Source organism: Podarcis liolepis (genome assembly GCF_965112155.1).
Source record: "Podarcis liolepis genome assembly, chromosome: 1".
NCBI classification, from domain to species: Eukaryota; Metazoa; Chordata; class Lepidosauria; order Squamata; family Lacertidae; genus Podarcis; species Podarcis liolepis.
The window spans coordinates 75964963-76109141 of NC_139554.1; the positions used below are offsets into that span (position 1 = coordinate 75964963).

Here is a 144179-nt window from a genome sequence, read left to right on the forward strand (position 1 = left end):
TCCTTTCCAACCTGTTGAGTCTATGGTGATCCACTACTGAGGATGCCAGGGAGAAGTCAGAGGGGGTTCTTCTACCTTGAGGAATTGCACAGAAAGAATAACAAACTGCTACTTCTCCCTGTAATGAAGTACTTAAAAAAAAAAGTCTGCCTTCTGGACAACTCTTAAAGATATAGGGATCTATGAAATTCATTGTCCAGCATGACAGCACCACCCACCTACAGACACACACTTTCTAAAACACTTGCTGGAGTAGCCACATTTCTAACATACTAGTAAAATCTATTGCACTACCATCTTTGTGTAGTCTGGTATGACACCTGCTGGTGAAGAAGTGGCAATAGCATTAAATTGTTTGGATCTCCCTTCAACTGTGTATTTTTGGGTTGGAAGCAAAGATTCTCTAATACTAATATCCATAATTGTTGTGATACTTATAAATAATTCCAGAGGGGCAGCCGTGTTAATCACTTGTGTTACTTTTGTGGCACATTAAAGTTTGAGAGGGCACCCATCTAGTCCATCTGCTTGGGGCATAATAAAATGTGGTTGTCTTTAATTTATGACAATATGTTTATTGTTGCTATAGCTTAGAACACAAGCTTGCAAAGTTCATAAAACTTTGGCTGGGGACACTTTGCAAGCTCACAGCCTTTGCTATGATTTATGGCACTAGTAATGGCAAGAATTCTGGTAGTGTAATCATGACAGTCTTGTTTCGAGCTTGAGATTTGTAGAAGAGGTCAGCTCCTCTACGTGACCTGCTTATTTAACATCCAACCTGATTTGCTAGCACAAAGCTGACATGGTGGTTAAACGATATGTCAAGTCTTCTCATTTGTTTACAGGGCAGTTATGGGACAGTTAGCATTTAGCCTGATTTACTTACCGGGTAATTTACTTACAGCTGGCTCCTCACCTTCTTTACTGCTTCTCTCCCACCCACCCACCCCCACTTCTGCCCATTTCAGAGAGATTGAGACTGCTTGCACATGGTTGCTACTGAACCACTTCAGTAGGAGACTAGTTCCACATGCTTCTTCACATGCTCACCTCTATGAGTGCTCACTCCTTCTCTCTCTCTCTCTCTGTGTGTGTGTGTGTGTGTGTGTTTGGGCATACAACTGCTTCTGCCTGCTTCAATTAGAGAGGCTGACCATTGTACACCTATGTTGATGCTGTCTGGCTGAGTCAAAGAGACTGGCCACTGTGACCTCATGCTGGTGCAGCATGCTGAAGACTAAGCCATTAGAACTTAGGGCTGTGTGCATACTACTACTACTATTTCCTTTGCACCAAGCATGCTCATGCTTTTGGTTTGAGAAGCAGTGTACATGCAATGTTAGCCACAACCCACATTTATCCTGCTGTTGTTTTTATGAAATACTGATGCAGTATTTGAGGTTGTAACCAGAGTCTGTGAAAGCTTTCCTAGCTGCTTCTGGCAGCTTTCTAGCCAAGTTGGAATGCAAAGCAAAACATAAACCACAACACACTGTGAATCTTCAGTGGGTGTTAGCCTAATGCTTGTGGTGTGAGAGATCTTGTGGGAAATCACAATAAGTCAAGACTATTGGAATTCAGGAAAGAAAGCATTTCCTCAGCAGAAAGAGCTGTGTTGGAGTCCAGTATAACCTAGAAGTTTCATGCAGGTGTGGCAACTTTTGAATATTATTGTACCTCAGGTGTTTCCCATAGCTTAGTGCTACCCTAATAACATATGGCTATATGTTGGGTTTCTATTATATAGACTCTAAGGAAGGCAGGACACCAACTTCCTGTAAGCTGATCTAACCAATCTGGACCACAGTACACTACAGTGAGAGAACATCTACTTGTAGGGCAAATAACGTCATCAATCTAGCCAGACCACACTTTGCAGTGGAAGATCCCCATTGCCTCTAATGCCCAGTGTGACTGGCCAAGCTGAACGGTAGGAAGATTTCCTCTCAACCGAATACCAGTTAAAAGTATAAGGAAAACATCTACTCAGTGATGTGAATGAAATTATGCTAGGAGCAGCTATTAAACAACCTGGTTGTAACTGTGTCCCAAATATCTCCCAGAGGAGGAAGTAATGTGGGGAGGGGAAAACATGAATATTATGTTCAGTGTGGTGGTGAATCAGACAACTGAGTTAATCACACAACATCTTATCCAGAAGGAGTTAGCAGAGTTGTGGTTAAACTGGTCATGCAGAGGTTGCAGAGGCCGCCCCCGCTGCTAAATACCTTTGTCTGCACCCTACCCCTGGCTCCATATCAGACCCACATTTGCCCACATTCAGTATTGAACTTCTACCCACATTCCACATCATTTCGAGGGTTCTCAGTGTATTTACCTGAACGCAGCGAGAAGCCCCCATCCATCCTTTGTGCTGGTCAGTAGAGACAGTAGGGAAAGAGTCTCTGGAAGTGGTGCATGTGGCCCCTACACCAACTGTTTAATTCCAATGATAATAACACGCAAGTAAGGGCCACCCTCTTTCATAACTGTGTCCGACTCTTACATTGAATACAGTAATGTTCTTTGTTTCTACAGATCCAGAATGCTACACTTTTACAAGTAGAAAACTCCTCCCCCCCCCCGACTTCCACAATGAATTTCCAGCCAAGTCTTTCACCAATCTTCTTGGGAAGATTTTAACGGTGTGTGTTCACATTGTGAATGTTTACACTACTAATTCTTCTCTGTCAGGTCTTTGAGAGTGAAAGAGAAGAGGATATACTGTAGCTGATCTAGGTGAGGTTATTGCAACAGAATCAAGTCAACTTGGAAACATAGTTTATTTGACAAATATCAACATTGTTCTTTGTCATTCAATTTCCTGTAGCAATTGGAATAAGAAACATGATTACAGGGATGAATCACTTTGTAAAAAAATCCTAAACATCTCATATTACAGGAGTAAAAATGGATATGTGAATGCATGCATGCATGCACGCATACACTCAATTGCACACAACTGCTTGAAGAATTTTTTTAAATGAATAATTCAAATAAAGGCAAAACATTTCACCAACATTTTTTGGTTCATATTTCTATGTTGGGCATTTAGTTTCCACACAGCTACACTCATCTACATGAAGATATGTGTATTTCATATGCCTCCTTTTGCTGCAAACCAGTTCGACTCTCACTTTATGGTATTTTGTGGCATGGCAACATGTGCATCCATGCTTCATTTTGTGAGTATCAAAGGAATATCTGAGGGAGAAAGCACAGGTGAAACGTTTTGACTGATGTTCCTCTTTACACGAAAAGCAGCCAGTGATGTCAAGTCAAGAAATAGTTTTCTAGCATTTATTCATTAACTAAGTGCACTGGTCCGTGTTTTTGGTTTAGCCCAGCCTTCATCAATATGGCGCCCTCCACATGTTTTGGACAACAGTTTCCATCACCCCTGACTGTTGGTCATGCTGATTGGTGGGGATTGTAGTCCAAAATATCTGGAGGGTGAAAGTTGGTTTAGGCCATTATGCTCCACTTTCTTCCCTCCCCACCAGTGTTCCATGCTAAAAACATTGAAGGAAAAAAGATGGAGACTGTGTGGTTTTAGATCTCTGGGGAACTCTGCTTCTACTTCCATTTCTGTTGTCCCCCCAGATCTGTGCACAATGTTAACTTTCTTTGACTTGGCTTGTAAGCCACTAGGTGGCTTGTAAAACTCATAAATATTGTCACTATCAGCAGAAAAAGGCAGCAGCAAGGTTTCCTAGCAGATATCTGCTTCCATTGCTAATAGAGGGGTGCATGCTGCTTCTCCTGCTGTCCAGCTCTACCAAGACAACAGGAAAAAAACAGAAAGAGGAATTGCAGAGTCCCACTGAGTTCTTGACAGGTTGCAGCCTGATCTATAAGAAGACACTGGGTATATACATGTGTCTCTCACAAAGGAGAAATACCCATGTAGATCACAACATTCAGTGCTTTTGTACAGTGTGACAGTTTGAGTCCTGATTATCAGAAGCTTTCCACTATATTCAACACCTGTCTGCTTCTGAAATCTTAACCTGGGTCTTGCTCAAGCTGCTTAGATACCACCTACACTTTGGGGGTCCTACCCCTGTGGACTAAATTAACAGGCTGTTAGAAGAACTGGCTAAAGGCCTCTCAGTGCCTATTCTTTTGGCGTAACACCCTTGGAAAATAAGGAACATGTTACCACTACTTTTCACTGGGGGAAATAACACATTCTTGTTCAATTTATTGGAACATCCAGTCAAGCGATTGTGTCATTATACCAAAAACCAGCCTTTGGAGAATAATTTAACGGCCAGTTAATTTGTATTATCCTGGACTCGTGGCAACATGCCAGACAGGTTGACCCATAGAGACCTTGTGCACATACTAGAGCAGTTGTGCCATTGGCTCACCTGATTTTTCCATAAATCTTGCAGTAAAATGATAAAATTTTGAAAGTCTCTGCATGTGTAGTGAAGCAATCATATGGTAACAATATAACTGTGTGTGCAAAGTGGGCAAATTTGAAACTCACCTACTTGTTACAAGTCCAGGGTGACTTAATAGTGCAACTATTATTTGCTATTTTACAGAGGGTGGCAGTGGCAAAAACTGAGGTATATTCATGCTCCAGGCTCATTTCCAGAAAATGGTAAGCAAAGAGGCACAAAGAGTGAATGCTGTGTCTGTGTTGTGCTGTAGAAGTCAAGCTGACTGAGACAGGTGGAGCAATCTTTTACTTACACAGAGTAGGTGTTGCAGGATCCTCCACAGGAAGGAACGTTGATAGGCCTGGCTGATTTACAATTCTTATAAACAATGAATTGCCTCTTCAGGTTAATTGTACAATTATGTGACAAGGGGGTACCTGAAAATGAAAGGGAAACAAAAATCCTCAAATAACTTTACCTGATTGGAACTTAAACTATCAGGAACTAGTAGCTTTGAACTTAAAAGCAGTTTTATCTATCATTTCAAATGTAGCTGCTCATTCCACACACCCCCCCTAATATATGCATTTCTGTAGTCATTGTTTGGTTGCAGGGTTACATTGTAAAATTCAAATAAGTGTGCATTTCAAAGGATGATTCTGTTTTGGTTCTCATATTGTTATGGAAAGTGCAATTTTGATAGATTCAGCTTTAAACGCAAACTGAATCAAATATTTTTCCCTGCCCTAGATTTAACAGGCCTCTTTGAAGAACTTTAGATGGCTCTTCTTTTTGCTCTAATGCTATTATTAATAATCAGCTGACATCACAGAAAACAGATTAGAGAAATGGATTTTTACTGGTATTCCATTGTGGTTTTGTGGTTTGGTTTTGTGTTATTGTCAAGGGGATGTCAGGAGACTGCAGGTTCTTCCACAGGTTAGGAAAAGGACTCGAGACGTGAAATACAAATAACTTTTATTCACAAAAGTAAAAGCACAACCAAGTTCATCTATGCTAGTCTCCCCTAGTTGAAGACATTGCTGGAACTGGCATCTGGCCTCCCTTCCCTTCCCTCACTCTGGACTCTTCTCAAGTAGCCATAGACTGCAGCAAGGGAGAGGGATTCCCCTCTGGGCCTGTCTGGCCCGTTGCTCAGCAATGGGCAGGACTCTTCATGACCTGGGTGTCAGTGGAGGAGGAGAGCTAGCTGGAGCCGGACTGCTGAGCAACAGAGGCAGTATCTGGCTCCTCTCTGTCAGTCTGAGCTCTCGGTGCCCAGCCCTGTCCTGGAATGGCTTTCTTCTTCTGACTCTCTATGTTCACTCAAACCTCCTGCTTCAATCACCTCCCAGCTTGCCCCTTCTGCAGACTGGTCCTCCATGTCCCACCACCAATGTCCTGGGCCCAAGTCTCTTTCCTCTGTGTCATCCCTGGGGGGCTCTTGGGAGAGCAGCGCCCCCCCTCTTCCTCATCCAGCCAGTTCCTGACAGTTATGTGCAGTGATTTTTTTCTTTAAAAATGTTTAGGGGTACTCTCATTTTGACTCAAGAAAATCACAATTTTATAGTTCAAATCGGAAAAATAAATACAGTAAATGGACAAAAGTACAAAGATTCACAAAATGTTTAGGGGTAGGCGTACCCCTGTGTACCCTCAGGGAAAAAAGCACTGGTTATGTGCAAATTAGGACTTTATAAAAGCTCTTTTGCTTTCATTCATGAACTGTTGTAAAGAACATACTCACATATCTCACAGCATCCATCAGCAGCAGTTTGAATAGTTGCCTATTTTGAAAAGAAACATGAGAATATGTCACATTATAATATTAGTGCTTCATACCTTCATATTTCTCCTTTTTTTGCATGTCACTCCTTTTCCTCCTTTATGTACAGATTATAAAACTTTGAATCCATCCATTTTGCACCTGCTTTGTTCCTTCCTGCTCCTCACAGCTAACTCTGGAAGGCTAACCAGCGATGATGGTTTATTTCACTCACAACCAATCATAATCTGAAGTCAATATTCAGGAATATGGAGCTGTTCCATACAGGGATTGAACCTGCAGCCTTGGCATTATGAGACCCTGCCCTAACCGACTGAGCTACCTGTTAGTGGTTTAGTGACATAGATCCCCAAACACAAACCAGCCAGCCTCCTTCCGTCTGGCTCTGGAAGCCAAATGAGTTTTCTACATAGGGTTAATAATAAGAAATGTGAGTTGAACTGATAAAAGTAAGCACTGCTATAATAATACTCACTGGGACACAGTTTGATCGATCAAACACTGGGCAGGATATTATTGTGGTACTCAATATAAATTGATCTGATACCCTGGTGCATAGATACTGAGTACAGTTATCCTGTGGATCCTTGTAGGTCTTCCCAACCTGTAGTAGAAAATAATATTCAGAAATAGGTGCTATTGAGCAAAAGAGCTGATCTTCATCTATATTTTCCTACATTTTATTTTGTAAAAGCTCCTCATGCAAGTGTTAATTACATGAATGGTGCAGTGCCTAGTTTGGCTCAATAGTGGCTGACTACAGAAATAGAACAGGAAGTTATGTTTTAATCATGGCATTCACTGGTGGTTTCTCTCCTGTTCTGAAGATCAGGAGGGTCAATTCAAATTCCCTCCTTTCCCACAGACATCCTGGGTGAACTTATGTCAGCTGCAAATCTTTCTTCCCTAGTGCCTGTCCTATCTGTATGAAAAGTTGTTTTCTTCAGTACCTGCATTTTGGAATGTATAGAAGTATCTCACTATTGCTAAAATCTAATTTCATGAAGGCATTATATTCCATTGTTACACATGAAGCATTCTCAGTTTTCAAAGAGAAGTCTCCTTCAAACTGTGTTTTTGAGCTGAGTAATATGGTCACATCAAAACAATTGCTCATAAAGAAGGTAAACACATACCTCAATGGCCACTACCCCAGGTGAAAGCTTTGTCACACATGCTGTCTGCACACATTCACCACAGCATTTTCCTTCTTTCTGGATATAGTGGAACCCCTGAGGATGAAAAGATGCTGATGAAAGGATGGAATGAGCTGTCAATTTCAATTCCCCCAGTTTCTCGTTTTTCCAGTCTTAAATTCAATGGTCCACATTTTGAATTTTAAAGAAGATCTTCATGAAAATTCACCAACATTTCTCCTTATAAGCACATTTTTCTATGCAGTTTTGACTAATGTTCACATTTTTGCAAGTGATTTTTAGATTTTGGGCAACCCCTACTTCAGATTCTGATGGACTTCCCAGTTTGGGGTGGAATCTGGACTTGTGAATGGAAGCCCAGAAACTACTTCAATCCACAGAATTGTCCCTTAGGCTTCCTATTCTATCTAGCTCAAGAAATATGAGGTTTAGTATCTGAACAAAACATGATCATTATCTAGCATTTTTATTAACTAGCTGGTGTTAATAGTAGGCATCACAGCTCTTCCCTAAGTTTCCATTCTGGTGTTATTTTACTTAACCCCCATCTTTTGGAACCACCATGTGTTAGTCTGATACATGCAGTGATGGATCATCTTTGCCCATAATGTACATAAGATTCATCAGATCTTCCACTTTTCTCTCTATAGAAAAGCAACCTTTTATGGAAGCTTTCTCCCAGTGCTTCTGTCTGGAATTGTTGTTGTTGTTGTTGTTGTTGTTGTTGTTGTTGTTGTTGTTGTTGTTGTTAACTACTGTAGAAGGGAAGCTATTTTCCAATCAGCTGCTGTTCATTACATTTGTCTAACCACAATAACAATGGCAAGGTAAGCTGAGTCAGCAACAGAGGAGAAGTTAGTCATCAATGTGTCTACCTACCTGTTGACATTCAGTAGAACAATTAATTGGAGTGCACTTAATTTTATTGGTTTGGGTTTTAGGATCCTGTGTTACAGTGCAGAAGCATTCATCACAAGAGTCTGAAGGTACCACTGATCCAGGCTTAAATGAGAGATGGTAAAGCAGAAGGGGAATTATCTGGTAAGTAAATCCAGCATATTAACACAGAAATGCTATTAAGCAGCATGGGATTAGTGAAAGGGTGTATTTAACTAAGTCATACTCAAACTTTAGTTCTAAAGCCACTGCTTTCAATGGGTCTATTCAGAATAGCTGGATATAACTCAAAGACTAACATCTAGCATTAAAGTAGTAGATAGGTAGCCGTGTTGGTCTGCCATAGTCAAAATAAAAAAATTCCTTCCAGTAGCACCTTAAAGACCAACTAAGTTAGTTCTTGGTATGAGCTTTCGTGTGCATGCAGAAGTGTGCATGCACACGAAAGCTCATACCAAGAACTAACTTAGTTGGTCTTTAAGGTGCTACTGGAAGGAATTTTTTTATTTTGATCTAGCATTAAAATAATTATTAGATTTTCAGGGCCAAAGAAGACACTATATTAAATTTCAAATTTCATTTGCCTATTTTAAAAAGCAGCTATAAAAGTAATAGCCCATTGAGGGCACTAAAGAGCCCACCTTTTAGGTTAAAAAGTTCTCCCACCCCTGAGCTAAAGGAATATCATAGCAGCGAATTAAAGAAAGCAGCAGACCTTACCTGATACTCAATTCCTTTAGATACACAAACATTTTTTGATTCTGTAAGTAAAAAAATAATAATGCTCAGAAACGTTGAGATTTTCTTGACTTCTCTCCTATGGGTTTCCTGGGTTCTTTTCTCCTTTTTCTACTATATTAGTTGTAGAGAAGAATCACTCACAAATTAGTAACAAAGCATTTTGATCCAGATAGTGAAAATACACATAATATCCCTCTGCCAAATGTGTTTTTAGCATTTTGTGACTAAGGCTGCACACGTACACAGATAGCATGTTATTCTAGAATCAATGGAGAGTGAGCACATGTTTTTTCAACATGGTCAACACTCAGTCTAGATCTATTGCGTATATTTTGCCCCAGAAGAGTGCTTCTTCGGAAACTAGTTTCATTCCAAAAATAAAAGCTCATTGCAGATTAATTCTGCATTTCCCCATAGGGTGCCCATTTGAAAACAGGTGTAGGTGTTAGTATCCACACCTGCCTAAAAATGAGGTGGATGGGTGTATACCATGATCCCTTTTCATTTACCCAGGGTATGTAGCGGTAGAAAAAGCCACTCAAGGGAAGGGTTTTCAAACACATACCAAGTAACAACTCCTACCTCCTTGGATGTAAAATCAATCTAGATTTAAAGCAGCATGTACAGGATGAGCATGAATGATTCCAGATTGGGGGGTGTGGACCTATATTTTCCCGATACAGATAGGTTAGTGCGTATGTTGCTTAACTGTGCTTCCACTCCAAAAATGACATGTATGTGAATTTATTACTTACTACAGACATGAATGGGACAACAGGCACCATCAGAAGCGGTTGCTACAATTTGGAAGCCTGGATTGCATATCTGTTTGGTTAGAGGACACGACCTTTCATTACATTCTGTGAATGAAGAACAGATAAAATATGAGGCATTCACTTTTTCTTGCATTTTGATAATATTGTAGGTAGAGAAACCCTATATTCTTCGTGGGCTGGCAACAATCTACTACTGCTTTTTAAAACAGTATTCACCTATAACCTTTATACCCCACCCCCTGAGCTCAAGGTGGCATATACATGGTTCTTTCTCTACACAACCCTGTTAGATAGGCAAGGCTGAGAATGAACTTCGTGGCTCAGTAGGAAACTGAACCCAGGTCTCCCAAGTCCTTGTCCAGCACTCTAACCAATGCAATGCACCACACTAGCTGGTGGTGATGAATATTTTTGAACAAAATGTTCTGGATTACTCATGCAGAACTGGTGCAGTGAGGACAGCATGCATTCTCTATACATTATTCCAGAAAACATACAGTCTTTGTTCTGCATTAGTAAATGCATCCCTAAAACTTACTGAAGTAAATAAGAGAACAAGAAGAACATATATTTAAAGAAGATTGAGCAATGTTTATTGTGAATATATGGGGGGGGGCAACTGTGTACACTTGATAACGCTGGCAGCATTAAGATAAATTCAACAGTGTAAATAAGTTTTGTTGGATGGAATAATGGAATAGTGAATGGTTTAGTTTATGTAAAATATGCAGGGATTTATGGTATACAAAATGAACCATGGAAAGAGAAGAAGGGAAGTCATTCATATTTTAAGGATGTTTAAATGAGTATTTAAAACTGTAAAACAAAACAATCTAATAAAAATTCTATCTATCTATCTATCTATCTATCTATCTTACTGAAGTATTGCTTACCACACACTATCTCTGTGCAGCAGGGATCCTCTGGCTGTATCCGCACTATAGGTACAAATCCTTCCTTTGTGCAAGTTATTGGCGGAGATCTTGCACAAATGTGGGGGGAACAAGAAATATCCAGTGTGTCCTTGCTACAGGTGCAGACCTGACAATCTTTTTCCCACCTCTCTCCTGGCTGTATAATAAATGTTCAAAAAAGGGAAAAAAGAAAAAAAAATGTTGATCAGAGTAATTAATCATTCTGGGGCTGAGTTTTTGATGGGGAAAGACCACAGCTCAGGGGCAGGGTACATGCTTTGGTAAGACTGGGATGGACTCCTATCTGAAATCTTGGAGAGCAAATGCCAGCTAGCATTGACAGTTCTGGGCTAGATAGACCTGTGGGAAAGTGTGTCTACTGTAGGGTTGTTCTGAAACTACTCTTAGTCTTTTCGTACACTTTCCTTCCTCAAACAAAGGCATAGTGGGTTGAATCTAGCACAGTCACTGAATGGGTGGAACAACTTCCACTTGTGCAGTGAAACTTCCTCTCCTTCTCCTCCCCTGTACACCTGTGCCTTAATCTGCTCTAGAGGTTTGGGTGATACCTCAGAGCAGATTTGGAGGGAGTGCAGAGGCATACACAGGGGGGGGGGAGAGAAAAGGGAAGTTCTGTTGCACTTGTGCAGTAACTTCACCCAATGGTTTCTCAATCCACCGTTAAGGAGCCAACTTTTCTCATTCTTCTATGGATAAGTTAACTAATATGAAACCATGACATGTGAGTTCCCAACCTGCTATAGAATGTGCATGACAAACTCTTGCACTATATTGGCTAACCATAATAAGCACAGAATGCTGTGATAGTTTGTCATACAATTGTGCTGGTTCTTGCATTGTATTTGCTCTGAACCAGTGTTCAGCAATTTTAGGCAGTATTAGCTTGTGGGTAGAGTGCAAAATATTATTCTGGCTGTATATCAGCTGTAGAACCCATCTTTTGCACGCCTCCTTACTTTGGAGGTCTTTAAGCAGAGGCTTGACAACCATATGTCTCCTACTTTGGAGGTCTTTAAGCAGAGGCTTGATAACCATATGTCAGGAGTGCTCTGATGATGTTTCCTGCTTGGCAGGGGGTTGGACTCGATGGCCCTTGTGGTCTCTTCCAACTCTATGATTCTATGATTCCTTACCTGTCTCAGTAGTCCATCAGTTCCTGTGCAGCCTACAAGTTAAAACAGTTGGAATATGAGGCAGACCATTTCAGAAAAGAAGTTAACAACACTGAAGACACATTCATATACAAATCAGGACCCCGAAAGGGTGTATGTCATATGAAAAATCATGAGAGAGCCACGGCCAAAAAAAGCATTGCTCACATTTCTAAATTGTGACATTTTCCTGCTTGCTCTATCATCAGCCAAGGATTGTTCTAAGGAGGCATTTTATCCATGCTAATATAGCTAACTTCCTTTCCCAGTTTTTCTTTCCATGGTACTGGCTTCATTGCTTCCTTATCCTTTCCAGGTTCCACTAATCCAGCATGCAACCTACATGCTGTATAGGCAGCTGGTGTGGGCGGGCAGTTTCATATGGGCATCTTGGGCCAACTGTATTCCCAATTTCCCCCAATTTCCTTACCACAGACAGAAACACAGATACTATCATGGTGATTCAATTGGATCATTCCATCTGGACAGAAACATCCTTCAACAAGGATTCCTGGAATGTCACCTTCTTCTGGATTTGCACCAACAGTGGTTTTTCTGTAGGATTGTGTTAACAGGATAAAGGAAAGGTCACTGAGCAATTATTCAGTTATTCATACACACACACACACACCATTTGATAAAGATTTGTCTTGCAATTACTCACCCACTATTGCAAGTGAGCCTTTCCATTCTTCCACATGGCTTATAGATTTGATCCCGAGAGCATCTGAGTTCTGTGAAATATCCATGCAGATTGAGTGGGGTAGTTTCATTCACATATATTTTGATAGATGCAGGGTTGTCCTGCTGCACTGGTTTTTTTTGGGGGGGCAGTTCTTTGTGTATTAGCCATAATCTTGTATGGATGAGCAAATGGACGTGGCAGTGGCAAACAACACTTGCCGCTACTTGCTAAGGATGAACACATTGATCTGCTTCAGGTCCATTTGTTCATTCATAAATCCAATCTGTCCCATTTCCACATTAATTAAACAAATGTTGTTATTTAAATATGTATTTTATCTCAGTGAACACATTTCTATTTTATCCTAAAAAGCACATTTAAGAATGTATTTTGATTTTTTTAATACAACAACTGTATTGTGAAATTCAGAGAAGTGTAAACTCTGAATGAAAATTACATTCTAATACATACATTTGTCTGAGGTGTGCGGATCAAATCGGTCCACGTAGGGATTCATAGAAATATATTTCCTCACATGATGCAGTGCACACACACCATTTGAACGGCAATGCCCATCAACTTTGGGGGAGCCTGATCCCCTCAAATATTTTATTGGGGGCAAAGACCCCTAGGAGTTGGCTCCTCTGCCTCTGCCTCTGCCTCTGCCTCTGCCTCCGCACAGTGGATGAGGAAAGGAAGTACGCAGAGGATTCACCAGTACAACCGTTGATGGTATAGTACTGAGTCGGGGTGTGTGTCCAATTTTCTCTGTAGAAGAGAGAGAGACCCAATCTTCTAAATCTCACTGCAACTCAAAGAGGGTAGGCTGTTGTGGCTGTTGTTGTGATGCAGAAGTCAAGGGTCATCTCTGGTTTAAACTCAAGGCACTGAACCTCAACAGCTGCCTAATAATGTCAGTCGCTGACGCTACCCTGCAAAAATTTGTTGTATCCACAAAACTAGTACATTAGGAAGAAGCCTAGCTTTCCCTATTTAGTTATTTGTTTATTTTAGTGTGAACATTCAGTCATGCCTAAAATGGTATAGCCCTCAGTGCAGTCTCTCTCCACTTCAAAAGATAATCTGTTTCATATTCTAATCCTTACAGGTTTTCTGAGTTGCTGGTTTTCTACATCTAATGATTTATATCATGTTCAATTGGACACAGATTTATAGGGATGAAGTGCCCTAAACTAGAAGACTGCAGTTTGGACCTTCTTTTCAAACCTAACATTATACTTTGGGAATTCAGATCTCTGTGTTCCTGAGAGGGGCTTATTTTAAGCTCGTAGAGCCAGCAGATAACAGATCAAGAAAATGTCAGCTGATAAAAAGGAATAAAATCAACAACCCTCTCCTGGGATGTCATTCAGCTCACCACACTTCCTGTTGGCTTTGCTTCTCCAGTCTACACAGATCCCATGATACCCACACAAGGCTGCATAGGCCTGGAGACTTCCACATTCCATGTTCTGCTTTGGTGAAGAGCAGCCATCCACAACACAGGCATCATAGTACGGCCGTGGCGGAACAGCATTGTGACATTCTGTAAAGCTCCTTGTTTAATTTAAAAAATGAAGTTTATTTACAGTGTGAACTAATGTGTTCCAAATAAGAGACAAAATAATTAAGGATGGAGATCTATTATTATTCTAAACTTGCTGACTGTAAGACTTACTTAAGAGAACAACTATGGATTGTGCTCAATACTGGTCAGACTAGACTCACTGAAACTAATGGATTTGATCAACTCAGCTTTGTTAATTTCTGAGTCTACCACAAGTAACACTTACTTAAATACTACCATACCTTATACTAATAATCCAGCATAAAATACATGTCTATTATAATTACAGCAAACCCTGCTTTGCATCATTACCAACACACACTCACTTTGAGCTGGTGCATAACCTTCCTTAGCTAGTTTTTTCTACAGCAACTTAATGGAGTTCACATGGGTATTTCTACTTCAAAATTAAACTTGAAAACATGCATACCTATTATTATTATTTTTAATTTTTAAGCAAACTTAAAAGCAACAACCAAATTTAATTGCCTCAGCACTTGGGTGTCCATCTTAAGATGGCTACCCTGGGAATAGTAAATGTTGTGTAGCACCCTGCTTGTGGTTAACGCTTAGCTGGAATGAAATATTCAACGCAGCAATAGAGAATTCAAAATAATAATTTATTTGTCAGACAAATAAATGAGAGGCACAGTGGTATATGGTTACCAAGCTCTGGCCTGGCCTCCTGCCATTATGGCCAGCACTTATATTCCCTTAATCCAGCCCCCTTTGCTCCTCCTTTGGCTGCTTCTGTCCAATCAGCCTGGTTGAATTTCCTATTGGCTGATTGCTATAACCAATCCTAAAAGATACACCCATATCCTCCTGTCCTTATATGGAACACAAAGAGCTATATATTGTTACATCTATAAATGACAAATAAGTAGTAATATATCTTACATGTGTCTCAACAAGGAATCTTAATTACCAGCTCACCTCTTGCCCTCCTTGCCCTATTGCCCTCCAAAACAAATGGTTAATCTTAAATTTTTATCTTAAACATATGTCAAGGATCTTGAGTTCACATCAACATTGAAAGATCTCCTTCATTTGAAGGTTTCTAAACAAATGCCTGACAACTATATATCAGGACTGCTTGGATGGCGTCTCCTGTCTGGCAGGGGGGCTAGGCTGGTGGCTGACTTAATTTCAGGATAAATACAACTCTTACAACTATATGAAATAAGAATCTAGCATTTCTTAAATCCTTTGCATAATTACATTTAAGACAATATATTTAATACATAACATAGGTAGCCTTTTAAAAGGAATAAGGCCTTTGTAAAGTAGAAAAAGGAACTCAGTAAAAAACCGCTTCAAAAGAAGCCTCTTCAGTTTACACCCCCCCCTTCAGCCAGCTGCTTTTCCCATTAGCTCTTCCCAACATTTATTGCCCTTTAACTTTCTCAGTTTAAGAAAGAAACAGCTTTAAAAAAGACTTCCCAAAAATGCTCTCTTTCTGCCAGCTAGATGCTTCTCCGTTGCTCTTTAACCTTAGAAAGAAGATCTGGCTCATTTTACTGGGAGGCACATTGGTATTATTTTACTATTTACTCATTCCTAATTATGTTTATCTCTGCCTTTTTTATCTTCTGTAACATGTAGGGTCAGTGTCCTCACTCTCAGCCTGTAATTCCCCCTTTTTACGACTTTGAGAATTGTTTTCTGCTATAAATCAAGGGGCCCCTTGTCTAGGAGGAAAACATTGCCAAGGTTCTCTAAGCAGCTGGTCTTCTTGCCTGGCATGAAACATTTGAAAATCTAAGCCCATTTAATTTAGGAACCTGATCAAGATATAAGCCAATATAAGCCTTGATTAAAAATGCAGTCTATATTCAGATGCCACATTTGCTGGGTAGGATTTAAGTGATCAAAACAAATCAATATAATTAGGAGGAACCTCAGTTTATGTAACATTCATTAAATATAACATTCATTAAAAGTGTGCTTTACCAGATAAGTTTACATAGGGGAGGCACTACACAGGAGGCCATTTTGGATGGTGACATTTGAGTCTGAAAAGGTGCCAAGTGTTGCCCTGCATCACAATGTCTAGTGATGAGGTCCATCATTTTCCAGTCCATTGCCATTTCTGTGAAAGAATCTGCAGTCTTGCCATTCCTTTTCATTGCATCATCTGTCTTTTTGTTGGTGCACGTACCTGGTAAAGAGAAGAAGGTCACTTCAAGCAAAGGCTAGGAAGGCACGAGCATCTGTAATCTTTCTACAAAGGAAAGTGGCAATTGCTTACCCATTGAGTCTGTGGAAATAAACATTGCTTGCCCCCCGCTCTCCCCGCCAATGCAAATAGCAATAGGGTGGAAAGGCATGGCAGTGGGTTGGAACAACTAATATGAGCCTGGTAACCAAGGGACAAGAAGGCGAAAGACACACAGGGAATACTAAATTTCGCATACTGATTTAAAGTAAACTAGAGGGCCTCTTCTTTTGATGCTCTGGATATTCTCTTCTGCATATATAGCCAAGAGGAAAGAAGAAATAAAGGAGCAGGGAGAAGTCCAAATATATGGACTTCTACATATAAAAAATTGGTGAACCTATACAAAGCTGCCTGATGGACAGAGCATGGGGGACTGAAGGGACCTTGGCTCCTAGGAGTTGGCTCCTATGTATGGAACGCTGTTTCTTTCTCTCTCCTCTGCCTCTCTCCAGTACCAACAAATATTTAAAATCAAAAGTAATGACAGAAATAAAAGGCTATAAACATAAATCTGGTGCATTCACTCTTTAGTTGTAGCCAATACTTACCACATAGCCCTTCAGTATTGTTATAAAAAGTGCTGAAAGGGAGGTTTACTTGAAAAGCGAGGCGAGTATAGGTGACATAAAGGCCCATTTCAGGCATTTTCACCACAACGTAGTGTCCAGAGTTGGTGATGTCAATGCCATCTTTTGAAAAACTCGGTGTGATTTCTTTATTGTTATATAGAACCTTAAGAAGTAATCAATTGGAAGAATCAGAGCAGGTCAAACATAGCATGTGAAACAGCCTTCCTAGGAAGAGCTATATTACCTTTCCAGCTGATGAAAAGGATACACGCATATATGAGATGCTTAGCACTATGTATATTTACACTAGCACTAATTTACCCACAGGATCACTGTATCTCAGCTCTGTATAATAGAAAATGGGTTGCCCTCCTGCTGCCATGTGCAGTTTGCTACTTCTTTGTTTTTTTAAGAGCGGTGATTTTTGTGCTCTAACTCTGGTGAGGGGGACACAGCTTTAAAATGCTACTTCATAAACTGAAGTACTATTGCTGGGGGTGGGACAGGAAATCTTTGTTTGATACGTGGCCATATAATAAAAATAAAAAAGTTCCTTCCAGTAGCACCTTAAAGACCAACTAAGTTAGTTCTTGGTATGAGCTTTCGTGTGCATGCACACTTCTTCAGATACACTGAAACAGAAGTTGCCAGATCCTTCTATATAGAGAGAAGGTGGGGAGGGGTATTACTCAGAAGGGTGGTGGGAATGGGTGATTGGCAGATAGCTGAGATTCCCACCACCCTTCTGAGTAATACCCCTCCCCACCTTCTCACTATATAGAAGGATCTGGCAACTTCTGTTTCAGTGTATCTGAAGAAGTGTGCATGCACACGAAAGCTCATACCAAGAACTAACTTAGTTGGTCTTTAAGGTGCTACTGGAAGGAACTTTTTTATTTTGACTATGGCAGACCAACACGGCTACCTATCTGTAAGTGGTCATATAATGTTCTGTTTACACACAGAGAATCTGATCAATGTTTTACCAGGTTGCTTTCTTCTCCGTTTTCAACTCCTCGTGTCAAAATGACTGTAGAGTGGTTGTAAAATATGAAAAGGCTCATAGAGCATAGAGCTCTCTCTGTGGCAGCGCAATAGTGATTGTCCAAGTAGATCCAGAAATTCTGAGAGACAGGTGTGATTGGTTTCATAAGCAGATAGGTGCAATTCCCATGGAAATTATAATAGGATCCATCAAATGTTACATAGTGTTGATTTCCCCATCCATTGCAAGCACCTAAAAGGAGCAAACACATACGGTTAGAATGAGAAGGCCACAGGCTCACAGAGGTAAACCAAACACTGTCAAACCCACCTGTCAAACCATCCATTCAAGTTGGAGACCATCCATTCATTAGCCTACCACACATATATCAACACATAAAATCAAAGGGACAAGAACAAAAGCCTCAAAAGGTACTATAGCAAGGAGCTTGAAGAGCACAGCTCCAGAAGGGTCAAGGAAATGTAGCAGCTGGGCCTGCTGTGGGTATCATGGATGCAGTAAATGTGGACCCTTGTTCTTCACCCAGCACTTTTTCCCACAGTTGGATGAATGGTGTGGAACAATTGCCGATATGTTTGTGTCACAATAATGAGTGCATGCAAAAGGTCCCAGGTTCAATCTCTTGACATATTATGCTAGAGTTGGGAAAAGACTCCATCTGGAAACTTGGAGGACTGCTGCAGTCAGCACAGACAGTACTGAACTAGATGGTCCAATGGACTTGGCAGAAGGCAGCTTCAGCTATCCCTAATGTTTCATTGGGCTTGTTCTGATATTATTTTAGGCTGCATTTTGCTCTTGTGTGAATCTTCCCAGTGCCTACAACTGCATGCACAATGTAACACAGGAGCTCAGCTGCCACAGCTTCTGTGATCTCCATTCTGGACAGCCAGAAGATCACAGAAGTTAAAAGGGGCACTGTGATGCTTGTGTGCTCTGTATCTTTCTACCTACCTAGGTATGAGAGAAATGTTAATCTTACACTAATTTATAATTGAATGGAGCACATCAATGGAGCACATCAAGTGGTCTCTGAGATGTGAACAATGGAATTAGCACCTTGTTCTATTATCACTTACATTGACATTCCAGAGCCCAACAACAGCCTGATGCATCGTAGTTTTTCACAAGTGGCAATCCATTGACACAGATCTTTGACTTTTGAGGTGGGCAGCGCACATCAGATACTTTAATATGTTTCCCACCTAAGCAAGTGGCGATTTGGCAGTTTTCAAATTTCCATAATTCTTGGTACTGTTGATGTATAAAAGAAAGCCACAAAAGGAATCAGTACAATTTGCTCTCCCTTGGTACTCAGTCAATTCAACTTAACTCGGTATATTTACTGCACCATAACACAGCACAATCAGTAAGTCACTGAGCCTTGTCTTTTTCTATGCAATACCATGTTTTTCTTGAACAGATTTTAAATCAGGCAATAGACAGCTGATATATGTTTGTGAGGAAGAAGCATTTGCCTATTGCTTTCATAGACCTGAAGGTAACCTTTGATACTATTGGCAGGGAGAAGCTGTAAGTACTAACTTGGGCTGTCATCTTTTTCAGCTGGTTAAAGCTCTGGGTTTTTTTATCATTTATTTATTTCCATGACTATAAAGTACAACAAATTCTATAAGTAGAAATAATAAAATATTACGACATCAACAACTATACGAGATTATTGTGCCACTTGGCTTTGATACTTCCCTAAATGTTGGCGTGTTTCTCTGTGAGTACTGAAGCAGATTCATCCCGATGTTTAGAAGGTCACCGGGGGCATATCCTGGCTGCCACTTCAGAAGGGGCTTCGCTGTTGGGGCACAGCTGCAAAGTTATTCCCAGCAACAGTGCCACTGCCACTTTCTAGAAGGGGGAGAGAGGCAAGGCAGCCAGGAGGCTGGTGCAGTGCAGGTGCAGAAGTGCTCACGCCAATACACTCAGACCAATGCACACACATTGTTTGCATTGTTTGTACATGTTTCATCTCTAATTTGGTCATTCTAAAACTGGATGAATAAGGCTCATTTCTCAATAAGTTTTCATTATTATTATATGTTTCATTCATTTTGTATGTTAATTTTTATCATCGCCTCCCAAATTTTCCTCTCTCCGTGTCGGGGAAATCTTATTTATCTATCACTGAGCTATTCAGATTTTTGACATTGCCAGAAGAGTTGTTAGTGTAAATGTTTGAACATTTTTACACTAATGTGTTTGATATTTTAATCAATGTCTAATGATATATTGTGAAATGCTACGCTGAGCTATATATTTCTTTTATGTGTACAGCAGTGCTAGGCATTTGTAAATTATATTGTCATTTTGTTGTGGCCCAGGCTTGAAAACAAACTATTCTATTTATTATATGTTTCTCAAGAACAAATATGTCAGCAACAAACACTTTCCATTCTACGCTTGTAGTATCAGCAGTGCTGCTTGCTCACCTTTCTAGGAGGAATGAGGTCAGTGCAATCACTCCCAGGAGTAAATGAAGAAGCAGCTTTAACTTTAGAGTAAGGAGGAGGCTCTTTCTCACAGTTCTGATTATTCCCCTTACAAGGTCTGCTGGGGATCATGGCAGGCTTGCTTGGGACAGGAGTGGTATAGAATGAGATACATTCTCCATAGTTGAACTCAATCTGGCATGATGTATTACAAAAGGCATAAATACACCAACGTGAAGTGTCCATTGTCACAAACTGGTTATTGCCTAAAAATCCAGAGGAACAGTTAGAACAAACAGCAACATTGTGTGTGTGTGTGTGTGTGTGTGTGATGAGATACACACATTATAAAGCAGAGAATCATCCACTAAAAAAATAAAACACCAATAATCACCCAATGCCAAGAATAATTATTAATTTATACAGATTTTGGATGAATATATTCAGGAAAAATAAGGGTGCAGTTCACGCAACAGGAAAAATGTAAAAGTCATGAAAAAATCCAACAAGCAAGTTATTCAAGCATATACCCCAATCACGGAGTGATGCAAGATTCCAGGGGTTCCAGATGCTGACCCAGGGTTTGGTTTCCTTGGAATGAGGTACAGTGGAGACTGGGATGTCTTTATGATATATGGGTGTTTTTTTACACACATATACAACCTGAGCCTAAGACAGATGGGCTCACATAATTAATACCCAAGAAGGTCTGACTTCTTCCCTAGGCACAGCCTTGGACTCAAGCAGAAATCAAGCATAGCCCTGTCTTTCAGCTGCCCAGCCTGCAGCTTCTACCTCACATATGGAACTCAACTCTTTGTCTTTCTAACTAAGAGACAGTTGGAGGGAGGAACCCATTTGTCCTCTGGCGCAGACCATTCCCTTTGTTACCTTAACAACCCATACTTGGGCCATTACCAAGAAACTTGCCTGGCTATTCCAGTGATTTGAATCCCTGCTGGATCCAGGAATTGGAAGGAACTCAGACATACAGCCTACCCCCCACCACCCAAACTCACAACAATATGTAGCTGCAAAGATCGCAATGATTATTTGTGAAATAAATAGTACACACACAAAATAAGTCCATGGAAGTTATTTCAAATATGTCTGCCTTACCACTTGTTATGAGCTGTCCATTTACATTACAGAAGCATGGTGTGGTTCTCATTTCTGATTTTGCTGGTGAGATGGGGAGAGCCACTGTAGTTTTCCCTAAAACAATAAGAAGCATGGGACATCCAGTTTCTTACTGAACATTTGACACCTTTCCAAAATAAACAGCAGCAGCCATAGCTGGCAAATGGCACTGACATTGAACAACATATTCCCTTCCCCTTACACACACCATGAGCAAAGAGTGGAATCCCACCATATTTAATCTGACATCCTCCTCTTGCCCACACACTGCTGTTGTCTATCTCAACAGGAATGTCCTGTTTTTCTTTATCTCAGGATGTGTGAGAAAGAGAGTTGTGCACACACACTACTATTGCCACCTGATTGAATGAGAGGGAGAGTGACCAATATGCCCCCACCACTGTGAATCTACTACACACTGGGCATTGTGACCTGTTGCTAATGTTGCCTGGTCATTGAAAGACTGGTCATTATGACCTCATGCTTATGCTGCCTGCCAGGAGACTGGCTGACCCATGTGCCCTCATACTGATGCTACCCAACCAAAGGAGAAACCGGACAACTTGCCCTCCCAATGCTACTGCACATCTGAAGGAGGCAGCGACTTATATACCTGCATATAACTGTCCACTTTAATGAGAATTGTTCCCTTTGTGGCACATATGCAAGATGAAAATATTTTGTAAGTATTCTTCTCAGATTTATAATAAGATCATTTCATTTTTTGATGTCCGTGACTGCAAATTGGTCAGCATTTGATCTTACTCTGGCATGGACCCTAAGCCATCTTCCTTTCAAGTAGTTCCTCAGTTGTCAGCATTCAAATGTCAATGTTAACTTTTAGTACAGACATAGGCAAACTCGGCCCTCCAGATGTTTTGAGACTACAACTCCCATCATCCCTAGCTAACAGGACCAGTGGTCAGGGATGATGGGAGTTGTAGTCCCAAGCCATCAGGCGGGCCAAGTTTGCCTATGCCTGTTTAAGTATAATGATCATCATTTTTACTGATGCTGCTGTGTATATTGTTATTGTAATTATTTATTGATTTCATTTATGAATCACCTCCTACAAGGCATCCCAAAGTGATTTACCGTACAATACAGTAAAAACAGACGTAGAACAACTGAATATATTAATTTCACTTCTCTGCCCAGACACACCCCACTATGAGTTTTTGACCTTTTAAAATCCCGCACATCTTCACCTGCTCTTGGCTTTGAAGGGCCAACAATTTCCCCGCCTTGAGGCGTGATCTCCAAGCCATGCCCTGCTGTTTCGAATATATTATGCAGGTTAGTGCTTTGAAGTAATCCACACGCTACTTTCTTATCAACGGATGTATAGCCAAGAATTCTCTTTATATTAGGCTTGTAATGAAATTGAGACCTACAAAGCTAACAAAACCCAGATTAACTCAACAAATACTCATTCAGCCTTGCTTCTTCTTCCTGATGAGTAGCAAAATTATTGGATGCAGCGCTACCATTTGTGCCTAATCTAATGTAAAAAAAAACTAATGAAAAGCCATCAGGACTTCCCCACCTCCTTCCATCCACTCCCTAAATCTGTTCTTAGGGTTCCCCCAATTCTCCATGACTGATTTGGTGAGGGTGCAGGACACACATCAAGGGAGAGAAGGGAAGTCCCATTGCACAGGTAGAAGTCCTTGTGTTGATGAGACACATTAGTTGGATACCACCCACAGTGTGAGTCATTGATGGGACCAAAAGAAATAACGTTCTCTATGCTCAAGAAGAACTAGGTGTTAAGTCAAGAACTCCTTGGCTAACTTCAAGGAAGACTATGGATATATAGTTGATTCAGTGTCTCTCTCAAAGTTCCCAGATGCTGGTCTCCACACACTGCACAATCTTAAACTTTGCACATTTGAGTGGAGTTTCCAGCAGAGATTTGACAGGGCTCCTTGCTGCTAATGTAGATGTCTCTCGAAGACCTTGTATGTTGACAGGCCTATTCAGTTGTTTAAACCTTTTCAAGATGAGCCAGTCACTTTTATGATTATTTTGCATTGTTTTTATGGTATTTTATGCTTTATCTTACTTCCATATTTTGTTGTATACCACCTTGATATTTTATATGAGGGGTGCTTTCTCTCTCTCTCTCTCTCACACACACACACACAAACATACACACACACACAAATAATATTCTCTCTAAATACAGTTAATAACTTACCATTTGATTTGTTCAAGCAGAGTTTTTCTTTTGGATCACTGAGGGGAAACACATATAAAATATTGTTGATTCTTTTATTGCTTAATTTGTACATGAAACCAAAACAAAACACCAACACACAAAGTAATCCACACTTCTCTCCCTCTCTCAGTTCAGAGTCTACAAAGATGTGACTACCACAGATTAAAGAAAGAAACCTTAACGAGCATATGTGCAGAATGGGCTATGCTGTTAAAAATGACCTACCATGAGGTACACTCAAACACTGAGACACATTCTCTTTTTTTCTCATCATAATATGGCTTCTCAGCACTGCATTCTGGGTAGCAGCCTAAAATGGGAGCAAACCGTCAAAATAATAATCTCACTTTTCAATAGGGGCTGGCTATTAGGTGATATAATAATATATGTATTACATGAGGTATATTATAAGGTATAAATCTGAAATTGCAATAATTAGAAAACAGAAGAACAAAAAATGCTATAAATATACCCCAACTTGGTCTATAAATTTAACCATTAAAGAGGGGCAGCCTCTGTGCTTTGCTGAGAGAGTGGGTCTTTGGCCACTGCAAAGAAATATCAAATATAATCCCTTTACATTTTATGAATTTCAGCAGAAACCTTTTTCTCATTTCATGTCACGTTTGGTGGGAAGTGAAAAAGCATTTACCTTCAAAACTATAAAGCAGATTGCCACAGTTTCCTGCTGGATTCCTGCAGGTCCTTAAACAAGGTTCTCCACAGGGCTTATACCGCCATTCTCTTTTGTTGGGTGAATCATAGTGGTCACAAAACACAGCTGGATCAGAAGACATGCTAGCCATAAGTGATGAGGTCCATGTTTTCAATGGAATCCCCTTCCTTCCTTCCTTCCTTTCTCCCTCCCTCCCTCCTTCTGGCTAACCCTCAGTCATACATTTATTACACCTCTTAACATTGCATCAAAAGTGATAGCAGCATGCCAGCTACCACTTTTGATGCAATGTGAAGAGATTCATCTTGTTATCCTGGCCTATGAAAATTGAGGAATTGATTTTGAGGTTCTCCCAGTAATGTGTTGTATGGATCACTGATTTGGGATTGGGTATTTTCCCCCATTTTAATTGTGCTTTTATATGCTGTAACTTGCTGTACATCAGGGAGAAGGACAAGTAAGAATGACAATAAGAAAATAAATAATGGGAGGCCTGTACACACACATATCCATGCGCATATCCTGGAAATAACGTCTATCTTAACCCATGACATGCTGGACATGTGCAGCTTGAAACAATGAAATGCTTAGTCATTGGTGAAACTTCTAGCCATTGGTTCTGATCCCATGCACAGCAATAAGTTGCTGAACTACATGTGAGGTGTTGGTCCCAGATTTATCTTGTGGGTAAAAGGAACACTTGTTCCAAGTGTACTCTTGTAAGCTTCACTTGCTAGTAGTTTTAAAGTATGATCTCTTGTTGAGAACAGTTTTTCACTATTATTTGTGATATTTTCCATCTGTCTTTTTCTCCAAAGTATCATATTGTTCAAAAGGTTATAAGGCTATAATAAAGTGTTATGTTTTTGGACAACGTGAAAGATGTGAATCACAAAGTGGATTCTGAAGAAGAAAATTCCTTTATCATACATTCAACTGTGTCATTAAATACCATTAGCAATTAGTATTTCTCACCCCCTCAGATAACATGCAGCTACACAATCATTGCTGCTGAGACTATATTTGCTTTGTAAGTACTTACGGCAATTTTTAGGACTTCGCCAGTCAATACAGATGCCAACTCTGCCACAACTCCTTGCATATGCTGCTACAGCAGTACAGAAACACTCACAGTCTCCCAGACTGTCACAACCACAAAAATCAGATACGCAGGATTCATAATAGGGTGTTGGGTTGATCTAACAGAACCAAGAACAGCCAGAAATAATGAACATTTCTTCCCAGGATGTTATTTAATCAGCTTCTTAAAACAGAAAATACAAGACTGCCTAGCCTGCCTGCCTTGAAATATTCAAGGAAAATTGAATATCTGTCCTGGGAGGCAGCCCTATCAAGTTGCTGCTTTGAAGAAAGAGCTATATCACCACCATAATATTATGCCCATGGGATCATGGATGCTTTTGGCCTAGGAAAATGCAAGTTTTTAAATTATCTTGTCTAACCTCCATATGATTAGACAACACTAATCCTTTATATTTAAATTTATATTTATATTATGGGAAGGTTCACTTTTTCTCTTCTTTCCCTTTGAAGTCTATCTGTGCTTTCCTATCGGATTGCAACACTAATTAGGCTAACCATTTTCTTAAATTGTAATTTTATTTCCCTGGGAAAGTATAAAACCAATTGCCTAAATATTTCTTATCAATATTCTGAAGTATCTGGAAATAGGGCAGATATGATAATCTGTTTAAGTGCAAGATCACTGCCAATTAGGTGGCCTGGTTTTGTTCGCGTGCGCACACATGCACGACTCATTCCAGTCTATAGGAACAACTCACTTGTGGCATCCCACTACAGTGCTATCTGTACACCAGACAAATCCCAAAAATGGTACAAATGAATGGCATTCAGTTCATGGAGATTCTGCTCCCAAAATTCATGCATCTGGGGTAGTTCTATAATGGGGTGCCTAACCCCAGTTGATATGGACTCTCAAGCAACTGTTTCTGCCTGACCCTGCTAATTTTTGTAGCAGTTGCAAAGGGGGTGTGTGTAAAATAGATACAGCATCAAAGTGGGCAGAGCCAACTAAAGATATGAAATTTTCAGCTTGCGTCAGATTCCGAGAAAATATGGAAAAAATGATGTACAGGTGGTACATCACACCAGTAAAATTAGTTAAAATGTATAGAACTGGGGACAAGACGTGCTGGAAGTGTAGGAAGAAAGAGGGAGATTTCTTCCATATGTGGTGGTCCTGCGAAGAAATAAAAAAATTTTGGGGGTTGGTATATGATGAGCTAAAAAAGATCCTAAAGTATACATTCCCAAAAAAGCCCGAGGCATTCCTCCTAGGAATGATAGGAGAAGAAATCAACAAAGACGACCAAACTTTTTTCCAGTATGCGACAGTATCCGCAAGGATACTGTTAGCGCAGAGTTGGAAATCATCACATATCCCCTCGATCAGTGACTGGCAAAATAAACTAATTGAATACATGGACACAGCAATAATGACTCAAAAGATCAGGCAACAGAGAAATAACAAATTTATTAACGACTGGAATAAATTTCTCTCATACATGGAGTTGACTTTGGGAAATGTAAAAATTACAGTTGGTACGATATAAAAACCGCGAGGTATGAACTACGACTAGATGAAGACACTGCTGAATATACTGTTGAGTTATGGCTCTCGACGTGGTGGTGGGAAGTCTGATAATGAATCTGATGTATATAGGATATGTGTACTTAAGTAGTAAGAAATTTGAAATTGATTTCTGTATTTCAAATTTTTTGGTACATTTTTTTTTCTTTTTTTGCCTTTGTGCCTGTTTTTATGGAAGATGCATTTATGTTTTTTAATTGATGTGATACAATAAAGGTTTTTTAAAATTTAAAAAAAAAAATTTAAAAAAAAAAAGTGGGCAGAGCCAGTATTCTGATGGCAAGGGGATCCATGTGCCTCTATGTTAAGGTTGCCATCTTTCAAGAAGTAAAAACCAGGACAGCCCTAAGCTCAAGCTTTTTTTAAGGACCCCCCCTTCTTCTTCTTTTTTAGGAATCCAAGGCTTTGGCTATGGGAGACATCTTGGGCTGTGGTCCTGTCCATCATAGACTCAGGTTGTATATATGTGTAAATAAGCCATGCCAGTCTCTGCTGTGCCTCATTCCAAAGGAAACACAAACCCTGGAGCCCCTGGAATCTTGCACCACTCAGAGACTGGGATGGCATGCAACAATACATTATCACCAAAACACATTTTTCCCCCATCCAGGACAAAGCACCGCCTTTTGGAAATCCACCCCCCCACACACACACACACTCCAGACATCAATTGCACCTTTGAAATCTTGGCAATGTCCAGGAAAATCCAGACATATGGCAGCCATACTCTATGTTTGTGTGCCTGATATGTCATGCGTATGTGCGAGCGCATGAGAGTAGCCATAGCCACTTTTGGCCATGCCCATCACTGTCCACATCTCTCTACAACACCGTCCCTAGGAATGGGAACAAATCTCTCTCTGGAGGGTGTACTCCCTGCTATTATTTTAAATGCCTTCAATAATTATGCCCCCCCCCAAAAAAAATATTTTTCATTTGTTTAACTTTTCTTGTTTTGCCAGTAAAATTATTCATCATTCTTGCCACTCATAACTTTATGAAACGCTAGGAATGCTAGGATAGGAGGATGCAAGGAGAAGGGGAAGAGTCACAAGAAGCAAAGGGAGAGACAAACAGACAGATTACCTTACTGTGGCAGGCTTCAAAAACGTCACTCTTGAGAATGCTGCATCGCTTTTGCCCCAGTACGAGTTTGGAAGGCTGACTTGCACATAGGTCAACTTCGTTTCTGTCTGAACAGCTAGTGGTGACTTTCCAGCTGCTTCCAAATGCCTGTGCTTGCATCTCCACAGACTGCCCTCTCGTGGTGAAGTCATTGTCGCCACTGTTGTCAAAATCACCACAAAGACCACAAACTCTGCCCTAGGAAATTGGAGCATGGCATTTTACAAAGACAGAATAAAAAACAAATAAAACTATCAAAATGAAGTAAATTCAAATTGTATTCTAAACATGCTTTGTATAAACCACTAGTCCTATGTGTTTCTCTTGATTCAAAACACTTTTCTCTACTAAGTTGTTAGACTATTTTAGAAGAATGAAAACTGGGGCCAATTAATATCCACATATTTTAAAAGATAACAGTCTAAGAATTTACAGCACGCAAAAATGTGTTGGATTCACTTGAGACAAAGAATATTGTCTGCATTTGCAGCATAAACCTACCAATATTTGTCTGATTTATGGCGATTCTATCTTTACTGGTTGCAGGAAGCTATAAAAAAATAAATCAAATGCTTCCTAAATATGAAAAAAGCAAATAGGCTTGGTTTAAGGCATCTGATTGGTACATGTTATGTTTACAAGCATAACCAGAGAATTGCAGAATACACTAGCTGCAAACTGGGCAGTTTCTTAGCAGGTAACTGAGGGTCATTCTACTCACAACAATTTCTATGCACACTTAGCTATGACTTCTTTATAGGCAGGAAATGTACATGTATCAGGTGAGATGAACACACATCCAACTTATTCCATGCTGCAAAACAAAGATGTGTCTATTCTCCACTTGTGACAGTGTAGATGTGATGCTCAATTCCCACCCCCAAAGTGGAAGCGATACCTTGACAGGAAAATTACCCCAGCCAGTATAGAATTACCATGTGCAAGTCAGCAGTCATGTTTGCTCATACCTGAAAAGAGGGAGCCAGTTGCACCATGATTGTTGTCTTCTCATCCCACATGAAGGTCATACCACCGAAGGTTTCAATTATAATGTAAATTCCCATGAGATGGATGTTATAGTTCCTTTCAGAAGGCGGTATGCTAGTTATCTCCTCAATTTTCCCTTCCTGAAGTCTGATTTCACTACCCTAGAAAAATACATAAATAATTTGTAAGAGCAAGAATGCATCTGAAATACAATGACAACTCAACCGCAACCCTTTGTAGATAATAATTCATATGCCATCCCATCAAGATGTACAACTGCAATATATACCCATATCTCTCTTTCCCCCAGGATGATGATGATGTTTATTATTTATTAAATTTGCATACTGTCCTTCATCCATAGACCTCAAGGCAGTTCACAAGATATATTCATTCTTACTGTGATGTCACAGAAGAAATGAGCTCTGCCCCCACCTACTGTGGTGTCATGGGCACAGGAACATGATAACTAATGAAGAATTAAACTTCAAGAATACAGAAGGGCAAAAGAAGCTGCAAACTTCTGGTGGGGTGAAGAGGAGAAAGCAATACTGCACTAATGATCAACTTTTAGGCTGAATGTGTGAATGAGGCAATATGAGTGGTTTACTCAAGGATCGTCAATTTCCATAAGTGATGTGCATCTGATGGGTGTGGTATGGGCGATTCAATGGACGGTGTGTGTGCTGCATGTGAATGAGGGTGAATGTGGTCTCTGAGATGTGCACATGTAGATGGGAGCATAAAATGTGTGTGTTAGTGGTATATTAGGAGTTGGGGTCCCTCAAATCCAGCCAATAATCCGGTTAATTCTGAAGTCTAATGGCACCCATATCTAGTTCTTCCTTCCATCCTTCCTTCCAACAGATTAACACAACTACTCTTCTAAAATCTGAATGAAGTTTATGGGGAGACAAAGGGTATGAAAGGTGTAGATTAACTACTGTAAGCAAAGAAACACAAGCTGTCTATCCAGTTTTGAAGTTCTCCACTTACAAGGCTGATTGTGGACTTACCTCCAAGATGATGCGAATTTTGAAGGAACAAATGCTCAGGGATTTACCACATGCCATGTTCTGTGTTACAATTTGAAAAGTGCCTGGGTCAGGATTATCAGGGCAAAAGTCCTTGGGAAAGGAAACAACAATACGTTTAATGTTACGTTCTCCATATTCAAGCCACGATAGCAAATATTCTACAGAAGGAAGTGCATGCCAGCTAAGGCAGTTTTCTTTATTAAATGTATGGATTTAGCCAGGTCTCAAACTTGGGAATATGCTGCAAGCAAAATATCCTGGATCTGTACTGGTAACTGTGCCACTTCAGACTACAGGTAAAAGAGGCTGTAATTTTGAATACTCACAACTATTCTTTTTATTAAAAAAAAAATCAAAGTAACAACTCCTGGCATGTAGAAAACTATAAGGAGAAAGTTAGTCAAGAAATTGTCTTCCTGTTGTGATTTTCCTTTTTTTTAATTTCATTAAAATTATATACCACTTGATCATAAAACAAAAACCTCAAAATGGTAGGGAGTTTTGGCACTGGAGGACACTCACTCAAATATGAAACCCTTTAGTCTGAAATGTACAGCCCTAGATGGACTTTTAAACATTGTTTAGCTGAAAATGTAACTTGGTTTTAAGAAACTTGCAAAATATGGTGTGCCAAGCTCATTATTTTCATCTATGGGATTTTTTGCTTGGAGGTACCTGGTGAATTAAAAGGGACATTCCACAAGCCATAGTCTGATGTGATGAGCCATTTTCTTACATGGCAAACTCATGCAACATTTGCAAGAGTCCACAATCATAGATGAGAAGTGGGGAAAGTACAGATTCTGGCCCTCAGTCAGTCAATATGAAGTTTCTGAAAATCCCTTTCAGCACAGCCCTATGCATGTCTACTCATAAGTATACCCCAAGGAGTTCAATGGCACACACTGGGTCAGTGGGCACTGCACTACAGATGGGTAAAGCAGTGAAATCACAACATTTCCACTTGGTTCCACACTAAACAGTCCATGAGGCAAGTAGTAAAGATTAAATACCTGGGCTAGGATATAATCACAGCTTCCCATGAAATCAAATTTTGTTCCATCAAAGCTGAAATAGTGGCCATTTCCATACACCATGCAGGCTCCTTGGCAGTAGTTCTTTGTACAGTTCCATTGCCTCCTGTAGCACATGCTGAGAGATTAAACATAAAATATCACAACTTGTCCCCTCAAAGAAAACTGCAAGTAGGCAGGGTAATTAATAGTATAATGATAATTCCTCTGGATCTGTCAGCTGAAATGACAGTATTACTCTCCTTCTTATTACAATGTATAGCCTTCTATACAACAGGGGGAGTTACAGTAAAGACCTTGTCTGATGGGTGATAAATTGCTGCATCTGAAGCAACAAAAATAAATAAAAGCCTAATAATGCCAGAAATTAACAAGCCTAATTACCGGGGGGGGTGATATTTTGGGGGTAGGGAGAGTTTCACATCTAAGCATCAAGTTTACAAATGTTCATGGTTAAGGGCATGGCAGCCAGAGAGGCTATAATTGCCACTGGCTGCAAATCTAATTTGTACAAAGTGATTGCTGTCATGTGTGATCTTACCGCATGGGAAACACTTCCACAAAACTATGTGTTTATAGAGGGGGGGAAAGTTACTTCCAAAATGGTAGCCTGAACTGGTGCTCAATTCTTCGATACGCTGCATTGGGTACTCTTGAAATAAACTGCAGTGCAGTTCATAAAAACACCCTCAAATGAATGCAGAGACTTGCATTAGCTAGATCATTCAAATGATTAAAGTATTAATATTAAACTGAAAAGATTCTTACAAATGTCACAGTTGCTCATAAAATCGGCCTGGGGCTATTTGTAAATACCCAAGATCATGCACACCACAAAACAAAAACTTGATAGACTAGTTTATCTGGTCTATAGGGGTTTGTTTTGTGAGGGGCCTCCTAAAACCTTTGGACGCCAGCAATAACAGTGGATATTTCACAACCAAACCCTTTTCCAAACTGCTCTCTACACGCTGGCACCTCTTTTCCCCTTTGGTCTCTTTGAGCTCCTCCCTATTTCACCACATAACTAAAATACTTTCATGCCCCCTCCTGCTCCCACATTGATTTGCTACAATTTACACATGTACTGGCTTTAAGAACACTGAAGAATACTGTACCATGTATTGCAATTTACTGTGATTTGTGTGCCAGGACTGTAGAACTTCCCTCCATGCATGCAGGGGCACTGCTCCTCCTCAATACAGTTGCCGTGACCATCGGACACCAGCCCATCAGGACACATGCATCCAGAGACACATTCTGTAGCATACTTGGTTGAGTGCATGGAAACAAAATGGAAATCGATACGGAAGGGAACAAATATTGGGGGAGAAAATAAAGGCAGCCCTTCATAAAATGCTGCTGTCATGATACTGTTAGATATTCACCAGCACCGTAAAACGTTAGGTGGATCAGTTCACAGGGATGCAGGGACTGTGAAGACTATGTTCAGAGAATGGTAATACAGCAAATCAGTGAAATTATCTGGATGGAAAGATGGTGGTGTATTTACAAAGCAGAGTCGACAGGTTGCAAGCCAGAAGTTTAGGCTTTACCGTTAAATCGGACGAAGCAGGAGATGGAACAGCCATGGCTTCCCCTGCCCACTCCTTCACTGGTCGCTTTGTAAATTTTGTGACACCCCTAGAGTGCTACCACCACCACAGGTGGAGGATCAGTGATAGAATGGGGAAAGCTACAATTGCTCTTTCTCCCCTTTCATCTGTATATTTAATGGTAACACCTCTATCACAGATGAGATGGATCTTCTCTGGCTTGTGCTTATCCGCAGTAAATAAGGCTGAGTCACTGAAAAGTGAAAGCCATCCTGTTCTAACACGAGGATGTGCTCATCTGCCTGGCAAATAAAATCCTGCATATAAAAGGCCAATGTCAATGGGTGAGATTTTAACACAAGAGAGTAGCAGTACCTTATAGGAGACATGCCTGGCCTGCTGCTTTTCTTGGAATTATGTCTGATCAAGAAGAAGGCAATCAAATGAATAAGGCATTATGTTGTTCATATGTGTTCAGGCACCATGTTTGGGTCTCCCAAAATATTTGTTTGCCCTTATAACTAGTTAATACTCAATTGAAATACTTTTAGAGGCCACTTTAATTTCTTTTACATCAGACAGGCAAAAGAAATATCAAACTATCTAGAAACCCCCTTGAAAAATAACCAGCTTTGCTCTCATGGATGCCAGCCCAGGAGGCTTGTGTGGCTAGGGCAAATACACTTCCCATTAGCACTCAGGAAGCTCACTTGAGCGCATGGAGTGGTTAGGGTGCATATATCACTGCCACGAGCTTAAGCCCTTACACATTGCATGTCTTGTGTTGCACAACTTTTCTGGCATTCTGATCCCGTCGCACTTCGGCCAGCAGAGCTGCAGTCAAAGTAGGACATTGGATAAGGGCAATCTGGAATAAGGACACAATTACCAATACAAGAAAGCAAGACAGTGTAAAACTATGCATAGCACTCAGCAGACTCCAGAACCCCAGATGTCTAAAATGTAAAACCATTCCAACCATCAAGGGCATAGATATATGCTCATAATTTTCCTTCTCTACGGAAGCTTTATTATCGCTGTCTCCCAATGTTAGTGACACAATAGATGTGATGCAAGTGATCTGTTGTCAAATCCCCCAATGCTTTTTTCTTTACTTGAACTGGATTGAGGGGTGAGTAGCAGCTTAACTCAAATCACGCTCCTTTACAAACTTATTCAGAGATGGCGATAGAGATCAGTGGCGTAGCGTGGGGGGTGCAGGGGGGGCCGGCCACACCGGGCGCAACATCTGGGGGTTAGGGGGCGCAAATCCACGGGTTAGGGGGCGCAAATCCACGGGTTAGGGGGCGCAAATTACTTGCCCTGCCCCGGGTGCTGACAACCCACGCTACGCCACTGATAGAGATAGAGCTTGTCCTAAAGCAGATAGAGGCAACTTTAAAAGCTACATACAAGAGCTGTAGAGATTGTGTCCTCCCTAAAAGAGGGCACGTTTTGCAATGAGACCTGGAGACCAATCCCCTGTGTTGTGGGTGGGTAAGATTGGTCAGCCACAACACCCGATTGGTAGGTCCCTCAGTGCTGGGTTTTATCGGACCGATAGGGTGCAGTCCAAATGGATTGAGGGACCTATACATACCCATGCACATGACCCAGAGCTTCCACTTTTGGCGCGTGCATTCAGAACACCCGCCCACCTCTCCCTGTTTTTAGGGCTTGTGCGCTTGACCTTCTATGCCATTGTGTGTCGTCTGTCGTTGGGACAGGGGCAGGAATTTTCCCCACTTGGCTGATTGGCTGTTGCCATTTGGGTTTCGCCTGCCGTGTAGCAAATCGTCACAACTTGTAAGGTTGTGGATAGGCCCTGGTTCAGGTGATAGGGATGGGGGAACACTCTCCCATCCCTATGTGAAGGGTATTCTGTTAAAGGAATCCAGGGACTCGATGGTTTGGTCAACCCCTGAGAGGGGGTTGTGCCCATGCCTGAGTCTAGAGGGACCTCTTGATGGCGGACATAGTCTGCTCCCGACTTTTTGCCTATCCAGGTGTTCACCCTTGGCTGACCTATGCTGGAACCCTGGGTCAGCGCTACCTGCAAGTGTGCAGGGAGCTAGTTGAACCAGAGCCTATGCAACCACTCACTTTCTGTAATCAATAAAGCTGTGACCTAAATTCTGCCAAAAACCAAACTAAAATTTGAGTCAAGTGTGAATTTATTCAGCGGGGAGGTTTCTGGGTCATAACACGCAAAAGCAAATGCAGAGGGGGCGGGGTTAGATTTGATCCCTAAATCTAGGATTCTCCAGAGGATCAAGGAGGATCAAATCCTAACTTGCGCATGTGGAACGCAAAAGTAGTTCAAAACAAATGTCAAATTCCAACATCTTGGTTTAAAGTTGCATAGTAAGTAAAAAAGAGGTCTTACCTTTCTTTGTTTCTGTGTTTTCAATGCAATCTAATTGTCCTCGAATGCACTTGCTAGAGATATTAAAACACAAAAGGGAAGTCTCACACAAATGCATAAAGAGGGGGTGTGGAAAACTACCCAAGTTCCAGTCATGCAAATACACCCATCCCCAAGATAAGCCATATCTGTAATCTATATCTTGCCCCCTGGAAACAAATGCCTTTAAAAATCAAGGTACCTTTAATTAACAGGTTCTGGTTCTTTTGAGGATTTGCAACAACCTTTTACAGACATGTTTTGACTATTAACTAAATAACTTTACCACACGAGCTCATCCTTTTGAAATGAACTTCTGGGTTGTATCAGCAGGCCCTTGTGGTAACATGGACAGTCCTCTGGAAAGACACATTCTTCCTCATTCATTAGGTAAGTTCCCTCAGGGCAGCTGCAACCATCCACAGGGATGGTATGAACACTGCATAGCACATCAGGCTCCCTCAGGGACCGGCAAGAGTTGTTGCAGAACTTCACTTCATAGTTGTATACCATATTCTTAGGGCACTCTGCTGAGGCATCTTTGCAAAAGAAGAAAAACAAGGGATAGAATGAGCAAAGTGAGTATGCTTATCTTAGACTCCAAAGAACAATAGTTTATTTCACAAGGGAAGCAGCAAGGCTCCTTGCAGGAGGCCCTTCAAAGCAAATGAGACAAGCTGCAATCCCAAACATAATGGAAATAATTTCCCTTAGTTTTAATGAAGCAGGTTGGTTGGTGAAGTCAATGTGATGCACCTAAATTATTAGTTTGTTTTCCACATTTTGCAGGAATTTGCAATTGGGGGGGGAATGAAATTTCATCAGCCTTTTTCTGTGAATTTATGTTAATGAACACGTTTTTATATGCAGTTTTGACTATGTGCAATTTTTGTGCATACCACGTCATTATTTTTTTTAACAAATATATTCATTTATGCATGCTTTCCCCTAATATATGCAGTTCTGTTCGGAGAATTGCATCGCAAAGTTCAGATAATGTAAGTGCAAATTTCAAAGAATGGCTGTGTTTTGGTTAGCATATTGTTTTAGAAAGCGTAAATTTGATGGATTCAGTTTTAAATGCAAGCTGGACCATAAAGAAGGCTGATCGCCAAAGAATTGATGCTTTTGAATTATGGTGCTGGAGGAGACTCTTGAGAGTCCCATGGTCTGCAAGAAGATCAAACCTCTCTATTCTGAAGGAAATCAGCCCTGAGTGCTCACTAGAAGGACAGATCCTGAAGCTGAGGCTCCAATACTTTGGCCACCTCATGAGAAGAGAAGACTCCCTGGAAAAGACCCTGATGCTGGGAAAGATGGAGGGCACAAAGAGAAGGGGACGACAGAGGACGAGATGGTTGGACAGTGTTCTCGAAGCTACCAACATGAGTTTGACCAAACTGCGGGAATTATTAAAAATGGCTTATGAGTACGAGAGAATAACACACCACACCTACCACAGATGCCGCCTCTCCATCCTTTCAAGTGGATGCCTTCTGCGGCACAATCTCTGGCATAGCCAGAGAAAACGCTGCACAGAGCCTCTTTGCTTTTCTCAGCACTGCAAGTGTCGTAAACGCAGTTCTAAGTAATAAATGCAGAAGCAGATAGAAGAATCAGTGCTCAAAAGAAGCGTCACATTCACCAACAGATAAATAACAGAGTGAGAGTGGGCTCCTCTGTTCAAAGAAGCAGCATGGATTGCTTGTGTTTCTGCCTTGACCACTTCTTGGCATGTATAAACAAGTTCTAATTTCAGGGGAAAGCTCTCTGTCAAAGAATGTCCATTTATGACACATATATATGTCATTGCAAAGGGGAATTAATGCAGCTCTGTGACTAGAACATCCTCTTTTTCCTCAAATAAATAATCGGGATATTTGATCCTGCAAGGTTGAAATCATATTCCAGAATTTACTTATCAAATCCTTTTTATTTATTTCTCTTGCTTTATTCCCCCCCCCCTTTTTATTGATATAAGAAAACGATACAAAAAAACCCCCAAAAAATGAAGAAAGAAAAAGGAGGAGATTCAGTCTTATATCTTTGGCTCAGGCCTCATTTCCAAGAAATTCATGTTACATTTCTTGAGATATAGGGAAAGCGGTTCACTGTTCCCAGACAGGCCACCAGAGGGCAACAGGTCACTATACCTACCTGTACAGCTTATCTACCAGCTACTTAAACTCTAAAGAGCTGCTCTTTCATACTGTCAGAAGATGTGATTATGGCTCCGCTGGCTTATTTCATCTCACTCACAAAAAGTAGAACACCCCTGTGGCAAAATAGCTTGCAGAGCTTCCATAATTTATTCAACTTTATGGGAAGCAGACATGGGCAAGCTGAAACATAGCAACTACTTAGATCGTTGCCTATCTGATCAGAATGCACCTGCCATTGTGCCAGATATGAGAGGAGATGTTTTAAAATAGGAATGAATCCTTGCCTTACCTTGATATAAGGAGCTGGGTCATTAACAGAATGGCACTCAGCAAATACCCCCTTTGCATCCAGCAGAAGAGCACACCAACGCTGCCCAAATTTTTCTATCAGAGAAAATGAGGATTCCCAAAGATTATTTACAAAATGGGAGTCATTCAAATGCCACACTAATGAGTGAAAATATCACCTGCATTTTACAAGGAGCTTGCTATTATTATTATTATTATTATTATTATTATTATTATTATTATTATTATCATTATCATTATCATTATCATCATCATCATCATCTGGGCTGCTTACAGTTTATATAAAAACATATCAAACATTAAGAAACAGAATACCTTATACAGACTATAAATAAACCAATAAGTCAATAGAAATAAACCAATAAGTCAATAGAAATATATAATAATATATCTGTTATATAATATAATAATAATATATAATTATATTATTATGTTGTAGTAATAATAATAATAATAATAATAATAATAATAATAATAATAATAATATTTTACAGTTATACCCAAATTAAAAGAGCTGCCAACCCCAACTACAGTTAACCAACCCCAACATAACAAAAACAAAACAGAGGAACCAAAATTAAAACCATTTTAAACATTTTAAAACATTTTAGCCAGCAATGTCCCTCCAGCCTCCCAGGAGCCTCTTTTGGTTGTTCAGAGTGAGTCTGCGGCCCAACAGCAATTTGTATTAGCTTATCACATATGTGTTTTTGAAAACACATTCTAATTTTGATCATTCATTTGGAAAATGTGGGAACTATCCCATTTACTCAGGCTAAAACTCCTAGGCATACACTTTTACTTGGGTGTAGGGCAACGAACTAACTAGGACTTAAATCTAAGTAAACATGAGTAGAGTTAGCCACAGCAAGGGGCATATAAAATTCCATTCTGGTTGTAGAATGAATTGTGTAAGCTTTTGCTTATATACCAGTTTAACTTGTCAATTTTACCTTCTATTTTAATCAACGTTTTCTGGTTGTAGTATATTTTCATATATAAGGGTTGTTATTGGGGCTTTGTAAACCATCATAGAAACACTGCTGGTACATAGGTCTGACAAATAGAAAAGTTAATAAAAATAGAAGAATGGCTGTCATTCCTCTCATGGTGGAAAACAAAGTGCTGCATTTAGGGAAAGCATGAAATGAGGAGAAAATATAATACCTTTATCAACACTTTTCTGACAGGGATCCTCAAAACTGTCTTGAACATCAGCACAGCTGGCCATAGTTTTCCATGAGTTTCCAAACACTGAAGCAGAGTCTTCTACAATCCCACTGATGGTTTGAAAATCATCAGCCTGATCATTGTTGAAATTTCCACAAAGGCCTAGGTAGGTATGGGAAGGTACAAGACAAAAATTCAGACAGACAAAGTCTTTGAAACAGCCTATCTAACAAAACAAATTCAGGACCCTGTTACAGAGCAGAAAGAGAGCCTTGTTTGTGGGTAAAGAAAGGACAAACAAATGGGTGAAAACTAGATTTAGGCTCTGAAAGTCTAATGATACCTATTCATGAATGGGATGTAGATCAAAAGCATAAATGTAACAATATGTAAGGATCTTTATGAAAGCTAGGTTCCCATTATTTTAACTATAGTTAGAAGCAGGCCTCATACTGTACTAGACTATACTAGAACCGATGTTGGTGGCATGATGAGTCAATCCCAGAATAAATTAATCCTAACTGAGTGCACTTAATCAATCATTGTAAGACTGCATTTTACAATGCAACAGTAGGAACACAATAGCAAACTAAACACAGCACACACATGAGTTCATTGGCGCGCTCTCTTTCTCTCTCTCTCTCTCTCTCTCTCTCTCTCTCTCTTTTGTTTCAGAGAGCCTGTTGCCCCCAATCCTGCATCTACCTATCACTTGAGGGTGGTAGTAGCAATGTTGGAGATGGCAACTGCATCCCTTTCCTCCATAGTCTCATCAATGACGATTCAGATACATGGGCAAACAAGGGGAGGAGGGCTTTGACCAACCTACTTAACTCATTTCAGCAGCATCACACCTGACAGAGTAAAATGGAAGCAATGTGCTTGGGATGTTTTGTCCCCAGAGACACTTTTGTTGGGATCGGGGGATGAAAAGCCAGCTGGCTCAGCCCCAGCTGGAACGTCTCCTTTCTCAGCCTTGCCGCTGCGGAGATCCATCGACCATCCTCCCCGATGTGCCTCTGTGACTCAAGATGCAGACCAGGCTTGAGCACACATTATTCAGCAGTGTAAACGGCACAACAGATGAGGTTTGAGGCGTGGACACGATACTAAACTACGCATTTATTCTACATAAATCAAGACAAAGAAAACATGGGTTCTCTCCTTGCCGTCTTCTCAGAGAGACTAAAAACAGAGCGGAAGTTCTGCTCATGCCAGCAATCTGTGTTGGAATGTAAACAGACATGGGACATGTAACGATCCACATATCTGCAGCAAAGGGTGGAATGGGATTCCCAGTAACTTTGTCTCCCCAGTTCCTTGATAACACTTGGCTTTCCAAGCTTCACATGCTCTCCAGAAAACAGGAGAACAGGACATGTCAGACAAAAGCATGGAAACTAAGGAAAATATCATTGGCAAGATGTAGATTCTTGATATCAATTATTCCAAACATTCCAATATGAGACAAACATATCAAGATAGAACTAAATTACTTTTGAATAAAAGATCACCTTAAGTAGCTTTATCCAGAGGTGGGTGACCTGCTTGGCTTCCAGATGTTGTTGAACTCCAGCTCTCATCATCCTAGTCAGCCAGAGCAAAGGTCAGGGCTGATGAGAGTTGGGAAAAACTCCAGGTTCCCCATCCCTGCTCTAGACATTTGTGATGTCAGTTTATCCTTGAGAACGTTTGCGAATATTTCATGAAATCAAAGCATATCAAGGTACTTTTTACAATCTACTAAAAGACAGTAGGAGTTCATGCATGGGGAAATACTATACCAGAAGTATGGTTTTGATAAGTTTCGTCTACTGTTATGAAGATCTGCATAATGGGTTTCAGTTGTACTTGAATTTGTACCCTTGAAGAAGTCAGGATGTTGACATAGAATGTAGATGGTCTGAAGAGTGTGATGCCATCTAATAAAAAAAACAAACCAGAACTTGCCTTCAGCTAAAAACTATATCCAAGTAGAAGCAACCACCTTACAGGTACATAGCTTTCATTGGAAATTTGGAGTGAAACTGAATGCTGACCTTTAGTTATAGGCAATACCGCAATGGCATTATTGACATAGACATCTCCAGTGGAACAGACTCTTATACTCTGCAAAGAAAGGAAAAATAAAGAAATGCATGAACACTGACAAAGCACTTAGGGAGCAATCCAAATCCAATATCTGTCAGAGGTGGAGTTTGAAACAGGCGAGTCTTTGGCAAAACTGATTCAGTCAAAGATATGTTGGTGTAAGTCTCCACCCCAGCTCATCTGGTGCTGAGTCGAGGCCAGGATAAGTTCCCAAAAAGGGGCATTCCAGGAAAGTGGCAAGGGCAGGATGGCACAAGGGGAGACTTAGCCCTATTCCGAACTTTATTCAGCTTGGTGATATGACCGACAAATCCAGTGGAAGTTTCCTGCAGAAAGGGTGGTGTACGTCAAACTTTATTTTAAAGGCTCATTTTCCTTCTTCTGAGCTCAGACCAACTCAGCCAGCAGTAGCCCCACTCATGAACAGAGTGTAGAATAGGGTAATTATCCCAGTATAATTTACTCCAGTGTCTTCCTTGAGTTCAGATTGTTCTGCATTTCTGACAGGTGGTGGCAGCACATACTGTAACTCTAGTAACTTACAAGGGCTCCTAAAGTGATTAAAGCATTCTTCAGACAAGTCATAGTCTTGGAAACTCCACATTGAACAATCTCTCCAATGACCACAAAGGAACCATCTGTGTCCTGAAAATGAAGAGGGAAATACACCATTAATGCAGTGGATGTGGCCAGCAACCAGGGTGTATGTTCATCTGACACATTGCAAATCTCTTGTAGAGGAGATGGGCAGTGGATGCTGAACACTGTCTATATGGCCTCTTTCCCCCCTGCCTAACATGGAGTCAGTGCTGTTAAAATAACAGGGGAAAGTTTTGCACACACCTACTTGCAAGACAGACAAACTGGAAAAAGCTAACATTTTCCCTGCATATTTTTTCAGATGTAGAACCTTCCAATGCTCTCAATTCAGACAGATTAGACACAGGTGTAACTTTCAGCATATATGTATGACATAATATTGAGTACTGCCTAAGTCCTGATGAATTTAGTGGGCCTTATTCAGCAGATGGTGAAAACACTTAAGCCTTATTTCTCAAAACGATTTAGACAAGATTCCCCCCACCCTAGTTCCAGACTTGCTGCAAATCCATATTTCATGTGGCATGTGTGCTTGCTGTTTCCATCATCAGTAGCAAAGCTGGATGGCATATACATTGCATAGTGCATGCTATGAACACATCTGGTTTGTTTGTTTAACCATGATCCACAGACACATGGTCATTAAATCCACATGTGACACACACGACATCAACACATTTTTTTTATATATTTTTTTGCTGCAGGAAAAACATAGTATAATTTCATTTAACCTATACTGGTACATGGCATGTTTGTCATGTAATGTACAGAGCTGCACTTAAGCCCTTTCCCCCGCAAAAGAAATGTGTCCTTGTCACTCAGGAGTTATGCACAATCTGTGTATTTTTCTCAAGTTTGTGATTCAGGTGCGGAGAAATCACATTTTCCTCATACTCAAAGGGGAAGAAATGAGTCAGTTGCAACAGCAAATACAATGCAGAATATGGCTGTATGAACGTGAAAGGCCCCAATTGGTTAGTGCTCATTTACAATTGCAAAGGGCTACATTTACAATACAGTTTATCAGTCTCCTGGAACAAAGCATTTAATGAGACGCTTAATTTGAGGTATGTTATGCAACCTCAGTGCACTACTGTTGGTGTCTATTTGCTGCTCCTAGAAGGTCTCAAACAATTTTTAAAAAAACCCTACCTTAGCTAAGACATAGTTGCAGTTGCCATGGAAAACGAATTGCTTCTTATCAAATGTTGTTATGTGGAATCCACCTTCTATTTTACAGTTTCCAGAACAAGGCAGTGATATGCAGGACCATTTTCCACTCATGCAAGTACTACAAGACCGAAAGAGTAGCTTAATCCTCAATAACAATAGTACAGAAAACACATGTGACCAGCCCTGAACATTTTCCAGAATCAAGAAGTTGAAGCAGGGTATAAATTATGTAGTCAGCTTCTCAGCTCAATGCACTTTAAAGCACAGCAGCTCTTTTCCTCTCCAATGCTGACTGAAACAGCATGGAATATGGGCCAGGAGTGGAAAGCAGGGATTGCTGTTTGGTCAACCAGCGGTGTCCAAACTTTTTTCAAAGAGGGCCAGATTTGATGAAGTGAAGGGCTGACCAAAGGGCCGACCAAGGTTGTTAACCTTTTTTTAGGGTTGAAGTTGTTGAGGTTTTTTTTAGGATTTTACCCCAGGAAATAAATGGCCACAGGGGCTGGATTAGGCCCCCAAAACAGACTTTGGTCAAGAAGATGCTTTGCTGCCATGTAATTCTTTCTGCTCTCTCCGCAATCAGCTGGAGTTGAGCTGAACTTTCTAAGATGACTTTTTTACTGAGAACGTTTCTGGGGGTTTTCAGTTTTGCACCCCAGTAAATGCGGGGGGGGGGGACATTTTAGATGCAATGGGCTTGGATTTGTTGCATTTCAAAGTTTTGGTTCTGAACTTCCGAAAGAGAATCTCCTCCAGACTTTGATTTTAGCATAAAATAACCAGTTCTCTCAGTTCTCCCTCAAGCTGATACATCATTATGAGCAAGCTTTTAACAGTACCAGTTTTGGCAGGGGGTGGCGTAGGTGTCTCCAGCTGCATAGACTTTGCCTTGAAAGGTACAGGGGCAGCTGCCAATTGGGATGCATTTTTTGCCCTTGATGTCATCGAGAATGCTTCCTGTTCAAACACAGTGCTGAGTTATGCTTAGAAGGGGAAAAATAAATGCTACACATAATTTTATTATTGGTAGGAAATATGTGAAAGTTATTGCACTTGTTAGCAGACATCACTTAATAATATGATGAAAAACAAAACAAGCAATGGTATTGGTCCACACTCTGTAAAATGGGCATATTCAGTGACCTGTTTCATAGGAGTGTTGACAGGACGCACAAGGAAAGTTTGGAATACTACTTTGCTCAGTTAAAATGCCAGGCAAATTATGGATAATAGATCAGGTCAATTTTCTACCTTTAGGACAAAAGCATCCATCCGTACATGGGGCTTTACATATTTTGCTCCTTTCTGGGTTGAAGCAGGTGTCAGTACAGGGGCTTCCACATTCTGCATATTCCAGGTTGTTTGGACATTTCAGGACTACAAACCCAAGCAAAGTAAAAATGTTATTGATAGTTTTCAAATTAATAATATGATTTTTAAAATAGATAGCATACTTCCAGTTCCAGTCATTCTTTCCATTCTTATGACGAACGTAGGTTAGATGTCATTTATTGAAAATGTTTAGCGGTTGTACCATTTTTACAAAATTCCAAAGCATACCAAAGTCTTTCCCTGAGCCTTGAATCAACAGGCACAAACCACAGCCGATTTGTAATAAGCAGACCCCATTCACTTTAGTAAGGATAGTTAATTAGAGGTTCTGATATAAAGTGAAGAAACTCTGGTTCCAAAGTAGATAATAATTGGGGAAAGAACTAGGGCAGGATACTGGCAGAAGAGGAACTTGGGGAGTACATGTTCCTTTCTGCTCCAAATGTTGGGGAGGATCAATGTATGTGCTGTAGGGAGAAATTGAATTCAGTTTGCATTAAAAGCTGAATTTAGCAAATTTGCACTTTCCAAAACAACACGAAAACCAAAACACAGCCATTCTTTGAAATTCGCAGTTGTCCAGTTTTTGCAATTCAGCTCTTCAACCAAGCAAAAACACATGAATTAGGGGAAAGCATGGATAAGAATGAATAAATTAGTGAAAGATAACATTAAAATGCATATCATGAAAAAAAATGCCAGCAAATATGTACAGTGGTCAAAACTGCATGCAAAAATGTGAAAACCGCACCCGAATGCTGGTGAATTTTCATGATAATTTTTTTTTTTAAGGAAAACATGAAATATGTTTCAGAAAAGCAGAGAACTGAATTTAAGATTGGAAAAATGAAAAACCAAGAGAACAAAAATCAACAAAACCTTCCATCCCTATCTTCAGATGGGTATTATCCGCATGAGAGCCTATGAATTAGTCGTGCTTTTGGAAAGCAAAACCAGACTGCAGCCATTTCAGGGGGGAGGGATTGAAGTTAATGTTGCATTAAAAGGATGGCTATGTAAAGCTGAAAACCTATCCACCAAAGCTCCACTGACTAAAGTAGGACTTACTTCTGAGTGCACTAAATATCTAGGTTGCCATTCTTGAATATTATGCCCAGGGACAGCCCTACCAATCTCCTCAGGCAGCAGCAGTGTCACGCTCCCTGAGCCCCCTGGCCAGTCCTCTCTGTTGACCAGCTGCATTGTGTATGCCACAGGTCTTTTACACCCCTTCAACTAGCCTACTGCCATCAGATGCACTAGAGGATACTATCATGTTGCCTACGCTGAAGTAAGATTCAGCTCCCAGTCCAGTCCACTTCTGTACATGGCATGTTGGGTGCAGCAGAATCTGGTCCTTAGCTAGCAGGATATCATAGGCTCACCATGGATATGCTAGTCCTGCACTTTAGTTCCTGTGATAATGAAAAATGCCCGAAGAGGAGAAAATGGCCATTGTGACCTCATGCTGAAGAAAGACTAACCATTGTGACTTCATACTGCTGCTGCCTGCTTGGGAAAGAGAGACCGGTTATTAGGAACTCCTTCTGAAAACCTATTAGTTGTTAAGCTGACAGAATTTGGACATTATCGAATTTAAGCTGTTCCTATTGGTATAATGAACCCATATCTGCTTGGGACAAGTCTATGTAAGGAATCACATTGCATAACATTCATCCACCTTACCACTTTGATTGTGAAACTTGCACTTTTACAAATGCCACATAATCTTTGTTCTACACGAATCCATCTTTCAGTGTGTCAGCAGCTATACTCTGGAACTCCCTGCCAATTAATATTAGGTCGCCACATTTGCTGCATTGTTTTCAGCACCTGATAAATCCTTTTTCTGTTTAGGCAAGTCTACTCAGACATGCAATTTTAACATGTTGTTTCAGTGAGTGTGTGTGTGTGTGCGCGCGCGCGCGTGCATGCTGTTAAATAAATTAAAAGTAAATCTTTCTTTACTTACAACAGAGTTCCTTGGATCGCCATTTTCCAGGGTCTCCGCCTTTGCGGACACAGTCCCGGGAGTACTGACTGAGAGTGCTGCATACACAGCTGGCAACCAGGTCAGAATGAGAAGATTTCTCAGAACAGCTGCACATATCTTGAATACAAATGGCTAGATAATCATCGGTAGCAACCACGCTCTTACAATTCCCAAAGTGGGATAGGGCTTCCTTGCACTTAGATTTCTGTCAAAGAGAGAAAGTGGTGGGGAGAGAAGGGGAGATTGGAGATCTTACATGTATAGCATCAGTACCATAAATTTACTAACTTCTGTGGCGTTGCTTTGATACTTAACATGTGAGGTTCTGGCTCCCTGGTCAAAGTATGTCTATCTGCTGCTGAGAACACTGTCACCTCTGCTAACTTCATTGAAGGGGGAAGTTCCATGTATATAGCTTTATGCATGTGTGGAGCAATTACATCCACTAAAGTGAATAGGGAAACATTTGCAGTGAGGAGCTGCTGCCCTTAGAGGGATCAAATGGAAAGCAAGGCAGGGTCCACATACCATGAACAGTGCAACTTACGTATCTATTTTTGCATTTATCTTGCTGTTGAGAGTTGTCTTGCTGCTTTCTTTTGTCTCCCATTACATCGGAACACTTCTCTGTTGGATCATCTACTTTCTGAAGGTTTCCAAACTGCCATGGGAATAGTGGATAGCCTGTAAAATCCCACCAGTAATAGGACTTTACTGTGCAGGGTCAATGTGCGGGTTTAGGATTACAGCCTTACTCTCAGTTTTGAACCCAGCAATCACCCATCCATGATTTAAAGCATATAGTTTGTACCGTTATAGTTTAATTTATTTTACAAATGAATAAATAAGCAAATAGTTGCATCTGTACTCACAGTGTGTACAATTGCTCTGCATAAAGAGAAAAAAGGAAGCAGGCATTTATCTTCCAGTCAGCCTGTACATAGAAGGTATTGCTTAGAATGCCAAGAGGAATACAGTGGTGCCTCACAAGACGAAATTAATTCGTTCCGCGAGTTTTTTCGTCTAGCGAATTTTTCGTCTTGCGAAGCACGGTGTCGGGAAAGTTTTGGGAAAGCTTCAAAAATCACCAAAAACCTCAAAAAAGGCTACCACACCGCGTTCTATGAGTTGCTCCTCGAAGTCAAGTCGCAACTGTATTAACGGTGTTAAGAAAAAGGAAACAAACTTGCAAGACATTTTCGTCTTGCAAAGCAAGCCCATAGGGAAATTCGTCTTGCAAAGCAGCTCAAAAACCGCAAAACCCTTTCGTCTAGCGAGTTTTTCGTCTTGCGAGGCATTCGTCTTGCGGGGCACCACTGTACCTTATTACATGTGAAATAAGAGTTCTGAGTGACAAATTCACATCCTCCTTTCAGATATCAGCCCAGATTCACTCAATATTTCACCCTAGGCTACCTTACCAAGGACAGTGATTAGATTTTACCCCAAATGTATGTATGTATCTCAGCTATATATCTCACTGCTGAGGCCAGTCATGATCTCTGTTGTCTTGAGGGTAAAATGGGGAAATATTTCCACAAATCCAGCCACAATTCCTGAGATCTTTTGAAAATGGTTAGGATACAAATGTGATGGTTTCTAATAATAATAATAATAATAATAATAATGGCCAATTATATATATTTTAAAAATCCTACCCTGCAGGAATAAATCATTTTTATCATTGCCGTCATAGTTTCCACACAAACCACATGTTTTCCCTTTGTAAGTATCTTCTAAATCCAGCTAAGGAAAAATAGGCAAAAAGACAAACATTTTAAACACACATATATACAGACACCTTCATAACTATAATGCATAGTACGGTCTAAGCTTGAGCTGCCCTCCAGATAGAACTATATCTCCCATCAACCCCAGCCAGCATGGACAATGGTCAAGGGTGAAGGCAAATGTAGTCTACAACATCTGGAGGACATCATGATGGCTTCCCCGTTGGAAACTGAGCACAATTGCTGCAGTGGTATTACCACACAGAGGATAGTATTTACTCCATTGAATTCTCTTTCTGAACATGGAATTAAATACTCCTCTTATTTATTTTTAAACAATGTGTATGTGTGTGTGTGTGTCTATATATATATATATAGAGAGAGAGAGAGCGCGCGCGCGCAAGGGGGAAAGAAACGACTGTGCCACAATTAGGCCGTAATTAGTCAATTTTTAAGCACACAAGCTGGTGTTGGGTTGTGTGGCTTCCTATTCTAGTGATAAAGTCAGAGATACTAACTAAAACTTTGCAATCTTCCTGACATTCTCAACAGTAGAACCAGAAAGGAGTTGTGCGATTGTCTCGCTCCAAACATAATTCCAGGGCTCACAAAATGATTATTTATATAAATAAATTAGCTTTATGTGTATCCCCTTTGTTCATAATTTCACTAGAAGATGGCAGTGTGCGAAGACTGTGGCTACTCAACACATTTTACATGTATTAAAATTCACTAAAACAAATCCAACTAACTGGAGCTTCATACTAGGAGAGTGTCACCCCAATTCCACTTGAGAGTCAGGCCTAGTTTGGAGGTAATTAGGAAATAAGGATAAGTATCTTCTACTAGGACACTCTTCAGACTGAAGGGCAGAAGAATCCTAAAAGAAAGAAAAAGAAGAAAACTAAATAAAACAAATGAACAAGCATCCTAGTTGTCTCATGATTAAAGATATCCCCAAGCCATTGAGCTTATTAATTAAGCTCAATGGGCATTTCTCAGCTTTGATCTCTCCCCTCTCAGACAACCCCTCAGACAACCAAAAGGACGGATGGGAATGATGGGAAGCAGAGGTTGGCTGTGCTCACATACTTCTACTTTGGCCAGGTCCCGCCCGTGAGAGAGAGAGAGAGAGCGCTCACATATTGTTGTTGTTGTCGTTGCTGCTGCTGCTGCTGCTGCTGTCTTTTTGGTGAGAGACGGACCAATATGTCTTGATATGCACCATACCAATATGCCAATATGCCTCCATATACACCCATATGTACCATACTGGTGCTGCTTGGCTGAAGGACACAGAGTGGCACTTGTGACCTCATGCTGATGCTGCCTGCCGGGCTGCCTGCATGTCAGAGACCAGCCATTGTGAGCTCATGTTAATGATTGCTGCCTGAAGAAGCATGAGAGCTCCTGATGTTGGTCCTGAGTGCAGGAAATCACCCTAATCTGGGGCCACCACTGTATGACATTTCTCAGCATTGGCTCTCTGATTTCAGACCCAAGAAAACACTGTTCCTGGTACACAAGAGCATTCATGAGAAAACAGAAGACTATCAACAGATGTTGAGACAACTCACGTCTTCCCATCTACTGTGATGCCTGATTCTTTGACCTCCAGAAGCACTCCATCTATAGTGGCCGTGAAATAGATGGCAGTCCCCGCCTTGATGCTTCTCATTATCTGGATACTGAAGTCCTGATGACTGTCTTTGCAGTGTGAAGCAAAAACATAACGGCAAGTTCCAGTGAAGTCAAATTTTGCACTGTCAAATGTCTGAAAGTGGAAATTGCCCCAAGTAGAACATCCACTTGTGGTGACAGCAGGACGCTGAACTGCAGAGAAAATAAGGATGGTGGCAATGACAAAATGCTCTGCAAACATTTATTTATATGGCCTGGCACCATAGTTACATATCTTTAGGTGTGAGAGGAAAACGTTCCTTTTTAATGATCTCTTTGGCTTTTAATTATCCATAGCCTCTGTGAGTGGGTGGGATATTTTAATCTAGTTTAAAAACAAAAAAACCCCCAGAACTGTCTTTAGATTTTTCTGTGTTTTCTTTTATCCTGGTTTTAATGTATCTGGTTGCTTGCTTTTACTGTCAGTTGCTTAGTTATTTAGGTTAAAAATGACCAATAAGTTTAATTAATTAAACAGAGTCTGAACTTTTTGAGGGAGAGGGTGAAATGAACAACACAGATCTTCAACATGGGCAAACATGTATGTGTCCATCATGCTTTTGAACATCCCTCTTCCTGGCTGAGCTGGATCATTGGATTCACAGAGCAATCTTGTGGGGCTCTTGTAAGATCTTCTCAGAAGCTGCATGACCCTGGTAAATGAGGCTTTAGCAGGGGCGTCAAGAGGGCATGGGTGGCATGCATGCAGGGCACCACCTTCCCATTTAGCCTCAGGCAGCAAAATGGAATGGGCTGCCCCTGGGTCAATAATAATTTGTTTTCAGTGGCACTTGGTTGCAGTTGGGTGATCCAGTCCCGTTGATTTCTATGAGACTTAAATGAGCCTAGCCTTCTCTCGATTAGACCCAAATTCTTCAGGATTAGGCTGCACAACACTGCCAATGGGCATGCTTTGTGACATGCAAGAGGGGGTTCTATTTCAGTGAATTTTTCATATTTGAATAGATGGACTGCTTTTGGGTTACGGTCTTATTTGCCAACCTAGTAAGCAGCAGTGGGGGGTGGGGCACAGAGAGGACAGTGGACATGGCCTTGTAACATACTCATGTGACACTTGTAGGAAATACCAAGAAAGAAGGCTATCGCAGTTCACATCACTTCTTTCATGTTCAGTGAACTTTGCAGTATTATGAAATACCTTGGAATTTGGAGGGTTTTGTTAAAGATTTATTTTCTCCCCATAACACAGAATTCTAAGCTATGCTGAAGTGCCTGGGAGTCTTCATAGAAACAGGGGTCCCAGGAATTGTGACAGAAAAACGACAATGGCTCTGTGCTTTTTTAAGCACTTTGTGTAATATATATAAAGAGTTTGTTGCCAACACTGAGTTTATAGATATATCAGCCCAACATTGACTTCTGATTTTAAGTCAGTATTAAATAAAGCTGACATAATGCTAACTATTTTTCATGAATATCTTAGTCTTCCTTTTTTCAACTGGCCATTCCATGTGATATAATTTTATGTGATTAATAACATTATATTTTGCTTATAATTTTGATATAGTCAAAAAGTCTGGGACTATTTGGTGAAAGGTGGTCTAAATCATTACTATCATCTCATCACTATAATCTACTGATCTAGATCTTATATCCCACTTTTCAAGGACAAGGCCTTTGCAAAGCATCTCACAACCTAACAATATAAATCTGAAAAATACAACATCCAATAAAAGCTAAATTCTTTTGACTCAAGGTCCTTTCAAAAGAGAAATAAATGAAGCCTCCCATTACTTAGCCACTATGGTATGATGGTGGTGGTGATAATAATAATTGCTTGTTTGTTTAGATGCTCACATTACCTCTCACATTCAGTTTGGCCCCAGTTCTGTTCATGCAGCCAAATCTGACTGATGAGTTAGCATTGTGATATCACTCATTCCATGCTCAATCAATCAATGTGATTAATATCTACTCAGAAGAAAGCCTAACTGAGATCCATACACCTTACTGTCAGGAAAGTGTGTGCAGGGTTATAGCGGGGTGAGGTGCCAGTCAATCACTATTTCTTGTTTGGACTCAAAATCAAAAGTAGAGACTATTCAGTTCAGTTCTAAATAAATAAATAAACTTCAAAAAGAGATTATTTTCAAATATACAAATCTGAAAATATTGGTAAAGAACAGGAAAAGGGTAGTACATGAAAGAGCTGGTCCCTGAAAACTCAAGTCTTTTTTCCCATTGTTTGCCAAGTCACCTGTGAAGACACAGAACTGTAGAAAGGCAGTTATGGCATATTGAACCAATCATGTTTCCACTTACAGCACTCCATTCTCAATATTTACATTTATTTTACTAAATATGTGACATTGTTTTCTATAAAAAAACCATAAAAATAAAATGGCTACAGTATCTTGCAGTATAAATTATCTAAACCAAGTCTCTTCTCAGTACTCATAGGATAGCTAGCGAAGAGACACTCAAGGACAAAAGGCAGGGTGCATGTGTATTGCTTAGTGTTCTACCTCTATCTGTGTACTCTATGCAACTAGAAGCGCAGGGTGGAATTCAACATCACACTAATAGGATATCCCTGTCAACTTCTGTTTGCCAGACACAATTATCTCCCCTCTCCCTGCCCCCTCTGTGTGTTGTTCAAACCCCATAACAGATTGGGGGAAGGCATGTTGCCACACGGGGGAGACAAGGGCGAAGCCTCATTGAACTATTAGGAGTTACTGTGCTGGCTTCCACTAGTGCAGCAAGTTAGTTGAATCTGGCCTTAAGGGTATAACTGAACAATAGCTGAGCATTTTTACATCCACTAATATAAAAGAGGGATAAACAAGTGCTTATTTTTTCTAACTGAAATTAATTGAATTTGCCTAAACTTACGGGTTGTTAGATTATGTCCATAGTTATTTCATTTGTTTACATGAAGATCAGATCAGACATATAACAATGGAATATAAATAGTAGTAGACTTTTCTTACCTATCTGCACCAAAGTTTTGCCCTCACAGCAACTGCAGAGTAAGAACAAAATCCATAACTGTACTCCCTTCTTCATTCCCATTATCCTAGACAAGGCGGTAAACTGAAAAATATTTGCCAGGACAGGATTTCTTTCTTGGGTTTAGAGACACGTTTATATGGTACTAATTCATGAGGACTGAAAGAAAACCATTTCCCCCCCCCTCTCAGATATAAAATGACAAAAGGCATTTGGTTCCTGGATTCTATAATCTCAAATTTAATCTTTGAATCTCAGGTTTATTCAAGCTTGGAACTCTAGGCAGGTGCCAGGAAGCAATTCCCTGCTGGGTAAAACAGAGTCTTGATCTCTATGAAAGGCTCCCCATCTCAGTGGGGTGGGTTCCTGTGGGCCTGGGATCTCATGAAATCTGCCTCTAGGTATTAGTGCATGCTCCCAGTTTCCTGGGTCAAGTCATTCAGTATTTTTACTCTGTGAGAAGGAAGTTCCCATGGTCATGAATAGACTTTTCTCTCTTCTATTCATTTCGCTTCTCTTGCTTCTCTGGTAGGAGAGGAAGGTGGCCAGCAAGTTACTTTTAAGCTATCTCCTTGGCCTTTGAAGCTTTTCTCCTTCCAGACTAAAAATAGTGAGCCTTTTGATCCAACATACTGTGACTGTGGTAAATTGCTTCAATGCACACCTTAGGTGATCCAGGCCTAAAGGACCGGGGCAGTCCACAGAGCATTTGACAGTTGGCAAACTCCTTTTTACCCAGCTGGAAAGGATTTCTTGGCACCTGACCAGAAGTGGAAGAGTCCTAAACCTTAATAATCAAAATATGGCCCGACACCAGGGGTTGTGAACTGTCTTCAGTCCACAAGCTTCATTCCCTCAGCAACCTCTTGGGGCCTCTTTACACATCCAGCAAGCACATAGCCAGTGGTGCTGGGGCTAGCCAGTGGAGCCCACAGCCCACTCATGTTTATGAAGCCTCCTAATATCAGTATTGCTTGATCATCATCTTCTTCTTTGGAGATCACTCGTAGGCGAGTAAGATTGTCTTCCATAAATACGGTTTTAACAATGAGTCTGTAAGTGACTGGAGGCCAATTCTGGATCCACGTGTCCTTCCACAGTGGGGACATTGGTTTCCGGATGGGAGTTGATCAGTTTCCGGGCGGGAGTTGATCATAGCACACCCTTGATAACAGCTTTTTCCTTTTGCTTGTAGGACAACGGATCGAGCAAAGCTTATCTGGACTTATACATGCATGGGCTATCTCCAAATGTTTGTGCAGTGCTTGACGCCTACATGCAAGAGCCTGCATCATTTACATATAATTACTGTGCTTTTCAGTTTAGGAATTGCAGTAATTATCACCATCACTGGAGTTTCCTATAGTCAACAGCATCAGAATAGACACTATGACAGAGAACTATTACCAATGATGTTTCATAAATATCTTTGCCCTGTAGACTGACATGTCAAAATTTATGACTTTTCACCTCTGGCCTACAAACCAGTTAAGGTATAAACCCCATTTGTCACAGAGCTATGGTCTTTGGAACAACATTTTTCATGGATCATTTGCCACAGTGCAGTGTTTGGTTTCGGTTACTGCACAGCTTAAAAATTAACTGTATGATTTACCTCATGAAGGCGGTAAATTGGAGCTGATTCACCACACCTAAAAAACATTAGGAGTTATGAAGGTACTGCTTCTGTTACAAGTCGTCTGTGGCTGTTGGTTAACTTTTGATACATACATAAGGAAAGGAAACACAGCTCTTCAAGCACAGCAATAACAGCTTTAAAGCGTGCTGCAATAATATCCACAGTGGGGTCATGGTTTCTCATATGGATTTTATCAGTGTTGTTGCAGCACAAGTCTTTATTCTATAGCCTGTTGATTGCAACCTAGAACATGCCACAAGGGTAGCATCATCTGATGACATATACAGAAGTACTGTGTTGAAAATCCATTGGTTGTGTCATTAGACCTCCCTCCAGAGGGCTGTGCCATGACAGTAGTCTGAAGTGACCCAGGAACTGTGAACTTAAAGTCACTGGACACAGGATAGTAGTCAGGCCTGAAGGGCAAACTAGGTGATGGGAACAAGGAGAAAACCAGAAGTCATGACAAAACGATAACCAATGATACAGAAACATGCTCCTCAAGCAAGGCTCAGTTTGAACAGGAAGCCCTTTATACACCTTTCCTCTGATAAGGATTCATTAGTCATCCTGGATGAGTCAGTTCAGTACAAGAATGTTCTTCAATGAGAACACTGCCGCCTGCAGTTCAGTGGTTCACCACATGAGGCTGTCACACACAAATTCCAGCAACTCGTGTCACAAACTAGCACTTCCCTCAACTTCTGCTTTTTTAATCCCCTCCCAGGTCCAAAGACCTCTCGGTATACCTGAGCTCTCTTGCTGCCATTGCTCAATATTCTCTAAGTGTGTGTGAGTGTGTTCTGTGAAGCCTTAAGTGGGCCATTGCAAGCTGATTAATAGGCCCTCTGCATGAGAATCTCCCCTTTGCCTTTCATTGGGTTAACAGCTCTGATGTCATAAATAGGCCACATCACCTTGGGGTAGGTAGTTTAATGTTACAAATCTAAATGGCTTTCAAAGCGGAAATCCAGGGTTAACATGTAATGCTTGTTAAATATAAGAAATATTGGCTATATGCCATGCTTTTAAATGATATTTTGCTAGTTGAAATCTTTGTCTTGTGCCTGACCCATTTATTAGAAAGCTCTTGGGCATGAGTAGACTGCACCTACTACCTATGGTATGTGATTATCACATTCACAGCTCATAAGTTGCAAATGGCTAATTATTTTCTCTGCTGTCATACTGTGTCTCCACAAGTGAATTTGAAATGAGTTAATTTAAAGTGTTTTCTTGGACGGCTGCTGACACTGACAACTTATTCATTGTTGCATCATGCTATGAGCATCTCAGATGCTTTATTATGTATACTTCTAGATAATTGAATTTTGCAGACAATATTGAAAAAATACATTCAAAGTACAATCCCATGCAAGTCCTTGTCTTTGTTTTTAAACTGAAACTCCACACCTTTTTACATGTTCAGGCATAGGCTGCCCTGTAGTGGTGAAAACCAAGACCTGCAATACCAGCAAAACATTTAAGACTGTGACTACAACTACCCTTAACTTTCTTTTAAAATTTAACTTTCTTTTAAAATTAAAAAACGAGGAAGTGTAAAAATTCTAGATACTTATGATGAAAGTTAAATCTTCAATATAACTTTTGTTTAGGATGCCCCATAGCATACATGAGGTAAACAAATGACAACAGTAATAGTTTAATATTCATTGATGTTTCACTTTTATTTCAAAAAAGCTATGCCTAACTACTATGGTTTTGTATGGACGCTGAGTGAATCAGCTGATGTTTTGGAACATATACATCCTATTTTAAAAATTAATTTCTGACTCCCAAATGGAAAAGCCCGAAGCTTAGGAACCTTGGCTTGTAGAAGCTCCATAACCCTTGGGCCGTATCCAGTGCCCAGCCTGACTCTTTTATCCATGCAGGATGCTTTCAGTCAGGCCTTGTGGGTTTTCTATGGGGTACCTTATCCCTATGGCCATTTGTTTATATCACAATGATATTTTAAAATATTGTCTTGGCAGTTCCATTATACTGAAATAAATGTATGTTATGACTTAGACTGAATAGCAGCCAGCAAGATGAATAGCAGTATTTGGGTGAAACTGAACTGCAGCAGAATGAAAACAGTGCTGCCTATGACAGAAATCACTGCCCTCTTATATATCTATTGATGAGACACAAATCACAGGCAGCCAGGCAGTTGGAAATGCAGGGCTGGTTTGAGAGGGAATGTTCTAGGGGAAAGCTAGTTATCATCAGCATATAGCTGCTACTGAACTCCTTAAAAGTTCAATGAAGCCACGCAGGGACATTGAAAAGAACAAAAATACCAGGGAACTAAACCCATGGAGCACAAATGGTGTGTGGACAGGCCATTTGTTGTTTTAGAAAATGTATAGATTTTGCCATTTTCTCTTCGAACTCCTAAAGCAAAGCTCCTGCTCACACAGGCTTAGGAAATCCAAGAGTGCAGGTGTTTGCCAACAAAACTGGATGCGGAGACTTCAGTTTTTAAATGTGCTTTTAATTATTTAAAGAAGAAAAGAAAACGATTCAAAAGTCCAAAACATAAAACTTTGTTACACTCAGGGAAAAATGACTTGCACGTCTTTTGTTTTTGTTTAACACAAATAAATAAAGCGATCATAAGGGGAAACAGTCAAAGAGGGCACAGATTTAAGAGGCCCATGGAAAGTAAGGGCAAGCGCAGAATTATTTGTGAAAAATGAAACCATGGGTTGTCCCTGTATAACTTTTCTTCTCACTTGTAACCTGTTGATTAGCTCATTATATTCCCATCCTTCTCTTCACCGAACTAATGGCCCTCCTGACACGAGCCACAGCATTCAGTTCATCTTCCTGGGAGTCTTCCCTGCTATTTTCTTCTGTGCTCTTCTGGGACTCGTTTGATGAGTGTGAACTGTTGCATTCGGTGTTGAGGCACTCGCAAGAGTCCACCTGAAGGTATTTGTGTTTCTTGTTCTTCCCGTCAGGGCACACCAGTGTTATTTCCTTTTCGGATACTTTTGACTCCCTGCAGCAAGTGCACTTGTGTTCCATGGAGTTGGCTTCAGAAGAGTATCTGTTTTTGTAGCACAAGAAGGTGAAAAAGAGTTACTCTGTGCCACAGATTGAAATTATGAGCAATTTTAGTGGTGGGTGATATTAGGAGAAACTCGTGTTTGCGCAACTCATTTGCTAAATGACAAGATTCCGGTATTTCCACATAATATTGAATCGAGGATGATGCACTTTAAATAATGTGCTGTCTCTAATTATACCACCATAGCTAGTTGGTTGTTCTGGGTTTTATTTTTTTAAGATGGAGGATCAAGAGACCAAAGTACCAGACCCTCCAAGTGTCCCTATTTTCAGAAGCCATTCTTATTTGATCCCAGAATGTCCCACTTTTCCCTAGGATGCCCCTATTTTCATTGGATAAATGTTGGAGGGTACGAAGTATTGAAATCAAATTGGCTCTCACAGTAGAAAATAAGTTTTGATGTTGGTGTAGCATAGCAGCTAAAAAATTGGGGTTACAGTCCTATACATATTTACCAATTACAGACGGAGGAGAAATTTGATTCAGTGTGCATTTTAAAGCCAAATCTGTCAAATTCACACTTTGCAGAACAACATGTGAACCAAAACATAGCTACTCTTCAAAATACGAATTGATCTGATTTTTGTGTGTGCATAAAAGTGAAGATATTAATGAAAACATACAGAGATGCATTATGTTAGGAGAAATTACTTGCAAAAAATCACATTAGTAAATTTGATTACATTACTAAATTTGAATAATTAAACAAATGGGTACAAATGCATTGCAGGATCTTATTGTAATTTGGCTTTACATACATTGAGGAAGTTCCACAATGTCCTTCACACTGGGCCACAGGGACCATGTCTGCTGAACGACAACCATCATGAACGATATAGTCCTTCATTTCAGAGAGAGAGCAAGGTGGCACTGGTACTGGGTTATCTTTGGGCTTGCCTGCAGGATAAAATGTTTTAAAAAACCTTTATTCAAATGTTTTCCGGAACATCAAGCTTTTTTGCTCATCTGGACTGAGTTATGAGTAGCACCAAATTACTTGCATGCCATAGTATGTAGCTATTCAAGAAATGAAAAAGTTCAGCCAATATTTAGCCCTAAATGCATTTTGGTAACACAACTGACACAAAAATCCTCTATATATTTACTCAGAAGTAAGCCCCATTGATTTGAATGGGGTTTACTCCCAGGAAAGTGCAGCCTTGCAGGAGTGCAGCCTGAATGGCTCCTAGCCATGTGGGAGAGGAGGCTAGGGAAGGATGTACTAAGCATCCCCTCACTATGTGCTAGTTTTAAGGTTGGAATCAGCTGCAGGACAAAAGTACCATATTTCAGGAGAACCAAGATATAAAGCTGAGCATCTAAACCAAAGCAAGATATTAAGAGTGCAGTTACAGTAAAAATATGCAAACCCACTTCTTTTGAATATAGTTTGCAAATCAAAGCAAACTGGCCCATTTTATTTTTTGTTTGGGTGATACTCAACTAAGCCATACTCAGAGATGACTCATGGCTGTACTCAGAGTATGATAAACACTGTGCTTATTTATTTATCACATAGAGAGATGGCATAGATATATAATTTATGATACTTACAAGTTTTACAGCAGCCACTGGGCAAATAGGCAATGGTGTCCTAGGAAGAAAAATGTATTATTGAATTGCATATCCAACTAGAACAGCACAAAGCCCCCAACCTGACAATGAAGTAAGGTTCAAGAACCAGTGGGGTGAGACCTTTGGTTTAGAAGTCTATGTGTGTTGAATAGTTTCTTTTTGTTCCCTTTAAACTTTTTTTTAACCTTTAATCCTTAACAGTAGGAACTGTTGACTAAAAAAAATTATTAAGAAAGCAATTTATGCATATAACTGAAGATACACCAGATATTTTATTTACACTACATCAGATTCAGACGAAGAATGTAGCTACACCTACATCAGTCATGACTTTGATTTCCATGAGAGCTAAGTGCAGCTAACTTGGTCTGGATCCAATTCACGGGGAGTATAACATGTTTAATGCAGTGAGTAGATGGCTCTGTGGTCTAAACCACTGAGCCTAGGGCTTGCTGATCGGAAGGTCGGTGGTTCGAATCCCCGCGGCAGGGTGAGCTCCCATTGTTCGGTCCCAGCTCCTGCCAACCTAGCAGTTTGAAAGTACGTCCAAGTGCAAGTAGATAAATAGGTACCACTCCGGTGGGAAGGTAAATGGCGTTTCCGTGCGCTGCTCTGGTTCGCCAGAAGCAGCTTAGTTCTGCTGGCCACATGACCCAGAAGCTGTCTGCGGACAAACGCCAGCTCCCTCGGCCTATAGAGCGAGATGAGCACGCAATCCCAGAGTCGTCCATGACTGGACTTACCTTTACCTTACTGCATTTATATGACACTACCAACCATGCAGGATCTTTTCTTTCTTTCACAGCCATCACTTTAAAATGACAGATAAGCCAAGAATTCAACACAAAATCCAACTGTAACAGCTCTTGCTCATAGGGTGGGCTAATCAAATTAAAGGAGTTTTCACAAGATGGAATGTGTATATTCAGTATTTACTCACAGGCTGACATGCTTCCTCGTTAAATGCTGGGCAGCTTATTGAAGAGGTGGAGGAGACCAGTTGCCTATGTATGTTCACACAGCTGTAAATAGTGCAGTTGTCATGTGGAGCACTCCGTTGCTCACCAGGCTATTCAAGATAAGGAAACAAATTAAATACTGGCAAAACATCTTCCTGTTTTCTAAATGTGTATTTTCTTATGAATAGCAGAGCAGCCAATATGGTAGAAGGGCCCATAAGGAAGGTTAAAATATTGGGGTTGGAGGGAGCTTGCAGTAGAAAGATAAGACTCTTTACCCAAGAATAGTCCCAGTCAGGACTGAGGCCAGTTTTGTGGGAATGAAGGAACAGAAAATAAGTATGTGAGGGAGTGATTAAGGATGGAGTTGCAACTAAATAGGCACTCATTTGTTCACCTGCAGCAAACCATAATCACTCCCTGGTAACTAAGCAAGGAAGCTTTTGTAAACTGTCAGCATCAGATAAGTGGAATAAGAAGAATAGGGAGCTAAGGGAAAGAGAAATTTGAAAAGTGCAAATGGGGGGAAATATTTTTGTTTTAACTACTAAAACCATATTTGTTTCATTTTATCTGCTTTTAACTGCTTTTGCTTCACTTGTCCATTTATTAATTTTTCACAAAAAAAACTTTACAAATTTTAACATAAACTGTAAGTTACGTTATCATTGACTTCCTGTCCTCAGCTTCCATGCTGCATAATTCGCCTATACTATTCAATACATCCATTTTGACCTATCCGTCCTAATAATTCCCACTGTTGCTCATATTTCAACTCCTGCTCGTATTTTCTTCTCACTATAGTAGTTCTTTAAATACTTTTTGTCATTTTGATCTCTATTCTTTGCTGTTAATCTTGCCAGTTCCATGGACTCCATCATTTTCAAAAGCCAATATTTTTCGGATTTTAATTTTCTTTGTTTTTATTTTCCTGTTGCTCTCGGTGAAGACATGCCTGAACTTTTGCAGCATGTAGCCTGATGCTTTCCATCCAAATGGCATGAAATTTGCAGAATTTTTACTACCCTCTTGGGGTGGTTGCTTTGCCAAATTTCAGTTTGGACAAAGGATATCCGTTGCAGAGGCAGTTAAGAAAGAGGTAGCAATTAACTCCCTGCAACTTTGGGTGATCTCCTTTTGTTTTTGCCTGCCTACAACTTTGCTGTTACACAGCCACTAACATTTGCAGGCAGTGTACTGCTCTCTCAAAGGCACCATCACTGCCAATGTTCATGCTGATTGGACATGTCAAATTTGAAAAATGATAATTTCAAAATAAAAATGAATGTACCCACAAAGCAAATTTAAAATAAATGGAAATGCATTTGATTCTTTTTTCATTTATTTTTAAAACTAATGCACATCACTAGGATCTCACACAGATACTTGGGTGCCATAAGGGTATGTGGGATTTATTTATAAATTTCGACGTTTGCAGCCAGTCTCTTTCTCTGAATGCTAGTTGCTTTTTCTCCTGCATCAGAAGTTCAGAATTACAAGAAAATCATTACTATTTGAGGACTCTTTAAAACACAAAACACTTACTCTTAAGATGAAAACATCATTCTGAGGTGTTCGTATAACACAGCTTGTCTGCACACACACCCCACAACATTCACCATCCTGATGAATAAGAGTATGTCCCTAGGGAGAAAGAGATGCACAATTATGATATGGGATCTGCAACAAAGCTTTGCCATGTGCGGTGCTCCTGCTCAGGCTTCTTAATCATCCAGCCAACTATACCACTCTTGCATACTCCATCCTATCCTCCCCCTACAAAAAAATCCAATGCCCCACCTACAGATATGTAAAATCCAGCCTATAGATCTACAAAATGACAATGTTTATGGGCCAGTTCAGATAATGACAACTGCTATGGATCCTACATGTGCTGGCGTATATAACCACTTTGAGATGAATAATGGAAGATCAAGGTTTCAAACCACGAAAAGGCTCCCTGCTCCAGAAATTCAGCTTCAGCACATGGAAGAATGTGGGAGCTGTGATGGAGATGTGAGTGAGGAGTTGGGGCTAGGGAGGGCACACCTCTGCTCTCCCCCCCACACCTCATGTGATGGAGGGAAAATACCTGGGAAGGGCTACCACTTTTTTGAAATGTTATTATTATTGAAACTTTTCAGCATAGAAAGGGGGGGGAAACAGATGAATCTAAATGAAAATGAAAAAAGGGAATAACTTTAAAGTGGGTGTGGGGGAGAGAAAGAGAGGAAAAAGTAAAAGAATACAAAAGAAATATGAAGCCCTCTGTCAGAGGTAGATCTTAACCCTTGCTTCACACAAAAGGGTATGGATGGGAAACCTATCCCTGAACATGTTAACTCATACCAACTTCAACAGGTATGTACAAAGAAGTTGTATAAAGGAGGCCTGAGTCATCCTGATCAGACCCACTTCACTTCACATTGTTCCATCAACCTTTATATTTATTTATTTTAAAATGTATATGCTGCTTTTCACCATGTGGTCTCGAGGCGGCTTACAACAATGCAGCATATAAAATATATAATTTAAAATTTAAAACATACAATAGATGCAAGGGCAGCCTCACACAGAGTGTGTTACAATAATTCAATCTTGGGATTTACCAACGCACAGACTACAGTGGGTAAGTTATACCTATCCAGTTGCATACCAGTAGAAGGGAACTGGATAAAAGGCACTCCTAGCCATACAGGCCACCTGAGTGACAATGATGGTTCAAGGAATACCTCTAAACTATGTATCTGCTTCTTCAGAGGGAGTGTTAGCCCATCCAGGACAGGCAACTGGTCTATCTCCTGGATCTGAGGACCACCCCACCCACAAGACCTCTGTCTTCCCAGGGCTGCCCTCATCCAGTCTACCAATGCATCCAGGTACTTGGTCCCGGTCTTTCACAGCCTCTCCTGAATAGAATATAATGGAGAACTAGGGCTGGGTGGCGGGACACGGGTGGCGCTGTGGGTAAAACCTCAGCGCCTAGGGCTTGCTGATCGTCAGGTCGGCAGTTCGAATCCCCGCGGTGGGGTGCGCTCCTGTTGCTCGGTCCCAGCGCCTGCCAACCTAGCAGTTTGAAAGCACCCCCGGGTGCAAGTAGATAAATAGGGACCACTTACTGGCGGGAAGGTAAACGGCGTTTCCGTGTGCTGCGCTGGCTCGCCAGATGCAGCTTTGGCACGCTGGCCACGTGACCCGGAAGTGTCTCCGGACAGCGCTGGCCCCCGGCCTCTTAAGTGAGATGGGCGCACAACCCTAGAGTCTGTCAAGACTGGCCCGTACGGGCAGGGGTACCTTTACCTTTTTAGGGCTGGGTATCCTCAGCATCCTGAGGACACCTTGCCACAAAACTCCCAATGACTACTTCTAATGGTTGCATATAGATGTTAAATAGCACTGGGGGCCAAATAGTGCGCTGTGGGACTGTTATGGGCCCAAGGAGCAGTCTCCCTGTGCCACTTTCTAGATACAACCCTGCAAGTAAGAATGGAACCACTGTAAAACAGTGCCCCCACAGACCTGATCCATCAGGATAACATAGTCAGTGGTATCAGAAGCTGCTGAGAGATCAAGCAAGAGCAGCAGGGTTGCACTCCCCCATCTCTTTCCTATCAGGGCAACCAAAGCTGATTCAGTCCCAAGCCCAGGTCTGAAACCAGAATGAACTAGATCTAGGTAATAATAATCATAGCAACTGGTTTTCGGTTTTGTTCTTAAAGTGGTTGGTGCTTACTTGTTCGCACATCGTTGGGCATGGGATGTAGCTGCAACTGATCAAATTCAGCGAAGTACTGTTGTCTTTTTTCTCTGTGCAGACACATTTCTGGCACTTATCTCCTAAGATCTGAGAGCCAGGCTGGAATAGGGGAGCAAGAGATAAACTATAAGCAAAGCAAAGCATGAAACAGGCCTGTTTATATTACTTTAGTACAAAATGACTACCAAAAAAAATAAAAAATGGAATAACATGAGAATGGCCCAGTGGCAGTAGTTGCTTTAGATTTAATTTAATTTTAATTTGTTTCCATCTCTTGCTAATTCCCTCTTGAATATCTATCCTTGCTCAATTCACACTCTTGTTCATTTGATCGTTACCAGCAAAGTGCGGGGGGTGCGGGTGGGTGTGGATCAGCAGCACTGACCTCCCAGTGGTGGAGGCACTTCATTCTCCCGGATGCAGATGGGGCAGTGAGAGAAAGTGGCAAGCCTGGGGGAGCTCTGGATTTGGCAACATCTGCGTTCCACAGGTACATGAGGATGTGAAGCACCACTGCTACCAACCCGGAGTCCCACTTCAATCTCACCAGCCCCTCATCTTGCCCTATTCTGTGAACAGCAGTGCTGCCAGTGGAAGGCTACTTCTGCTGTTCCACCCACTTCATACACTGCTACTGATTTCACAGTACAGTCGCACCTTGGTTGCCAAACAGAATCCATTCTGGAAGTCCATTCAACTTCCGAAAATGTTCGACAACCAAGGCGCAGCTCCTGATTGGCTGCAGGAGCTTCCTGCACTCAGTCGGAAGCTGCAGAAGCCGCGTTGGGCGTTGGGGTTCCAAAGAACATTCGCAAACCGGAACACCCACTTCCAGGTTTGTGGCATTTGGGAGCCAAAATGTTCGAGTCGCAAGGCGTTCAGGATCCAAAGTATGACTGTATAATCCTATGCTACTGTCTACTCAGAAGAAAGTCCCACTCTGTTCAATGGGGTTAGTTCCTTGTAACTGCAGCCTAAGGCAGCCATATTTTCCTGTGAGCAAACCCTGTTGAACTCAAGTCTGACTTACTCTTGAGTAGATGTATATAGAAATGTGTTATTAAGTGTTTTGGAATTATGTCCTTTCTTTAGAAAACTGGATGTGCAACTGGGCTCCAAAAATGGACAAATAGACAAATCACTTCATGAAACTTTTGTTAGCAGAGTAAGGAAGAAAAGGAAATCTTACCGTGTATTCATTACCATTAGCCACACAAACGTTTTTGGGCGCTACAAAAAAAAAAAAAGGCAACATGTAAAATATTCTATATTAAGCCACTGGATATTTTTTTTTAATGTACTCACTGTTATATAGCTCCCCACCATGCTTCCTTCACCAGCAGGGATGGCAAGCATGTGGCTCTCCAGATGTTGTTGGACTACAACTCCCATCAGCCCCAAGCCAGCACAGCCAGTGGTCAGGGATGGTAGGAGCTGTGGTCCTGCGACCTCTGGAGGGCACCAGGTTGGCTACTGCTTCATTAGACTGTAAGCTAAGGATACAACTGGGAAGCAAATTCCACTGACAACAGCCAGATTCACTTCTAAGCACGCTTAGGACCAGAATGCGATGTGTCATGCTTATCCTTTCATAATTTGTTAAAACAGACTTACCACATCGGTGATCAGGACAGCAGTGGCCTTCAGGAACTTCAGAAACTAACTCATACCCTGGCTGACATTTAGGAGGCTCTGTTGTGCAGTCAGTGGCATTGCATACTGTAAAGAAGAAAGGGCAAAATGATATTGCAGAAACATGGGGAAATTCCTTAAACTGGGTTCAACCAGGAGTACTGAACAGTGAATTAACCAGGCATCTTGCAAATGAATATTGAACAGTGAAGTAATCATGCATTGTGCAACAGGAGTTCTCCCATAGTTGGGGAAACTGTAATTGAAGGTATTTATTCAGTTCGTAGTTCTCTGGCCAGTGGGGCCAATCCACCACTTCCATTGCTGTGCCTTCACTTGTACTGAGCTCCCTGCTGCTTCGCTCCTTCTCCCCCTTGTAAGGAGCAGTAACCACAAAGCATTGCAAAGCCAGGTGAGCAACGCTGCCCTTCCCTGCCCTGCCCACACCACCAACTGCTACTGGTAGAACATGCTTGTTGGCTATTTTTTTTTTCCAAAAAACAAAATAGCATAATAACAACTAATCACCGAAACAGACCAATGAACTTACAGGGACTTTCTAGTCTGTTGTACCTCTGCTGTCTGAAAATTGCTAGCACTGGGAAGTGAACCTATAGCCCTATACACATCATGGGCTGTATTAAACCTTTTGTGCTAAGGCAATGATTAGCACTAGGGGATTTCCCCTTTCTCCTCTCCCTGTGCATGTCCCACATCATCCCCAAAGCTGTTCCAAAAACCTTGGAGAAGCTCCAGGGCAAATTTAGGGGGCACACAAGGGACAGGAAGGGGGTGAACACTCTGGTGCACAAGGAGGAATCCTTGCACTGACGGAACCTTCACCTTAGCACTATGCTGAATGCAACCTCATGTATTTGCCCTACCATTGACCATTGGTTGCTCCAAAGCAGGTATTTGAATTGCAAAGGGCTACCAAGATGGACTTACCACAAGTGGTTTTAGAGCAGCATTTGTTATCAGGATTGACTTCAGTGATCGTGTAGAATCCATCTCCTTCACAGCTGACATCATCATCTGATGGACATTTGAGGGGCTCACAGGTAATACCGCTGCCTCCTTCCAGGCAACTGCACTTCTTACAGTCAAACTCAAACTCCTCCCCAAACTATCATTCAAGAAAGGTAAAACACATTAAGTTTGTGAATGCCTACAGGGTACAAACTGTAATAAAAATTTTCTGTCCATGAGGTTTGTGGAATGTCTGCTTTAACTTCTTCTGGGCAGCACCTTCTGGGTGAATGCCTTGTCCTGACAGAAGCAGTGGAGAACCTTCAGTCTGTGCACTTAATTAGACCCACCATGAGGCCATTGGGGTATAAACACACCCACCTGTTCATCACTTGACATCATAGCTATAGCACCAAAGTCAAAAGGAAGAATTGGGGTAACTCCAAGAGCACTCCCATTTCTTTCTTTTCAGCCATGGCTTGAGGTGCAAATCAAGGATCCTCCTTACAAGTCCTGGCTTGAAATAGGCACTTTTTAAATTTGGCACATTTTTTTGTTCAGCAACAGAAAAGGGAACCAAAATCAAGGAGCACCTGTTATAAGCTGTGGCTGCAAATAAAGATCATTTCTTTGCACTTCCAGTCATGGTGCAGAGGAAAAACCTTCCCTTGCATCTGTGGCTTGAAGGTTAAATTGTCTGATGTCATATAACATCAAGTGAAAATCAAACTTGTTTTGTTTATGGTTATTCTGCTTTGCTTTGTTTTTGTGGGTTTTTTTTGTTGTTTGTTTGTTTTTGCTACAATCCATTCTAGTATTGTTACCAAGGATGGGCAGGCTATGAACTATTTAAATAACTAAATAACTCACATATATTTTGGAAGATAGCAGAAGGGATCTAATTTTGGTAGGTCATTTTATTTCAGTCCTAATTCTGCTACATTCCAAAAACTGTTTATCATGATGGATCCCTTGATGAGATTATCTCCAAATAGTTGAAAGAGCAATAGAAAACAAAGTTGTTGGGATTTTGCACTTCCTTTCCCCAAAGTAAAGCAAACTTACAACTGAATACTTACAATTCAGCAAAAAAGGAACACAAAACAAACAGACTTGCATCTTACCTTCCTTGGTATATTATCTGGCCCAACACATCCTGCAAGCAGAATAAAGAAAATATCCATTACTAATAAGTTCATTAGGCCAGAGGTTTTCAACCTTTTTGAGTCCATGTCTCACTTGACCAACTACATTCTTTCTATGGCACCTCTGTGGGGCTCAGGAGCCCAGTTATATCACCCCTTGCCTACAGAGCTGGCAGCCTCTTATGCTTTTTCTAATATCCTCCCTTGTGGAGTGTTCCCTCAGCCTCCTCTACTCTCCCTTCTCCTTGGGAGTCCTCTGGGCAGCCGCAGCTGCCACCCCTGGTCTCTGAGCTGCCCCCTCCCCGCTCCAAAGAGAGGTGCCTCCTCACACTGCTCCACAGGGGCCTGGGAAGACCATGCCCCCAGACTTAGTGGCCCAGCAGAGACTGGCCAAAGTTGAATGTGAGGCCAGCACCTTACCGGCAGCAGCAGGCACTGCCGGGCCTGCATGGCAGAAAGGCTCCCCTTCAGCACCGGGCACTCAGCTCCCAGACAGGCCTTGCACACAGCAAGCACAAGAAAGGCCAATGCAGTGCCTGCCTGCCGGGCTTCCCACTTGTCTGTCCATTCCTAACAGCAAGGGCTGGTGGGCTAGCTGGCTGGGCTCCCTAGCCCACTTCCTTGCATACTCTGAGGCCGCCTCAGCTCCTGGCAACCAGCAACGCTTGGCCAGCCCCAGAGGCACCATTTGCCTGGGGAGCTTGTAGCCAGGGCTGCTGCAACAAACAGCCGCAGAAGCCTCTGAGAGGCAGAGACGCTGGAGGACATCAGAGGAGGGAGGGAAGGAAAGAGGGACAGAGGCCAGTTTCCCCTCCTACGCCAATCAGCAAAAGAGGGACATCTGTAGAGGTTTCTACAGCTGCAGTGAGGAGGCTCAGACGTCCTTCTCCACCCATGGGTTTTACTCTCCACCCACAGAGAAGGAGATGCAAAAAATCCTATGGCCCACGCAATACCCTTCCAGGAGTCATAGAATTGTAGCCTAAATTCCTGGGGGAAAGAAGAATCAGAATGAAAACTCACCACAGGTTTTCACACAAACATCCACACCAGCATCATAAAGTGTTGTCCCTTCAGGGCAGAAGCAGCCTTCAATTTGTTGGGTTTGGTTGACGCCTATTAAGCTACAATAGATAAACAGTTCAAAAAGTCAGGATTCTTCTCATACAGCATAACAGAAATTTATAATTTAAGCCAATGATATTGCAAATGATAAATCTATGACATATCTATCAATATCCCTTTATCTGTAGATATACAGGTATATAGCTGAAGTCACAACTTGCTAATGTACGAGTGGAGAAAATAACTGTTCTGATTTTGGGGATGTTCTGGATTATTGTGTCAATATTGCACTGCATTCTAGAGACCACATATGGAGGTCATATATTTATTTGTGTTGCATGATGGAAACAACATATATTTATAGGGGTCTGTGCAAGGATGACAGGGTGGGTTCAGAGGAAGTAGGCAGAGAATTCCACTGCCTTTCAGGTAACAAAAAATCATACATAATCCAGCCAGTAAAATTTGTGGAGTTACTACAGATTAACTCAGGTAAGGACCGAGTTGCATGCCTTGCACCATCTCTTATGCATGAAATAATCCAGAGCAACAAAAGACCATGGTTAATGGGCATATGAACACAATGCATTCCAAGAGAGGTCCTTTGCACATTGACCTGAGAGTCACCAAATGCTGAGTAAATGTGTCGTGAAGAACTGATTAGTGTTCGTCCACATCCAAATGCAGACTGTATTCTCATACAGTGAGATAATATTTGAACAGGCCTGATTAATGTGAGCTTCCTACTGAAATGGAGAGTGAAATATCAAACAAATTGGGAGTAAGGTTGTAGAACTGTATGCATATTGCAGCACCTACGTCACATGTATGGCATATATGGCTTGGGTGCTCCCTCTACCACCCTTGCCAAGTGTATGTGTGAACTGCACACTGATTGGCATGCACTATGAGTGTGGAATTTCTAGGCCAGACAGTGATGTTTGGGGGATTTTAAGGTGTTGTGGACTACGAAACCAAGGATAGGAACTCTACTTCATTATATACAATACACATATATTATACTAAGTGACAGTACCAAAGAGCTCATCACATCAGTTCATGCAGACAGACGGTACTGAGATTGGGCTGGTGGGAAAGTAATTACCCTGATTTGCAAGTCTCCTCTTGAGCAGGACCACATGCTTTGTAAACTCTGTTAGATGGGCAGCTGACGCCTAGAATTTTTTTTAAAAAGGGAAAAATTAATGAAGCAGAAGGATCAGCAATATTAACCATGATGATTTTTTCCTGCTTTAACTGTATGCATTTCTAAACCAAGAACAAAAAAAACAAAGGCAGGATATGGGCTCTCCCAACAAACAAAGCAGAAAACCACTGAGTGAGGAACACAGAAGGTGGGATAAACGGATTGGTATAGACTTTCTCATCTCTGTACCTTCTTCTCTCTTATTGGTCAGTGATAGTATCTAATGGTGCTTTCCTTATCTGGACACACTCAATAACCTAAGTAACATAGGCTACTTGCATGCGGAGAAAACATAGTTGTCCATCCTGGCACAGCCCACCATAAGGTGCCATCATGAACTGGCAACAAAAAGAAGAGAGAGGGTGGAGAATAACCTATGGTGGCCTATCTCCATCCTTCCCGCTCATTCATCAGCTACTCATTGGGTGCTAGCTTCCTACTTGCTTTTGCCCGGGGCATTTTAAGCTCAATGAAATAAAATCTCTGTCTAAGTGATAGCACTTTAAAACTGTTGGATAACTGTTTTTAAACAAAAACATCAAAAAGAAAAATATATTTTCAGAGTTGCATTTTCTATTAGAATCTGAGATATCCAACTATTAGCAGGGTTCATAAAAGTATTTCAGTAAGCTTTTGGGAAACTGGATCTGCGACTAGATCTAAAAAATAACTTAAATAACAGAATGCATGTGTGCAAATGTTTGGATGCATTCATGTGAATTCATGCCCTACAGAAGATATGGAGAACTATGGGCTGTACAGTCCACACAGGGGAATCAGATGGGCAAAACCCTAAATATCATCCCTTCACTTCACCCACAGTATGGGTCTTGAGTTAAGACACTCATGGGAGAGTGCTAGTGGGCTTTTGTGAAGGCATACCCAGTAACTCTACAACAGGGATGGGGAACTTGTGGCTCTGCAGATGCTGTTATACTATAACATCCATAATCCTGATCAGTGCCTATGCTGGCTGGGGCTAATGAGAATTAATAGTCTAACAAAATCTGGAGAGCGACAGGCTCCCCATCTCAGCTCTACAGTTGTCCCAAATAGTTCCAGATGAATTTAAGAAATATGCACTTACTACATGTGCCATTGGTAAGCCCTCTCCAATCAATGCAGACACCTTGGTCTGCACAGGTAAACGCATAGATCTGAAGACTTGCACATTCCATGCCACGGTTGGGAATCCTGCAGTTATCAAACACGCAGGCTGCATAGAAGTTTTCATAATCAACAGCATCATGACACTTCTTGAATTCGCTAGATGCAGGAAGAATAAAAACAGTATTAGGTACTGATGATCCATGCTTATCTCATCAAGGAACCTGTTCATTCTACAAATGCATCATTACACACACACACACACACTTTTACTTATGTATGCATTTATAATCAATATCATAAAAGTATAACAAAGTGCTATATAAAGTATAAAAGTCAAACTGACAACAGTGTCCATAGAAAACAAAATCAGAAAAATCAATCAATACTGGTTGGGTAGAAAGAGGAAATTTATCTTGCAAAGGCCATTTTTTAAAAAGATGTCTGAAATAAGGGAGGGATGGTTCCTGCGAAACCTCTGCTGGTAGGGACTTCCACAGTGCAGGACTTGCCACACTAAAGGCTCAGCCCTGAGTGAAGGCCAACCAAACCCCAGGGGCTTGATGAACCCCTAGAAGTGCCCCATCAGAGGATATCATTGGCCAAGGTAGAGCATAATGAATCAGATGATCTATAAGAAATATATAATAGACTAGAGGTACATTCTCTATGGGCAAATAGAACGCAAAGCGTCATTTGTCAACACTATGATTAGAGAGGGCAGGGAGCTTCAGTGTAATGAAGGGGATGCAGGGGTGCATTTGTGGGAAACAAATCCATTATAAAGATAAAACACTGTGAAGTACTTTCAGCACAAAAAGAATTTAAAAAGAATAAGAGAGCTCAAAATGTTTTGTTTTGTTTTTTTAAAAAAGAAGCATATCAGAATCCAAAAGTTGTACTTGTGCAACCGGATTAAAAACAGGAAAACAACCATTAGTTTTTAGTGACTCCATTACCCCAGAAAAATCCATGCAGATATAGGGTGAATTTCTAAAACAAAATCACTCTGAAGAGCAGGCAAGTGTAAGAAAGAAAGAAGCCAAACTTTTAAGCAATGAAGACCAAACACCAAACTAAACAGATACAAATCCCAAAGTGAAAATTGGTAAGAGCACATTTACCCCTCAAGTAAAAGTTTACAGAGCGGAGATGGTTCGCAGGGCGGGCGGTTTGTTGGTTCCTGAATCGGGGGCAATCGGGGACAATGGGGTTTGGAGTCATCAGTAATAAACCAGTCATCTGCCATCTGTACACAGTTTTCTGCAAGTTCTCCATTGCGCAGCCGACAGTCGTCTGCTGTATTATTGGTGCATGTACCTAAAATTGACATAAAGCAGAGGAATTCAGGCAGCTGTACATCATTTGGTTTCCATTATGTTACTAATTATTATTTTTATCAATACTAATAATACAAGGTCTGAAGATGAATTCACAGAACTTATAGCACAGAACTTTCTAAGTTTCATTAGGTGTGTGTTTTTGAAAACAATTTTCATTAATAGTAAAAAGCTGCTTACACACAATATATTACTATTACTGTTTAAATTAGTTTTGTTAATGTATTCCCATAATGGTTCACCTTTATATTTCTGATATTGTTCTTATTATTTGCTTTTCAGTGTATCATTTTAGAAGAAAAAACAAAATAATCCTTACCACACTGGCCCTGGGTGTTGTTGCCAAATAGTTCATAGGGCATCCGAATAGTGAAAGATATGCCGTTGAAGGTTATATTTATCTTTGATTCAGGAATTACCACCATGTAATTCATACCTAACTGTTGAATTTTCACACCATATTTTGTGTAAGGTAAGTTCACAACATTCCCATTTACGAGTACCTAATATCCAAAGGGTGGGAAAAGATGTAAAATAGTTAGAATAAAAAAATGTATCTTTTCAAACAGCATTTTTAAATACAGGACTATAGCATACCAGAGAAAAGGAACAAGGAATTGTTTTAGTCAATTTGCTGGTTGGCTTTTAAGCATATAAATCTATATCTGTCTGTCTGTCTGTCTGTCTGTCTACCTATCTATCATCTATCTATCTGTTGGATGAAATCTAACATTGTGTGAGTGGACTTTGCTTGCACAATAGGACATTTCCTTCCCTTGGGTCCCTTCCAACTCTATGATTCTATTATTCTCTCCTCCCCATAGCCTCTTCAAAACTCCCCTCCTGAGGGATAGGCCATTTTGCTGACAAATAGGCACAACTGGATCCTAGGCTGTGTTAAGAAGCCACATCACTTACAGTGGTGCCTCGCAAGACGAAAAGAATCCGTTCTGTGATTCTCTTCATCTAGCGGTTTTTTCGTCTTGCGAAGCAAGCCCATTGACGGATTAGCGGATTAGCGCTATTAGCGCTATTAGCGGCTTTTAGCAGCTTATCAGCTTATCGGATCAGCTGATAAGCGGCTTAGCGGCTTAGAAAAGGGGGGGAGGGGGAAAAACCCGCAGGAACTCGCAAGACATTTTCGTCTTGCGAAGCAAGCCCATAGGAGATTCGTTTTGCGAAGCACCTCCAAAACGGAAAACTCTTTCATCTAGCAAGTTTTCCGTCTTGCGAGGCATTCGTCTTGCGGGGCACCACTGTATTGTTGACAAAGCGTTAACTCAACCCAAAGTAGCATGTTAACAGTTTATAGTTTAAACTATGTAAATGTCATGAAAAATGAGTCAAGGGAGATACAGTACAAACTAATTTTCAAATCTGTTATTAATTATCTAGTTAACAGGGTGTAGCTTTAAATCATAAAAGGCATTTGACTCATACCTCTATTTTGATAGGAACAGATGAGAGAGTGTGTATGCGTATATCCTGAGTCTCATGCTTTATAATGAGAGTACGTGGACAGGACACTGGTTCCCTTGGGTCACAGTGATAGTTATCAATGTACACTCCAAAGTTGTCGATGGTTTTTACAATCTCTTCCACCAGCGTGTAGGTACAGTTGCCTTGGTAACTGTAGTAGAGGCCATCAAAGGTCTTATAATGTGGGTCTCCCCAGCCGGTGCAGTAGCCTTTAGAGAGACAATAAAATTGATTGGTTGGTTCTTGTTTGGCAGCACACATAGGAATATGAATAACATTTTGTTTCAGGAAGGGGGAAGAGAGCCTCATGGCTCTTGCACTGAGAAAGTCTAGATGGAGTTTGTCACAGAAACTGTGACATTGAGTAAGAGACTGTCAGCCCCACTAGCAGCACTAATGGCTCAAGAAACTAGAATCTCCTTCTTGTGAGTATTACAATAACATCAAAACACAGGATGGCAAAGAAGCAATTTGTTTTAGATCTCCATTTGTATTATCAGGCATTATGTGCTCATTAGCAAAACATATATTTTTGACATTAGGGGCATGGCTTCCAGGTGCCACTCCCCCCTTCTCCTTTACCAACCCCCATTTCTCCTCCTCTGCGCCTCACCCTCACTTACTGTAACACAAAACATATTTTTTCTTTAACACCACTGGCACTTCTACTGCCACTAAGAGGGGGATGGGAGCAGGGTGGCACATTGAGGAGAATGGGGGTGGGGGGCAGTGCAAACCCCTTCTGCAGGACCTACTTAAAAGTGAAATTCTAAAAATAAGATACAAATCTTCAAGCTTTTCTGGAAGCTGTCTTTTTAGACCTGGAGGCCATGCCTCACATTGATTATTTTGTTACTGTGTGTGATAAGGGAAGAGCATTTCTTGCATATGTTTGCAGGCTCCTTTCAATCCTTGCACCGAAAAGGGTTCAGAGGGTGAGCCATGAGTAGAAACTCCCTCACTCTATGTTCAAACATATGAAAGACACAAAATATCTAACTGCAGCTCTACACTGATACAGGTATTCAAAGGGGAAACAAAAAGTTATATGATGCACTTATACTGCCATACATCCTGAATTTCCAGGACACGTCCTGGAATTCGCTTCCAAAAATGGCATCTTGGATTATTTTCAGTAATCAGGCAAATGTCCTAGAAAACTGGCAACGGGCTAAATTGTGCTGAAAATGCCTAAGAAAGCTCCAAAGCTCAAAAATTATTGCAGTTTTTACTTGAGAAAGCTCAACAACTTTGAAATATGGCAGCCCTAAACTACACCTTTCCCCCTGTGCATATGGATCCACTGAGAGAACACCTAACAGGTTTTCAATACAAACTCACAGTCACATTCCCAGTGCCAGCAGCAGTTATTCTTATCCATCACACGGACAGGAGCAAGCCCATTGGAACATGTGGGCTCAGGTGGTGGTTCACACTTTATGGGTTTTAAAATCCACTCCTCGTTTGAAATGCAAAAGGCCTGGACACAGTCACAAATCCACATAGATTCTCCAGGCTGTATTTGAGAAGACAAGTGAGAAAATAAATGACCGTTTAAATAGAAGAATATTCATATCCAAATATACTGTATATATTAAGGGATCAGAAGAGTAACCAACCGTTTCCTAGTCAACGTATGCCCTTGCAGTTTCATTCAAGTAATTCAACTGCTGGACTGAAGATTATATTCAGTGGTGTCTTGTATGGTTTTAAGTGCACACTGAACATTTTTGTGCACGCTTGTGGCTCTATTTCTGTTTTAAATGTTAAAGTGTCAAAAATTAAAAGTACAATATTCAACACTAGGGCTTTGCATACGATTTGGGGTAAGACCCCAAATAGGACCAAATCAAATTGCTTTCTCTGAGGTTAGCCCCAGATCACAAGATGCAAGAAACAGCCAAGGTAAACCTTCTAACCTGTATGTGTAAAAGCCAGTTGCCAATGTTCTGCTCTAGCCTGACAGGTCCAAATGAAGACTATATGTAGTGATATTGCTTTACTTTTCCAACATATTGCATGACAAGCCTACCAAATGTGGATAAAATCCACATTTATTTTCTTTATAACTCAACACTCATCAGAAATTATTTTGTCTTTTTTCTTTCATATGAACAGATAACTAACATTGGTATTATCTCTCTTTAAATTTATAGTTTGGACAATAGCAAGTAACAGTGGTAACTCACCCTTTTCAAGAGAAAGGAAATATATGAAATTAACTTCCGAATAGGAAACTCATTGAACACATACTGATGGTAGCTTCCCTTTCAGTAACACTTTTTTCATTTGAAAATGTTAAGAGAGCAGTTTGAGTTTTGAAAAGGGATGATCAAGAAAACTACTCAAAATAATTCAAGAAGATGTTCCTGTATTAATTTACAATGCATTAAAGAATACTTACTAGAATAGTCCCATTCTCGAATGGACATGGTGCGGGTGTGGGTGTTGGTCCGGGTGTGGGTGTGGGTGTGGATTTCTGGGAACTTTGACTTGGAGATGTCTTAGTAGGAGTTTCTGTTTTTATAGATATAGTTGTTGTGGTTGGTTCTGTTGTGGTTGTAGTTGTAGTTGTGGTTGGTGCTGTTGTGGTTGTGGTTGGTTCTGTTGTAGTCGTTGTTGGCTCTGTTGTGGTTGTAGTTGTGGTTGGCTCTGTTGTGGTTGTAGTTGTGGTTGGCGCTGTTGTGGTTGTGGTTGGCTCTGTTGTAGTCGTCGTTGGCTCTGTTGTGGTTGTAGTCGTCGTTGGCAGTGGTGTAGTGGTGGGACAATCCCAATACTTGTAAATTACTTCACAGCCCCAGGAGCAGTTGGCCTGATAGCACACACCTCTGTGCATGCCCACTTCTATTATATCACCTAGATTTTGAGAAATAGAGGTTAACATAAATAACTGAACCAAAGCATAGAAACAATGGCTGGGCTGCTTTCTGTTCAGTTATACCTTCTCAAATTGCTTCAGATGAGGGATGATGAAGGCAACTGTAAAGTTGAATTTCTGAATTGAAAAACTGAAATTCAGAAATTTTTTGAGTTGAAAAACTGAGATTCCAGGGCTGCATTCCTGCTGAAAATCTAGTTACTCAGCAGATTCCATTATTTCTTTATTTTATTGACAATAAAATGTATAAGCCACACTTTGCTCTCTAAATGGAGCCATTCAACGCAGCCAGGAACATCAACATCATCATCATTATTATTATTCCAATCAATGAAAATGCAATAGAGGAACACCATGCAAAAATGTGAGCAGCATAAAAACAAAACAAAACAAAAAAGCTTCCTCTTTGCCAAGGTGAAACCTCTAAGCCAAACACAAACTAGACTGCTCTCTGTGCCCAAATTTGCTGGAACGGTGATGAATTTCACTGGGTCTTTACTGAAATTCTACCAAATCCATTACCAGGTAGAAATTCTGCAAATCCATTATCAGGAATTCCAGCTTCATGTACTCAAGGTTACAACCTGGCCACAAAACTAGTAAGAACCAGTTAGAGTGAAAAACAACTAACAGGTAAGATGCAAGGAGGCCTTGGCACACAGGAAAAAACACACCAAAAATATTGGGCTGAATTAGTGTTTTTAAGAGATGGTTGGGTACTAGGGTGAGAGAAGGTGGCAGAAAGCGGTTGGCTAAAGAATAAACAGCCACAGTGACATAGTTTTTGCTAAATAGGAAGTGTGTTGATGGATATGGTCTCAGAGTCTCTCTTGGACTCTGTCTGGTGGTGCATTGATGAATTAAATGTCTGACTAATTGGGAATCTGCTTTGATCTTTCCTATTGAACCCCAAAGGGATTCAACAAAAGACTGGTTTAAAACACAACACTTCCCCCAAATAAAGGCAAATCAGTGTTGATATTGCATTTGTTTTCTTATATTTTCAAGCTTTCCCACCTCACCCATGACTGCTGATGTAGTGTGTGTGTGTGTGTGTGTGTGTGCGTGCGCGCGTGCGTACACACATACATGTTTTAAATCTAAACTGGAAAATTTTCTGATCTCCACATCTCATGTTTTGAAAATGTAGCATTCAGCAATGCATTAACTCAGAGATCCTCATGCTTTCTCCCTAGAGATCAGTTGGAAATTTCTGGGGGTCTTGGAGGACCACATAATAACTGTTTTCTTGTTCTATAATTCAAAGCATATACATAACTTATCCTACCAGAGTCCCCCCCCCCCCGTCAGTGCTGGAATCATCTTCAAAACCAACACCTTATTATACAAACCAACAGTGGAGAACCTCTCACCCTTGAGCCTAAGCACAGATCCCATATTTAATCCTTGAGGGTGTTCCCTACAAACTACACTCACCTGCTCCACAACAGATGCCACATTTGACCTCAGGGTAGGGAAGGTACAGGCTACAACGGAGCAATTGGTAGCTTAAAATGAGCTCCTGTTTGCTTCTTTATGAGCTAGGGTCCTTGTCAGAACTGATCAGCACTGACCGGCAGAACTACCAAGAGGGCCCCCACACCTGAACTTAGCACCAGAGAGGGTCTGTGGGGAAAGAGGTGGTCTTTGAGATATTCAGGGGCTGAGTCATTTAGGCCTTTAAACACAAATTGGGCCTGGAAATGAATTGATAACCCATGCAGGGTTTGTATGTGAGCTAAATGGAGCCCTGGCCAGTAAACAGTGCATATTGAACCAACTGAAGTTTCCAAGTTATCTTCAATGTACTGTATGCCCACATACAGTGCATTGCAACAATGCAATCTGGAAGTTACCAGAACATGGACTACAGTGGCCTACTAACATTCATCTCCTTGCTATCTGTCAATATTAGGAACCAGCACTATGGGTGTAAGCCTTACTTATACAGCTGGCTTTATCAGATGTATTTCCCGTTTGTATTGATACCTCATTCACTTTGAACCACAGTTTGCCTTTAAAATACCTGATATTTCACACACTGTCTCCTTTGTGTTAGATATTCTTGGGAATGCCTTAGCAATGCAGGGTGGGATAACAGATATCTAATACTTTCTCTGGAGTTTGGGGGTGTAGAACAGATTTCCTAGATCACCTTAATTAAACATTAGTTTTTAAAATAACTGTTTCCTATCTTATTCTATAACATTTCTGAAAGGAAACATGCAACAACAACAGCAACAACATTTTTATCATCTTCAGGACCAAAATAATATAAAAATAATAATAAACGGAAATTTAGCATTAAAAGGGACTTTTCATTTGTATCAGCGTAACTTATTGGATCAAACCTAAGATATTTACCTTCGAAAAATGTATTTTCACCCATTATACAGGTGCAGGGGGTTGAAGATGTTGGGCCAGTAGTTGGTGATGTGGTTGTTGTGGGGGGTGTCGGTGTCGTTGTCGTTGTTGTTGTACTCGGAGTAGGAGTAGTAGTTGTGGTTGTTACTGTAGGGGTTTCAGTGCTGGTGGTGGTGGTTGGTGGTGTCGGTGTTGTTGTAGTTGTACTCGGAGTGGGAGTAGTAGTGGTGGTTGGTGGTGTCGGTGTTGTTGTACTCGGCGTGGGAGTAGTAGTGGTAGTTGTGGTTGTTACTGTAGGGGTTTCAGTGCTGGTGGTGGTGGTTGGTGGTGTCGGTGTTGTTGTAGTTGTACTCGGAGTGGGAGTAGTAGTGGTGGTTGGTGTTGTTGTTGTTGTTGTACTCGGCGTGGGAGTAGTAGTGGTAGTTGTGGTTGTTACTGTAGGGGTTTCAGTGCTGGTGGTGGTTGTTGGTGGTGTCGGTGTTGTTGTAGTTGTACTCGGAGTGGGAGTAGTAGTGGTGGTTGGTGGTGTTGGTGTTGTTGTTGTTGTACTCGGAGTGGGAGTAGTAGTGGTAGTTGTGGTTGTTACTGTAGGGGTTTCAGTGCTGGTGGTGGTTGTTGGTGGTGTCGGTGTTGTTGTAGTTGTACTCGGAGTGGGAGTAGTAGTGGTGGTTGGTGGTGTTGGTGTTGTTGTTGTTGTACTCGGAGTGGGAGTAGTAGTGGTAGTTGTGGTTGTTGTAGTTGGTTCAGTGGTGGTGGTGGTTGGTGGTGTCGGAGTTGTTGTTGTTGTACTCGGAGTGGGAGTAGTAGTGGTGGTTGGTGGTGTTGGTGGTGTTGTTGTTGTACTCGGAGTGGGAGTAGTAGTGGTGGTTGGTGGTGTTGGTGTTGTTGTAGTTGTACTTGGAGTGGGAGTAGTAGTGGTAGTTGTGGTTGTTGTAGTTGGTTCAGTGGTGGTGGTGGTTGGTGGTGTCGGTGTTGTTGTAGTTGTACTCGGAGTGGGAGTAGTAGTGGTAGTTGTGGTTGTTACTGTAGGGGTTTCAGTGCTGGTGGTGGTTGTTGGTGGTGTCGGTGTTGTTGTAGTTGTACTCGGAGTGGGAGTAGTAGTGGTGGTTGGTGGTGTCGGTGTTGTTGTAGTGGTACTCGGCGTGGGAGTAGTAGTGGTAGTTGTGGTTGTTGTAGTTGGTTCAGTGGTGGTGGTGGTTGGTGGTGTCGGTGTTGTTGTTGTACTCGGAGTGGGAGTAGTAGTGGTGGTTGGTGGTGTTGGTGTTGTTGTTGTTGTACTCGGAGTGGGAGTAGTAGTGGTAGTTGTGGTTGTTGTAGTTGGTTCAGTGGTGGTGGTTGTTGGTGGTGTTGGTGTTGTTGTACTCGGAGTAGGAGTAGTGGTGGTTGGTGGTGTCGGTGTTGTTGTAGTTGTACTCGGAGTGGGAGTAGTAGTAGTAGTTGTGGTTGCTGTAGTTGGTTCAGTGGTGGTGGTGGTTGGTGGTGTCGGTGTTGTTGTTGTTGTACTCGGAGTGGGAGTAGTAGTGGTAGTTGTGGTTGTTGTAGTTGGTTCAATGGTGGTGGTGGTTGGTGGTGTCGGTGTTGTTGTACTCGGCGTGGGAGTAGTAGTGGTAGTTGTGGTTGTTACTGTAGGGGTTTCAGTGCTGGTGGTGGTGGTTGGTGGTGTTGTTGTTGTTGTTGTAGTACTCGGAGTGGGAGTAGTAGTGGTAGTTGTGGTTGTTGTAGTTGGTTCAGTGGTGGTGGTTGTTGGTGGTGTCGGTGTTGTTGTAGTTGTACTCGGAGTGGGAGTAGTAGTGGTAGTTGGTGGTGTCGGTGTTGTTGTAGTTGTACTCGGAGTGGGAGTAGTAGTGGTGGTTGGTGGTGTCGGTGTTGTTGTAGTTGTACTCGGAGTGGGAGTAGTAGTGGTAGTTGTGGTTGTTGTAGTTGGTTCAGTGGTGGTGGTGGTTGGTGGTGTCGGTGTTGTTGCTGTTGTACTCGGAGTGGGAGTAGTAGTGGTAGTTGTGGTTGTTACTGTAGGGGTTTCAGTGCTGGTGGTGGTGGTTGGTGGTGTCGGTGTTGTTGTAGTTGTACTCGGTGTGGGAGTAGTAGTGGTGGTTGGTGGTGTCGGTGTTGTTGTTGTTGTACTTGGAGTGGGAGTAGTAGTGGTAGTTGTGGTTGTTACTGTAGGGGTTTCAGTGCTGGTGGTGGTTGATTTGGGTGTAGTTGTACTTGGAGTTGGGGTGGAAGTAGTAGTTGTTGGTGCTGTTGATGTGGTTGTGGTCTCCGTGGTAGTTGAGATCTTGGTGGTGGTAACAGCAGTGGATGGTTCTGTAAAGCAGGGATAAAAAGCAGATTTCAAATCAGTTTCTCTATGATGTAGTAACACTGTTTTTATTATTTTTAAGCTTTGCGGGGCAGTTGGGTTTTGCAAAATGGCTGCAAAACATCATCAGCTGGCACTGGTCTAGAGAGTAACTACTGGTGTTGCTATTTGCTTCAAGCAGCAAGCTCCTGATTTTATTAAATGGCAGTGTGTTTTTATGCTTGCTAAAAAAAGGGCTGCAGCAAGTCTTCAAAGAGCCATCTAACTGTTTGTCTGTTTGTTTATGCATTTATTTTTCATTATTATAAAGCTGCCTTGTACAACAAGATGCCCCACTGGTTTCTCTCCAGCTCTAGTTTGTACACAAAGAACATTTGCAACAACCAGTGGGCCTTGAATCGAGTTGGACATCCCAGTGAAAATATTTAGCCAGCCCACTGCATATCATCCTTTTGTGGATGCAGATGTGCACCTAGGTTTGCTCCTGCATCAACGTCAGCGACAGCACATGGGAATTGCTTCTCAACAGAATTTTCATTTTTAGACACACATTAATTGAAGTTCCATAATGAGAGACAATAATGGAGCTAAAAGGATGCCTATTATTAAAGCTATGCATTATCTGAGCAACAGTTGTAGATGGAACTTTTGGGGGAGCTATGGTTAAATTCAGATTTATATCCACACCAATGATTACCTGGAACAGTGCGCAAGCATTATCATTTCAGAGAACATGTGCATCTTAAAGCATTTCCTAGCAACATCCCAACACATTTTTAAAATGTGGAAAGAAAAATGCAACACCAAGGCGGCAAATGTGATTTCCGGAAGGCAACTGCAGACTTCACCTGTGGACCATATTATTGTTTCATACCAAACAGTTTGTTCTATACTGACCTGAAGTGGACCATGGTTCTGTTTCATCAGTTGTGCAAGGTACTGTTGTTGTTGTTCCTGTTTCTGTTGTTGTGACTGTCGTAGTTTTACTTGTACTTCCAGTGTAGGGAGTGGTGGTTGTAGTCGAGACTGTGGTGGTAGAACAGTCTCTGCAGCAATAAACACTAATTTCGTAATCGAAACAAGTTGGAGCCACATCCACACCTGGGACTTGGTCTGTGTTTTTACAGATGAGTCCTACAGAAGCGTCACATACCAATTTTTGTCCCAATTCCTCAAGTGAAGTACCAGGGAAATCTTTTGCTCTGCATGAAATGTTGGATGGCTGAGAGCAGATGTCTATACCATGTTCTCTGATTTTCTCATAAGTTTCATTGTCACCACCATCCTTGTCACCATTTGGGGAATCCGTATCAATCCAAGAAGACCAATCACATATGACACACTCTGCAATATATATTAAAAAAGCACATTTAGAAAGCATGTAAATGTGTGTATTATATAACACAGGTACATATTTGCTCATCGGAAGTTAAAGAAAGGACAAGGTCACGAAGATGAGTTCTAATCTCTCCAAGCCAAAGAACTCTTATTTCAGGTATGTTGAGCCTTAAACTGACAGCGTTTACAGATTTCGGAGCCGTTCACACAAATTCATCAGCATTTTGATCCATGTACAGGTTGACCAAAATGGAATGGATTGTTGATGTTGATATTAGTTTAGCAAATGCCTTTTGAGCAAATTTTCATCTTTTTAGACTTTCATGAAGTCCATGCTTTCCACGAAGTCCCGAGCAGCCCCTTGTAAGTTCGTGTCGGCATGGGTGTTAACATCCCCCAGGACAACTAAACTAGGTGTCTCCAGGAGCACATCTGTCATGACCTGAAGCAGCTCAGGCAGGGAATCCTTGGTGCAGCAGGGAGGTCGGTACACCAAAAGGAATCCTGTACTGCCCCTATTGCCCAACTTCCAGAACATGCACTCAGAAAACTGGGTCTTCTCAATAGGACGCCTGGTGCAAACTAATGACTTCCTAAAAACCACTGCAACCCTCCCTCCCTGCCCACATGACCTGGGTTGCTGTGCATAAGAGAAACCTGGTGGACAAGCAGAGGCAAGGACAGGCCCATCTGCTTCATCCAACCAAGTCTCTGTCACACATGCCAGGTCAAATTCTACACCAAAATCAGGTTGTGGATGGCAGTGGTTTTATTCATCATTCACCTGGCAATGCACAGCAACACTTTCAGGTCATTTGGGTTTCCAGTATCCTTCTGGTCAGGACCAGACCTGGAGGCTGGGATAGTCCTCAAACAACGACTAAGCCTGCCTCCTCAGTAATGACATGGTCTGGTCTTAGTGTGACTCCTCCTCCTGCCTGTGATCACTGAGATCAGGTGTCCCAATACACACACACACACACACACACACACACACACACACACACACACACACCGTGGAACCTGCCCCAGCCATTCTGTTAGCTGAGGCCCACTCCCAGGCCCTTTCCCCTTAAAAAGCAAAAACATATCTGTGTTTCTATGGAGAAGCTACTTGCAGTGCTTGCTGTGGTTGTGGTTGCACAGCAAAGGAAGGCAGAAAAGATAGTAGTTAATGCATGCTCATTTCAGATGAAAAAGGTTGTGAATATTTGCAACAACATGATGGCTTATTTCAAGTTTCCAATTAAATAAGTGCTAAGATTCCTACAGTTCAGGCAAACCAAGACATTTTGCTGTCTGAAGTAGAGTTCAAATTCCCTAACCATAACGCTTCAAAAAGTCTTGCTATGCCAGAAATGGGGAACCTGTGGATCTTGAAGGTGTTGGACTACACATCCAATCAGCCCTGGGTGATGGTAATTGTAGTCCAGCAAACCACAGATTCTCCATCCCTGTGCCATGCCATGTAGAAACCATTTCCTGCCTTCACCTCCCCACTGTGATACCCAAAGCAGGGAATTTCACAATGCCTGCAATGACAGACCTGCAATTAGAGAAACAACAAATACTTTATGATGTTCCACACATCTAACTATTATATTTTTCTAGATTATTGAAGTCTTTTCCCTTCCCACTCCAATTATTTATTTTTTAAGGAGAATTTACTTTTCTGATGGAAGCTGCTCTGACCTTTCATACAACCCTGGCTATTCATAATCCTATTATATGTATATTCTGCCCAATACACTCTACATCAAAGTTACACCTGCACATTCTCTGTAAACATAGGATAGAGGGATAGCAGAAAGTCAGGCCACAATCCTAAGAACAGAAAGTGAGTATTTATGTGAAAGAGGCAACACTCGTACCTTCAAGAATCAAAATGAAAAAAGAAACATGATTAGATGTGCTGATGCAAACATGCTCTCATAATGCATTCAGTATTTTTCTCAATTTTATGAGTAATTTGTTCATTCCTACAAAGCAATATCAGGAAGCAATAATACATTCACTACCTGTAGTTGTAGGGATAGTGGTAGTTGGTGAAGTGGTAGTTGGAGTTGTGGTGGTAGTTGTACTTGTGGTGGTGGTAGTAGTTGGTGTAGTTGTGGTTGATGGTGTAGATCCGCAATCAATCTTGCAGCATACACTGATCTCATAGTTGAGACACATATCTACAGGGTACAGAGGCCCAGGATTCTGATCTTTATTGTGACAAATAAGTCCAGTCGAAACATCACATTCCACTTTTTGCCCCAATTCCTTGATGGAGTATTTAGGAAATTTCACTGCTCTGCATGATATGTTTTCTGGCTTTGCACAGATCGCTATGCCGGCGGCCCTGATGTTGTCATAGGTTTCATAGTCACCATACTGTGGGCCATATTGTGGGAAACTGACATCAATCCAGTCAGACCACTCGCATTCTTCAGTGGGGATACAAGCTGCAGTAAAACAACAACAGATAGAAATAGCTCAACGATTGCCCAGATTATTTTGAAAGTGATATAGCAGGAAACAGTTGCTCCAGTTGTGCAAACACTGTCATAATAAATACAAATCTGAAATAAGCTGAGTGCTTGTTGTTGCACCAGCATTGATTTTATTAAAGTGTTTTCTTGAAACACTTGTCCAGGAATACCATTGAAGGTTGACATCCATCTGTCTCAAGAGACAAGGGAGTGTGCCTCTGGGACTGAAGTCTAATCATTGTGTTCGCAGCACCAAAGTGACCTCATTGGGAACAAACCTGGACAGTATATGGAGGTCCCAAATGACAAGATCCCCATCTGGGCCTCACTGATGTGGTCCAAAGGAAAGTAGATCAATATTTTGGCACAAACTTGGCTAGAAGAGTTGCCGGAAGGAGGCATACAAGGCACCATCCAACTGTCTTAGGGACTCCACTCTACATTTATGAAGGGCTTACTCCTTAGCCTTTTCTTGTCCTGGAGATATCTCACAAAGCAGTGGAGGTTTAGGATCAGAGTTTTCATTCTCCAAAATAGGCTAGCTTCCCAGGTTGATGAGTCCCTTCTGCCCCTCATTTCCCTCTACAGCACATGCAGAGTTCTTGACTACTGGACCCACTATTGGTCTCGTCCGATCAATCTGCTGGAGCCTCTCTTTACATGCAGGGGAAAGTCTCTAACTCACCAAGGGTTTGGGACCCATCAGGGTGTATGGTGTGTTAGGGGAGGGGTAGTCCCTGTGGTGGGGAACACATCATGCTCTTTCTGGGATAGTCTGCCCATCTCTGGTCCCCACTCTGCACTCTCCTCTCACCTGTGGCTCTTAGAAGCTGTCAGCATGTGACAGCAGCCACACCCCAGGAAACAGCTTCAATTGGCCAGCTAAACCATTTTGTAAAGCAAGCTTTCCCATTCTGCTGGTTGAGAAACTAAGACAAAAATTCTCAAACAAATGGACTTTCTGAGCTTGAAACATGCAAATAAGGCTGCTTTAACATGTCCTCATGAATTATAACATCATCAAAGATGCCCATACCAACATTGCAGAAGCTTAGGAGATAGTTGGGTTTCTTATGGCATGAACCTGTGTAGGTCACTAGGAGCCCTTCATACAAGAAGGGCCTATTGAAATTCACCATCCTATTTGTGAGCAAAGAAATTGATGGATTTTTCACCAAATTCTACCAGTGAAAGGAGAAATTCTCCAGCAATTCCTTGAAGGGTGGAGCTCACCATTAGCAACAGCAGAACCATTTCTTTTTCTTAAGGGTTTTTTCTGCTGCTGCTGTTACTGTAACAGGAAAATGCAGCTATTAAACTGGCAGTCTGTCCCCACTTTGCAACCTCTGTGTTGCCCTAGAGCTAGTATTGCTCTTGAGCATTGGGGATGGTGGTAGGAGGTGGAACTGGGCCACCAAACACCCATGGTACAGGCCATTTAATGAAAATTGTGCAAAGTGCCCTTTCTTGTTCTGGGGAGTTGAGAAAAAGAAAAATCTCCAAAAAAAATTGTTCATCAACAGATGAACAGGGGCATACACTGGATACTTTCACTGAGTGAAGAGATGTATTCTCAAGATACTTCACACTGTAAAAAAGGACTACTTTTTCCTAGCTTAAAGAGCTAGAAGTGGCACATGCTCACTTTTCTCAGAATCTCATCAATATAAATATGCAAGATACAGTAGAAGATTAATTCCCTCTAGCTTAGTCAGCTGACACTTTCTGTAGCCTCAGCCTTGTAAAATGAGCCATCATTATATTTTTGTAACCTTGTATTTTCTGACTTCCTTTTTTAAAAAACAAACAAACAAACAAATGCCTTAACTTATAAACCATCTTGCTTTTGTACTTACGTGTGGTGCCTGTTGTCATCGGCAAGGGTTATGGTGGAAGAAAAGAGGAGGGGAGAAAAGACAAAAGTGTCAAAATTATCCACCAGTTCCTAGCCAAATTGTATTCTTATAAATCAAATTCCCACATGTGATAGAAGGTTAAGATAAAATATTCTGCCTTCATTCCTTGAGACTTGATGTTAAAATTTATGCAATATGAATCTTAACAATAACAACAATGTTATTTATACCCCACCCTTCTGGCTGGGTTTCCCCAGCCACAGCACATATCGAAACATACTAAAGCATCAAACATTAAAAACTTCCTGATACAGGGCTGCCTTCAGATGTCCTCTACAAGTCAGATAGTTGTTTATTCCCTTGAAATCTGAGGGGAGGGTTTTCCACAGGGAGGGCACCACTACCGAGATGGCCCTCTGCCTGGTACCCTGTAACTCTGCTTCCCACAGTGAAGGAACCAGCAGAAGACCCTCAGAGGAGGACCTTAGTGTCCAGGCTGAATGATGGGAGTGGAGATGCTTCTTCAGGTATACTGGGCCAAGGCTGTTTTGAGTTTCCCATAGGCATCTGGTTGGCCACTGTGAGAACAGAATGCTGGAACAGATGGGCCATTGGCCTGATCCAGCAGGGTATTATTATTATTATTATTATTATTATTATGGAATTCCCTCCCTACAGAGGTACATCTTTATTGCACAGCTTTCAATGTATGCTAAACATGCATTCTTTTACTGCAGCATTTGAAAGTTAAGCTATTTTGTTATGGCTCACTTGGAATGATTTTATTGGTTTTGTCATTGTAACTTTAATTTGTTTTTAGAATTTTATATTCTATTGTTGTAATCTGCCCTGTGATCTTATAGAGAATGGTGGCAAAGAAATATTATAAATAAATAAGCAAACAGATAAAATTCCATGCACCCCTGAGAATTTCTGATCTTCTGAGGGTAAATGTTCACAGTGACAAACACAATGCCTGACCCAGGCAAAAACAGTCAGGACCAGAAACAGCTTTGGTGAGTGCAGCAGCTGTAATTAAATGCCAAGGTGATCATCACCATTCCTGAAGGACTGCATACATGTGTGCAAGTATGCCACAAAAAGGTGAGGCCCACTCACTTGAACAGGGAATTAAATATGGGAAAGGCCTTTAGTCAAAGCAATATTTTAAATAATTAATAATTCCTAAAATAAACAAAAACGTTATCAGGTTGATTTTAGCAGTCAATGCAGGGAAAATTAGGAATAAAAACAAAATAAGTAAAAAAAAATGCATAACAAAAGTTCTACCACTATTCAAGTATGCATATTAATGAGGTTTAGTAATGTAAAGCTGGTTTAAGAAACATACTGTGCGATTTAAGCATTCAATGTATTTAACTGATCCATGAGTGATTAGTTCATTCAAGCAAAGCAGAATCATGAAATAAAAATTCATTACCTGAAGTGGATCCTGTAGTAGTGGTGGTGGTTGGAGTGGTGGTTGGCGTAGTGGTTGTTGCTGTAGATGTAGTGGTTGGAGTGGTAGTTGGTGTAGTTGTAGGTGCAGTGGAGGTAGTAGTAGCAGTGGTAGTTGGCGTAGTAGTAGGTGGTGTGGGGGTAGAGGTAAGTGCTGAGGTAGTGGTAGAAGTGGAAGTGGTAGTGGTGGAAGTGGTAGTTGGTGTAGTGGTAAGGGTATCCCAAGGTGGTGTTGAAATGGTAGTAGTAGTAGTTGGTGGTGTCGTGGTTGATGGTGTGGAAGTAGTAGTAGGAGTTGTGGTGGTGGTAGATGGAGTAGAAGTAGTGGTAGGAGTGGGGGTTGGTATAGTAGTGGATGTTGTGGTACGAGGGGTAGTTGGTGTAGTGGTAAGGGTATCCTCCCAAGGTGGTGTTGTAATGGTAGTAGTAGTAGTTGGTGGTGTCGTGGTTGATGGTGTGGAAGTAGTAGTAGGAGTTGTGGTGGTGGTCAATGGAGTAGAGGTAGTGGTAGAAGTGGTAGTTGGTGTAGTTGTGGTAGGAGTTGTGGTAGGAGTTGTGGTTGGAGGTCCAGATATGCATTCATCCTTGCAGCAATATACACGGATCTCATAGTTGAGACACATATCTACAGGGTACACAGGCCCAGGAGTCTGATCTTTATTGTGACAAATAAGTCCAGTCGAAACATCACAGTCCACTTTTTGCCCCAATTCCTTGAAGGAGTAATCAGGAAATTTCTTGGCTCTGCATGATATGTTTTCTGGCTTTGTACAGATCTCTGTGCCGGCTGCCCTGATGTTGTCATAGGTTTCATAGTCACCATACTGTGGGCCATATTGTGGGAAGCTGACATCAATCCAGTCCGACCATGAACATACTACAGCGGAGGTACAAACTATTGTAAAACAACAACAGAGAGAAATAGCTCAGCGATTGCCCAGATTATTTTGAAAGTGATATAGCAGGAAACTGTTGCTCCAGTTGTGCAAACACTGTCATAAAAAATACAAAGCTGAAATTTTTAGAAACATTTTTTAATGTACAAAGCTAAAATAAACTGTGTGTTTGTTGTTAACAACAGCATTAATAATCTCACAGCTTATTAAAACACTTGCTCAGTAATATAATTGATTTCCTCAGAACCAAACCAAATTAATCCTTTTTATTTTGCTATCTTATCCTGCCACTTTATTCGGAAATTTACAGAAATTTGTTTGGAAAAACCTATTATTTTTTGACCGGATGCTTTAAGGCCTCATTTGTGACCACAAGACAGTCACAGAACTCCAGAATCAAAGTCCTTCTGGTGTCCTTATCCCCTTTTCCTGCATTCCTATGTACCCATGATTCTCCTCCTTGGCCTCTCCCCCTGCTTCCTCTTAAGGCTCATCCACACTTCCGCATGTCCAGAGATTTCCAGGTACAGATCCAAGATGCTTTTCTTTTCTCCTGCTTCTTTCCCCATGAAAACCTGGTGTTTATGCTGAATCGGGACAGCCGTCAATCAGGTTTTCTGCAGATTGATGTTTGCTCTGATTCAGCAGTAAACAGCAGGTTTCCCCAGGAAAAGCAGTGGGACAACAACAAAAAAAGCCTTTCAGACCCATGTTTGGAAAACTCGAGACAATAGGAAGAAGTCATGGGACAAAGGGAAGTGTGACTAAGCCGACTCTCCTGCCTTCCCCCTACTTTCCCCAGTCTCCTTCTCCACCCCTCCTCTTACTCAGGCTCCTTTTTGCTCACATTGCCTTACTGTGCTCTCTTCCTTTCACGACCCTGGCTCTTACTTTTAAGCAACCCTCTGTTTCTGACATCACCACCATTCAGCCTCTATGACATCACACTGCTTGGCAAATTGGGGCCAGGTGCTTCATCACTACTACACCATTCCAAAGTGAACCATAGTACAGTGGTACCACGGAACATGAACAGCTCCGTTCTCAAACGTTTTGGTTCCCAAACGCCGAAAACCTGGAAGTAAGTGCTCTGGTTTTCGAACGTTCCTCGGAACACGAATGTCCGACGCGGCTTCCGCTGTGCAAAAACCTAGCTGTCGGCTAATCGGAAGCTGCGCCTCAGAACTCGGACGTTTCGGAAGTTGAACAGTCTTCCGGAACAGATTACGTTCAAGTTCCAAGGCACCACTGTATCATTGCTTCTGGTTTCAAAGCTTGCCTTTCTAGAACACGTACAAGAGAAGAACTAAGTAGCTGCTTTAAAATGTTCTCATGTACTGCAACATCTGCAATGGTGCCAATGTTGCAGCACGTTAGAGGCTTGTTGGTTTCTCCTGGCATGAGTTTTTGCAGTCAATGACTTGCCATATTCGCAAAGCAGAGGGGGAAAGTGGGCAAGCCTATATTATGGGTTTATAGGGCCCTTTACAGACAGACTCATCAACAGGTTGAAGAACACAAAAGGTATGCATTGAATAATTTCACTGTAAAGGTTCATTGTTAAGAGAGCATATAATGTAAAAAATGGCTATTTTCTCCTAGCCTGGAGAGCTATAAATAGCAATGAAAAGACTTGCTCTCCTCAGAATCGCCTCCTCAGAAATATGAAATATACAGCAGAAGATTAATTCCCTATAGCTCAGTCAGTTACCATCCACTTAGCCTCTCCTCCATCATAATATTTTCTAACTTCCTTCTAAAAATAAACATATGCCATAAGTTACAGCACATCTTTAGTTTTTGTACTTATGTGTAAAGACTGTTGGGATTAGTGGTGATGTCAGTGCAAGACACGAAAAAAGAAAAAGAGTGTTGTAAGGTTATCCACCCATTTCTATATAAACTGTATTTTTGCAGGTTGAATGCCCACTTCTGACTGTAGGTCATGGTAAAATATTCTACAATCATTTCCTGAGACCTGATGTTAGATATCTGCAGTATGAATCCTGTCTTAGGGTTGGTTCTCAGAACACATTCCTTCTGCATACGATGATCCCTGGGCTTTTGAGGGTATACCACATGCCAGGACTAGTGTGATCGCAGAAGGCACAGCTATGGCCAGCAATCACTTCAGTGATTGCAATGGGTGAAAAAAGGCTTGAGAAAACAGGCATGTTCCTGAAGCCCTTTTTAGGATTTCCTGCATCACGCAAGGAGCAAGACATTAAAACCAGGCATGGCCCTTAGTCAAAGCAATATTTCCTGTCATTCCTAATTCCTAAAAATGAGCAATCAGGCTAATGTTAGCAGCCAATAGGAGCAAACTTATGAATACACTGGTTTAAGTAAAACAAATATCTATCAATTATTATTTTTTAAAGTATGTATGTCCTTTTTAAGAGTTGTATTATTAGAATTCATTAGCATTCAATATATTTCACTATTCTGTGAATGAATGGTCACTCAATAATGTCAAAAAGTAACATTTAATGCATTACCTGTTGGTGTTGAGGTAGGCGGCGTGGAAGTAGTGGTAGGAGTGGTAGTTGTTGTGGTGGTAGATGGCGTAGGGGTAGTGGTAGTTGGTGTAGTGGTAGTAGTGGAGGGAGTAGTGGTGGGAGGCGTGGAAGTAGTGGTAGGAGTGGTAGTTGTTGTGGTGGTAGATGGCGTAGGGGTAGTGGTAGTTGGTGTAGTGGTAGTAGTGGAGGGAGTAGTGGTGGGAGGCGTGGAAGTAGTGGTAGGAGTGGTAGTTGTTGTGGTGGTAGATGGCGTAGGGGTAGTGGTAGTTGGTGTAGTGGTAGTAGTGGAGGGAGTAGTGGTGGGAGTACTTTCACAAGGAATGATTTGACAACAGTTGACGCGTATCTCATAATTATAGCAGAGGGTCCAGAGACTCTGATCTTGGTCTTTGTTTCTACAAATGAGTCCATAAGTGACGTTACAGTCCACTTTCTGTCCTAATTCTGCAATATCCACATTGGGTGCATTTTTTGCCCTGCACTCTATGTTTTGCGGAGCAGATGGACAAAAGTTGCTTCCGTCTTTAATTCTTATGGCATCATATGTCTCAAAGTCACCACCTTCTGGTCCTTCTTCGGGTACACTGACATCATACCATTTACTCCATTCACAGACAGGCATTAAGCACTGAGCTGCAAGACAAATTTGAAAGTCATTTTCCTGAGCTTCATTGGCAGTGGGTCCACATGAATGACCTCATGATCTAAAACCATCATTTCATGGTGGAACAACAGATCACTGGGCAACCATCTACCCTCCCACCCCTACAGATCACAACAAAGAACATCCCAAGCTAGAAGCAAGCATCTTTATATCCTGGGATTGCTCCACTCCAGTGCGCAAGGTCTTGTACACAAAATCCCAATCCATATTTTTTTTCTTATTTTTGAATGCCTATCACAGTTATGTGTGCATCACTTTATTATCCCATGTTCCTCTCTTTTGCATTGGCAACTTTACTACCACTATCAGAGCAGTGACCTTATAAAGCGGCATATCAATTTGCCCTAATCGAGTCATACTATTTGTTCATCTGACCCAGTATTTTCTGCCCTGGCTGGCAGTGACTCTTTTGGGCCTCACACAAAATCTTTGTCCTAGTTCTTAAATGGATCCAGGGACTGAACCTGATTCTTGAGTCATGCAAAGCACATATTCTACCACTGAACTATGGGCTTATCCCCAACTTCTTTAACAACACTTACTTGTTGAAGAGAGTGTAGTGGAGGTTGTAGTGGGAGCTGAAACAGGAGAGAGAAAAATATGATGAGAATCTTACTTTGCAATCTTACAAGTTTTGGATAAGATTATAGATGTGACATAGAGAAGGTTTCATATCATGTTGAGAGCATCAGCCTTCATTAAAGCCATTTAGCTACACATGGAGGTATAAAACAAAGTGCAATTTTCTCTAGTAAGATAGTTAACCAATGTACATTACTATTAACAATGCTGCACGCTTACTTGTGGTAGTAGTAGTGGTGGTGGTGGGAGAAGAAGTAGTTGAAAGAGTAGTTGTGGGAGGGGCAGTTGTACTGCAGGGTCTCATGTCTTCAACTACCCAAGTGCCATTGATTGTGCATTTTATGTCGAAACAAAAAGATCCATTTCTCTCATTTATTATTATTTCTCCTTCTTCGTATTCTTTACCATCATATATGCAGCAACCTAAAGGAAGGAAAGCAGTGTGTTTAAGTTGTTCTGCTTGAATCATAATGAAAAAACAGCCAATCAAAATGTAAATGAAATAACCCGGAGTGGAAATACTGTATTATTCCATAGGAATGTTAACTGCAGGTAAACACTATTTATCTAAGCTGCTGATATTTGGAATGTTATAAAGATGTTTTTATGTGCTTCTGCTTAGAAAGAAGTCCATTGAAACTTATGGGACCTACTCCCAAGTAAGTGTGCTTAGGATCAAGGTGTTAGAAAGTTGAATAAATCTGTTAAGTGAGATGCATGAACTTAAGCCTCATTCATATTTGCAGCAAGCACGAAGGAAAGTTTAACTGGTTCCCTGTGGTGAGATCTCTCACCATTGTGACAGATATATGCATATTGGAATTACATGGACTATTGATGTGGGTTCTTCCTGTACGGTCTCATTCTCAGCCAGGCAGAGGCCGCATGGATGTACACACCTGCTTAATTTCCACCATCACCTGTTTCCCACAATAGGATAGGGTTCTTGCCACTGGGAAATGTGGCCTTAGTAAGAATACAACTAAAATGCAGAGATATTAAAATGGCACACCATGTGCTGTAGGATAATTGCATCAGCAGAGCAATCCAAAGTCCCAGCCAGGTACAGTGGATTGTGCTGGTCAGGGCAGAAGGTAGTCCCCCCCCCCCCCCATTTTTGCTGTGCCAGCTCTGGACTAGTGAAGCTGAGGAGCCTGAAGGGCTTTGGATCCTGTGGATGCAAAGCCTGCAGTGATCCACCCCACCCCATAATGCCTCATTTCAGGGTTTTCCACTGGCTACTGCTGGCAGTAGTTCTCCATCCACCATGGCAGAACTTGGATCCTCCACCATGGCAGAGTCCCACCATCAGCAGTGGAGAGGAAGTAATGAGTAATCCTAACCCACCAGCCATCAACATCAGCGTGGTAGCGGTAGAGTTCTGCCCTAAGGCTAAGAAGTCATTTACTTGGTGGTAACCTCCATTGAACTCAACAGGGCCTTACTTTTAAGTAAACATGTATAGAATGCATTTTAAAGTAAGATGGGCATTACGATCTGTGACAAGTTATAAGATGAAATAAGTGCCTTATAAATAAAAACAAAATACAGGCTTACAGAAAAATGTTTAGCCATCCCTTAGCTACTACCCTTCTTTGTGGAACAACTGCAAAGTGGGAAAAGATTGTCCTTTTATTATTGTTATTTTTCAATGATAATTTTAAAAAGAATACAGTTAGCAGGGGACTCATTTGAAATCATTGTTCAGTCCCCCAGAGAAATGTATGGGGGAAAGTGTATGGTACTATTTTGCTTTCTGAATGGAAAAACAGCAAGATGAAATATACCTCTTCGGGGTTCACATTTCGTTTCTCCAGCATAAACACAGAAACTGAAATTTAAAAAAGAAGTTTTTCAGAAATGAAATACTTGAAGATTTGCACAGTATATTTGTTTGTTTTGTACTTCTGTTCTGTAAATGCTCAGGCTATAATTGCTCCTGCATTGTGACACTATAAATTCATTTAAAATAATATTTAAATGCATATCATTAGCAAAAATATTTAACAAGGCAGAAAATACAGTTATCTCTATATCCTCCTAAAGAGGAATATTTTTGTTAGTCACCCAGAAGGTTGCAAATAGAGTTGGCCAGGTGTACTTTGTCTGGGGTGGGAATTCTGAGAGAGGATCTCTGCCCAAGGAAGGGGGGAAATCCAACCTACTCTTGGACACCATGGACAATTTCATTTTAGACTTTCATAAGAAATAGTTTCCTATTCAGAACAGCACTCTCATTCATGAAAAAGGCTAGTGTAGCAGACCAAGAAACCAGCAATTTAAATATCAACACATGTACATATGTTTCCCTGCCACTGTTAGTCCATCAGCTCTCCATTCTCACATACCAATTTGTACACTGATCATCTGTGGGTATAGACTGTCCAGGTCTATAGTAAACACCATTAATATAGCAGCCACACATATCACTTGTCCCACATGTGTTGGTCTCTTCAATGTAGATAGGGTTATCCGGAGGACATCGTGGGTAGCAACCTAGAACCCACAAAAATGAGATTCGTAAAATTACATTGCAGCAATGAACTTGACATAGTAGCAAAATTTGCATGCGAAAAGGGGAGCCAACTGGTGCCTTCCAGATGTTGCAGAACTACAACCAGATGTTGCAGAACTACAACCATCCCTGGCATTTGCCATGCTGGCTGGGACTGAGGGGACTTGGAGTCCAGCAACATCTGAAGGGTCACAGGGTCGCCATCCCTGGCATATGGGAGGCAGTCCTAGGCTTGTGGTGTCTCAGCGTCTCTTTATAGGCTGTAAACATGTTCTGCAAAACCTGTAGATACACAGTTTCAGAGAGGCATCTAATGCATCAAGCAGGGAATGGGAGATGGGGGAAGTTGCTTTGGCCCAGTGGGTGAACTGTATTCCAAACTGCACTAACTAGAGTCTTAAAGACCAAAAGCTACCAGTAACTGGCAGTTTCTTACCTTCCAGATATGGCATTGAAAAGTTGGTGCTGACTTCATTAAGGATCTTGCAGGTAACAATGTCACTTCCGCAAGGCTCATAGTGCCATTCACATATATCTGTAGGATTCCAGTACTCACAAAAGATTGCTATTGGAACAAAAGATAGATAGTTGTGATAAAAACAAGTCACAGACATATATTTGCACATAGGTCACTTAACCCATAGCTGTCAACATTTCCCTTTTTTAAAGGAAAATTCCCTTATTCTGAATAGGATTCCTCGCAAGAAAAGGGAAAAGTTGACAGCTATGCTTAACGTGCAACCATTTCTATCACCTATGGAACTGAAATTCCACTTCACTCTGGTTTAACAGAACACAGACTTATTTGGACACCTCCCTCTACGGGATTGCAGTCCTATGGAAAGGGAGAGGAAGGCTGTGCCCACTGGACCCACCCCTACCACCACTCCTCCTGCCAATCTTGTCCACCTGCCATCCATGAATTGGGAAGGATGTCTGTAAAGGGGAACTTGCTGTACACAAACAGGATCTCACTGGGATTGGGAGCCTTTCCTCCCTGTGAATGGGGCCATCATTGACTCCCACTGGAGGCAGCATTGGCCACCAATGTAGATGACTTTAAAAGAGGATTGGAAAGATACATTGGGGTAAGGGCTGGCCATGACGGCTACACTCTGCATCAACATTTGGAGCTGTATGCCTCTGAATACCAGTTGTTGGAAACAACAGGAGGAATGACTGCTCTTGTGCTTGGCCCTGCTTGCAGGTTTGCCATAGGCATCTGGTTGGCCACTGATGGAACAGGATGCTTATGCAAGAACTTATGTTGCATGATCAGGACTTCGAATCATGAGAAGATCCTACATGCATACCCTGAATGTTTCCCCCTAATACAAAGCCAGTGGAGACAGTAATGATGGCTAGGTTGGCCCATGTCGAGGATGCAGGGCCAGGACTCTCTCCTCTTTGGCTCGGAGTGGCTAAGAGCCTTTTTGCCCATTTGCATGCTCCCTGGGTCACTGCTCTGCTGCCCTGGGCAGCCAGGCAAGAGGCCCAGGCTCCTCTGGGTGTCTCAGCAAAGGAATCTGGTCACAGCAGCCCTGCAGACTCCCTTCCCCAGTTGGGGAGTATTAGGAGGGTGAATAGAGCATCCAGTAGGGCTTGGAGGAAAGAAAGATAGAGCGAGCAAACATGAGTTGCAGGAGGAGGAAAAAAGAAGGAAAGGAGGAAGGAGACAGAAGAGAAAGTAGCAAGCAGAGGAAGGGAAGAAGGCAGGAAGGCAAATAGACAGAGCAAGGTGGAGGAGAAGGGGAAGTAGAGCAGAGCAGACCCGACCCAATAGCCACAGAGTAAGTCACTGACAGAGTGCAAACGGTGCCAAAAAACTCTTTTTAAAAAAAGTTTCTGGTCCATTGCCTCTTCTGGCTTTGGAGGCACCAATATAACTCCTTGCCAAGTGTGCAAGGGAGCCTAGGTGTGCCTTTGACAGTGTGCCCAGCCCCAGTCTTGCATCATCATCACATAGTGTGGAGGCATCCCGTTTTTCTGTGAGTTAATGGACCCCCCTGGGATTCCTGTTGGAGAACAGCAAGTATGACCAACTGACCTACTGAGAACTGAATTTTATTTGGAGGCACATGTAAAAGATATCACAAAAGAACTCACATTAGAAGCCTGTTGGTATCACATGAAATGGCTATGGGAGGAGACAATGGTACATCTCAAAATATACAGGGTGGGGCTTAGGGTTATAAAAACCAGTGCATCTAGAATTTGGGTCACTGAAAGGTATTAAGCCACTGTTTCTGGGTCATCATCTCTTTTTAATTTTATGCATACATGAGAAATATTTTATCACAAAACTCACGGCATATGTCAGGAGTCCTCCAGTAGATACATGCTCCAGCTTTGAGGCATTCTTGTGCATAGACAGCCACTGCAGTACAGAAGCACTCACAGTCGCCTCCAGAGTCACAGGCACAAGCATCATGTACACAAGCTTCATAGTACTGATCTGGAGCCACCTATTAGGGAGTCACAGAATCACAGAGCAAGGGTATTTCAATGGATCAACTACCGTATTTCTGCCATCCAATACCAGGATGCCTAACTCACCGCCATCTTTGATAATGATTCCCCTTAGTTGCCAATGTTTTTGGATGTTGCTGTACATGTACACAGCACATCCATGCCACAGTAGTATCCATCCCATTACACATCACAGCACTGCAACAAGGCATCAAGAATCTATGGCACATTTTACTTCCATGAGATATTTTATCAATTCCAATTTCAGACTTTTAAGCTAGTAACATTCTGTATAGCAACAACAAATATTTGGTTTTCGGTGAAGATAATTCAGATGAATTTATGTGTTTTCATTTCAAACAATATTTCTCAAAATAGAGTACCTGCAGAGAGTTCTGGAGAGGGAAATGGGAGCGCCATACCAACTCAAGACATGTCTAACCATGATATTTCCTTCTCTTTTTCTAGAGTTTATCCTAAGTCACATTCTCATTGGATAACATCTCTTTACAGTTAAAGTTGAAAACCACTCCACTATCCAGTTTGGAATGGAATGGGTGCTACTAAGTTAGAAATTGTCTGCAGGATATTATAGATTCATCTGTTGTATGTCAAGACCTTTAAAATCAATTGCACTACTGACGATCTCCCATGGTTTGCTAGGTATTTTATGTAAACTGCTTAAAGATCTTTTTATTTTTATTCTCCATATGCTCACATATGGCAATAGCTTGTTCTCCCCCCCCCCCCCGAGACTAGTATAGCCCAGCTTGTCCAAGTGATGACTCAACAATACTAACTTTTGAATGACATTCTTCAAACACAACACTTTTGATGAGGCTGCATTCTTTCTCTGCCCAGGATTTGCGATGAGGTTTCTTTTCACAGGGCTCAGGGTCTACATCAACATCAGGGCATGCAGTATCCTTCTTCCATGAATTTCCAAATATCAGTGCATTATTTTCTTGGACCATGTCCCTTGCAGTGAAGTCATTACTGGCCTTGCCATCAAAGTTGCCGCATAAGCCACAGACTTTTCCCTAGAGAGAGGAAAAGTCAATACCTTAGGACTGGAAAAGATTTGCAATGGCTTAAAGTTAGCAGAAATTTCATTGTGATATATATTGCTTTGATTCTTTTGCCATTTGTTTTAGCATTACTAATTATGGATACTGTTGAGTTGGTGGGAGCAATGCCAGACCTTGGGGTCTCAAATTCCAGTGGCACCTTGTGTGATACCACAGTTGGGGCCCCCTGTGTCTCTCGCGCCCCATTCTATTAATGATGCAGTAAGGCACACATGCTACCACAAGCAATAAAACGTTGGTTTTTTTGTTGCATTTATCTGTTAATAACAAATTTTCCATGGCATTAAAGGAATATGTTCAAGAATTACTCACTTTAAGATAGGGTGCCAGCTTGATGAAAATAGTAGTCTTCCTGTCCCAGATGAGAATAACACCATTGCTGGTTTCTATTACAATGTACAGCCCGACCGGCTCACGAATCCAGTAAGTCACAGAGCTAGTAGTATTCATCTCAATTGTTTCTATTTGTTTATCTTCCAACTTTATTTCAGTGCTCTAAAAAGACAGATGTGTAACAGAAGCCCCATAACAAAAACAGACATTAGCATTTTAACCTGATACCCTCAGCTCCCCTAGAGTCAGTCTGGCTCTTTTAAACTGGATATCATGACACCAGTTCTCAAAAGTAAGGAGCCTCATTTGACTAAGAACTCAACGAATTGCCTGCACCTCCCCACGGCAACCTGATTTGATTATTTGCAGGTGCAGACCAAGCGCTTTCAGGCTTGTTCTCATCTATGTTCATACCTACCCCAAGGAAAACTTTAATGGCCTTGGAACAGGTGACTCCAGTGGTTCCACATGGGACATTCTCTGTGATGACACTAAATGTTCCCTCCAAATCGCTGTTTCCACAGTAATCCTAATGAAGGTGCAAGAAGGAAAGATGAACAAAACTAAGAAAAACCAAAACCAGGATAACTTTGATTTTCTTTTGTGTTTTAAAAAGCTGCTAAAGCTGCACTGCATATTTGTATTGGTAGCAAACTTAATATATTTTCAAATTTAACAGTCCTCTGTGGTTCAGAGGGCACTTAATTCCTCAACACATTTGCAAAACGTAACAACCAAATGAAATGGAGAAAACAAGGCTTAAAAACTAGCAAATTCTGTTTGGATGAGTGTAAACTATTTCAGCACATATTAAGCAGCCTGGAGACACCCATACAATTGGGTTTCCATTGCACAATTGAACATCATCAAATCTTCTCCAGAAGGTTGGGGGGGACCCAGAATTGATTTTTGGGGGGGTGGGGAGCAGAGAGGAAGGGGGTAGTTCTATTGCATAACCAGAAGTCCTGGCGCTAATGGAACCACCTTGTTAGATACTACCATTTGAAATGATCTTAACAGAACCATTGATTACTCCACCAAGTAAGAAAATTTCACAAGATGAGATGTTGAGGAATGCCTGGGAAGCCAAATAGATAGGAGATACACACACACACAATTCAAAACAGTATAAAATTGCAGGAGTATAGCTGAACATTACCTGAGTAGCCACATATTCACAGTTGCCATCAAAGTCATAGAATTTTCCATCAAACGTGATGTAATGGCCACTCCCATAAATGGTACATGTCCCAAAGCATGAATTGGTGGTGCACTTCCAGCTTCCTCTTTGACAAGTACTGGAGAGTACCAAAACAATTAAAGAAATTGTGTAAGGCTTAGTCTCTGTGTCCGAGCATTGCTTTTGAAGTACTGGGTAAATGATATAGCTGAGAAAACATGCAGTCCACCACGTACACTCTGTTTGCATAGTAGTATATTCATACATTGCTATGACTACAATAAGTGACAGTGAAAAAGATCCTACCATGTGTTGCAGTCCACATTTACTGTTTCTCCGGGGGAGTAAAAAACTTTGTTATGAATGCATGGGCAGTCCTGTTCCTGGACACAATTCCCTCTGCCATCATCTATCAATCCATCAAGGCACACACAGCCTGAAACACACTCTGTCTGGAACTGTGAGGAGCAAGAAGAACATTGTGTTCACATTTTATGATAAGGTCAATCAGAATTCACGGGCCTTGCATTTGATAAGTTCATAAAGCCAAATTGGACTCGGGATTACCATTCAAAGTTTACCAAATTTCTATTTGCAAGGTGAGATAAAACCTCAATTTAATTTGTTCAGAAACTTGGGTGTGTTTAAAATAAAGTTGGTCTACAAAACAGAGGCACTTTTGGAGACTTTTAGAATTGGGTTACTTTAATAATTTTTCCAGAAGGTGGTCTTATCCTTTAAATACAAGTCTGTCAATTGTTTTTTTCTTTTTCTTTTGACAAAAGGCAAACAGACAAAACCCTTGCTACCACTTCAAACCATGGTTTGGCTGCTTTCAGCAGTGTGGTCACTCCTTGGAATAGAGAGCCCTTAGGAGAGATGTTACATTGTGAAAAAATAGCATAATTTGCTGGGGAAATTATTTTCAGGGGAAAATATAGTTGCCCCCATTGGTTGGTGGCAGAGGGATTTCTATTGTTGGATACCAATATAGCATTTATTTATTTATTTATTTATTTATTTATTTATCTATTTATTGATTGATTTATTGATTTATTTTAAATGAAGGTGGAAATTATTTAAATGAAATGAAAATGTTACTAAAGTTAAAAACAATCAGAACCAATGAAGGCAAACTGGTGGTAGAAATGTGCAGGTATTTGCTTCTCCAAGTTGCAGTCCTTTTGCTAGGAAATGTCCCACAGTCTCAAGGAGATTTCCTAAAGACGCCTAGAGTACAGCTTCTTTGTTAATTACATCACAACAAGAGAATGAAGACATTAGGGTGTCGTCAAAATACAATGAAAGTGTACCTGATCATTTCCCAGTGTTTGGCAGCTAAGATGTACTGGTGTTTGGGAAGACCAACTGTCAAAGTTGTTGCAGTCAAAATATGTCATGTTGGGTGAGCAATCTGTAAAATAAAATATAGAACACTGACAATATTATCTTGGATCCATTTTGATAATCAACAAGAGCTGTATATAATTTTTTTTAATTTTTATATATAAAATTAAACAAAAAGGGCGCCAACAGACATCCCTGTTTTGTACCCATGAACTAGGAAGCATATCTATAAATAAAGGTTTTTAATTAAAATCAGTAGTCTCTTATCAATACTTTACGTTGAGCAACTTAAACAAAGCAATTTAAACAACTCAAAGGCTGAGGATATGTCTATGAAAACTATATAAATATGTGGATTTAGAGGGGAAATTCTGATACATTTTAGGAGGAAGCAAACTATATCATGTCAGCTTGAAAAAATATAATTATTAATTGCATTTTTATTAATTCTTTTCACAAAAAATGGCTCATATTCTTAAGAACAACTTCAAAATCATACAGACGACAACTCAAACTGGAAAAAGTCATAATGTAACATGAAATTGTACACCTACGTTCAGGGGTTACGTCCACTGGCACACAATGAAATCTTCCATGTCTGCAAACGCTAGAATGGAATACACAACAGGAAAAAAATGGTAAGCCAGATATTTGAGCTTATAAGTGATTCCCAATTTACATAATGCTACTAACAAAAACTAAAGATCTGCTGCAAAAATTTAAGAGTACCATTTCTGCTAAACCTTACTTGAACACCATGGGTGCCCTACTGACAATGCATAAAACAAAGTAAGAGCAAGTGCCAAAGACAAAATGTCAGTTTCTTAATAAGATTTGACAAGATATTTCTAAGCTGAGACATATAGTTTTGAGGGGAATATGGAGGAACCTTTGGATTACGCATTAAATACTGGGGGGCAGGTGTTGTGTACACTTATATTGCTGACTTCTCAAGTAATCTCAAGAATTCACAGTGCAATATTTCAGCACCTCTTTGTTCTTTGAACACTATGCCTGGTGAACAACATAGATGTCTAAAGTTTCTTAAAAACTAATCACTCCACAATGCATTCTGATGCTTGTATTTCTCATTTTGATTTGGAAGGGAGTTCCTCTTCTGAATTAGTATCACAAACCTCTAAATTGTCTTATGGTTAATGAAGAGAATGCTCATACACAGCCAACGTAATCCCAAAATTCCCCATCCCATTCCACCTGCAAACATTGCAGGATTGCAACTAAAAGAGAGCAGTTCCTGGTACTGAACATTGAGCTTCCCACCTAATGAGAAAGACCATAAACTGTTGTGTTAACATACCAGCGCTCATCCTGTTTCATTATAACATATCCGGGATTTATGGGCACACCCTTGTAATAGCACGGGCACTGAGCAATTGGCACACATTTGCCACTGTCATCCATATAAGAATTATCAGGGCAGCCACAGCCATCTACTGGAGTAAAGCCTTCCAAGCAGTACTTATGACCATCAGAAAGAGAGCGGCAAGTTTGCTGGCAAGTCAGATTGTAACGGAAGACTTGGCTGGCTTGGCAAGAGGATTCTTCTTTGTCTGAATGAAGGGGAGAAAGTGACAAAAAGTGAGAATGGATAGAATATATTCTGCTCACCATTCCTAAATATATTCCTGCTCACCATTCCTAAGCCATTCAGTGCATGCTGTCTGAATTCTACTTAGGTTAAGACTCCTATGAAGAAATGTTGTCATGCTTGGGTGAAACTAAGCACTTACGAGGTAGCAATTAAGACAATGAGAGGGGGAAACTATTATTGTCTAGCTCACAGATGAAGAACCTTTTTTCATCTCAAAGGCCACATGACCTTCTGTGCAACCTTATGGGGGCCAGTGGTAGGCAGCGCCAGAGGTAAAAGTGGGTGGACCAACAAATGCAAATGTTTTCTTTGTACAGTACTCTAGCTTGTACACACACCCTTCTCTACCCTCTATCCTTCATCCAGGCAAGCAAAAAAACATTATTAAGGATACATCGTAGTCATGCAAAAACACTCAATAAATATGCAAATCAGAGCCAGGAGGAGAGTGTGGTATGGGGAGAGTTGTGAGGGCCAGGCAGAGAGGGCCACATTTGGCCCAGGGCCTGGGGTTCCCTATTCCTGGTCTAGCTGAAAGATTAAATGGCAGGAAGTAATAAATGACTTAGCATTGCCTCATTAAGTCACACTGCAGACACCCCAGTATCCCAAATGGAATTGTCCAGTACTTCTACATTCATTGTATCCGTCCACAAGTATGTCAATGTAAACAACATACATGGGTGCTTCCCTTCAATGTCAACAAAACATTTTGCATCTTCCAAAAACCATATATTTTGATGAATGGGGTATGCTACGTTTGTTGATATTAACTACATTCTAGTCTCAAAACATTACAGTTAGCACACTGTTATTCAAAAGGTTTTGCTCCATTTTGTTCAAGGCAAGGGTGGGGATATAGACACTTACTGCAGACATTCTTTCTCCAGCCCCATAACATGACCCCTTTGAAGGCACAGGCTCTTGCGTATGATGATAGGGCAGCACACATACATTCTTCGTTGGCATTACAATTACAGGTATCGTATTTGCAGCGCTGGGCAAGGGGAGGGGGGAAAGCCAGTAAACATTCAAGTACATTTGTAGGAAGATGAATGAAGAGCTAGTCCTCAACAGTAGCAATGCTACACAATGGTACCCTGTTCCACAGTTAAAATGAAAGTAAAATGATAAACTGAGATCTTTTCCTTAGCAATGCCATTTGTTCCTCTCCTTCTTCCATTTAAAAATGTTAGTAGTTTTTTCAAGATTGCTTTCTCAAATGCTAGAGTGAACTTCTCCTATTATTTTGCTTAATTTGTTAAAAGCAATGAATGGGCTGTTTCCCCCACAGCAAGGTGATCCACTTAAAACAGGCAGTGAATCATTCTCAGCCCAGGGGCCACATTCTTTTCTCAGCATGCTTTCAGGGGGTCACATATCAGTGGTAGGCAGGGCAAAGGCAAAAGTGGGTGGAGCAACTAATGTAAATTTCCCCTTTGTACAGCACTCTCATTTCTACATGCGTACCCTTCTCTGTACCAGACAACACCAGACAAACAAGAGGCATTGTCAGAGTTCAAGGACACATTCTGGCCAGGTAACAACATGGAAGCAGGGTCAGTCATGGTATGTGGCCTGAAGAGAGTTACAAGGGCCAGAAAAGGAGGCCTGGGGGCCACATTTGGCATCTGAGCACAAGGTTCTCCACCCCGACCTAAAAGCAGACTGGCTCACCTCCACCATGTTGCCTGTCATCAGGGTTAGAACTATTTGGGGAATCTGGGATCTCCTCTGACCAGGATCCCCCAAAAGCTAGAACTAGTTCCACATACCCAAGGAGAAAATAAAAAAGTTCCTTCCAGTAGCACCTTAAAGACCAACTAAGTTAGTTCTTGGTATGAGCTTTCGTGTGCATGCACACTTCTTCAGATACACTGAAACAGAAGTTGCCAGATCCTTCTATATAGTGAGAAGGTGGGGAGGGGTATTACTCAGAAGGGTGGTGGGAATGGGTGATTGGCAGATAGCTGAGATGAGCCTGTTGACGACTCTTAACGACTGCAATAGGTCTTACAGGAAAAGGCAAGGGGTGAGAAGGTGAAAAATGGCTTAGTCATGTATAATGAGATAAGAATCCAATGTCTTTGTTCAGACCAGGTCTCTCCATGGTTTTAAGTTTGGTAATGAGTTGCAATTCAGCAGCTTCTCTTTCCAGTCTATTTCTGAAATTCCTTTGTAATAAAACAGCTACTTTGAGATCTTGTATAGAATGTCCTGGGAGATTGAAGTGTTCTCCTACTGGTTTCTCTGTTTTGTGATTCTTGATGTCAGATTATTCTTGATGTCAGATTTATGACCCAAGGAGACTTTGTGCTGGCACTTCTTGAACTGCATGAACTTCCCATAGCAAGCTGTGTGTTTTTTACTGATGTAATTTTTCAAATCAGTTTCTCATGCTGTTGCTATTTTGTTTTGTTTTTTATTTAAAAAAGCTAGAGAATTTTTCTAAAATCTTGGGTGTAGCTAAAAGAGCCCTCTGGCTCATGACTCTCTTCTGGATAACTATTATTTGGCTCTTTTCACAACAATGGGTTTGCTCTAGTTCCTGTATTCCAACTGAAAGGGCTAGAAATTTGGCTGGGTTTGAAACTGGATAATCCATTGTCAGTAATTCTAACCCTCAAACCCTATGAAAAGCAGCTGGGAAGAAAGCTGCAGAACTTGCTTTACCACCACTCTTTTCAGTTTATCATAATACCTGAAAGTGAACAACTCCATGTAACAAAACACCAAGCTGCGTGAATAAAGACTCAGAATAATTTGAAAATCCATACCTTATAATAATCTGTTGGATCAATGACTGAGTGACATCTGGCAAAAGGAGTTTCTGTACTTTTCAACAAAGAGCACCAATGTTCAGCATACTTTTCTGGAGAGAAATAAAATGTTATTATAAACCATTCACTTCATGTATTTCTATGTAATGCCTATAGCCATATGCTAGAATTCAAATAACTATGCAGTACAATACAGCAAAACAAAATGAATACTGTATGTGTCTGGATGTTTGAACACTATGCAGCTTCTCTGTCATTTAAAGGCAAGTAGCTACCCACATAACTGGGCAACAAAATCGCCTGAGGACTGTACATGCTCAACAGTTTTGTCTTCAAAAGACTATAAAGCACAGTAAACATAAACAGAAGTAATACTATGGATGGAAACTTTAAGCAGGCTTCCATTTTCACAACTATAATAGATAAAATGAGCATTTCTTCTTCATCTTTAGCAGTGTTGTATCCTATTTCTTTAGAAACTTTTTCTTTTGAGACAGTGTATTCAAAGCCTCGGACCTAGCACAGATTTATACATCACAACTTGCTCTCCCAAGTAATAAAGAAAATTGGCCCCGTCTTCAGATTCAATATTTGACCTGAAAATTGGATATAGATGGCACACAGATATTGAAACCTGTTATTTATTTATGAAAACCACCCATCCTTACCATTCTCAACGCTAAGAGTACAAGGGTGGTCCCAGTTATCCAACTTATCACTGCAGCTGGCTTGTGCTTTCCATGAGTTAGCAAAGGAAGCCCCTGTTGCTTCTATTAATCCACTTGATGTTTTGAAGTCATCTCCTTCTATTCCGTTGTAATTCCCACAAAGACCTATTGATAAAAGCAACAGATGTTGGCTGTGAGTTTCTTTAAAGGCGTGCCTTTCTTTTTTGTAAAATGGGAATAGTGAGCAATTTACTAAGATTTTCTAGTGATAAATTTCCATACATCCAATAAGCACATCACTTCCAATCAGCATGAACATTGTGCATAAGTGTATATATACCCCAGTATAATTTTGACAACTGTGCTGTTCTCTGCCCCAGCTTTTTTTAGTTCAAATAGCATGCCTGTGGAATTAGTCTAGCATATAATATATTATGTGTGTGTCACGATTTACAATTTATTGCCTTGAGACAATTTGTGGAGATAAATATGTCTTAATAAACAAAAAAATGACTAAACAAGTTGTTTTTTTGCAGGTAGATATTTGACCCCATGTATCTTTAATTTAAAAACAAACAAACACCCCCTTGTTAGTGTTACTATTGGCGGAATCCTCTTCCCTGCCGTTCAGACTTGCCTTGGAGAGTTGCCTGGGCAGTCTGGTCCACAATGACAAAGAGCTGCATAACTGGAACCAGCTGGATCTCCAGCCTGAGGCCTAAGGTCGCCTGCACAATAATGTAGTTTGAAGACGGCTGGAAAACTGTGAAGCTGGCTGAAAAACAAAAGGAAGGCCAAGTTATCACCTGCTTATTGTAATGCACTCATCATATCAGAGGGGCAAAAACAGTATCCATTGTGTATTATACCAGATTCCCATATCAGATACCTTTGCTGTTATGAAGAACATTGCCATTGGCTGAATAACCAGCCAGGAGAGCAAGAAAGCAGTGGCGTAGCGTGGGGGGTGCAGGGGGGCCCGGCCGCACCGGGCGCAACATCTGGGGGGGGGCGCTCGCACTCGCAGCTCTCTGCCCCTACCTGGCTCACTCACACTCTCTCACACAAGGGGGCGCAAATTACTTGCCTTGCCCCGGGTGCTGACAACCCACGCTACGCCACTGCAAGAAAGGTTAGGTGTTGGCCTGGAATGGTTTCTTAATGAAGAGAAGAGGAAAGCGGCAGGGAGGGGGGTAGATATGAAAAAGGGAAGGGACAGGGAAGAGTCCCCAGACAAGGACAAGCAATCATTTGGATCATTCCCTGCCAAATAAACCAAGGAGTACATTTTCTCACCCTCCTTTCCAGCATATTTTATTTTGCATTTAATTTAATCATGCTCCATAACATCTAAGGATTTGTGGAACCATCAATTTAGGGGGTGGGTGGGGTGGGGTGGAAGTTGGGGGTTCCTTTCCTCACCTGTTACATGAGGCAAATGAATTTCTATTTCATTCAGTAATACGGTACCATCTGATCTGAAAACTACGACCTGTGTGAAGAGAGAAACAGCCTATGTTAGTGTGACCTCAGAGTCTTAAAGGTGAGGAATGTAATAGAATCACATCATTTTAGAGTTGGAAGGGACCTGGGGGTCATGTTAAATGAACATTAATAATAACGATTGTAATGCCCAGAAGGAACCCATCCTGGAAATTTTGAACATTGACAGTTTTCTTATATCTGACAACAGGAAGTTGGGTAAGAGCTTAAGCAACCCAAAGAACTAAGCAATGGAACATGTATGTGCACACACACACACATGAATGCCCCTTCATACACACTTATGCACAATGTTGTGCAAATCCCTACTGGAGAGCACCTTGCACCATAGAATGCTCATTTCTTGGACTGGAAGGCATGAACCTCTGAGGGAACGTTGCAAAACATACTATAACTTCCAGAATATATGGATTAATTATGATGGAATTTATCTGACTTAGATTATTCTGGTTGCTTATTAACCGTCACATTTCCAAATCATCCAAAAATTAGATAAGAAGAATCAAAGCATTGTTTTCTTTTATCAGCAGTTCCTAATTATGTTGCTTTCAGCTTTGTTCTTTCAAGAAAGTACGGTATAAAAATCTCCAATTTTAAAAGTGATTGTATTTGTATTCATACATTTTCAGTTTTTGCCAGTTTGCAGCTGCACAGTGGCTGCAATCCTGCACCTGGGTACTCAGTCAGGCAATGTGCCTCAGCCTACTTCACTCTTCCCCCAAAGTAGATCATGGGGAAGGGGGGTTGCATCCAGCTCTGGCAGGAAGCAGGCAGGTCATAGTGGGCATTTGGATGCATATCATGTTCACAAACCAGGGCCAGGGAGAGGCACCCACTCCTTACCAATTCTGAATTATCTCAGTGCCCATAACCCTCCCTGGGTTCTTAATGTAGCCACAGCCAGTTGCTTAGAAACAAAGTAGGTTCTTATTTATTTTCCAGCTGACCAGATTGGCAAATCGGGTTTTGGAGGGCAGATGCCAGCTACTTATGGTTTTGGGACCTGGTGGAGAAAGGAACCCTTTTGGAGTTTGCTTGGATCACACACCCTTGTGTGTGTCTTGGGGCTGGGGCTGGGGGTCAGTGACTTCAGACAATCTCCAGATGCTGGAAATTATTTGCTCAGAAGTATTTCATAGAACTACACATTCAATGGCTTCCTAAACTGAAGAAAGCTAAACAGGATCAGATTAAATCTGCAGAGCAGAGGGCAGGGAACCTGTGGTTCTCAAAATGTTCCTGGACTGCAGCTCCCATCATCCTTTGCCACTGAGAACAGGAGCCCGTTGACATTTGGTGGGTCACAGGTAGCACCCATCCCTGCTGTAAAGTCTGCATACTCTTTGGCAATTGGCAGCTAAGTAGTCATGAGTGTACAGCGCAGAACTGTGACATGAGGAAATAATGCTGAAAAATCTCTTATCAAATCTTTGGCAAGGATTTCTGGCCAATGGTAGCTTTTAAAATGTTTATAGGGTATATTTTACAAACATATTAAGTATGAAATATGTAAAAGGAAGATATGACAAAATAAATAGAACCTGAAAGTCATGGAAATGTGGGCTTGGATTTAAAGAGGATGTAAAAACACAAACGAGATAAGCAAAGTATATAAAATATAAAAAATGAAATGAGGATTTCAATGTTTGGTTTATTGTTCAATGTAATTCTGACACTTGGATCAATGTTCATAAGTTTAAATGTTAACCAGAACCTCTTGGAGTGGTAAAATTACATATTACATAATTCCACACACAGACCCCATGAAGCTCAGCAAGAAGTATGAGCAGAATACAAATAGAATAAGATGTCAATGGAAGGGGAGGGTTGGGAGTCTTAGAATATGGTTGACTGGCTAGATCTTTGAGTTATGAGGAAAACCTTTATCTGGCATCATATTTTGGATGAACTAGCTCAGAGCCATACCACCATTACCCTAAACTTACGTTTTTCTTCTCGTCTATTAACAGAACCACCGTCTTTAGGCATGTTTGCTTGTCAGTAGAACCGCATGGGCCTAGTTCTCCCAAGAGGGCATGTGAGTCATTCTGTATGCTCTGCAATTACAGAAGAACAAATACAATCAAAGTGGTCAACTTTTGCTGATATGAAATGATTCCTTTCACAGATAGGCTGAAATTACCCATTCAGACAAAAAGTGCAATAAATCATTGACCTTAAGGATGTCACATTCCATGATCCGGGTCACAGGCCTTTCTTTTCCTTTTTCTTTCAGGGAGAGTATAAGCCCTCCTTCTGGGAAATATTTGACATCTAACCTCAAATTGCCATTCCCCATTCCTTTCCAATTCCTTTTTTGAATTCCCACCCCCCATTTTAGCCCTATCTTAGATTCAGCTATATTGCAATACAAAGACACAGGCAAGAGTGGGAAATGACCCAGACAAAAGCAGGTGTGGCCACACAGACATACAAACACACTGCATCCAAGGCAGGAAGGCTAGCCCTTTCTCATTCACCTGCACTCTATCGGAAGGCTACCCTACCCCACTGTGGCATAATTCCTTCGGCCAGAGTAGAAGAGTCTGGTGCACGTACCTTGCTCAGCACATAGTAGCAGTCACCATGGAAGGTGTACTTCTTTCCATCAAAGGTAGTAATGTGAGACCCTCCCTCCACTGCACATTTACTGGGACAGGGTAAATCCTGGCATATCCATCTACCTGATTGGCAGGTGCTGTGAAGACAGACAAGAAATCAAAAGTGGGATCTGGACATACAGAAATTATACTAGAAGTACCTGCACCACAGCAGTGGAGCCACTACAGCAGGTCAATTTGGAAATGAGTCCATAACACTTTTGGACCTTATAACCTCTTCTTTTTCCAAACATTCCAGATTCAGCAAGCCATAAAGGTGCTGATGATACATTGCAAAGTGGCAGCAGCAATCCCCTTTTCTCTACCCCAAGAATGACCGCTCCCCGCTTAAAACGGGGGGGGGGCACCTTTGCGTGGACACGCGCAGCCCTGGATCTGGAGCGGCCCCATCAGCATAGGCTTGGCTTTGCCTTCCCTCAGGTAGGATACCTGGAGGTCTCCGCCTACCTCAGTCAGTTGTCCAATCCCACCTGGGGGAAGCGTTGCCAAGGAGACCAGGCCAGGTAGGGGAGGGATTACCTGCCCACACAATAGAGGGAGGATCGTACCTGGGAATCCTCACTTGGCTCCAGAGCTTCTCCCACCCTACCCACCCTCAGTTAATGTCTTCTTTGCAGGTTAACTTTTCTTCATAGGTTTTACAGGTAACTTTTCTTCACAGGTATGCGGGCGCTGCTACGTTAAGGTCGCTGTTAAAGGGCCGGAAAGGAATTTCCCTGCATTGGCAGGTTTGGCCTTTCCCGTAGCAAAACGTCACAACTTTGGCGGTATCAGGCCTTGGGCGGAATCCTTTAGTCCATCTTCCTCTTTGTGGCGGCGATACCAGGGTTCCCCGTTAAAGGGGTTTCTGAAGGGAGGCTTTGACCGTATGACGAAAGGTCGTCATCTCCCTTGCGGTGGCGGCGTAACAGGGGCAGCTATCTCTGCTTGAACATATGTTCTCCAGAGCCGGCCCATCCCCCCCCACACACACTGGATAACCCTGAAGCTCCCTAGGTCCCCGGCTGGGGACTGGGGAGGGAGAACGCCCAATGCCTGAGCCAAGGTCTACCCACATTTGAAATTTAATAAAGTTGTGGCCAATTTAATCCCATAGCACGTTGTCTTTAGTCATTATTCTACATGACGGGGGGGGGACCACTCGGGATCTGGGGACTCCGCCTGTCCACGCAATGTTGCTGCTGCTGCTGCTGAAATATGTTTTTACAATTAGAGATTTAGGCTCATATAGCAATATCAGATGGGTACATAATTGGTAATGCTGGGCAATTTTTCACCGGGGCTTGCTAGAACCAGTTGTCTATGTTTTAGCATAAAATGATACGATGTATTAGATATGAAAGCCTGTGACGGTACAAGGTGTTTGTCCAGAGATTCACATCCCTACAAGAATCCTTTAAGTGACAACTCTGAAATAAAAAGCTATAATTACTCTCAGAGGGCACGGAATAGGCTTACCAGCTTTCACAGTCATTGGTGATGTTTTTACCAGGGGAAAATAATTTCCCACGAAGTTTGCAGTAACACTGGCTCGTGGCCACACAGCCTTTCCCAGTGATGTCATCATATACTGTGCCTGCAAAACAAAACAAAAAGATGCTCATAGTTCATGACAATCCAAGGCTGCACATCTGAACTTGGGTTTCCCATTTCTAAGCCCATTGTTGTATCCACTAGGCCACACATAAATTGTTACCTTCAGGGCAAAAGCAGCCATCCATGTAGTGTTCTTCACATAGTTTGCTGATCCCCATGTGTGAACAGGTGTCCATACAGGGTGAGCCACTTTCCAGGTAGATCATGTTTCCAGGACATGACTTAGCTAAAATAATGAAAGAAATAGCTCTGACTATATGCATACATTGACATGAAATTAGGGTTCAATCAAAAGAAAGAATCCAGGCAGCTAAAAGCATAATCCTAATTAGTTTCAGTTGGATTTAAATACACAATTTGCTAAGTTTCTTGTTCTCTGTTCTTCTTGCCTCTCCAGCATGAAAACAATTATTCAGAAACTTTCCACCAAAATCAGTGGAAAAGCTTTCCTTGGCTACTATGAGAAAACAGGATTGGAACCCAAGACTGCTGTTTGGAAATTAACCTTAAGGATGGGGACCTTTCAAGACCATTCTGAGTTACATGAATTTAAAGAGAGATTTCACCCTCCCCTGTTAAACGCTCCTGGCTGCATCTTAGATGAACCCAGTTAATCACTTACGACACAGTTGTGATGTCCTCCAGTTCTGAGGATTGCCACCAGCGTGGGAACACTGGCGGGAAAACTCTGAGATGGTGCTGCAAAGGCAGAAGGAGTCCTCTGTATGCTGGCAAGCACATCTGTCCTGCATGCAGGCTTGGATATACTGTTCCAGATTCAGGCGGGACTGACAATCCGCAAAAGCTGGAGCAGTCAGCAGCTTCTCACACTCCTCACGCTAGAAATAGAGGAAAGTACGGTTTAACAGGCCTCCCAAGCTCAAAGTGGCCCTACGTAACACAAGGAAGAAGGTCCAGGATTTTCACAAAAGTCTATGTTTGTACAGGATAATCCATTCTTATTCTCCTTTCCTCTACCTTATGATTCAGAGCAAGAACTGGGAGCATCATAAAGTGGTTGCACACCTTAGTACACACTTGCTATTTCTCTAACAGAGATGGGTATCTCTATTCCTGGCACGTACCGTATGACACAGTTTTCAGGACTTACATGTTGGTTGCAAGATTCAATAGGTTGTGTCTCATCAGGGTCTTCACATACTGTATTGGGTTTATTAATCTTCTGTAGGTTTCCAAATGTGATTGGATTGTAGCTCAGACCTGTGAGATAGAGTGAGCAGCATGTTCTATTATTTCCATTAACCAGAACAAACAGCATCTTTGTTTTGCTCTCAGTGTCACAACCAGAGCTTAGAGGCATAATTTCACACCAGATGGTACTGTTCACTTACAATAGATTACTTATACCTTTTAAAGTTTTAAATTGAACACTTTTTTGCTCATACATTCAAAGATTAATTGAAACACGCTACATTTTGGATGTTTTCTACATTTTAAACCTATGCTTATAGCAGAATTCATGAATTTCTGGGCTTAAATTTGGATTTATAGAAAGGTGTTGTGTTTTCACAATCTGTACAGTGAACTCCATCAATCATTTAAACATTCACATGTTTCCTAGGAGAATATGCTGCTCTTAAGCCACCCTGATCTGACAAACAAACACCAGGTTAAATAGTGTTTTGGACCATCTCCAAATCTGCTTTTGTTAATTTAGGGTGATATCCAACCAACATCAATCATAGGCAGAGCAGACCTTCTGAAATAAATGAACATGTTACATAATTTCCTTGATTGCAGTGAGTATAACATAGTTGGATGTCACCCACAGAATTCATTCCACATTTGTGGACCAAGCTTTTAAAAATAGTATGCATTTTAATCTCTCTGTACTTTTCTAACCACCCAGCAAAGAAACCATTGCTTTGTTCTCACCTGTGCATTTAAACTCCTCATATTATGTAACTCATTATAATAATCATTTCTCTATAATGTTGTCCAACTTACCATTGGAGAGAAATTCATTGTAAACCTGCTGGCCATTGTAATCCCCACAAAGACCACAAGTACCGTTGTTAAACTTGGTGTCCAGTTCAATCTAAATTGAAAAAGGAAAACCCGAAGGAACATATCAGCTATTGTAGCAAATAAATATGTAAAGTTGCCTTATGTTGAGTCAGACCATTGGGATACTGAGCCCAGTATGGCTGCTCTGACTGACATTGGTGGTCCAGTGTCTCAAGCATATGATTTTTCCTTTCCTGCCACAGGAGATCCTTTAACCAGAGTTGCCAGGAGTTTGATTTGGGATTTTAAGGTGACAAGCAAGACAACTGCTTTAGAAAAAAAGAGGCCAAAAAGGAAGGGCCAGGTTCAACTAATGAGTTCTGCTACTGGAAGCCAGTGGAAGGACTTCTGCTAGCAGAATAGTTCTTTTGACTCCTCTCCTAGCCCACTCACTGCCATGCCTCCCCAAATCGGCTTGCAGGGGTTGAAGGAAAATCCACAACAGAGCATGGGGAGAGAAATGGGGAGATCATTCTGTCTAGTAAACTGAAATGCTTGCACCGACAGAACTATCTTCTTAGTGCTACACTGAATTCTTCCTAGAGGATTGTATTCAACTAAGCCCTACTGAAATTAATGAGCCTAAGTTAGTCGTGTCCATAAACTTCAATGGGCTTACTCTAAGCAGGACTAGCATTGAATTCCAGAGGAACTGTAGAGCAGCCACCAAGAATGGTTCTCTACTTTCCCTTGCAGCCAAGAGGGTTCTGTTGGGTGCTCTTAATCACAAGACAGGGACATAGGGCAGAAATAGGTCACTTGAGTGAGCTGGACCTGTACCATAAAACCTATACCAAAGTCTCAAAATAGAAGCTGAAGGCCACACGTACCATCAAAGCAGCTTCTCTGTTCCATATCAAAACTAGGCCCACTCTGGCATAGAGTTTGGTATACATATCATTCTTCTCAATCAGAATACCAGAATGATAGTACGGAGTCCTTGCACTATAGGAAAGAAAGTCATACAGAGTTTTTATTAGATTCCATTGCAAGCAACAGCTCCAGCATTAGATGAGAAAGCACACCTTTGCAGAATTTCTCAGATCTATTTTACAGCCCCTATAACATCCCAGTATGCTCCCCAACTTCCAATCTAAAATGAACACGAATACACAGAAATAAGCAGAATCTTATTCATGGCCTGTTAAAATCTGTGAGGTTTATCTCAGATTCTGCATTCAAGTTTCAGCATTCATCTAAGAAAATGGATGGTCAAATTTTCCTCACCAGTTTAAGAGGGTGCTTATTTTAAATATTTTATTTATTTATTATTTCAATGTTTCCACTGGAAATTTCCTAGTCATCCTGTGCTTTAGATTTTACAGTGTCACTAGGGCTTATTAATACAGGTTCCTAAAGACTCAAGCCTTGGCTGAAGATCTTAGAAACATAAGAAGCTGTCCAAAGTCAGAAAATGAGTCTATCAAGCTCAGTGTTAGTTACAGATAGGTAGCCGTGTTGGTCTGCCATAGTCAAAATAAAAAAATTCCTTCCAGTAGCACCTTAAAGACCAACTAAGTTAGTTCTTGGTATGAGCTTTCGTGTGCATGCACGTGTATCTGAAGAAGTGTGCATGCACACGAAAGCTCATACCAAGAACTAACTTAGTTGGTCTTTAAGGTGCTACTGGAAGGAATTTTTTTATTTTGAAGCTCAGTGTTGTTTACCATGACAGGCAGTGGCTCTGTAGGTTTTCAGAAAGGAGTCTCTCTTAGCCCTACCTGCAGGTAATGAAGATTGAATTTGGGACTTTAGCCACTGAGATGCAGGCCTTTCCACTGATGGGTAAATGACAAAGTGTGCAACTGAAGGCCCAGAGTTGCAATGTGACTCCAAGGTAAAAGTTTCCTTATGAGTAAAGGTACTCCTCAAGACAAAGGGCTCTTGGAACAATCTTAACCAACTGTAGGTAGGTTTCCATGTAGCCTGAGATGCCACAAGCTAAGGTTACATCACCCCTTTGCTTGAGACTCCCAGTAGCTAGGAAGTCCCTGTGAATTAGCCTACCTTAAATTACGTTTCTTGTGTTACTGGTCCCTGGACTGTTACCTGCTGATGCTGTCCTTGGATCATGTTTGAAGTCAAATTGGTTCCCTGTGCCTGACCTTGGTTTGTCCTTGACTCTGCTGGCATGACATCTCCTACCATTGTCTGGTGAGCTTATGTGCGGGTGTAGACTTTGTGGATCACAGTCTATACAGGTTGTATGTATCCAGAGTAGGGTGGGACGGGTGTAGCAGTATTACGTAGATGATTCCCCTAATATGGGACGGGGCTTGTGTGCCTTTAAACTCCCTTTACAATGAATGTGATTATGAGGAAATCAATACTTGATAGATTGACCACCTCCACCCCAACACACCTCTTGATTTTAACTGAAGTGCCCTTAGTCTTGCTACACAAGAGTTATATTTCCAAAGCAGGATATTACTGCATAAGTGGTTTTACTCATTTCAGAGCCTTTGTTGCAGAGTAAAATGTTAGTCAACCTAAGAATAGTGGGACAGGTCACATTACAGGAAAAGGAAAATATTAACATTCACTATGGGAAAGAATATGTTTCCTTAAGCCAATTACCTAACATTTGGCATGGATTTCAAACACAATAATCTGATGTGGAATGTCCTTCTGACTACAAATTACTACTTTAAGAAGAAAAACCATGATCCATCTCAGCTATGATAGGTTTGGAAAAACAATGAAAGTTCACAAAGGCCAAACTGAACTAGCCCACCAGCAAGCTAGATGTGTCATTCTCACATGGTGTTCGCATAGCTAGGAGAGCTGCTGTTGTGTCTCTCTGAGCTTCCTCCTTCATCTCCAGCATAAATAGGGATAGGTATATGGTAGCAGTTGCCCATCACTGTAACTGGGCACGTGGTCAGTGTGTACAGTGAGACTAGGGAAGCCAGGAAACATAACAGTCAATGCCTTGTTCTGGATGTCTTTTTGTTAAAGGAGATCACTGTATGTGAAGTATAACTAAAGAGGTGAAATATGCCAGAGATAGCCATGAAAATAATCAGGTTTTTTAACAACCCTGGATGTCAAGTCTGTGTGCATTATAAAATGAAATTCATAGTATAAGTATTGATTTTCCATTTTTGTACCTTGCTCAAATAATAATTCCTACTGGTGGTTTTCTCCGGCAGTTTGTGCCTTTTCAGTTACATTTCAAAACCGGACTGTAAAATACTGCACATTAGCAGCAGTGCTGGGGAAATTGCTCACAATCTTAATGGTCCCCTGCTCATTTAATAAAATTTGTAGGTAATTATGTCATTGGGAGTTGGAGGCTGAATTCATGGAATGTGCAAAATCTCACTGAAAAACTATCAAAACTAGTTTGGCTTCCCTTGACACTTCTGGAGATGTTGTAGAAATGTCACTTGGTCTTATTAAAAAACAACACCTTTTTTTACTTCCTTGAAATTTCCTCAGATGTTTCACCTGAAAAACTCCAGGCTCACTTCGAAAAGGCAAGATTTCAGTGGCAGTACTCCTTAAGATCTATGCCCTGACTTTCTACACAATGCATTTCCCTCAAGTTTATTTTGAGTGGCGGGAGGTTGTTGCCACAATTTATATTATGAGCTTTTTGTGAAAGAACTGTGGCTAAACACTGGAAGCCTTAGAAGCATAATAATATGGGAAGAACTTACATTTGCCCATCCACCACCACCATCTTGTGAGTGAGGTAGATTGCAACATCCTTAATTGTGATAAGGACATATTGAATGTCAGGGTGCCCTTGCTCATTCAGTTCACGCTGGATATGGACAGAGAACTCCTGGTAAGATTCACGGCAGTCAGACACAAAGTTGTATTCACAGACACCAGGAAACTGGTAGAAATCTCCATCAAAAGTTTTGAAGTGGTTGTTCCCCCAAGTACTGCAGACATAGTGGCCATGGCTAGAAGTTCTTCCTGAAAAATGAGGACAAAGCAACCACTGAGTGCAATCATGGAACAATAAAGCAGAAAAATGACACATAATTAAATAAAAACAAGCCATAAAATCCAAAGAGCTTCTGAAGGGAAAGGGGTCAACAACCAGGATTAAACGTTCTACTGCAATGTTGGTATTTCATTTTTTATAGTTACCGATGCAACATATCAAGCAATATGTACACTTATGCTCTGAGAAAGGCACACACATGTTATTGGGCTTGCTGCTACAGCAAGATCTTTGCCATAAAGCTGTGAAACATAGGCACCTTGGGACACAGGTGAAGTGCTGCACACTAATGCAACAATTACATGATTTCTCTGGTTACCATTTATTTATCCATCAGGATAGCTTAGGTAATGCAAAACAGCCGAAGCACTTCTAGTAAAGGTTCTGCCAGTCACACAGAATCTCCTACTTTTAATTAAAAAATAAAATAAATTCCTCTACCACATATGCTAGCTGACTCAACTTTATATCCATAAATGATGGGGGCATTTAGCTTCCATTTCCAAATAAAGTTCTACACCATCTGCAGGTCTTTGGTATTTATTCTTTCTGCGCAAAACCTGTGGATTCTTCGAATCCATAAGGATCTGCTGTTGCAAAGCCCAGTTGAGCACCTGAAGCTGGGCCTTGATTGTCTAACTAACAGATGAAAGCAACAGACCTCCTCAGGTGGTGGACTCTCCTTCATTGGAGGCTTTTAAGCAAAGGTTGAGTGGTCATCTGCCATGGATGCTAAGCTGAGTTACCTGCATTGCAGGGCATTGGCCCTCAGGGTCCCTTCTACAGTTCTCTGCTGTATGATCTATGAACTATAATGGCAAATCAGTATTATAGTGCTGAAAGAGCTGTCAAGATAAACTAAGGCGAAAATTACTCCAGCCTGTGGTCCTCCACAGATGTGCTGGCTGGAGGTGATGGGAGTTCAACCCCAGAACATCGGGAAGATACCAGCCTGGTATAGGCTAGTGCACAACATCTTTCCCCTCCTACCACAAATTCCCTGAGGCAGAATCACCTATGCCTTAACTCTGCCAGCAAATTAGTTCACATCATCCAGAATATTATATATTATAAGCAGAGAGCAAAAGCACCCAGTGTTCATCATACAAAAGTAGTCATACAGACTACTTTTCATATACTCAAAAACCTTATTGATTAGCCAAGCAATTTAAATATTTTACTTGTTGCACATTGCACCAGCCAGTGAGTGTTCCCCAGGCTTCCCCACTGGACAATCCCACAGTATCTCCTTTAAAAGTCTTACCTTTTCTAACTTCAGTTGCATAGCAGATGGCCAGCCATAGTGTCAAAAGGCTGGTAAGCCTTAGCCCCATGGTGGCTAAGAGGGAAGGACAGAGGTCCCTCTATAGCCATCCTTTATATAATGTCCACTGGTGCTATTCATGCTACCATAGGGGAGGAGATGGAAGGTGAGGAGGAGTGGTCAAAATGGGTACAGTGTTTGCTGAGATTAGAAAGTAAACAGAGGTGAAATTTTCATTGTAATTCCTGTAATTTAGCATTCAGGAACATTGAGGAAATAGTATAATATTGATTCAGTTATCATGCAAGTTTCCTTTTTTATTGCCCTTTTGCATTTCTCTGAAAGGGTGTCTGTCTTCCTTCAGTCCCACGCAATATCAGTGTGCAGCATCTCCTAGCTCTAGAAAGTACTTGAACAATGTTAAACTAAATGAAATGCAGCCTGTGATTCCCACAACTCTTTTTCCTAATTACCCAGGAACCTAAATAGGAATTACTTAGGAACTAATTGCCCAAGAGAGTATTCGGCAGTACAGCCCAAACTCCACTTTATCACCTCAGTGGGAACTAAGCTTCTGTCTCAGCAAAATGAAAGGGACAAAGGAAGGAGTGAGGGAGGAAGAAGCTGCATGTGGTTTCCACCCCTGTGTGAAGAAGGGACTGAATTCTCTCTGGACCCCCCTGAACTTGTGAAAGGGTACAGGATAAGTCTGCAGTTTGGGGAAAATTGAAATAGGGAATGTCCTTCAATGTATGCTTCTCAGTTGTTTAATTTCTCTGCTGGACATTGACTTGTCTGTCCCCTATATGTGAAGACTATCTTAACCTTTCCATGGATGTCATTCAGGTGCCGGGGCCTACTTAAACTAAGTAATCCATGCAAAATTGCTGTTAACATGGCCCAAACTGACATTGCAAGCTCCTATAGAAACTTTTATCATTTGTAAAATCCTGCATCCCACTCTTTAGCTGTCGCATACCAGATGGAAACATTTGAAGAACTGGTGGTTAACGGTTTGCTCATTCCTACCATCTCTTCTTTCATTAGAATGGCTTTCTTGTAATTTTCTTGGAAACATACTAATCGCTCTATAATAAGGGCTATCCCTTAGAATCATGGAATTGTAGAGTTGGAAGGGACCACGAGGACCAACTATTTGAACCCCCTGCACTGCAGGAATCTTTCACCTAACATGGGGCTAAATCCCACGACCCTGGGTGGTGGTTAGGCATTGGGTAAACCTTTGTTTAGATGGAGGGGAGGTTGTAGCCTCTGTCTGCACCTCCTCACTAAGGATATCCTGTTAAAGGGATCCGAGGAGGTGGATTCTGTCCGATGCCTGGACAGAGTTCCTTAGCTACATGTGATGCAATTATAAAGTTGTCCAGTGTCAGAGCTAAGATGGGCCATTCAGGTCTTTATATTCCATCATTGTCAATGGGAAAGAGATGGTTGCGCCTATCTCTGCAGATGTACAGGTGTGAATTTTACCAAATATTCTGATTTTGAACTTTTTTTAAAAAAAAACTACCGAATGAACCTACTGTAGCCCCTGGCAATTTCTACTCATTTATTGCAGTTTAACTCTGCTTCATAGGTCCTGATTAAATGTGCTTTGTATCTGGATACAAGATTGGACATTTCAATTTGATATGAAATACTGTGCAAGCTTCTAATCAAATAAACTCAATGGCACATTACGACGAGGTGCAAGTACTATTTGTGACTTTCCATCCCTGCTTACTAGAGTTAGGTGTTGTGCCCTGACACTCTGCACTGACTCCCATAGGTAGATCCCACCTGTGGTCAGATATCTGAAATAAACTCAGAATATGTCATATTCAACATAGCAAGCCTATTCCAATTTAGCCCTGGATTGCTTGAGGTAATAATAATACACTTGAGAGCTTGCCCTCTCCATTGAGGAACCACAATCAATACCACAACTTAAGAGAATTAGCATGCTCAGACCAGAGAGTGCAGACTCAAGGAATATCACCACTCACTTTGAAAATCAAATTCTGCTTACTGGCACTCATTCCTTACATTTTCTCTAAAGGAGAGGGGAAATTATTTCTGGCTAGATTCCAGTTCCCCTGGGTATGACCTAGCAACCTGGAATTGCTTCCCATTGGTGCTGCAGTCTTCAACCAGGGATAGAAGGGAAGGTTCCATGCACTCACCTGCCCTACCCACAGATATTGATCCTAGGAAATTGCTTCCTACTTCCACTGCACTCTCAAAAGCACAGGTGAGCAAACGTAAAACTCAGAACTGGACACACATACACACAAAACCCTTATTTTATCTGATAATTGTGGAAAGGCTATCCTGCTGGGGGCACCAGTTTCCCCAGCTGACGCTGCTGGTTTCCTGTGCTGCCGGGGAAATCCATTCTGTCCACAAGTAGTAAAAGGAGAAGGTTTAGTTTGAAACAAGTAAGGTGTCACTAGCTGCCAGCTAGAGATCAGCACTTTCACACGCCTCTCCATGAGCACATTGCTTAGAAGCTTGTGCAGATTAATGTTCATTTTGCAGACACCCTGTTTTTTTCTTGCCCCTTTTGTCATTAACAATATTGGAAACTTAAGTAGGAAACCTTTGTTACTTAGCAAGCTGAGCTGCAGCAATACATGTTGTTCTAGCCATTGGCTTTATGGGGGATTATGGATTGGGTGTTGCAAATAAAAAACTGGATCAGGCATCTGGCCCTCCCAAAGGGTATTTTCATTACTTTTAAAAAATGCATGATGCCATTATGATGCCTAGTTCCAAGGAAAGGATATCACTGAGAATTAGTCATACAGCATGCTAAATTTATTGAAATTGTGTATATAATTCAGTAACTTTGTATCTGAGTGGGCCAACTTGCCTGTGCTTCCAAGGGACAAGTCTCCATGTTGCTGCCATTCATTGATCTTGGTCTCATTCCAGACACCATATGTTAATTGGCCCGCTGGGCCTTAGGTTCAATACCTGAAGCAGATTGTTATCTGTCTACTTTGAAGCAGAATTTTCTACAACTGGAAAGACAAATCTTGTGCTAAGGGTCTTTGAGATGCATGGTTCTGCAGTCAGCTGTGCTACTACTGCTATTACCACTATTTAACAATGTGCTTCGATCAAGTCCAGCCCCACCTTAAGACAAAGGAAGGCAACCGTACCAGGTAGAAGGTTTGGAAAGGATTTCCTAACCATTGTCTTGAGCTAGCTCTGGCTATGTCCCATGCAGACCACAGAGGTTGTATGAGCATATGGGTCCTACAGAGGAGGGCTGACTGTTTTAGGCTGCATCCCTAACTATCCCTGCTGCCTGGCAGGGCTTAATGGAGCAGCATCTGTGGCCCTGATGTGCAAATCAGTGCACCAGCCCAGAGTTGATGCAGCTGTCTGGTCCAGATCAGGTCCAATGCTATGACTCATCCTCCCCTCCCTCCCTGGAATGCCCCACTTCAGGGCTTTTCATAGGCTGTCACTAGTGGGGAATCCTACTGGCAGCGCTTCTGCCCAGCAACTTCTTCTTTGGGCAGAATGTGAAGTTTGGTGCTGGTGGAGTAACACTGGTGTCACTCTGCAGACAGAAGCCAGCAGGAAGCCAGAATAGGGATACTTCTGTCCAAGCCATCCTTACCTTCAACCTGACACAAAGGGGATTTGGATTGCTCTGTTAAAATTGCTTAAATGCTAATTACAAATAGCTGGAGCTAATCAGCATAACAATATAAAACCCTTATTGGGACATCCTAGAGACATACCATATTTTTCCATCTATAAGATGCCCCCATGTGTAAGACACCCCCTTTTTGGGGGGACTCAGATTTAAGAAAATGGGCAGAGATATATCCGTGTATAAGATGCCCCCTAATTTTTGAACACATGTTCTTTTCCCTTTCTAGATGCAAAATTTTATTACTTGGGTTTGCATTGTAATGTGTAGGGAAGGTTCTTTATTACTTCAGCCACTGTGTACATAGCTCACTTTGTGGTTTATACAGAGGGTGTGGGAGACAGTCGACGTCAAATCGCTACTAAGCGAAGCTATGTTTAGTTTATATCTGTGCTTTCCAGCTGCTACATGCATTTCTTCTGAATTGTATTTGATTATTATTAATGCCTGAATCATAAGAAAATGTATCACAGGTAAACACTAAAATATTTCCTTATCTGAAGAAATGTCAAGAGCTGTCAATCACATACTGAATAAAGCAAGAAATATGCAACAACGAAAAATCTTGTGGTGGAACATGATGTCTGTATGTGCTTGGCTCCAGGTATGTGTTCTGGAAATAATAATGTCATGATGTTTTATGGGGTGAGTTTACTTGTGTAGTTAGGAATAATAAAACATGCAAAGTATCTAATGGTTCTTGTCATTCTAAAGAGCACTTTTATCATTAGTTACAGCTCATTAAAATATGATCCCTATAATTTTGGAAGAACTGCTATCTTTTTGTGTAAGCAATTAATTTCATTTGTACAGAATACCTAGCAGTAATATATCCCGTCATTGGTTGGTTTCCGTCTTGGAAGTAATAGCAAAGGCTGTCAATGAATTTAATTAGCTGTCAGTCAGTTAATACAGAGCAGCCCCCTCTATATTTTAGAATGAGAATCAAAGTTCTCGAGGTCCTGTAGCTTTGCAGTAAAAAGTTTATGGTGGAATTTTCCCAATCCACACAAGTAAAGGTAGAAACTGATGACTTTATCAACAGCCTTCGTCTTCTCTTCCTCTCTCTTCTGCTGCCTGCAATTTTTTTGGCCATCTAACCTGATGGAGAGTTCTGGGGAACTTGAAAGCTTGCACATTATTTTGCAACATAAAGGTATTGTCCTTCTGTGGATTTTACAATGTAAGGGAATAATGCCTCTTGTTAGAAATGGAGTCATTCCTTCTATTTCCAGGTTGCTTTCCTATGGAATACCTGGATGTCAGGCCATCCTCACATTTTGTTTGATTTCAAAAGAGAAAAAAAATACATCACAAAGAGTCAATCTTTCTGTGATAGTCATCTATTTATAGCTCCCTAACTCTTATGTGTCATGACAGAATTCCTTTGAAAGGTTACGACCAATTTTTCTGTGCAACACCCTCTGCACAAAGGACATTTTAAGACCTACAAAGCATAAGTTTTGACAGAAGATTTAGCATCACCCATACTGCATCTCTTTAAGTGATGAAGGAGCTTCGGTACTAGACACGGAAAGTGTGTTGTAAATGAGAAGTTTCAAGCAAATGTCTGCTCTAGCGGTTTGCCACAGATCTTGAACACAAATAAGCTCCAATATATCATCAAAAGAAAGAGAACAACTGCACAATGATTGTTCAAACCTAGGTTTCTAAGCGTGTAAGTTATTTCGTTTGTAACAAAATTGTCATGCTTACATGGCAAGCACTGCAGAAACACTTTGAATCCCTGTTCCACAGAGCAAAGTCCTTGAACAAACACATTGTAACTCCTGGGAAGAATAAGCATCTGCAAAAGGGAGCAAAAAAATGTAAAGTCAGTCTGCTGTGTGCCAGAAAGGAGCAGGCTGGCCTGAGCTAATTGCAGCTGAGGTGCAATGCTTGGTTTTTGTTGCTGGAAGAAATGAAGGGAAAGCTGAACCGCATTTCTCCCTCAAATGTTTGTTTTAAGCATTACAGCCCAAGCTTCCCTTTCTGTTCTGTCCTCACTCTGGCACTGACCAGAGTGCTGAATGTTGTAGGAATTGTGTCTTTTCTGATCACAGGAGACAGTGAAGGCCACAATATTGGATAGTTTTATATGAGAATTAGACCAAATAAGGCTACCAATGGCTACTACCCAGTGCTTTTTTCCCTTACATATATATATATATAGGGGTACTCTTATTTTCCTACTCATATTGAAATACTGCCCCTCAATGAGGCCAAGCTTAGATTCACAAAATGTTTAGGGGTATGCGTCCCTGTGTCCCCCCAGAAAAAAGCACTGCTACTACCCATGATGGCTATGCTCAGGTCCTGCTTGTGGGATTCCCAGAGGCATGTGGCCGGCCACTGTGAGAAGAGGATACTGGACTAGATGGGTCATTGGCCTCTTCTTATGTTGAATGGTCAGCTATCTAAAATGTTGAAGACTGATGACCCTAAGACTATATGCAGTATTTCTTTATATTGTTCACATTAAGCCATTTACACAATTAATTTCCTTGAAGGAAACATTTTGATAACCTTATCTAGCAATGTACACATATTTATCAGTACCACTATTTCCTGGAGTTGTAAATTTTTACTTTTATGTAATCACAGGTAAAACAAATAGACATTACAGATGGGATTGAAAAAATTAGATTAGATTAGCTTTGCAAATCATGTTAATATTGTTTCGCTTTTTAAATGTGGATTTGCTTTTCCCATAAAGTTAACAATGAAGAAGAGCCCAAAACAACAAAATCACAAATTAAGCAGAAAAGGAAAACACAGATTATTGTCTTTAAACTGTTTTAGTCTCCTTGTACCATGATCATACCATGATAAGTATATCATGATAAACTCATGAGACAAGGAGAGTAAAACAGCTTAAGGTGAACTTTTGTGAAAAGTAAGGCTGTGTAAATTAAGTGACTAAATCATGTAAACTGTAATCACTGGGATAAACTTGGGTCTGTCAGGGTGTCTGGTCTATATCAAGGTACTTAGAGAGTAGCTGCCAACTGCCTGCTCCATGTGCATCCATCCTCCAAGAAATCTGACCAGAGTAGCAGCATTGCAGAATTTCAGTTTTGGCCCTGCAATACCTCCTTCTGCTTGGGGATGGTAAGAGTTGCTAATTTCAGATTTGACAAGTTCTGACTAGGTAAATTTTCAATAACTAGTTCTGTTTTCTCACAGCTAAAGTTGATAGATGAAGTGGAATGGTTTGAAATAAGAAAATGAGCCTAAGCATTCATACTCCTGTTATTCTGACCAACCTTAATTTATCCTGGTTTCATTTTTCAGTGTCAGAATGAATTAATATGTGCAAAGGCTGATACTTAAGTTTGTATCATTCCTGTACTAAGGAAGATATGTGAACACCCAGATGTTGTAAAGGGTTTGCTTCATAATAAAAAGATTGTCTGTGATCATGAAGCAGAGATTAGGGTCCTTAATACTAGTATTAGATATGTAAAGGACTATGTTGACTAGAAACAGGCCCACTTTATGTTCCACTTGGCCAACTCATACGCCTTAAATAACCAGAGGGCTTTAAGCACTAACATGAGCCACTGGAATTGGAACTGGAAATGGACTGGCAAACAATGCAGCTGTTTTAAAACAGGGGTTATAAAAGTTCTAAATGGAACTACAGCTTGTAGTCTGGCTACTGCATTTTGGACCATTTGAAATTTCTGAGTTGTCTTCAAGGGCAGTCCCATATAGAATGCATTGCAGTAATCTAACATGCAAGTTACCAGAACGTGGAGTACAATAGCTAAGTCATTTCAGCCCAAAAGGAGACACAGTTGGCAAATCAGCCAGAGCTGGAAATAAATACTCCTAGCCACCAAAACCACCTGAGATTTCAGTGACAATGTTGGATCCAGGAGCATCTCCAAGCTGCACCTGCCTGAATATTAAAGTCGGATCATCAGCCTACCTTTGCAAATCCTACTTTTTGAACATTTATATTGGTATGTCAAAAGTTGGAAACAGTGTCTATTTGCAGCTTAATAAAGCTACATATCCCTTCAGCACGTACATGGCACACACAGCACGCAACACATATAGCAGCTGCCTCATTCTTTTTTATGCTGGGAATGTTCTGGACACAAAATATAATCTATATTGAATCTTTCTTGACTCACCTAAGATATTGGATCCTACCCATGTAGAAATCCAGGTGAGGAATGGAACCTTCATGTGTACACTGCATGCCCTGGACAAATATTTAGAAGGAGGGTGTAAAGCTTTTAAGTCCACAAGAGCCTTCAAACACATATATCACCATGAGGTTTTGAGTAGGACTATGTTAGGTAGTCTAGCAGCCATGGCATGTACTCAAGTATATCCCTTTCATGCTTTGCTCAGGGACCAAATATTCAAAAGCACTTTAATCTTATTGCCTTCCCTCCAGTGTGGACAGAAACAGCCATGCTCACCTTCAACAGTGGCAGACACACAGTAAAACTCATTACATCAGGTGCTGTTGCCCTGTTGAAACTGAAACTAAAACCAGTGCTTAGCAATTGCAAAACACCTGCTGTTCACCCATTATGGCACAGCAAGGCTGTTTCATAGGAACTTGACTTTGAAATAGACATAGTTTCAAAAGCCAAGCTTGTTCTAACTAGTAATAAAACAAAAACTTATCAGTCACAGTTTCATATGTGTCAGACACTGGGCTGAGGCTGGCTCCCAATTCGGGGGGAGGGGAGTACCCAAGATGAGGAGCCTATGGCCCTCCAGATGTTGTTGGACTCCAACTCCCATCAGCCCTAGCCAGCATGGCCAGTGGTCAAGGGTGATGGGAGATGCAGTCCAATGAACATCTGGAGGGTCATGACTTCATTTGTGCACTTGTTTTGGGACCAAGGTCTTATAGACTGGTGGGAGAGAGGAGCTAGTCACAGAACAGAGATGTGAAGATACTACAATGTGGAGTTAAGACTCTGTATACAGTGGTGCCCCACAAGACGAATGCCTCGCAAGACGGAAAACCCGCTAGACGAAAGGGTTTTCCGTTTTTGAGCTGATTCGCAAGACGATTTTCCCTATGGGCTTGCTTTGCAAGACAAAAACATCTTGCGAGTGTTCCGATTTTTCCCCGCTTCCCCCCCTTTTTTCTAAGCCGCTAAGCCGCTAATAGCCTTTTAGCCGCTAATCCGCTAAGCCTTTAATAGCCGCTAAGCCTTTAATAGCCACTAAACTGCTAATAGAGCTAATCCGCTAAGCCGCTAATAGGGTTGCTTCGCAAGACGAAAAAAACGCTAGACGAAGAGACTCGCGGAACGGATTAATTTCGTCTTGTGAGGCACCACTGTATTGTGCTAAAAGCATCCACATTCTTCATCAAGAAAAGATGTATTGGGCAGCCAGAATAAATTATGTGCAATAAGCAGATTTGTTTGCTTTGTGCAATGCTTTTTGCTTCTGTACGCCACCAGGAAGAGCAAGGAAGAGCAAGGCCGTGACCACAGCGGTTGCTCTTCATCTGCCTATTTTTGCTTCTGTGATTTTACGGTGCACTGACCTTCACACAGTTCTCTCTTTTCTCAGTTCAAAATTTTATGGAGCACAGAATTAATTTACCAATGAACATTAAAATGGCACCATAAAAAAATAGAGAAACTCCATAAATATTGGGGAGATGCAATATTAAGAGGATATTATAAACCAGGAGTTTGGAAGCTGTGGCCCTCCAACTATTACTGGGCTCCAAATCCTATCAGTTCTAGAGTTCATAACCAATGGCCATTAATGATGGGAGTTGAACTCCAGCAACATCTGGAGGGCTTCAAGGGCACTTTTAGGTGTAATTTATAGAGTGCATGGAGCTGAAGAACAGCAACTGGGGTGGGTTCATAAGGCGTGAAGCGCACAAAGATGTCAGACAAGAAAAATCAATTTTTGTCAGGTTGCAATACACAGAAGGGGGAAATATTATAACTTTTGACCCAGTACACCTGGGGGGTGGGGCAGTAAAAGCACAGCAAGTTCTACGCAGCTGCTGACGACTGCTTGTAAAAAATGTGTGATAAAAAAGTTACATGGACAGAAGTATTGTACATGTACAGTAGGACCAAAAAGGATAGGTTAAATTCAGAAATCTTGTGACAGGTTCATACGGAAGAAATTAAATAACTCACAAACTATTCAGAGGACACAGAGGGATTCACAACTAACATTGACCTGGATGTTCCTCTGGGTCAAAGCACTGAAGAAATGTCACTGGTTTATTATAAACCCTGAATAGTGAATCTCACAATTCCTAACAACCAAGATTATAACAACAGCTAGCATTAATTGATGTGTTTGATATCTGTTGTAGATGTCTAAGAATTTACAGATACAGAGTCTGAACTGACCGTATTATCCGACATGTTTAGGGAAGTTTAAATGTTTGATGTTTTATCGTGTTTTTACTATTCTGCTGGGAGCTACTCAGAGCGGCTGGGGGAATCCAGCCAGATGGGTGGGGTATAAATAATAAATTTATTATGTTGTTGTTGTTCCCAAGATAGCAGGGTAGGTTCTAGGGATGAGGGGGGAATTTGGTATGGTTCATATTTTAATGCACACCTACCTCATTTGCACACCGTTGTGTACCCAGAAACAGAACACGAACCTAAATGCAGCTATCCTTCCAAGTTCCTACTTCTCCAAATTTTGTAATGGTGTTCTCCAACTAAATAATGTCTGCAAAAATATGTATATTGAGGGAAAGTGTGCATGAACTTTCATAAGCATGAAATCACATGCTGAAACAAATTGTAAGTATATATATATAAAAAGCGAGACACTTCTCACTGAGAAACAATGCAGATCTCTCATCTTCAGACAAGTGCACTGGCCGTCTTTGGAAGCAAGCCTGAATTCTGTGCTTTCATGTCTCCTATAGGAGAGATCAGCACTACCAAAGCTGACACTGCTGAGAACATGGCTGGTGCTGTAAATGCACTCCCAGACCAGTTTACAGCCCTGTGTTTTGCTCCAGGTGCTACTAAAAAGATAATATAGACAGCACTCCATTTGTATATGCTTGCATGAAATCCAACATATAAATGCCTATCTCCACTTCATCTTAGAATAATGGAATCAAAGAGTTGGAAGTATCTCAGAGGCCATGTAGTCTAACCTGGACGTGGGGAACCTTTGGCCCACCAGATGTTGCTGAATACCTGGCTGTTAGCTGTGCTTGCTGGGGCTGATGAGATGTGTAAGGTCTCTCTGGAGGGTCAAATGTTCCCCAGCCATGTTCTAACCCCTTGCTCACTGCAGGATCTGCAGTGCATGATGCAGTTACTGCATCCCTTACAGATAGCTGCCCAGCCTCTGCTTAAATACAGTTGTACCTCGGGTTACATACGCTTCAGGTTACATACGCTTCAGGTTACAGACTCCGCTAACCCAGAAATAGTACCTTGGGTTAAGAACTTTGCTTCAGGATGAGAACAGAAATTGCGCAGTGGCGGTGGCGCGGCAGCAGCAGGAGGCCCCATTAGCTAAAGTGGTGCTTCAGGTTAAGAACAGATTCAGGTTAAGAATGGACCTCCGGAATGAATTAAGTACTTAACCCGAGCTACCACCGTACCTAAAACAAGTGAAGGAGAGTCCACCACCTTCTAAGGCAACCCGCCATACTGTCAAACAGCTCACACGGTCAGGAAGCCTCTCCTAATGTGTAGCCAGAATCAGCTTCCTTACAGGTTCCACTCATTGGTTTTAGTCCTGCCATCCAGAGCAAAGGAAGACTAGTCTGCCCCATTTTCTTCAGATTTGTGAAGACTGCTCAAAAAGTACAGCCATTGGTATGGCCCAAACACCTGCATCAGTTCATTCCGTCAAATAACCTTTAACCTCATCATTAATCTTCTGGATGCCTTGTTATTGACTACTAGCCATGGTTACTCTTAGGTAATACTGTTAAAGGTAATAAAGGGCTTTTGCAACTGGTGCTTCTTGCTTGCTAGAGTAAAGTAATTTTATTACAGTAGCTTTATGGCCCTTGGTAAACAGGTGGAGTTAGGAATGCAATTCTGTGTCAAGCTCCAGAAAGTTAAAGGAAGAAACAATAAATGTTCAGGATTCAGCTGCAAAAATCCACAACAGCTGCTGACCACAAGCTGATAAAAAGGCAGTCATGTTTATGAGGTCATCTGGGTGTATTCTGTAGCTGAGTTTTTGTCATAGGGATTTCTCCGTTTTATGACAAGTTCCTGTTGTCAATGAACTCAGCTCCGGTTGGAAAGCCTTTATTTGGACTGCAAAAATACTTGCATGGAATGAAACTAGTATGAAACTGCAGCATGATAGATAATGATGATAGATGATAGATGATAGATAGATAGATAGATAGATAGATAGATAGATAGATGCCATCCTCACATTGTTGCAAAGTCACTCTGGATTCCTTTGCTTTTTTAAACAGGTATTAACTTATTTCATGGGTATGCAATTCCCCTTTCATCCACAATGGAGGTGGTCACTGAAGCCTGCTGTGGGGTCTGCTGCTCTTGTGTGCTGCTTCTGATTCAACTGTTATCAGATTCTAGGAATCAGAATGTGGAACTAAAAAAATGAAACAAGAAATTGTATGTCAAGGATTCCTGGTGTTTCATATGCATTGCACTGTTATCATCTTTGATTGCTTAAGGGAAGCTGTGGGGAACAATGTGCTCCTCCAGAAGTTGCTGAACTACAACTCCCACCAACCCCAGCAAGCATGGCTAGTGGCCAGGGATAAGGATTGTCATTCAGCAACACCTGGACAGTGAAAGGGTCCCCCTGTTTAAGAGGAATTAAGCAACATGAGACACTACAGTCCTGACAACCACTAATGCCACCAGTTGTGGACATGCACTGAGAACACCAGCATCAGATAATCAAGTATAGCCATCCTGGGTGCAGAAAAGTGGGGTGTCTAATAAATGATTTATGAGATCCTCATGAAGTTGGGGCACAGGCAAGACGGCAGATGATTCACTCACAGATCAGTGTGCCTTTTGTCCAATCTGATCCAGGGAGATCATCAGATGATATGTTACACCACCGATGGGGCCCAGGGACAAAATGCAGCTCTCTGGGCCTCTGGGCCCAGCTCTTGAGACTCTCCCTAGGCCTCACCCCCTCCCCAGACCATTTTCCTTTCCAGCCCTGCTTTGTGGCCTCCTTGGGTGCTCTTTCTGGCTGGGATGAGTCCATGAACTCCAATAATGCTTCTTCCTGGTCTGGAGGGAAGATGGAGAGAGGTGCCTTCTCGGTAGTGGCGCCCGCCCTGTGGAACGCCCTCCCATCAGATGTCAAAGAGATAAACAATTACCTGACATTCAGAAGACATCTTAAGGCAGCCCTGTTCAGGGAAGTTTTTAATATGTAACGCTGTACTGTTTTTAACACTTGATTGGGAGCCACCCAGAGTGGCTGGGGAAACTCAGCCAGATGGGCGGGGTATCAATAAATTATTATTATTATTATTATTATTATTATTATTATTATTATTATTATTTAGAAACTCTGACTTGACAGGAGCATTGTCCATTGTACAGAGTCACATCTATTGCCCCACCTATTTTTGCCTTTGACTCCGCCCACTTTGGGCTCAGACTCCACTCTGAAAGGTTGCCCACAAGGGTATGGCAGCCTTGGGATGAGAAAAGTTCCCCACCACAGTGTGAAAACAAAACAAAAAGAGCTACAGAAGATTTTTTTAAAAAAAACAGTTAAAACAGCAGCATAAGTGAGATTATTCATGAGCTTTATTGTTGGGGGCTTATATTCTGCCTTTTCCCCAGGGCACACAGGTCTTTACACAATATGAGATCACAGAGAAGGGGCTATTGCAACTGAAGTCTTCCATGCCCTTCAAGGTCACTTCAGGAGCTAATGGCAAGTCCAAAGCAGTCATACTCTTTTCACACTGCTTTACTGATAAATTGTAATGTTCTTTTGGCCAGCAGCAACAGAGCCATGGTGTTAGAGAAGCAGTATTGTTAGTTCCTCAAGAATCCCTTTTATAAAAACAGCAATATAGATAAAGTGTCAAAGGTAAGTACACAAATTATAGGGCTGAACACCTTGGCACTACAATCCACAGAAATGGAAAACTTCACCTCTCAGTGACCCATGAAGAGCAAAAGTAAACTATCAAAGGTGTGCCTTTTTCTTGTTTTTATGGAACAAATCTGCGTTGCTACAGAAACAGATATATTTCCATCAAAACTTGGATGCCTTCATGGGACTTTTCCACCAACGTCATGATCCACCCTGCAGGTTATCTACTCTTTTGCTCAGTACTACTGGGTGGACAACAGAATGAATGAACTCTGGAGGCACTCTGACATACGCTTGAACCCTCCTGGTTCCTCACATGATTAAGGTGAACTTCTGTAGCAGGAAGCATTGTTCATCCATGGAGGATCCCTGTGTGATGGAGAACCCACAGCATGATCACATGGACAGGCCTGATGACTAGAGTCATCAAGTGGCAGGTAATAACCATCTAGGTTGGTTATTATGGGTAAGTTTCAGCTCCTGCAACCTGATGGTATGGATGAGCTCCTTGGAAATTGTGGCCTATGACTTGAACTCTGGAAACTTTTCTGTTCTAAATCTTCCAGGGCTGGGCTGGGGACATTGCCCTCAGAGCTGGTAAGAGCTTCTCTGATACAGAAGAAGCTCCTGCCACCCTTAAGGAGGCAGTAATGAAACTTAACAAAAACAAAACTAGTTTGGACCCTATCATATATAAAAATTACCTTCTGTAACAGTGGTTCCCAATTGGTGGTCCACATAACCCACCCAGAAGGTCCATGGCACCATTCACATAACAAAAACTACCAAAGAGATATCAAAATCTTCAAAAGTAGGGGGTCCATAGCTTTTGAAAAGCAGGGGGCCCACAGTACTGAGCTAACTGGGAACCATTGTTCTATAAAAATCCATTATTTGGCAAGATGATGGATTTGATGGGAGCCTCTCAAATCCATGAGGTCTTGGGAGGCAATATTTTGATTGCAGGATGAAATCAATCATGATCTTTCTGGCTGATCAGGTGTGAGGAACCTTTGGCCCTCCAAATGTTAAGAAAATAAGAACCTAATTGCTGGAGGGGGTGCGTGGTCAAAAGTGTGTATTTTCATATGTGGTGGTTTTGCGACATCATCAAACCTTTCAGGAGTGCTATCTTCAAACAAATAAGCTTGATATATGACAAAGCAATTGAAATGTCTCTTGACAGTTGCCAACCAGACATCTATGGGAAGCGCACAAGGAGGATCTGAGCACAACAGACTCTCCTCTCCGGAAGTTTCCAGCAAATGATATTTAAAAGCATACTGGCTACAAACTAAAAAAATTCCTACCAGTAGCACCTTAGAGACCAACTAAGTTTGTTATTTGTATGAGCTTTCATGTGCATGCACACTACGAAAGCTCATATCAATAATAAACTTAGTTGGTCTCTAAGGTGCTACTGGAAGGAATTTTTTTAGTTTGCTTCGACTACGGCAGACCAACACGGCTACCTGCCTGTGGCTACAAACTGTGAGGGCAGAACATATATATCAGGGTTAGTAGTCACTGATATCGTTATCCCCTATGAATTTGCATAATTTACTTCCTTTATTTTTTTAAAAAAATTGTAGTGCTCCAACAGAGCCATCCCAGAGTGGTGTACAGGAGACCCAATACAATAAAACTAAAAATGAGTTGAAACTGTAAAATCAGAATACAGTCATACCGTCGTTGTCAAACGCCTTGTGACTCGAAGGTTTTGGTTCCTGAATGCTGCAAACCCAGAAGTGAGTGTTTCGGTTTGCAAACGTTCTTCGGAACCCGAACGTCCGATGCTGCTTCCGTGGTTTCCGATTGAGTACAGGTAGCTCCTGCAGCCAGTCAGAAGCTGCGCCTTGGTTTTCCAATGTTTTCAGAAGTCGAACGGACTTCCAGAACATTTGAGAAGCGTATGACTGAACCTCTAAAAAGCCTGCCAAAATAAAGTCTTCAGTAAATGCCAGATGTTCAACAGGAAGGGAACCTCTCTGACCTCAACTGGAACTACCACCAATTTGGACCCATAACACTAAATGCATGGGTCCTTGTTGGTAACAAGCCATGCATCTGAGTCACGGAGTGCCACTAACAGTGACTACTACAGAGACCTCCATGATCAAGCTGTGATATAAGTGATCATGCGGTCCCAGAGGTATCCTCAATCCAAGTTGTTAAGGGCCTTCTAAATTAATACAAGAACCTTGAACCTGGCCCAGCAGTACCATCCAAGTTGGTGGCTATCACTGCCTCTTGTGAGAGAGAGTTCCAAAGTTTAACCATGCGCTGTATCATAAAGTACTTTCTTTTTGTTTTCTGTCCCAAGCCATTTTCTTGGTGTTGCAAAGCTGGCTCTGCTTTGTCCTTCTAGTTGGTTGATATGTAAAAAAAGAAAAAATAGCCTTTTGAGGTGCTTCAGAGCAGCTCCACAGCTGTGTGGTAAAATAATTTTGAAAATGCAGCTAAGAAATGACTGTACATCATAACATGCAGTCCCTTCCTAGTGAATTGTACAGAATGTCCAACTTTTAGATTGTATCTGGACAATTGTGTTTTAGAGCAGCTTAATTGTTTTAATGGGCATGTTGCTGGTTTCTCTGCTGTTTCTTCTATTGGTACTATTTTATTGCTGTTTGCAACGCATACAATTATGTTGCAGGCCACCTTGCCAGGACATTGTCCTATATGGTGGCCTAGAAAATATTTTGGGGGAAAGGGGGCTAGTTCACATAAATGAGACCTCCACTCACCACTCAACAGCTAAACAGTAATCTCAGTGGTTCTGCATGCACAATGCCATTTCAATTGCATGGAGGCCACTGTGTGTATGATTCAGCCTTGAATATTTGCACTATGCTAATATTACATTCATTTCTCTAGCAGGAGAGTCTCAAATATGTGTTCTCTCAAGCCCCCCCCCCCCATGTTTGCACTCCTGTTTCAGTGGCATCTACACTGTCTTGGTTGTGTCCACAGAAAGGAAGATGGCAGAATTCCCAAGTATTTATTTATGGCATTCCCCACCCCCACCCCACACATTGCAGCAGATTGATCTGTGGGGAAAAGGGAGTGCTTCATTTGAGTTGAGGCACATCAGAGCACACCAGAAGAACATGTTTACAATGGATGACTCGGTCCTGAAAATGTGAAGTCATAATCTTTGTCTGTACAGAGTACATCACACCAGTGGACCACCACCATTAGCCTGTTAGGTCTGAGATTAGGGAAAACTTTAGACACTGAAATTGGGGGAGGATGGGGAGTGAGTGAGTCAGTCAGTCAGTCAGTGTAATATCCTGACAGGCTTACATCCCAAACTTTTTAGTATAGAAATTCACTGACAAATTCACAAGAAAGCTAGGCAATAAAAGCAAATTGCTGAGCTATAACTAATAACAAAATGGATCAAATTATCCCACCCCATACCTCACACTGTTGGCATTATTCCAATATACCATAAATACTTCCTTACCCTCTCTGCAACTCAGAGCAAGTTCTTATCTCTCTTCCCAAGGCACTCCAGCTCATTTAAATAGGATGGTCCAATTAAGGATGTGAATACAAAATGAAGAAAAAACCAGCTAAATAGAAATAAGTTCACACTGTGTACACCATTGCTCTCTCTAGCAAGATCGCAAAGCAAATACTAAGCAAAACAAAAAAGAATGTAATAGCCAGTTGCATGTAAGTGTGGCCTTGAAGAAACAGCTCTGAACATGCTCAGAGCAGATGTATGATTCTGATAGCGCTAACAGGTCTACCATGACAGCACCCCTACTAATGTTATATGTTATAGTTGTACTGCTATCATGACATTAGAAGGGAGGAAGAACATGAAGAACTAGAGCTAATAAGTGTGCAGCTCCTGTAAAACACCATTTGACTGCATGATTTTTTCTGTCTGGAGACATATGGGCCATAACAATACTTTTGGATAGGCAATGGATAACTTGTGGAAAAAATTCCTAGGCCAGAGAACAGGTGATTGGCAGAAATATCACCAGGAGTCTAATTCAAATGGGAAAATATATGAGTGTGACAAGAAATAATGTGAATTTGAGAACTTTTAGGAGGGGGATGTTTGAAATTTCACTTGATAGGCTAGTGCCCCAAAGACCTTGTGGCCCAGCCTCCACTGATCAGCCTCCCCATCCCTCTGCTCAACTCAGATTGTACAGATGGGCTTGATAAAGTATGTTAAAAGGAAACTAATCTTCTTGAAGTTGTATTGGTAGACTTGGTTATATTCATTGCACACGCAAACAAAAAAGGAGTGTAGCTTTTTATTGTGGGCTTTTTTTATTACCTTATAAACCAGACATAGACATGTTCCTGATACATCCAGTCTGTAAGAAAGGAAGAAATGGAGAGGAATGCCCTCTGTCCTATCTAAATGACGCACCTATTTATGTGAAACAGGACGTACTTTCAGCCAGGAGTTACTAGAGTATATGATACTTTTAACACCAGGAGCCCTGGCACAATACCTTTATCTTTTCTTTTAAATGGGATGAAAAAGAACAGGAAGGGTATCAATTCTTTTTAAAAAGAAGAGCAGAAGCCTCAGACTGGTACTCAAAATGATATACACAGATTGTCCAGAAATTGTCATGGGGTAAAGCAGAGGGGTAAGGACGCGGGTGGCGCTGTGGGTTAAACCACAGACCCTAGGGCTTGCCGATCAGAAGCTCGGTGGTTCGAATCCCCATGATGGGGTGAGCTCCCGTTGCTCGGTCCCTGCTCCTGCCAACCTTGCAGTTCAAAAGCACAAAGTGCAAGTAGATAAATAGGTACCACTTCGGCAGGAAGGTAAATGGTGTTTCCGTGCGCTGCTCTGTTTCACCAGAAGCGGCTTAGTCATGCTGGCCACATGACCTGGAAGCTGTACTCCAGCTCCCTCGGCCAGTAAAGCAAGATAAGTGCCGCAACTCGAGTCGTCCACGACTGGGCCTAATGGTCAGGAGTCCCTTTACCTTTAAAGCAGAGGGGTAGAAAGTTGGTTTTGAGTTGAAAAATGCCCGAAAGAGGCCCCTGCATAGGGGCAGAAGAGAAATCCAGTTCACTTTTAAAGGTGTTGTTGTTTAGTCATTTAGTCATGTCCGACTCTTCGTGACCCCATGGACCAGAGCACGCCAGGCACTCCTGTCTTCCACTGCCTCCCGCAGTTTGGTCAAACTCATGCTGGTAGCTTCAAGAACACTATCCAACCATCTCGTCCTCTGTCGTCCCCTTCTCCTTGTGCCCTCCATCTTTCCCAACATCAGGGTCTTTTCTAGGGAGTCTTCTTTTCTCATGAAGTGGCCAAAGTATTGGAGCCTCAGCTTCAGGATCTGTCCTTCCAGTGAGCACTCAGGGCTGATTTCCTTCAGAATGGAGAGGTTTGATCTTCTTGCAGTCCATGGGACTCTCAAGAGTCTCCTCCAGCACCATAATTCAAAAGCATCAATTCTTCGGCGATCAGCCTTCTTTATAGTCCAGCTCTCACTTCCATGCATCACTACTGGGAAAACCATAGCTTTAACTATTCGGACCTTTGTTGGCAAGGTGATGTCTCTGCTTTTTAAGATGCTGTCTAGGTTTGTCATTGTTTTTCTCCCAAGAAGCAGGCGTCTTTTAATTTTGTGGCTGCTGTCACCATCTGCAGTGATCATGGAGCCCAAGAAAGCAAAATCTCTCACTGCCTCCATTTCTTCCCCTTCTATTTGCCAGGAGGTGATGGGACCAGTGGCCATGATCTTCGTTTTTTTATGTTGAGCTTCAAACCATATTTTGCGCTCTCTTTCACCCTCATTAATAGATTCTTTAATTCTTCCTCACTTTCTGCCATCAAGGTTGTGTCATCTGCATATCTGAGGTTGTTGATATTTCTTCCAGCAATCTTAATTCCGGCTAGGGATTCATCCAGCTCAGCCTTTTGCATGATGAATTCTGCATATAAGTCAAATAAGCAGGGAGACAATATACAGCCTTGTCGTACCCCTTTCCCAATTTTGAACCAATCACTTGTTCCATATCCAGTTCTAAGGGTAGCTTTTTGTCTCACATAAAGGAGAAGCTACCCAATTCACACTTCCTGAAACAAAGTGTTAACTAAAATACAGCCATCCTTCCAAATTCACACTTCTCCAAATTTTGTTATGCAATTCTCCAGTCAAGTAATGTATACAAAAATGCATATACTAGGGTAGAGTGTGCATTAAAATGCAGATATTAGTGAAAATAATGTACAGAAATGCATTGTATTGGGGTAAGCTGATTGCAAAAAGTTGTATATTAATCAAAATTTCACACAGAACATGCATATTAGGCGAAATTTTCTCTAGCATGCTGATGAATTTTCCTGTGGACTTGTGGAAATGTGAAGAATTGAGCTTAAGAGTGGAAAAATGAGAAACAGAGATAAACTGAAACAGATAAATTTCCCTGTCCCCATTCTTCTCTTCAGCTTCCCAGTCTCCCCAGGCTGCTAATGATTAGAACACAATTTGTAGAAAGAGAGATTCAACTATGTCACATCTACCATGTCTCTCGAGTGTTAAAATCTGTTAGGACAAAGACTGCATCTCTTAAGAGAGAGAGAGATTTGTTTTATGGGAAAGACCGTTTGACAAACAAATATCGCCATCTCCTGGATTGTAACCACAATGACTGTTCAACCAAGCTTTCTCATTTGGTGATTGCTATCTGCCAGTCAAAGGTCTCTCTCCATCTACTCATCAAAGAGGAACATAACATGGCAAAAGAAGGATTTTCACATTAGAATGAGCAAGGATGGCCCCAGGATTCACCAGTCATTTACATTTATTTTGTTCCAGCAAGGAAAATTAAACTTTCTATTCCACGGGATGCTGCCTTCTTCAGCAGGCACAGGAAAAGCTGGAAATATAGGCTGTTGCCTGTCAGAACTCATTCCACAATACATTAATTAATCTCTGTTAAGGGGACACATAATTTTGCCCACCAAGGGACAGAACCTCTCAGAGCTCCAGAGAAGCACAGGCCACTTCCAGCTTTTGAGGCCCCTGCCCACAATAAAAATTAAAAATGATGTAAAGGTAAAGGTAAAGGTACCCCTGCCCGTACGGGCCAGTCTTGTCAGACTCTAGGGTTGTGCGCTCATTTCACTCTAGAGGCCGGGAGCCGGCGCCGTCCGCAGACACTTCCGGGTCACGTGGCCAGTGTGACATCGCTGCTCTGGAGAGCCTGCACCAGCGCAGCACATGGAATGCCGTTTACTTTCCCGCTATAAAGCGGTACCTATTTATCTATTTGCACTTAAGGGTGCTTTCGAACTGCTAGGTGGGCAGGAGCTGGGACCAAAAGACGGGAGCTCACGCCACCGCGGGGATTTGAACCGCCGACCATACGATCGGCAAGTCCTAGGCTCTGTGGTTTTACCCACAGCGCCACCCGCGTCCTAAAAATGATGTACCAACACACAAAAACAAATTAAGGCACCGCTCATTCAACAACCAGAAGTTGCTTCCTTGCTTACTTCGGACCCAGATAAAGAGATAAAAGGGTCCACATGACAGCAAGTCTTAAAACTAAATACTGCTTAGAGATATTTTTAATATATTAAGGGGTATAGAAATCAAATAATCAATCAATAAGCAATCACTTTTCACCTTATAACCAGGAAATGACTGGAACTCGGCCTATTAAAATAGACCTATTGCTACTTGTTACTGACTCCTCTATAGTATAGAAGCCTAAAGGAGCTTGAGTCAACCTAGCCAAGGGGATAGGAAGTTCCTTAGGCAGCCAGGGAGTCTGAAATAGCAATAGGAAAATTAGCTATCTGATGTAGTAGAAGTAGAAGTAGAAGTAGAAGATATTTGTATGTGTACATGTGGGGAGAGGGAAACAGCTGCTCTCACAGAAAGCATGACAGATGCCAAACCCACACACTCCCTCAAATGTAGAGTTCCTTTTTTGCAGAACTCTAGAGCTCCCAAGGCAACACTCATAGTAATAAGCACTCTGTGACCTTTGAAACTCTGGCAGTGCCTTCTCTAAATCCCACACAAGTGCTCCTGGCTTGTTGGCCTCTTTATGTATCCCAAAGTTCATCAAAGAGAGCACTCAGAATACAGACACAAGAAATGACTGTATTGTAAAGCCTGCAGCACAAACTGGGTCATTTACAATAAACTAGTTTGAGGGCACCGTAACTTATTAACCAATTTGGCATTGTTCAGTTTTGTAGTCACAGCCAGCAAGCCTGTTACAAACACAAACAAGTAGCATGCAATTGGAAGTCATTCCAGAGTGCCCTCCTCAAGTGATTCAGGCCCAGGGGAAATCAGTTTTACAGGAGCAGCAGGGTTAACATTTTCTTTTAGTGGCACATTAAACTCTATTTGAACAGGGAAACGATCCAAGGGTTTGTGGTGATCTAACAGCTGGACCCTTGCCCTACCCATTGAGCTAAATTTGAGTTCCAGAGTCCTGTCTTGAAAGTCCAGCTGCATCTCAGAAAATGTGGATTGATAATAAACAGGGTACAACAGAGTATGTCCAGAGAGCGGTCTGTCACACTCAGGGACGGGTATATACCAGGAGTTAGTGCCAAGCTTTCCAGTTCACAGGGTATATCTTCCAGATCACTGAAGAAGTCTCTAACACCAATAAGCCAATGGTCAGGGACAATAGCTGGAGTCTAGCAACGTCTGGTGGGTCACAGATTCCCCATTCCTATAGAACCCCAGCATCTTAGAAATTTAGCACCAGCCTTCATTACACCACTCTGTTTTCTCTTGTTTTTTCTCTGCCCAACAATGGCCTCTTATTGCATATTTTCAACCTACTAGCTCAATTTTGCATGCCAAAAACGAAACAGAAATATGCTATCACGATAAGAGTATCACCTTATCATAGGAGAGCACAAAGGAATCGTGGAAGTTGCCTTCAACAGAGTCTGTTGTTGTTGTTTAGTCATTTAGTCATGTCCGACTCTTCGTGACCCCCATGGACCAGAGCACGCCAGGCACTCCTGTCTTCCACTGCCTCCCGCAGTTTGGTCAAACTCATGCTGGTAGCTTCAAGAACACTATCCAACCATCTCGTCCTCTGTCGTCCCCTTCTCCTTGTGCCCTCCATCTTTCCCAACATCAGGGTCTTTTCTAGGGAGTCTTCTTTTCTCATGAAGTGGCCAAAGTATTGGAGCCTCAGCTTCAGGATCTGTCCTTCCAGTGAGCACTCAGGGCTGATTTCCTTCAGAATGGATAGGTTTGATCTTCTTGCAGTCCATGGGACTCTCAAGAGTCTCCTCCAGCACCATAATTCAAAAGCATCAATTCTTCGGCAATCAGCCTTCTTAATGGTCCAGCTCTCACTTCCATACATCACTACTGGGAAAACCATGACCATTAGGCTATTTCAGCAAGCCTATCCAGACATATAACTTTTATTCTTAATTTTAAATTTTGTTGATTGTATTTTTTAATTTTAAAATTTCACTATTTTATGTAAACTGATTAGGGGTATTATTATTATTATTATTATTATTATCCAGCCTATGCCGTTAAATACATAAAATTTAACATTAGTTGCATCTTGTCTACACTAAGTGGCAGTGCCTCTCTAGGGTTTCAAGCTGGGAGCATTCCTAAGCCTATCTGGAGCTACTAGGGATTGCAATGGAGATATTCTGCATGCAAAGCAGATGCTCCATCGCTGAGTTTGGCATCCAGTGTCATGGTGGTATATGAAGGGTTGCTCATCTATTGGGGGGGGGGAATCCTCCTCACACATCAAAAACTAGAATGTCAAGCAGAAGTTTTGCTGTAGCATGTTCTGCTTGACATGAGGTTCTTTGTGTGAAAGGAATAGGGGCTTTTGTTTTTGCTTTGGAATAACATTCAAACATGCATCATGAAGTAATATAGACTGGTGGGTGGCAGGTGGGGGTGACCAGCTGATTCTGTCCCTAAAATGCAGCATGTTAAAGCTGCCTCGTGGAGTTTGCTGGAATGCTCCACATGGGGCATAATACAACTTGAAAGTTGATCTCCAGGTGGACGGCATAAATAGTCCTGCTGTCAGCACTACATATTCTTGGCAGCTCCTGGAAGAAAACTCTACACAATTGGGGCAACCCACATGTTCCATGGCTTTCAAAAGTTAAGAGCCTTTTGCATAGAGCCGCTTCCGCATTTGCTAACCCTTAGAACAGTCTCCAGGGGAAGAGTGGCCAAAGAAGTGTTCTGTAGAACCCCAGACTAGAACTGACGGTGTCAGAAGGGCGGACTTGTGCCCAAGATTGAGAGGGCCTGGAGTGTGGCACACACGTGACGCCTTGCACATGATGTGCACGTGACGTTGCATCGTTGGGACGAGGACAAGTGCAGAGCCTGGTATGGCTTCAATGGCCAACAGCTCCTCCTCTCTCACTCCCAGGAGAAGCTGGCCACTGAAGCCGCACTATCCTCGGCCTCCTCCACCCCCTCAACATTGAGGGGATCCTGCCCTCTCCCCAAATATACTGAGGAGGCCGAGGACACCTCGGCCCTATAGAACTGGCGCCAGTGGAAGATGCCATAATCTTCCTTGAACTATATGAGGTGTATAGTAATCTAAGTTAAAAATAGAAACACAGAGCAAGAACAAGGGTGGGTAAACCTCCAGCTCACAGGAGTCCTAATTAGGTCTGCAAGGCTTCCCCACAGTCCACCATATGACAGCATTATGTCTTCAGGAGATGTGACTGGATGTGAAAGTTCTGCTTGCAATGTTTGATCTGTACATGCACTTAATCTGAACCATCACTTTGTTCCTAATAGTCTCCTTCCTCTAGCTTGTTTAGCTTTTCTTTTTCCAAGAACACAACAGGATAATGCTACCGCTGTACAGAAATATACCAAGTTTGGCCA

General features: G+C 41.5%; 2 protein-coding genes and 3 long non-coding RNA genes across 10 annotated transcripts; 3 read left to right on the plus strand and 2 right to left on the minus strand.

Moving 5' to 3' along the window:
• The first annotated feature begins 2291 nt into the window (after positions 1 to 2291).
• On the plus strand, positions 2292 to 13894 carry LOC310705392. The gene is made up of 4 exons (XR_014525232.1): positions 2292 to 2742; positions 4557 to 4615; positions 8279 to 8378; positions 13631 to 13894. It is a non-coding gene; the product is annotated as an uncharacterized lncRNA (long non-coding RNA).
• Positions 2768 to 48876, minus strand: LOC310705361 (mucin-5B-like). 4 transcript variants are annotated; one of them, XM_083500052.1, is made up of 46 exons: positions 48794 to 48876; positions 48467 to 48581; positions 47630 to 47717; positions 46519 to 46632; positions 45951 to 46176; positions 43898 to 44023; positions 43486 to 43603; positions 42626 to 42764; positions 41417 to 41518; positions 40822 to 40891; positions 40567 to 40704; positions 38780 to 38944; positions 37593 to 37687; positions 36599 to 36725; positions 35428 to 35680; positions 35124 to 35176; positions 33505 to 33605; positions 32300 to 32451; positions 31161 to 31299; positions 30127 to 30237; positions 29092 to 29271; positions 28085 to 28321; positions 25409 to 25565; positions 24343 to 24471; positions 23916 to 24000; positions 23670 to 23707; positions 22678 to 22743; positions 21449 to 21544; positions 20330 to 20595; positions 18965 to 19139; positions 17866 to 18116; positions 16859 to 17042; positions 16043 to 16250; positions 13901 to 14079; positions 12502 to 12571; positions 12268 to 12392; positions 11820 to 11851; positions 10645 to 10822; positions 9731 to 9835; positions 8955 to 8995; positions 8217 to 8339; positions 7317 to 7412; positions 6656 to 6784; positions 6142 to 6181; positions 4708 to 4831; positions 2768 to 3207 (listed from the first exon to the last, which is right to left on the minus strand). In XM_083500052.1, exons 3-46 carry the CDS (start codon positions 47663 to 47665, stop codon positions 3042 to 3044), a joined length of 5745 nt encoding a protein of 1914 aa, XP_083356178.1. In that variant the 5' UTR covers positions 47666 to 47717; positions 48467 to 48581; positions 48794 to 48876; the 3' UTR covers positions 2768 to 3041. The 4 variants fall into 4 exon arrangements, with proteins under 4 accessions (XP_083356178.1, XP_083356177.1, XP_083356179.1 ...); XM_083500051.1 differs by having other exon boundaries at positions 48454 to 48581; XM_083500053.1 differs by having other exon boundaries at positions 46519 to 46655; positions 48454 to 48581.
• LOC310705383 lies at positions 21974 to 28125 on the plus strand. 3 transcript variants are annotated; one of them, XR_014525229.1, is made up of 4 exons: positions 21974 to 22151; positions 23821 to 23921; positions 27392 to 27453; positions 28008 to 28125. It is a non-coding gene; the product is annotated as an uncharacterized lncRNA (long non-coding RNA). The 3 variants fall into 3 exon arrangements; XR_014525230.1 differs by lacking the exon at positions 23821 to 23921; XR_014525231.1 differs by lacking the exons at positions 21974 to 22151; positions 23821 to 23921 and adding an exon at positions 24631 to 24712.
• Positions 48877 to 49450: 574 nt separating the features above from the next.
• LOC310705399 lies at positions 49451 to 50803 on the plus strand. Its single transcript, XR_014525233.1, has 2 exons — positions 49451 to 50037; positions 50592 to 50803. It is a non-coding gene; the product is annotated as an uncharacterized lncRNA (long non-coding RNA).
• A 5778-nt stretch (positions 50804 to 56581) lies between these two features.
• MUC2 (mucin 2, oligomeric mucus/gel-forming) lies at positions 56582 to 119668 on the minus strand. The gene is made up of 52 exons (XM_083459388.1): positions 119595 to 119668; positions 118035 to 118299; positions 115203 to 115317; positions 114313 to 114403; positions 113456 to 113565; positions 112967 to 113183; positions 112445 to 112570; positions 112207 to 112324; positions 110687 to 110825; positions 110074 to 110184; positions 108047 to 108116; positions 107262 to 107399; positions 106625 to 106789; positions 105954 to 106048; positions 104047 to 104173; positions 102883 to 103135; positions 102119 to 102171; positions 101531 to 101631; positions 100524 to 100675; positions 100197 to 100335; positions 99456 to 99566; positions 99017 to 99199; positions 98417 to 98656; positions 97456 to 97612; positions 95584 to 95712; positions 94981 to 95128; positions 94420 to 94463; positions 92852 to 93055; positions 92593 to 92628; positions 91366 to 92019; positions 87955 to 88866; positions 84202 to 84630; positions 81743 to 82189; positions 78547 to 80850; positions 75709 to 76160; positions 74646 to 74820; positions 73266 to 73513; positions 72145 to 72328; positions 71610 to 71805; positions 70466 to 70644; positions 69277 to 69346; positions 68130 to 68230; positions 67086 to 67117; positions 65941 to 66118; positions 64975 to 65079; positions 64550 to 64590; positions 63337 to 63459; positions 61149 to 61247; positions 59585 to 59713; positions 58624 to 58663; positions 57828 to 57966; positions 56582 to 57048 (listed from the first exon to the last, which is right to left on the minus strand). Exons 1-52 carry the CDS (start codon positions 119662 to 119664, stop codon positions 56754 to 56756), a joined length of 11439 nt encoding a protein of 3812 aa, XP_083315514.1. The 5' UTR covers positions 119665 to 119668; the 3' UTR covers positions 56582 to 56753.
• Between the last annotated feature and the right edge of the window lie 24511 nt (positions 119669 to 144179).

Coding starts and splice junctions, on each gene's coding strand:
- MUC2 (XM_083459388.1), bottom strand. CDS start 119,664: ATGGGGCTAAGGCTTACCAGCCTTTTGACACTATGGCTGGCCATCTGC. Junction 68,231..69,276: donor GAGGAGACTTGCAAATCAGG/GTAATTACTTTC, acceptor TATCTATTGTAG/CTTAATAGGCGTCAACCAAA. Junction 57,049..57,827: donor CATTGTGGAACTTCCTCAAT/GTATGTAAAGCC, acceptor CTACAAAAACAG/ATACTCTTCTGAAGCCAACT.
- LOC310705361 (XM_083500050.1), bottom strand. Junction 24,472..25,408: donor GCGAAGTCCTAAAAATTGCC/GTAAGTACTTAC, acceptor CTTCTGATCCAG/CTGTGTTTTGTGACCACTAT. Junction 8,340..8,954: donor CTAAAGGAATTGAGTATCAG/GTAAGGTCTGCT, acceptor CTCTCATTTAAG/CCTGGATCAGTGGTACCTTC.